At 41.2% G+C, this 144,179-nt stretch overlaps 6 protein-coding genes and 1 long non-coding RNA gene across 10 annotated transcripts; 1 reads left to right on the top strand and 6 right to left on the bottom strand.

The window, feature by feature from the left end:
• Positions 1 to 3,271: 3,271 nt before the first annotated feature.
• LOC120433433 (uncharacterized protein KIAA0754-like) lies at positions 3,272 to 6,051 on the bottom strand. Its single transcript, XM_039599609.1, has 2 exons — positions 3,386 to 6,051; positions 3,272 to 3,307 (listed from the first exon to the last, which is right to left on the bottom strand). Exon 1 carries the CDS (start codon positions 5,379 to 5,381, stop codon positions 3,891 to 3,893), a length of 1,491 nt encoding a protein of 496 aa, XP_039455543.1. The 5' UTR covers positions 5,382 to 6,051; the 3' UTR covers positions 3,272 to 3,307; positions 3,386 to 3,890.
• A 56,275-nt stretch (positions 6,052 to 62,326) lies between these two features.
• inhbb (inhibin subunit beta B) lies at positions 62,327 to 72,459 on the bottom strand. The gene is made up of 2 exons (XM_031732992.2): positions 71,560 to 72,459; positions 62,327 to 64,983 (listed from the first exon to the last, which is right to left on the bottom strand). Exons 1-2 carry the CDS (start codon positions 71,945 to 71,947, stop codon positions 64,157 to 64,159), a joined length of 1,215 nt encoding a protein of 404 aa, XP_031588852.1. The 5' UTR covers positions 71,948 to 72,459; the 3' UTR covers positions 62,327 to 64,156.
• A 4,587-nt stretch (positions 72,460 to 77,046) lies between these two features.
• Positions 77,047 to 93,080, bottom strand: si:dkey-3d4.3 (leucine-zipper-like transcriptional regulator 1 homolog). Of its 2 annotated transcripts, none has more exons than XM_031732993.2 (8): positions 92,942 to 93,080; positions 85,908 to 86,103; positions 85,215 to 85,297; positions 85,037 to 85,115; positions 83,405 to 83,451; positions 82,799 to 82,919; positions 82,079 to 82,262; positions 77,047 to 78,821 (listed from the first exon to the last, which is right to left on the bottom strand). In XM_031732993.2, the coding sequence occupies exons 2-8, from the start codon at positions 86,077 to 86,079 to the stop codon at positions 78,197 to 78,199; spliced, it is 1,311 nt and encodes a 436-aa protein (XP_031588853.1). In that variant the 5' UTR covers positions 86,080 to 86,103; positions 92,942 to 93,080; the 3' UTR covers positions 77,047 to 78,196. The 2 variants fall into 2 exon arrangements, with proteins under 2 accessions (XP_031588853.1, XP_031588854.1); XM_031732994.2 differs by having other exon boundaries at positions 85,908 to 86,100; positions 92,942 to 93,034.
• On the top strand, positions 92,472 to 98,114 carry LOC120433638. Its single transcript, XR_005608682.1, has 3 exons — positions 92,472 to 92,664; positions 97,776 to 97,931; positions 98,037 to 98,114. It is a non-coding gene; the product is annotated as an uncharacterized LOC120433638 (long non-coding RNA).
• LOC116314864 (ileal sodium/bile acid cotransporter-like) lies at positions 94,402 to 106,467 on the bottom strand. The gene is made up of 8 exons (XM_039600214.1): positions 106,270 to 106,467; positions 103,851 to 103,938; positions 100,455 to 100,939; positions 98,637 to 98,755; positions 98,418 to 98,506; positions 98,028 to 98,203; positions 97,783 to 97,940; positions 94,402 to 95,366 (listed from the first exon to the last, which is right to left on the bottom strand). Exons 3-8 carry the CDS (start codon positions 100,835 to 100,837, stop codon positions 95,170 to 95,172), a joined length of 1,122 nt encoding a protein of 373 aa, XP_039456148.1. The 5' UTR covers positions 100,838 to 100,939; positions 103,851 to 103,938; positions 106,270 to 106,467; the 3' UTR covers positions 94,402 to 95,169.
• Positions 106,468 to 112,832: 6,365 nt separating this feature from the next.
• Positions 112,833 to 118,712, bottom strand: LOC116314865 (ileal sodium/bile acid cotransporter-like). The gene is made up of 6 exons (XM_031733001.2): positions 118,197 to 118,712; positions 117,593 to 117,711; positions 117,360 to 117,448; positions 116,974 to 117,149; positions 116,730 to 116,887; positions 112,833 to 113,502 (listed from the first exon to the last, which is right to left on the bottom strand). The coding sequence occupies exons 1-6, from the start codon at positions 118,592 to 118,594 to the stop codon at positions 113,309 to 113,311; spliced, it is 1,134 nt and encodes a 377-aa protein (XP_031588861.2). The 5' UTR covers positions 118,595 to 118,712; the 3' UTR covers positions 112,833 to 113,308.
• A 12,408-nt stretch (positions 118,713 to 131,120) lies between these two features.
• On the bottom strand, positions 131,121 to 139,554 carry gtpbp8 (GTP binding protein 8 (putative)). 3 transcript variants are annotated; one of them, XR_005608539.1, is made up of 9 exons: positions 139,423 to 139,554; positions 138,934 to 139,134; positions 138,000 to 138,153; positions 136,038 to 136,136; positions 134,129 to 134,259; positions 133,322 to 133,421; positions 132,115 to 132,207; positions 131,628 to 131,746; positions 131,328 to 131,342 (listed from the first exon to the last, which is right to left on the bottom strand). XR_005608539.1 is itself a non-coding variant. In XM_031732996.2 (8 exons), exons 2-8 carry the CDS (start codon positions 139,101 to 139,103, stop codon positions 131,252 to 131,254), a joined length of 864 nt encoding a protein of 287 aa, XP_031588856.2. In that variant the 5' UTR covers positions 139,104 to 139,244; positions 139,423 to 139,554; the 3' UTR covers positions 131,121 to 131,251. The 3 variants fall into 3 exon arrangements, 2 of the variants coding, with proteins under 2 accessions (XP_031588856.2, XP_031588855.2); XM_031732996.2 differs by lacking the exon at positions 132,115 to 132,207 and having other exon boundaries at positions 131,121 to 131,342; positions 138,934 to 139,244; XM_031732995.2 differs by lacking the exon at positions 132,115 to 132,207 and having other exon boundaries at positions 131,121 to 131,342.
• Positions 139,555 to 144,179: the final 4,625 nt, after the last annotated feature.

The following is a 144,179-nucleotide window of genomic DNA, read 5'->3' as shown; positions in this document are numbered from 1 at the left end:
ATTTTTCACGTTGAGGAGGATCAATACACATACAGGTATATATTTTTTAATTTAAAAACATACAATTTGGCTTTTAAGCAGACTAAAATTCAAAATCTAATTCTCTCAAACTTACACATAAATTCCTACAGAAATTCATCACTGGTTTGGCAACCTGTCCAGGGTGTACCCTGCCTATTGCTTTATTGTAACCGGGAGAGGCTCCAGCTGTGATCCTGAACAGGAGAGGTCTAGTATATGGATGGATGGACAAACAGACTTGGACCGTCTTCAGAATGCCTTTGAAGGTTGTTTGAAATGTGATTGCACTCAAAATTCCCCAAATCCTTCTTAATCAAGACATCCAAAGCTATCTGGTCCTCTGTGAAAAAGCAAGTGCCCCCTAAACCTTAATAACTGGTTGTGCCACACTTGGCAACAAGAACTGCAATCGCATGTCTGTTATAACTGGCAGTGATCGTTCTCCTGCTGCATAACCCAATTCTTCTTCAGGATTTTCTGGTGGAGAGAAGAATTCATGGTTGGATCAATTATAACAAGTCATCCAGGTCCTGAAGTGACTGTTGATATATGATGATCTTTTTATGAAGTGCTGTTAGTTTTCGCACCAGATATAATAGAACTCAAATCCTCCAAAAATATGAACTTTTATCTCATTGGTCCACAGAATATTTTCTCAAAAATCTTAGGGATGATCAAACTATTTTTTGGAAAATGTGAGACGAGTCTTTTGTGTTACATTTGTCAGCATTGCTTTTCATTCAGAAGTTTTTCTGGGTTAGGTTTAGGTGGCAACTACTTTTTCACATATAGGGCTAGGTAGATTTGAAGATTTTTCATCTTAATAAATAAAATACTCATTTGAAAATACATTTTGTGTCTTCTTGGATTATTTTTGACCAGTATTATTAGTTTTATTTGAAACTTTTAAGTGTGAAAAATATGCACTAATAAACTAATAAATCAGGAAGGGGAAAATCTTTTTGAAACTGTCCAAAGTCTGTTTTAGGAGGCTGAGGAGTGGCATAAATTGCAGGTCTGTCAACCAGGAGACTCTGGTTCATTTCACATTGGGACCACTGTGTTTTGCACTTTTTCACTTCCATTTTCACTGGGTGAAATGGGTTTTTTTGTTCGGGTTTACAGACAAAAAACTGCAGCAACCCCAGAATATTACAATGAGTGAATGACAGACCCATTTCACAAAACCATAACCAAGTGAAGACAACATTGTGTGTTTTGACAAAATGCCACTAATTGATGTCCTATGTATGAGAACAGGCTGCGCATGAAAGGATGACATCATATTGCACTGAACATAACACTTGCTGCCACTAGAATATGGCTATGGAGGACAACATGGAGGATGACAGTATGTTGACAGATGACAAACCAAAATATATTTCTGCTTCACAACAGCGCACATGTCTGGTGGATTTTCACTTCTCATTTTTCTGCAGTAGAAACCAGCATAGCTACATAGTTACTGATGCCTCCATTGTTAATACATGCAAATTAGCAAGACACAAATCAAACCAGGACACTTGCAAATGTCAGTGAGGGCAGCCTGTCCTAAGAATCTGATTTGGGTGCAGATGGAACAAAGCCTTCAACCGGAGATACACTTTTTAACCACTGTTTGCATAAACAGTCAGCTGTGTCATAAATATAGCTAACCTCCATACCACTTGTGTTTTTGTATTCCGGTAGAGAAGTTTCCGAGTTAGGCACCACGTTTGGGCCTAATCTGAGATATCAGACCCATATGTGCTCAATTTTAATTCATAGCTGTGATTCACCAGCTACCACAGCAGTCTGATGACTTAACACTGCACATAATTCAGACACTATTCCCACTCCTTTTTCCATCCTGTAGTGTTGTGCATGGACCTAATGTTTTAGGATTTGCTTCCATGTATTTTTGGAGGTTTTTGTGTCAATTCCTAAAATGGTACTGAGCTCTTGCCAGATATTTTTTTTAGAACTATATTTATAACTTGGCAAACTTTTTGCTATCCTGTCTGGTAATGTGCCTATGGACTCCATCACATTGCGTTCATCTATAAAGTCACAGATTGACTCTGGGAACATGGTGGTGTGGAGGTTAGCATTGCCTGGATTTGCGTGTGTTGAGCGTAAAAGGTGGTCTGTCTCTATGTGCTAATCCTCAGATAGAGTGGTGATCTGCCCATGATTTATCTCACCCTTTAGCAGGTGGAATAGGCACCAGGCCGTGGGCAACCCTGAATTGGACAAGTGTAAGAAAATGGATCAATGGGCAACTAACACTTTAAAAGGATACAGGATAAGAGAGGCAGCTATCTCAAACACAGAATTAAAAGCAAGCATACCTCTGATGTGAATGTTGTTACTGAAAGGCTATTTTAAATGAAGGTTAGTAGGTAGAGATTAAAATGTCTTTAAACAAGGGGATCAAAAACTAACACTGACATTAAAATATAAAAAACTGTAACAACTGCACATATACACAATGCATATATACTCATCTGAAGTATTGATGGGTATTTTTGATCTAAGTAGGAAAAATTTAATGTGTGTATTCCTTAGTTCAACGGGATGCCAATTGTTTTTCTGCTGTAATGACTGGTTTTAGATTGTAAGACCTTCTTGGGCTTCCTCCAAACATGCTTTTATATTAATCCCTGAGAGAAAAATCTTGCCAGATTCCACTTAGCTCACTCGCATGTCTGCAAACAATTAAACAATCAAACAGAACCATTCCAAGAGGAAGTCAGCCTATTATTCTGAATTACAGTTTGAGAGATTGTATTTCCTTGTCTTGTTTCCTTGACACAGTGTCTCATGTGTCCCTGATCAGCACACCTCTCGTGGTTAATCAAGCTCACATTCTACTTTGACGTGCTCTTCCTTTTCTAATGGGTAACATGGAGCTTTCAAAATATTCTGTCTGGCCACTTTCCAGAGAGCCAAATGAGCCTACTGTGCAGTTTAAAATGTTGTCAATCAAATCATTTTTAGAGAGTTTTATGTCCTATGTTGAGCTGCAAAATCTTTTGAAATCTGGGTTATAAGATCATATACAGTTTTTGTCACGGTCTGGCAGGCAGACCGTGGGGAATGATGGAGATAGGACCCAAACGCTGGACTTAGTGGAATGAGCAGTGCATTTATTTACAGTGGGGGTAAATGTACACCACACAATAATTCTCCAGAGTGCTCCCTTGACTCCCGTGACGTGTCTTCCCCTAAGTGCTGATATCCTGTGCTCTCTGCCCTGTGCCTACGCACACCCGTGCGTCCTGCAGTCCTGTGTTCCGCTCTCCTCCTGAGGAAAAACAACAGATGCAGCCGTTATGGCACCAACTCCCGCAGGCATACACTAAACAGCTCTTTAAACACTGACATGAAGTCTAACTCAACGATCCTGCGCCGGAGGAAGCCCCATCGCTCTGTTATGTAGCTCCCCCGACGAGCCTGATCAGAAGCAGGTGTGTGAGAACCTGGGCGTGACCGGCAGCTGGCAGGGCCACACCCATCAGGCCTGCAGGTAGCTGTCCTTCGTCCTCCAGCCACACCCGCAGACACACCCGCACACATACACCCACCAGCATGGAACACAAGAGCACAGTGCAGAAAACATACATCCAATACAATAACAACAATAATAATAATAATAATAATAATAATAATAATAATAATAATAATAAAGGTCCACACTGCTCACGGACCCCAAATCCCTGGAGCTGGGTCCGTGACAGTACCCCCCCTCTAAGGGTCGACTCCCGACGACCCCAAAACAAAACCAACAAAAAAAAAAAAAAAAAAAAAAAAACAGGAAAACCAACCCAGGGCGGGCGGCGGGGGGTAACAGGACGGAGGGCCGGAACCAACCCCAAACGACCAAACTGTCAATCACAAAAGTCCCAGAGGCTCAACCGCGACTCCAGCGGAGGCACAAAATAGTTCAATAACCCCCCCCAGTTACCGTGGCGGGAGCTGAACAGTTCAGGCGGCCAGTAACTATAACACCAGAGTTCAGGTGGCCTACCTCGGGTCCCGTAATAGCAGCTGAACACGTCAGGCGGCCTGCCACGGGTGCTATGGTGGTGGCGTTGCAGCTCCGGCGACCTGCCACGGGTCCGGTGGCGGCAGTGTGACAGCTCCGGTGGCCTGCCACGGGTCCGGTGGCGGCGGCGTTGCAGCTCCGGCGGCCTGCCACGGGTCCGGTAGCAGCGGCGAAACGGTTCCGGTGGCCTGCCCCGGGTCCAGTGACGGCGGCGGGGGCGCTGCTGCTTCCCCGGCGGCTTGCCCCGGGTCCAGTGGCGGCGGCGCTGCTCCAGTGAGCAACAGCGAGGTGTGGTACCTGGCCGATGACGCGCTGGTCGCTGACGTGGACGCGCTGGACGTGGATGGTGTGGAGGGCGCGCCGGACGTGGAGGGCGCGCTGGACGTGGAGGGCGTGGAGGGCGCGCTGGACGTGGACCCTGCACACTGACCCCCCGCGTAGGCTGATCGGATTCCTCCCGCCCGCCGACCTCCGAAGGCTGTGCGCGCTCCTCCGGCCTGCCGAGCCCCTCTCTCGATGGCGGGCACTCCTCTCGCTCGCCGGGCTCCTCCGGCTCGCTGATCTCCAGAGTCGGCGAGGCAGGCTCCTCCGGCTCGCCGAGCTCCTCCTCCGGCTCGCCGAGCTCCTGCTGTGGTTCGCTAAACTGCTCCTCCGGCTTGCTGAGCTCCACAGCTGGCGACGCGGGCTCCTCCCGCTCGCTGAGCTGCTCCTCCGGCTGCGACGCGGGCTCCTCCCGCTCGCTGAGCTGCTCCTCCGGCTGCGACGCGGGCTCCTCCCGCTCGCTGAGCTGCTCCTCCGGCTGCGACGCGGGCTCCTCCCGCTCGCTGAGCTGCTCCTCCGGCTGCGACGCGGGCTCCCCCCGCTCGCTGAGCTGCTCCTCCGGCTGCGACGCGGGCTCCCCCCGCTCGCTGAGCTCCGCCGGCTCGCTGAGCTCCATAGTCGGCGAGGCGGGCTCCTCCGGCTCGCTGAGCTCCTCCGGCTCGCCGAGCTCCTCCTCCGGCTGCGACGCGGGCTCCTCCCGCTCGCTGAGCTCCTGCTCGGGCAGCGCGAGCTTCTCCGGCTGCGGAGCGGCTATAGATGGATGAACCAGAGGTGAAGATGGCGATGCGGTAGCTGCAGGTGGTGAAGACGATGGTCGAGCGGGTGATGTGGAGGGTGATGTGGAAGGTGAAGCCGAGAGTGCCGCGGTCGCTGCAATCTGATGGGACGCTGGTGGAGAAGTAGCTGCAGAGGGCGGAGGCGATGATGGTGTGGCAGCTACTCGTGGTAGACTGGACAGCGATGCAGGAACAACAGACTGGTGAAATAGTGGCAGAGTAGGTCCAGCAGACATATCGACCTCCAACTGAGGACGAGGATGAAAGGCTGACTGGACTAAAGACAGAGTTTCGTGCTGGGCAGCAGACTGAGTTTCGTGCTGGGCAGCAGACTGAGTTTCGTGCTGGGCAGCAGACTGAGTTTCGTGCTGGGCAGCAGACTGAGTTTCGTGCTGGGCAGCAGACTGAGTTTCGTGCTGGGCAGCAGACTGAGTTTCGTGCTGGGCAGCAGACTGAGTTTCGTGCTGGGCAGCAGACTGAGTTTCGTGCTGGGCAGCAGACTGAGTTTCGTGCTGGGCAGCAGACTGAGTTTCGTGCTGGGCAGCAGACTGAGTTTCGTGCTGGGCAGCAGCTATGGGCTGTGCTAACAGCTGGGTTACAACATTAGCATTCACACAGTCCGAGGCAGAGTTGACAGATGGGGTGTGTAAAGAAAAATTGTCCAAATGACTCACCACAGCCGACTGTTGAGAAGTCCGGAACTCCGGCTGCGGAGAAGAGCGCCGGCGGCGCGAGCGTCGCTTCTTTGACGATGCCGGGGCCGGCGCGAAAGGCTGAGATTCCACCAGTCGGCCGGGCAGGAGAGCAGCTGTGTGGTTTGGAGCAGCTGGTCCTTTGTCTGCCGACTCAGCAGATGCCGCGGAGGTGAGTGGAGATGTGGTGAGGTGCAGAGGGCGTGTGAGCTGTTTCCCCGCAATGGAGGGTCCAATAGGTGAGTCGCAAACGACGGTGGGGAAGCTATCTGCCTATGAGAAAAGAAACAGGCAGCAAGGGCTCCCAGGGAGGTCGCCACATCCTCCTCGCCCGGACAGCCCAAACCGAAAAGCTCAAAGCTGGAACTTGCCCTCAGCATGGTTATAATAGAAATTAATTTCTTAATGTCCAAAAAGCCCACAGAAAAGGTGGTTGAAGACAGGAAAGTATCAAAAAATACGACCTGTATGTGTCTCTGATGTGGATCTGCCGCCTGGATAATGCTCCGACAGTAATTCCAGAGCTGGGCGAGCAACCCCTCCTGTGAAACGGTCCTTGAGTCCGCTGGGCCCATGATGGCAGGATCGTTCTGTCACGGTCTGGCAGGCAGACCGTGGGGAATGATGGAGATAGGACCCAAACGCTGGACTTAGTGGAATGAGCAGTGCATTTATTTACAGTGGGGGTAAATGTACACCACACAATAATTCTCCAGAGTGCTCCCTTGACTCCCGTGACGTGTCTTCCCCTAAGTGCTGATATCCTGTGCTCTCTGCCCCTGTGCCTACGCACACCCCGTGCGTCCTGCAGTCCTGTGTTCCGCTCTCCTCCTGAGGAAAAACAACAGATGCAGCCGTTATGGCACCAACTCCCGCAGGCATACACTAAACAGCTCTTTAAACACTGACATGAAGTCTAACTCAACGATCCTGCGCCGGAGGAAGCCCCATCGCTCTGTTATGTAGCTCCCCCGACGAGCCTGATCAGAAGCAGGTGTGTGAGAACCTGGGCGTGACCGGCAGCTGGCAGGGCCACACCCATCAGGCCTGCAGGTAGCTGTCCTTCGTCCTCCAGCCACACCCGCAGACACACCCGCACACATACACCCACCAGCATGGAACACAAGAGCACAGTGCAGAAAACATACATCCAATACAATAACAACAATAATAATAATAATAATAATAATAATAATAATAATAAAGGTCCACACTGCTCACGGACCCCAAATCCCTGGAGCTGGGTCCGTGACAGTTTTGATCAAACTGCTGCTGGGAAACAATTTTTTTCTTGCACTGTATAACCAGAAATGTTTACCAGAAAGCAGCAGGATATCCCCAAAGCATCAGGAAGGACATCCGCAAAACTAATCAACCCTAAACCGCAGAGACCCCTAAGTGGCTGGATTCACATATCCTTATGGGTTCACCCCAGTCAGATCCTGTATCTAGCAGGGGTAAAGTCCACTAATCAGGCTTTAAGTCATCTTTATTGACCATGAATTAATTCCAAGGCCCCCCACAAATAACTTGACGAGATGGGTGTTTAATGGCTTAATGATGGAGCAATTAATCCATCTAAGAGCTTTCTTTCTCCATTTTTGACAGACCCCTCTAATGTTCGCTGTTTTGATGTTAGAATTTTAGTATTTTTACCTACATGAATGATGTCACTTCAAGGATGTGTTTTTATGACATGTCCACCACTGTGATCTAAACTAAAATAATTAAAATAATTACAGCAGTTAAATGGATTGACATCACACCTTTTAATACTTTGGTAATCTTGTATTATTGTTTGTATTTATCCAGTAAAATACGCCAAAATCTACTGGACTTACTGGCATTTGATTTACATATTATTCTGGTACCAGTGTGAGGTGATTGACAGATTTGAGTAAAATATTAGCTTTTGGACTGTGTATTTGGAAATTGGAACACAGATCATGATGAATGTACTTTTTAAGGTCAAAATTTCAGTTTGTCCAATGCTGACACACTCAAATAACCACTGGATGTTAATCCACAGACCTCCATATTTAAAATGTCTAATTTGAGCATTAAATTATGAATCAGTTTTGGTCTCTGCACTTAATTTCCTATACAGAGTAGTTTTTTTCTAAATGTTTTTTGGGGAAATATTTTATTAAGGTCTAAGATTAATATTTTTGGGGGTGTGGCCTCTTTGAGTGTCAGGTAGATGATTACATTTGTAGCTGCTATCTATTAGCTTCACTTCAGCTAGAGTTCCTGAACTGGACCTCTGGACTAGCTATGGAGTTAATTGTACTCATAAACCAGTCAAAAAGTCTGAGCTCCAGTTTTGGTGAGTGAAATACTAGGATTTTATTTGGATGTTACTAAGCACAAATTAGCAGATATTTGTGTCTTTGAGAAACACCCATACAGTCTATTGATATAGCTTGAAAACTAAGCTAGCTAGCATTACCTGGCTAGCTTTGCTTATGGGGCCAGAAGTGATGATATTTAGCAGAGTGTGGTGTGCTAAGACAAGACGGTAGTAATGGTCAAGTTAAGGCTACAAAATGCAAAATAGTGAATGAATCTGCTTTAAATTTCACAGGAATCCATCTATTACTTGATAAATGTCTGTACTGTATCTCTACTCCAACCAAGCTTTCCTGAGTTTTTCTGATGGCCAATGTTTTAAAGATCTGCTTTAAAATGCCTTAAATATGATAAGGTCAGAAGAGGAAAGCCAACATGACAGATGTGTTTCTGTCTCATTAATCATTAAAGTACCCCGGTGTGTTAGCTATGTCTACTTCTACATTAACACACTGTGTCAACAACAATGCCACAATCTGTTCCTGAAATAGACATTTTCCCGGAATCAATTCACTCAGTATCTCAGATTGGGGAATGGAGTGGTGGGAGGGAGGATGCCAGGGAGGGAGAGATGGGATCAGAGCCGGATTAGAGTGAAGCTGTAATTTACTGACTGAGAGCTGGGAAAGAGCTTCCCATTATCACCACCTTTTTTTTTCTTTGGCGATTTGAATTCTTAGAAGTGTTTTGCTTTAATGTTGAGCTATAGCATGATGGTACATGCTATAGCTTGGCAATCTTGTTCAGTTCTGTGTTCAATATTAGTGTCAGGAGAAAACTGGACCATATGGCACAATCTTGAAGATGTTTCACATTTTCATCTTGAATTCAGCCTTGCTCTATAAGTCATGTTTTGTCACTGGGCGTTACGTGACTCGAAAATCCTTTTTTTTCTCAAGGCTTAGAGTTTGTTGAGTCTTCAGCTAAGCATTTGTAGCAAATACCATTAATGATTTGTTTTGACATAGGCTAGAAGCTGCAGGTTGCAGACAGAAGTAATATTTAGAGTCACATGGAAGCCAGTTTACTGGGAGTCTGGGAGTTTAAGGAGATTATGATTATATTTGAACTTGTAACAGCCATCCGGCCTATTTGTGGCCACAGGAAGTACAGTCCTGTTGCTGCTATCTCGATGCAGATGCGAGCAGCTGTGCATCTTTCCTGCCGGAGATAGAGTGAAAGCACCTGGCAGCTTAATGCTCTGGAGTTCAATCCCGATAAACAAACAAGTAAGCAAAAGGGGGCAAATCACAGTTAAGCCCAGTAAAGACGGATGCGTTTGGAATAACTCCAGGCGGCAAGTGAACCAAAGAGATCCTCACCCAACACTAGGGTCAGTCTCTGGGTTTACCAAAGTCCAAGGTCTTGGCTTATATAGGTATCCACCCAGATGCTCCAAATGTTGCTGCTGCTATTCTGGCCAGGATTTGAAAGTAGGAAAGAAACTGCACCTCAAAAATAAGCAAATATTTGCAGTGAAGTATTTTATTGTTCTTCCATTTTTTTGTTCCATCCCATTTTATCTTGCTCTTACTTGACTCGCTACCAGCATGTTGTAGGGTTTAAGGAAAAACTCAGTAATGCAGTGCCTTTGTCTGGTCGTATGCTGCCTTGTCCTTCTTTTGAAATCTTTTTTTTTTTTTTTATTCTTAAGGCTCCCCCCTCCTCACAGAGAAATCCACAGGGGTTTTTAACCATCCCACCTGCAGAGAGAATAATATCCTAAATCCATATTAGTGCTCTTTCCCAAAAGCTTTGGTCAACAGATGGTTTACCCAAATCCCCTGGACCTCCCATCCAAAGCCCCCCAGGCCCATTTGACTCTGAGCTTGGACATGTGTTGACAGGGTCCCTATTATATTAAATAAATGACTCTGGGAGTCCCTGTCATATGTTATTTATGGCTTTATTTGTTTCTAAAGCCCTCTACAGGACATATCTAAAATAAATCCTCCATTTTACTTCATGTAAATAATAATTATACATAAACACACAATCGTAATGCAGCAGTCTGAAAAAACAAAACTGAGGAAGTGTGACTATTCATGATGCCATAAAAAGAACCCTTTTCATCAGGTATGCTGCTGAATTTCCTGCAATCAACATGTTTTGATTCACATTTCACTGCTGATTTTTCTCAGCTGGCTATGAGATAAGCAGTGAGGATTGCTGTGCCAGAACCAATTAGGGCTAACCCGGCGCTGTTCAGGAAGTGTCCCTGCTGCTGGCTTTTGCCGTGCTCGGTCATTAAGCCCAACAGGAGTGGCTGGTTAATTGTAATCCTTCTGTGCTGGAACAACAGCCACACTGCGGTGAACCCAGTTGAGTCCCCCCTCCCATCAGAAAACAAGTTAGTTCAAGCTGCTTGTCATGTGTCAAATGGCTTTGCCGCTCACTTGTTGTCCCAGAAAACAGCGGCGACCAATCAGGAGTCATCTCAGAGAAAGAATGACTGATAATATTAATCCTACATAAAAGAGAGATTTCAGAAATGTCAGCTGATTTTTTTTGTCCTTTTTACCAACATTTGCAGGGGTTTCCCTCTAACACCTATTCGTAGTTAAATATCATACAGGAAATAAGACAAATTCTCTAAAAAAAAAATTATCAAAATGTAAAGTTACTACAGGGAAAAGGAGAGAAATCAGAGAAGTCAGTGAACCAATTAAATTTTATTTAGTTTTTAATTACATCATACAATCCCAACAACAGTCACCTCAAGGTGTGTTACTGTATCTTAAAAGGTAAAGACCCTACAATAATACATCGTTAAGGAACTTTTCAAAGACCCATACGAGACGCATGGCAAAGAGGAGCGGCATCCATGGTCTAAACACTACACAACAAATAAAGAAAAGATGGGAGAGATGGCAGATACCAGTTATCCAGTTCAGTGGAGAAGCACAAAATCTCAAGCATGGACAACATGTTTGTGGGAAAACATTGCTCAGTTCTCTATCACCCCTCACATGAAAGCATGCCATGATAATGGTAAACCTTTATGCTGGAGGAGCGTAGCTCTCAATCTGCCATCTTACTCTCTGGGTATGTGAACACTTTCAGAATAAATAATATATAATGGATCCTTTATTTCTCCAACTAAAAGTCTCACTGAAATAAAAAAAAAAACCTCCTTTTCAAGAGTGATCTGGGCATGAGGGCAACAGAGAGCTTCAACAGGCTCTGCAGATGGTCCTCAACACAAGCATACCAATACAAGGCCTTTGCCCCCCAGAAGCAAGAGGTTTGAATGAATAGAAAAGTAGAAAAAGGTTCTCACTGAAAGATGGCTAACTAACTAAACAGATGTGCCAAAGGACACCTGGGGGGAGAGGTTGATTTCTCTTTAAATATGACCTTAAACTTAACCAATAACTTTCTCAAGGTTAGAGGTAGGATTAGTGTTGAGTTTTGTGCTAAATAGGCACATATAAGAAAATGTTACATTTTAAATTAAGTCATGCATTTATTTTAACAGCACAGATTTATTGTCAGAAGTTTTTCTTCCTTCTTCCACGTAGACAAAATTCTTTAAAAAGGCATCAAGCAAATCCAGACTTTAGTTCCAACCCTAGATGTCTCACTAATGATCAGGTGGATCCTCAGAAGTTTTGAGAAAAAATGAGTATGATTCAAGATCCGAATTAGTTAAAATAAGTGATTGAAGGATATACTAATTAATTATTTAGTTTTTTTTTCATTACGTGTGTCATCATCTCCTTATTGTGAACTCCTTGTTTCTAATATATCCAAATATGTACAGCCAAATTAGTACAGATTCACTTTACATAGTATATTTTCAAAATAAGAAAAGCTGCTAGTACCTTCTCTTCTTCTTTTTTTCTCTCGTGCTTTGCACACCTGTGAATTGTAATACTGACAATTTTTTTTCTTTAAAAGATTATGCAACACTGCCTTTAAGATGGCCGTCTTTTCTCCTGCAGTGCTTACCTACAGTGGGTTTACAGTCTTTCTGCCTTTCTGTGAGGTCCCATTTGTGCATCGTAAGGAGGAATGTGAAGAATGTCAAGTCTGCAATACAGAAACCTTGCAGGGAACACATGACTGAGAATGACTGATGCTGTGACTGAAATCAGTATAAAATATTGGTGGTGATTCTGAACCTAGATGGAGGCCGTACATTCGACAGAAATGACTACATTTGGAAAACAACATCATCTCTTGTGTTACTTTCCCAAAGCAGTCCCAGCCAGCTGCTGTTCCACGGACGGTGACCTTGAGTCACTTTTATTTTACTGCCTGCGTTGACTCTCATACTGTCAGATAGTTTAGAAATGTTAGGTATGTAGGATATTTTCACACTGGTTATACTCATTCACTGCTCCCTATTTAATGTGTTAACTGGCAAAAATCCTCCTCTGAGCAGGCTATGGTTACAGTAAATCACCGAATTTACTTTCAATAAAATCACCCAATCAAATGTAACTCCAGGAACTCTGTCATTAGGAGTGTTCACGGCTTCCTCCAACTTTAGTGTCATGGTTGTGAATGTTGTCCTTGTATGTCTCTCTTCTATTCATTTTTTAAAAACAAAAGCTTTTTTAGCACCTTTTCAAGCACATTTTTCTGAGTGGCTTTGAAGCGTGCTGCATTATGTGCTGTAATTTGTTCCTGGATAACTTGTATACATGTGCACTGCAATAATTGTATAAGAGCAATTGTATATCTATTGTACCACAAAGAGTGTCTGGTTACACTGCTGGTGTATTTTATACTATATCTCTATGAGCATGCACAATGCAATGTGTACCCTATGTTATGGTGTGTGTGAACTTGATCCGTTTGATCTCTGACCAGAGATGTTAACACAGCATGGGAGTGTGACACTCCTAGTGTACCCGTCAGCATGGAGTGTCAGGTCACGTGGCCTGTGCGTCCAGAGCTAGCACGCAATCCTGTGTCAGCTGCTGTCAAGGTGCTGCAGGTGCTTTCTGCACTGGCTTTCCCACACTGAAGGTCACTGGGGGGCATGGACACCTTAGCTGCCTATTCAACCAACACACTGCCTCGGACAGGCAAGTGGGGCTGGGCTCCTCCCCTCTCAATAGCACGGGGCCGCTCCTCTCTCCTTAGTCCAACAATGGCCACTGCTATCACTGCCCGGCAATACAAACCAGGGCGGGGACCCGCCAAGTGCTCATAAAAGACTCTGTCACTTTGACACAGGCAATCAGAGAGCTTGCCTTTATGAAAACCATAGAAAGAAAAATAGGGCTTTCTCTCAATCTCCCTCTCTTTCCTGCTCACTTTCCGATTCAGAATTCCTCCCTGTCCTTTTGTCTCTGGGCTCACCTGTGCCTGATGTGACATGTTGAGTGAATCAGTCAGGTTGTGCATGCTCTCTGACCTGTGTGTGACCTCTACCACAGAGCAGAAGTTCAGTCAGGAAGATTCTGCCCTTATCCAGCTGTTTTCAGTGCACCATCACTTTCCCTTTCACACGCTGTCAAAATCACTTCATTCACACAATTTCAGCATTGCTGTGATTGTCCACTGATCTTTGACCCTGTTCTTGGACCTGGTTCTTTAAATATCAACATTAATTTTTCTCTCTGTCTTTCAGACCCTCACATTATCCCTCTGGATGTCCACAGAGTGTTAATGGATATGTGATAGAAACTTGCTCCAACATGGGGACTGGACTCCGGGAGTCCTGTCCTCCCTCTTATTTTCATTTGGGTGATTGCTGAGCATGTAGAGTAATCACATAAAGCACTGAACACTTCTCCTTCACCCCTTCTTCTTATTCCCTGTGTGTTAATCTACCACTTTTACATGCCATTAAATTTTGTCTTCTCTCTGTTATAGTTCTTTTATTTTAGTCTCCCTATACTCTAATTTTTTCTCTTCTCTTTTACCTCACCCCACATTCAGGCACAGCAGACTGCTGCCCCTGCCTGTGCCTGCTTCTTTTGGAGATTTCTTCCTGTTAAAAGGGAGTTCTTTTTCCCCGCCACTGCAAATGCTTCTCATAGGTTTGATAAAGTGTCTGAAGATGTTGTGAATTGTCTCTATATATATAAAAAATTGTATTTAATCTGTGATCAACACTTTCTTCGTTCTTCTTGCTTCAGTAAAGTTTTGCTAGAAAAATAATGTTTAAAATGTTTTAGTATTATTTCCCTGCAAGTTATATTTTTGCTCTGCATGCTCACCTCTTTACAGCTTCATTAATGGCTCACTCTCTAGTGTTGACCATAAACAACATGGGTGAGGTCACCCATTGGTTATGAAGTCTTGAGCTGAGTATTTTCACTGTCACCTTCTTGGTGTTTTTTAAGCTGGATGTGACGTGACAGTGGTTACTGTCAAACTGTGAAACTGAGCAAACCACAAGCCCTAGATGATTCTCCTTCTGAGCCTAACGATTAGCATAATGTCAAGTTTTACTATGAACTGAAAGTGGTGAATGAGCCAATGAAGTCAACAGTGCTTACTGAGATCACAAAGCAAGGGAGCTGAGAGCCGTTTCCCCATAGATGTCTATACAACAGGAAGTGTTTTTTGCAGTCAGAGGAGTCGCCCCCTGCTGACCTTTAGAGAGAATGGCGGTATTCTGGTTTAGCTTCTCTTTTTAGATCAGGAAGCTGCTCCCATCTTTTATACAGTTTGTGGTGCTGGTATGATCAACATCTCTGGCTCCTCCCACCATTCATAACAGTTTCACATTACACAAGTTGTCAGTTAGTAAGTACAAGTACTGACATTTACTACAACAACGTGTTTTTCTTTACTTAAGTTCTTTAAATTCAAGTTCAAAGTGATAGAAATCGGAAGATCTAGTATGTGAAAGTAAAAATGCCACACCATAAAATGCTCCATTAAAATGCTATCTATATATAATTGCTCATTACATTTGTTTAAAACTCATTATGATGTTGACTTTTTTTTTTTTAAATTAAACAAATATGAAAAAGTCACTTTAAGGTGGCACTGGTTGTTTCAGCTGTACTTGTCTCATGTCTTCTAACAGATATTCATTTTCTTTAAGTAGTAAATTGACTCTAGCTGTGTTGAAATAGGCTGGAGTTGATGTTCTTTCCGCATACCAAAAAAAAAAAGCCCCCTTTCTACTATTTCAAATTTTAAGTCCCTGTAACTTGCTTCAGGCTCATTAAAATGATCATATTCTTTACCGTGTGGCTGTAGGAGCTCGATCTAGCCCTGGAATTATAATTAAATACTCACAAACATGCCTTCATTGAGTGCCGCCTTTTCTACTTTGAGTGATTTATCTTGTTGCACTTCAGTGCACACTTTTACTGTCAGGAATGTACACGATGTTTTTGGCATTCACACTCAAAACATTTTTTTTTTTTCGCATGTAAATCATCATTATTCAGCCTGACATATTTGGCATCTTTGGAAGCTTTGGGATCAGCACAGAACTGCATGTTATTTACTGACATTTAAAGTGAGCTGTGAAAAATAGTTATATAATGTACATGCAGCAACACGCAAGAAGCCCCTAAGCGCCTGAAACAAGGTGGAAGCAGAAACTCAGTAAATAGATTTCAGATATTCTTTTTAAAACAGTTTAGAAAGGTATAGTATTAGGAATGCAGCTGGGATAAATAAGGCTCTGGCAAATTGTTGCACCACTTGAGGGTCTAAGTCACTGTGTGGAGACAACAGAGATGTCTTGAGTGCACTTTGATGGATGTTTTTGATCTTTATTGCAGCTGCGTATCGAGTGGAGATTGAGTATGTCTATTTATCTATTGATAGGATTTATTTACTGATTGAAGTTGCAGTGAAGTAAATAAGAGAATGACTGCACAAAGTTGTTCGAATTCAGTTTGGCTGCTGATATAGTGTGATACAGGCTGCTTGTTGCTTCAGTGCATTCAACCGGTGCTGGCAATACCCCATTTCCCATTTTACAATTAGGGACATAAAAAACTGCTTAGTTACTAACAAATGAGTGAGAATCTGGAATGATACTTCCGCTCAGTGTTTGGATCAGAATGTAGAAAGTACAGCATTAGACTGATCTATGGGTAGTTATGAGCTCTCACTGGTTCTGTATAATCAATAGCCTCCATAAAATCCTGCATATAGAGGTTCATTTGTGCACTTGATTCATGGAGGTCATGTGGTTTTTGGGAATAAATCCAGTGCTGAGCGGTCTTTCTTCTGAATTGTAGTTGTCCTTTTATCAGCCAACATTCCACTGGAACCACTGATAGATTTGTGGAGCTAACTCACAATTAGCAAAGCCACTCTGTATGGAAAATACTACCTGCCAAATACCTTGCTAACTGGACTACATACTGTCTATAGGACATCATACTAAGCATATATATATGTATATGCTCAGTATAGTATAGTGTATCTTCTAATTTGTAAAGACACGTGCGTGCTTGCGTGCACACACATGAAAGAAATAAAGAGCAGATGAAAGTATGTCAGGTATTGTGTACTGGTTCTGTAGAGTACAATAGCAGGATAATATGTGATAGGATCTTGCAGGGTTGCATTATGTTCAGGCTTTTGTTAAGTACAAAGTACTGCCTGTATAGTATCCGCAGCATCTGTGGATTACCTTTTAAATGTTTGATTTAGAGCAAGTGTGGAATTTCACCGTAAGAGAGATTTTTCCTCCCAAACAAATACTTTTTTGCAGCGACTGCCAAGCTGGCAGAGAGCATGTTAATTCTTCTTAATGCTATTTTTTATTATTTTATTGGTGCATGAAAACCTGATGACAAAACATGATATTGTCCATGCCTTTCTGGCTCTCCCAAAGCTCATCAGGAATTCATTAATACACAGATTAATATTTGTAATGTGGCATGTTTCACCGCTGTGAACCTGTGAGGAATGTGCCATTGGAAACATTACCATGCTTATTTCCACTCTTGCAATAAAACCATGCAGACCTGAGTCCATAAAATCCTCAATTTATGCCGCTCTCAAATTGCTACTTGCGAGCATCATCAACTACTGTAACCCACAGCAAAAAACAAACAAAACGCCTGTGCCCGTTTTAGGATCACTTAATAGATCCAGTGATAGATTTATGAGGACAGGAGTCAAAGCTCTACTCTTGTCTTGGCAAAGTTTCAGTTTAAATGCAGTCCCAGTATCTGTTCATTATTTCATTGTGCAGCCTAGCCACCATGTCTCATGTAAAACTCAAGGGAGGCCATAAAGCAGCTTCTAAAACAGCACCTCACTGTACACGTTTAACACTTTTGTCATTTTCATTAGGGGAAAATGTTTTTCTACAGACGCTCTTGAGGCTCCAATGAATGCCTTGTATGTTAACAGCATCCCCCGTGGCACCACCATAAAGGTTACAAGTGTTTTCCGGTTGGTGATTGCGCCATTAATACAACCCTTTATTCATTTTGATTCCCTGACAAATGTCTGAGGTTGACCCCAGCATCGTGCCACTGTTCCCGTTTTAAGGACACAGACAGCCGTCTGTCATACTTGTTTGCAGTGTGTTCCAGCGTTCATTTAGAGATATTAATCTTAGACTGGGCACTGCTCAGGCAGGAGCCAGACTGGATATACTGTACATTGTGTAGCTCACAGTCACATTCGGCAGTATCGACCAGTGAGCTTGTTGGAAAAACAGATAAATTTGCGCTGTTACTGCAATGCAGACGTAATTATCGTAAGTTATGCTGTGATAATTTTTTTCAAAACCTGCCTTAAATCTTAAAAAGGACATTATAAAGCAAGGATGACGGGCAGCTTATTTGTGTATGAACTGAAGGCTCCAGCGAGCGGTTTGAGTCCGGTAACAACTTTACGACAACGAGTCAATGAAATGCAATAATTTACAAATTAATGTGTTTTTCTCGACTAAACCATAACCAGTATTGCACCCTTTAACTTCTTAACATTCACCAAGTCAATGGCCAGCTAGGGTTAAGGTGTCAGATGGGTATAACGGTAGGGATTGTTTTGGTCAAGTTCCATCCCTTTTTCAGGAATTTTCACCTCTTAGCAAGTTTATAGTCAAGGTTATGTAAAGAACATGATATTACAACAAATAAACTTTCTAATTCCAACATCAGGCTTGGGTTTGTTCAATCTCACATGAAATATATTGTTAAAAATCTCTCTTTTTTTGATGAACGTGGCTCATTTGTTCCAGTGGATAAGCAAAGCTGCAAGACACACAAACCATGGCAAGCTAACATGTTGCGTTAGCTTGTTCCCAACGATTCAGTGAAGGCTGCGGCATTGTGTGAAAGATTTTGACCTTGTTGTCACAACACATAAAGCGCTCCAGAATGTCTACACTAAAATGAAAAGGTGAGTAAGTAAATGGAGTGAACAAAATCCATCATGCGGCCTTGTTAATTATTATGGAAGCTTAAAAGCAGCTGTAAAGTGATGGATCTTAATGGCTCTCTTGTCATATGTCATGGGTTTTTTCCATGTTTATGCAAAAACTCTATGTCACTAAGTTTCTTCATGCCCTCTGTCAGTCATGGATCATGGCACAAAGGCAATTCGAACCATCTAAGATGCAATTACAAACTAATTACAGATTACCCCCTCCCTGCCTCCCCCTCCTTCCCAGCCCTCCCTACCTTTCCATAATCCTTCCTCAATCCCCCTTACAGCTACAGTAACTCCTCCAATTATGTGCTCCCCCTCATGTCAGCTCAGAGGAGATTGTTTTTATTTTACATTCACAGACACATGTTGTCATACACTTTTAGTTTGACAGATGAGAGCATGAAGTTGACAGAAAGACATAATTTTGTGGTAGTGGGGATTTTGTGTTGTGTGCATGTGTTGATGGTGGATATTGTGCTTGCCCAGTGAAGCATGATGCTGGACAAAAGACTGTTTACTCTGGGTAAATTATTGAACTTGTGCAAATGCTGTGGGGCCCCATATAATCAGTGAAGACACATCAGCCTGGGAGGCAAACAGCAAGACGTCTCAAAGAGGAGGTTTTATATCCTCTTTCTATTTAAGGTTTGGTTTTGGTGAAAACTGGAGTGCAAATATCGTAGCAGAGTATGATTTCAAGGTCAAATACTCTTGCTACAATTCAGCTACCCACAGACGTTTATATTTCTTCAAAAAACAAGCTAAAAATGCCCGTGATACACAGCACAGCATTGTGTGTTTACATGGAAATGTTCTCGGTTCTGTAGACATCCTTGACAGAATGTATACAGTCTGTAGCCACCCAGAGATTGGATGCTTTTGACTGCATACCATGCATCCTCGTTATATATTATCTGCTTCACATTCTGGTTGTGTCTACTGACTTGTGCATGCTGCGTAGTCAGCACACAAAGCGATAGAAGCTCCCAGGCTGGTCTTCAGTGTCCTTGTTCATGGATTACACCCAGACATAGTTATATTTTACAGACTTAGAAAATCTGCAAGGACATATGAAAGAATTAACATCATACATTCTGGGAGAATCTTCAGCAGTTGTCTACAAGAGTAGCAGAAAAGCAACAGGGCATATTTATTCCTAGTAGAGACTTGACTTCATGTTTAGGTTCTTTCAGTAACAGAAAGCAGTGGAGCTGGGAGTTTGAGCTAAATCTGGATACATTCTTTCTCACATTACACCAGGAGCAAACACACTGGACACTATAGGTACATTAAACAGAAGCACATGGTGTGCTACTCCTATTGCAAACAGAAAAAAAAAAACACAGGATGCTGAAGCAATTAAAACAAACATGCAATATCCTAAAGTACAGATGTACTCTGATAGTCTGAGGATTAGAGCCAGTGACCTCTAACCCTTTGGCTGCAGTTGCCCATGTGTCCGCACGTCATGGCTCAGCCCTGCAGTACATGGTCCATCCCAGCTGAAGACAACAGCCAACACTGGTGCCCAATTCCCATCCTTTAACTCCTAAAGTAAGCGGATTCCTTCCTGGGATCATCACCTGTCACTGTTGCAGAGGGGCCCTTCTATGTAAGGTGGAAGAAGCTTGTTGGGGGGTTGGGATGGGCTGTGGTGTTGACCTGAGTAACCTTGTTGACCCCTAGGCCCATGTCTCCTTAATAAGTGTTGCCCTCCCCAGTGGTAACAGAATGGTCAAACATTATGTCAAGGGTAATTAAGGTCCAAACGCTCCTGACCCTGATCTAATCCCCTTTGAAAGGATCTCCAACTGTTTGCTGTGATTAACAAGGACTGCTGGACTGGGAGGATCTGCCGCTGGTGAGAAGGCTTTATTGGGCCCTTTTTTTTATCACCACATAAAGTTGCTTCCAAGAGCTTCAGAAGATGTCCACAGGTCCAAGAGACAACAAGTCGGTGCTTTGAGCTGCTATTGAATATTACCAGCCAAATGGTCAGGTGGTTTCAGACTTCGGAAGCTATAAAGGGTTCTCTCAAGTCTGATCATGTAGGCAAGCAGAAATGAAAGAACAACACAACAGATACTAAGGGTTTTTCCAAATTACATGACTGGGCTGTTGTTCAGACTGTTGGGGGAATTTCAACAACAAAGCTAGTTTTGATAAACTGTTGCAACATTTTAATGCAATTGACACTAAATATTTCCCAGTGTTTTATCACAAATGTGGAAGCTGGCCAAATGACAACAGAGATAGGACAAGAGGGATATTTTCCTAACTGTGCAAACTAAATCCAACACACAGTTTAAGAAACCCACTGAAACCCAAGGTTTGGACAGGTTTAAACTGCCATGGATTAGCAGACCATTTTCAATTCAATTCAATTTTATTTATATAGCGCCAAATCACAACAGAAGTCGCCTCAAGGCGCTTTATATTGTACAGTAGATCGCACAATAATACATACAGAGAAAAACCCTATGAGCAATCACTTTGGTGACAGTGGGTAGGAAAAAACTCCCTTTTAACAGGAAGAAACCTCTGGCAGAACCAGGCTCAGGGAGGGGCGGCCATCTGCTGCGACCGGTTGGGGTGAGAGACCGGTCGCAGCAGATTGGGGTTTGATTCATGGATTCATGGATCCATGAATCAAACAAAGACAATGCTTAACATACCAGGAAGTTGCTGCAGTTAAAACTGGTTTTTGTTTGTTTTTTTGGATTCAACATCCACCACATTACTGGAAAACTGCTTAAAATTACAGTTAATCTGGATGATATCACCTTTAAGTCAAATCATTTACATGCATTTTGGCCTTACAGCTCCTTCTATCCATTTCGGTGTCCAAAAATAGGTGATAATTATTCATAAAGCAGGAGACACCAACCTAACCCTAATGCTATGCACTCACCGGTGACCTGGTGGATGTTCAGGGGTTACTAAGGATGATAAGAAGAAGCATACATGCTGACTCAGTGAGGCGTGCGTAACAACCACATCACATTAGTCTGGTTTTGGGCCCCTGTAATAGCCCAATTCCCCACCAGACCCCACACCCCACCTTGTACTTGTGGCCTTACAAGTAGTGACCACTCGCACACACACTGCCATCCTTCCAACAGGATTCCAAAATGACAGACTGTTCTTGCCATGTCCACTAACGGTCACTCTAATGCGCTGGAGGTCACAGGATTAGTCTCAGGGGGTCATCTTCACAGGGCAGGAGTTTTTAATATGAATCTTACAAAGAGGTCAGTGTCCGAGGGCAGGAGAGGTGCTGGGTGATGATGAGACAGCCCCTCCGTGTTACCCCTTTCCCCACAATCTAAACCTAACTCTTCACCCACTCCCTCCCTCCCACCTTCTTGTAACACCACCCCCCAACATACACACACATACACGCACACACACACATACTGGCCTCCCCATGAGGACAGCAGCACCCCATCTAGCCTTTATCTCTGGGGGCAGCGTAAGTCATGCAGAACTCACGAGAGGAACATGCTGAGTGTGAGCTCATCGGATTAGGCCTCAAGATAGGGGCAGGGTGCCTCTGAAAGCACCAGAGTGGCTTCCTCTGCCTCATGTGCCTTCTCTCCACAGCCAACTTTTGCACAAACACAGGCCTGAACGGGAAGATAAATAAGCTCAAATCCATCCGGCAGCCACAGCTCGGCTTGAAAGAAAGCCTGGAGGAGAGGGAACACTGCTAAACTCTCCACCCTGCCATGAGCTCTTCTGGATGTTTTCCATTCTTTGTCCTTTCTTCAAAACAGAAAAAAAAAAAGCATAAACAAGGATGCATTTATATCAAAGTTATTCCAAAGAGGGACTGAAAAACAAAGGCATCATCAAGGAGTATTTCACATCTCAGTGCTAATTTGTGGTGATATGCTCAAATGGGTTAGGCCAGATGAAATATCAAAAGAGTAACAAAGCATGATAATACAAGCCACGGGTGAGTGTGGGTGCAGATATGGCACAGATCAAAGATCAAAGATGACTCTGGGAGTGTTGAATTATCCCTCCTTGAATTACATCAGATTCTGAGATGCTCACCATGCTTTGTTAGATGCCCAAATGCCTGAACAATTTGACTCTGTTACAGCTTCGACAGGAGCAGTGTTGTGTGATGAATGGGGTGAGGCGCTAACCTTTTGAAGTAATAAAACAAAGAAAAGTAGGCTGATGCATGGCCGTGTGCCAGAGTTTTAGCAGAGGGGGGCTGAGTTGTGGGGGGAAGAAAAGCACATGATTGCTAACGGGAGGCTTTGATCACGCTCCCAAACAAACGGCCAGATAAAAAGGGTAATCAACACCTTTGGCCACAAGTCCAAATTTGCTCCTGCCAGTGTCTATAAATTACCCGCCATTAAAGACAAACATTTGGCATACATTTGGCATTGTTACACCACTGCTCATGGCCCAGGCAGTGACATGTGGAGGGCGTAGCCTATGCTGAGAGTTTTCAGTTACGCAGGCAGGCAGGGACAGCGAGTGGGGGGACGGGGGGCAGTTTCTAGCTTCTCAACCTTGTAGCTGAGAGTTGGTTAGGATCAGTGGGCGCCAAAGAGCGAGCAAGATGAAGACCATGGCTGAATAGAGTGGGGGGTTTACACCTTAGTCTCTGAGTCATGACCTTTGTTCTCGTCAATGTGGTTTATGTTTCCCTGTGCACAGTCTCTCAGGCATGCTGCTCCTGCCAAACGAGGGAATCCCTCAGGCTGAATATCGCACATGGATCTTTCTTTTTGCGGCTACGCAGTTTACAATTGTCCCACTGTCTTCATAACAAATTATTATACAGATTATATGTTAGCATGAGAGGTATAACTGTTTAACCTAAAGTTTTTGCAGAGCAGCCAATACTATTGTGCCTTGAGACACAACGGATGCACATGTTTGGGTGTTATTCTGTTTATGTCATGCCAATTATTACAATAACTAGTCCTAAAACACACATGAGGAGCCAGAGACACAACACAATGACAGCTCATGCTTCAGACTGCTCTGAACATTCAGTTTCACAGAGTCTTTTCTACTCTTTGATCTGTATGCTGTCATAGAGAGAGGATAGTGCTAATATGTTCATCAAAGACCCCACCCACCCCTCTCATGAACAATTTCTTGTTCATGAGGGGCAGCCAATCAGAAAAAATGCCATCAAGAGGAAGGAGTTACATGGGGTGAACAGAGAGCTGGAGCCTAGTCTGTAACCCTTTGCAGGTGACCAGTCCATCACAGTCAGTGTATTATTTGTTATTTAATTGGATTGAAAGAGAAACTCACACGTTTGCTAGTAGACTATGGTGTTTGTCCTGTTTGACACTTTGTGAGTTGTAAAACAAATCCTATTAGTTACAAAGCTATAACACTGTAAAAAATACAGCTTGGGGTTGTATAGTGATACACTGGCTGGCATTGATCATCTGAGAGCACGAAGGTCCCTGGTTTGAACCTGCCAGCTATCTGGAGCCTTTCTTTGTGGAGGTTATATGCTCTCCCCGGGCCTCTCACCCTATGACAGCTGCCATATGCTCCAGACCCCCGTAACTCTGAATCGGATAAGTGGTTAGGAAAAGTATATATTAATATACTTCTTTTTTCCCCTTCATGTTTTACATTGAAATTAAAAAACAGAAACTAGACATGCATTGTGACATTAAAGTTCTACATGCTCTCCACCGAGGAACACCAAATAGCTGAAAATTTTATGAGTGTGAGGGTTAAAAATGTACCTCATCATCACCCTCAACAAGTTACCGGTTACCTGGTGGATGTTACGCTCTTCAGTGCTTGCATATCTTTAAATTCTTTGAAGAGTAAAGATAGAGTAAAGAGGCAAGAAAGTAGTACATACAATAAATACCTTTTAAAGCGTTGGTGGTTTACTGTTTGATGCTTGCATGAACCTGTCGTGACTTCAGTGCTTTCGAGATTATATAACTGACCTTTGTCAGGTGTGTATCAGCATACAGTAAATCACAGCACTCTACTTGAACCTTTGCAAATATTAAGCAGAGCCATGTGTGAATGTAGCTGTGTAACAGTGGTTGCAGTAGGGTTGAGCTAATGGGTAGAGCTGTAGGAAACAAACAGGAAACATCCACCAAACTCTTAATTGAAAGTTTGTTTAGCTCCTCATCTCCGCTGCTTCAACTTGTCATCTTCAGCAGTTCCTGTGCAAATTTAATGTCGAAACCTAAAGCAGAGGAAATGCTCTCAGCGTGCAATCTTCTGATGATTAAGCTCAATTATCAATGCCCACAATAGAAGCCCAAACAAACAAATTTAAAGATATTTATGTGTGTTCACAGTAAACAAATGAACCCTGGCCACAGGCCATAATTGGCTTTAGGAATGTGACAAGCGTTAATGGTGCTCAGCTTCCTTGTTGTATCATCCTTTGATTATTTTGGTGAATGAAGAAGAACAATCTGCTTTTTCTTTGTGCCGACCTTTATTGTCTTTTGTGATGATGGGAAACAGAATTGGAACAGAATTGAATGGAATCTGATACATGCTATATGTGATGCCTAAATGATTTATGCAGTATACATTTCGGAAAATATTACTGATGTGGATGGACACTGGTGTTTTCCTGCTCCCATGACCAATTTTAAACATAATGCCTCTATTGTTGCCTTGTGTAAATTTGAGTGCCTGCCTTTAAGCCTGTTGTTTTCTCATGGGCCTTGAATGACACAAAAGTCATTGTTTTTGTGTTGCGACATTACTGTGAACAGGCTCATCTGGTACAGAGTTTATAGTTTACAGGGGGGAAAAAAATTCCCACTCTCAGGCACTCATCGATATGTCACGACAAGAGAAAGCAAAGTGTTGCTCGAGTATGTTCCAGCTGATTTCTGTGTTTAAATCCAAGCCCTAATGTTTGGGTTAGAGATTGTAATTTTGTAATGACTGTTTACATAGCTTTAGGCCTGGCACGGAGACAGTGAGAACAAGCTGGGAACACCTCACGCACTGCCCTTTAGCTGGAAGGGTCAGCATACACATCCATATATACATTTAAATGCTTTGAGTGTTTGGGCTGATGTTGTAAATTTGTTACCACTGCTATATTACATTACATATATTTGGATGAAGTAGTGTGGTCTGTTTGGGGATTTTCCTCCATGCCACAGTAATAAACATGCTGTGGAAAAAAGTCCCAGTCTCAGGACACTTACACTGATAGCATCTCACACCGAGAACTGCAGTCTCAGCAAAGGTTCATATTTTGTTTGTTGTGGATAAATTGGGGTTTTGTAGATAGAAGAAAGTGCATAGGTGAATGAGGCTTGCAGTAAGAATGTCGTACAAGTGATCAAGTAATGTAGAAAAGCTTTATCTAAGTATAAACTTGACCTGCCTAACCATTTATACACTTATACGCTTATACTATACTACTTATACACTGATAGATTCAGAATATAAGTGTACCTGATTCAACATGCAGACTAGAGGAGCTGGGAACAGAACCACCAACCTTCCAATTGGTAAATAACCTGCCTACCTTCTGAGCCACCGTTGCTCCATCTTTGAAATAATCTGTATGAATCCAGTTGGGTCTAGTATGCAGTGCAGGGTTCAAAAAATGTTCTGACAGGGTTACTGAGAATGTCTGACAGAACATCTGATCTGCAAGGTTTATCTGCTCTTTTGTGCTAGGACGAACGGGATGAGCACTACCACAGACCTACAAAATGACCTCCAGCAGGCCACCAAACAATCAGAAACAGACTTCATAACGGTGGCCTGAGGGGCTGACATACTGTGCTCACTGTCCAGCACTGTGTTATTCTATGGTAAATGCAGATAGAGCTCCAGAGTTGGCAGGTCCACTACTGGGGCACTGTGCTTTTAACAAGTGAGATTGTGATCACCCTGAGAAAGGCTCCAATGAACGTTATGTATACTGTCTTTGACATTGTTTGGCATGACCGGTTTGGTGGTGGGTCTTGGGAAGCACAACCATGGAGGGACGTGCAGGCCTCTACAGGCTAGGCCAGGGTACCCTGACTGCCATTCAGTATCAGTATCAGTCCAATCCTTGGACCTATTGTCAGACCCTACGCTGGTGCAGTGTGTCCCAGGTAGTATTGGAGTAGTCACTCAAGGAAAGTAGTGTGTTACATTTTAACTTGTTATTTTCCTTAAACGTAATGCAGTACATTACTTATTTATTCTGGGGGAAGTAATTTGTTACAATACTTTCTCATTACTCTGTAAAATGACCTCAGACGCACTGTCACACAAATACTAATTAACAATAAAACCTATAAGGCTCCAGTCCCACATACTAACACAAATCTCTATCCTAATGAGGACACACATACGATCTTTCTTTTAGTTTTTACGTATGAACGTGTATGAAAGCTGACGAACCAAAAATGAAAACAAGCCCAAAGAGACTTTAAGGTGACCTGCACAGTGGCTCCACTTAAAAAAAAAAAATGAACAAGCAGAAACTGAAGCTTCAACCGTGACTGCTTGTCACTGCTTTTTTTACATGTTGAAAATCAGGCTTTGGCTGTTGGGCTGGGGTTGACATGCATTAAGCTTTAAAATCACGCTGGGTTCTTGGCTAGCTTTGTGCTAAGAGTCTGTTAGCAATATAATGTGCCTGTTTCTGTCTTGGATGCAATTTCCGCTTTGCCATTGCAGTCTTGTCCTTTTGTGGAATAAAAATAAAAGCGATGTCCATATCTATACTTGTCAACAGTTGTATTTCTGTCCACCATTTTCAACACCATCTTGCTCCTCCTGCACACAAACTGAAATCAGCTGATGGTAGCACAAGTGCGCAAAAAGAAAAAAGCACTTTCATTTGATTTTTTTTTTTTTGCCTTTCTGGCACACAGATACCTGAAGACTCTTTGTAGCACATGCAACAACATCCCTAGGAAATTATACCACTGACTGGCTCCCATGGTCACCAGACCTAATTCCAATCAGATCATGTTTGGAACATCATGTTTTGGTCCATCTGATGTCACTATTTTGCACATCAGACTTTCCAGGAGCTCAGTGAGCCCCTAGTCCAGATCTGGGTGGAGATCCCCCAGGACACCATCTACTCTCTTATTAGGAGAATGCCCTGATGTTGTCAGCCATCCATACAGGCACACGGGAGTCAAATGAAGTAATGCATATAATTGCTGCAATGTAATTTCTTCAAAATGGACTAGTTGCATCATTTTTTCATTTGGATTTTCGGGGTTTCTTTGAATTCCTCTGTAGGTCAATAATTTTCATTTCCACTGAACAATGTAGCCTTATCCAGTCAATATCAATAATGACGTCCAGCATGATTTTTTTTCGTGCCTATTGAGATCTAATGTGTTTTCAAAATGTTCCTTCAGTTTTCTTGAGCAGTGTATTTATCTTCTAAGAGATGACATTTCAGACACTACAAAGTCTTCATTAGGATACTAGAAGGGTGTCACATGTTTGTCAACCAGGAGACGCGGATTACGTCCCGTTTTGATTCTGTTTCATACCATTTTTTGCTTTTTTCTCACTTTTTGCTTTTGTTTTCACTCAGTGAAGGCAGTGAAATGTGACTGTGGTTTGGGTTAAAATATTACAGCTGCAACCATGCATGTCTAACTAATACCATAACTCTGTGTGTCAAGGTCCCCTTGCCAAAGTACACCTTAGCATATCTGTGAGATGACAGTGGCTTTAACGAAATGGCACTATGACAGTCTGAGAATGGGAACAGGCTGAGATTTGCTGTAGTTTAAGTCCAAGTACACAGGGATGAGCAGACTCATAGCTCTGACAAGGATGCTTTGTGGATGTTGAAAAAATAGATGAAAGCCAAATAGGTTAATAGATGCTTAATTTCTGACAGTGTTATGTGGAAAACAATGCAAGAATGTTTTCTTGCATTGTGGAATTTCTCCATTGTTGGAAAAGCGCCTTAAACCAAACGAACTATATGTTATCTTGAATTTCAAACAATAAGATGTTGTATTTAAGTTTGGCTCAATTCCAAAATTAGAAACTCAACCCAAGTTGTGGCAATCAGGGAGAAAAAATATAGTTTTAAGTTATGTACATAAAAACTTTTTTTACATGTTTCCCCCCTGTAAAGTTTTTTTTGCTTGTCTCCAAAACATATGGTCAGGATTCGAGCTCAGGTTGGGGTCACAGATGATGACTTAAACCTCAGAGGGTTCGTGAGAAAGAAAGTCTTTAAAATGAACACCTCTTTAAACTAAAAGCCTGCTACCAGTTTCGTAAGAATCTAAAATAGCCAAAGCATTTTGGTACACAAGAGCAGACATTGTGTTCACTTGAAGTGAATATATAGAAAAATTTGTACAAATGTTTCAGAAAAGAATTCTGAATTTTTTTTAAGGAATCAGATTTTTCTAGAATCTTAAATCACACATGTATCATCATCTAATAGCAGTGTGGATCATCCAAAGCTACCTTCAAGCCAACACTAGTCAAGCCTCTGATGACAGACGCTGCTGTGTGCTGGGCATAACCTCACATTAAAGCTAATCCTTAAATGTTATTTTATGAGATTACACTTTTCAAGGAACCTGCCATACAGTCCTCACTGTGCTACATCACCTTTCAAGAAATGAATAAACAATCTATGCGTTTTATCTCTTGCTGCCTCTATTAGCTGTTTATTTTAAGTGCAGGAGGTAGCTTACAATAGTTGTTTTGTTAGACATCGCCAGTGTGACTGCATTTAGAAAAGAGATGATTGTGTCTCACGTTTCCTTCAGTGGAAAAAAGGCGATCCTTAACATGACCTCATTTACAACGTGTCGTAACAAGACTGGAAAAAATAATTTAGGCCTTACTTCTGATGTCAACAAATGAGTCAGTTCATCATTTTTTATTCTAAACCAGTTTTGAGCAGGGAGATTTTGAAGAGAGCTGATTTATCATTTGTTCATTTCAGGTGTGAGTTACTCTTGTATTAGATTGAAAAAAAAAGTCATATGACAGAAAATGAGTTCGTTCACAAACGCACGATCGCTGGTATGATGCCTCCTCAGGTCCTCACATACATCTATATGCCTGACGCGTCACATTCACTCTGTGTTTATCAGTTATATTTGTCGTTCATTCATTGATCAGCGTCACCGATCTTATTTTTTTTCCATGTACATATTAGTGCTGTCAGCATTAATTTCATTAAAATGACATTAACGCCATAACCGCATTAACACGGCAAATCTCCGTTAGCGAGTTAACGCGGCGCTAACGCGTTAACAAGGTAACTGTGCTAACAGGTTAGCACCATGCAGCCCCACGCATGGGGCAATCCATGTTAACTCGCTAATGGAGATTTACCACGTTAATGTGGTTATGGCGTTAACGTCATTTTAACAAGATTAACGCTGACAGCACTAGTAAATATCCATCTATTCATCCATGTTTTTTTAGTTTTTATTTTATTAGTACATAAACCCAACCAGTGAGTGAAACTGAAAGTAAAAAAGCAAGAAAGGAGCCAAACATAAATTTCTCAGTGGGATGCAAACCACAGTCTTCCTGAAAAACCTCTGAGTTATCCAGCTAAAACCCTCCAACCTCAAAATTGCACTGGGGTATCTCTCGGTTGAGATAATTGAAAGAGGAGATACTTTCCGCAAGAGCTGTGATTCTTAGGGGTACATCAGTTGCCTTGGGACACAGGTGTCGAACTCCAGGCCTCAAGGGCCGGTGTCCTGCAGATTTTAGATGTATCCTTGATCCAACACAGCTGATTTAAATGGCTAAATGACCTCCTAAACATGTCTTGGTGTTCTCCAGAGGCCTGGTAATGAACTAATAATTTGATTCAGGTGTGTTGGCCCAGGGTGAGCTCTAAAACCTGCAGGACACCGGCCCTTGAGGCCTGGAGTTCGACACCCCTGCCTTGGGAGAAGGCAGGCTGAAGTCAGTGAACAAAAGTCTGCAGAGTATAGTAAAAACCACAAAGCAAAATGACTGATTACAGACTTATGCTGAAAAACCTGTACTGATCTGTGGCTGTTTTTAGGTAAGTAATGCCACCTAAATCCCTTGCAAAGACATGGATATCTTCTCTAAATGCGCCACTGCATTTCTGAGGAACACTTTCATGATGTAGGCTGAATCAGCAAAAGCAAAACAGACATTTCATTGTTCAAAGGTCTGATATGTTTTTACTTTCTGGGCAGTGATGCAACAAAGCTGCAAGGATGAATTAGCAAAAGAAGAGGAAAAGAACTCGCAAGGGAAAAGTAGTTTGCCTGACCTTTCTCACGCTGCGCCGCCGTCACCTCATAATTTCCCATATCATTGAAAAGTACCATGAAACAGTTTATCATACCTCTCACTGGGAGTCCTCGGTTTTCATCGTCCCCTCAGGAGGGATCACAAACCACAACCCAGTCTTGGTGCAGGTGTGCGACCAAATGATTCCCCCATACTTTCCCCAATATATGTCTGTCTCTAGCCCTTCCTCACTGGTTCCCCATGGAAAAGATTTGTAACTGTCCATTATTCAGCGAGGCCACAGGGTCCTGCCTGCTGATCTCTCCAAGGCCAAGGATATTTATTTAACATTCACCAGTATTGTTCCTGCCATATGTTAGCTTGAACTCCAAACCTGACCTGATAGTTCATTAAATTTTTTGTTTCCTTCTGAAAATATTTCTGCAAAGTGTGATGGGAAAAACCCTCAAGCTCTAACGTAACGTTAACGTTATGAGCTCAGTTGTTCACAGACAAAAACAGCCACACCAGTCATTTGTTCAAACACCTAATGAGCGACAGCGTGTTGACGCTTCCCTGAAAACAACCTCTGACTGTCATAATGGTAATTACTGTCCTCCTGAAGGCAGAAATTACATGACATCACACGCAGCAGTCAGTGCGGTCTGTCAGCAAAGTGTTTGACTTTTATACAGACCAAGGCATGTGTTCAACAGTCAATGCTTTTTTTTTTTTTACATTAAAGTAATTTTTTCTAACATTTACTAACCGTGTTTTCTGACCTGCCAGAAACTTTACCTTAACCTGCAGAAAACATGCTTAGTAGAGGTAACAAATAACCCAAGCAAACACTCATCTGTGGCCATGTTCAGTATGCTGGGGCTCTTTTATAGTTAGTTGTGTTCGAGAGAACTGTGTCTCTTTATTTTAGTAAAAATAAACATAACATTACATTACCATTCAAAATTATGTAAGTATATTAGTTACAATGAGGAGGACTGTATTTTCTGGTAAAAGTTGTTTTCTGTTGCTACATGTGCTAAATTTAGTAGATGTGACAGGTGGCTTGTGAGACGATCCCTTTTTTCCTCACACTTGTTTTAGAAGAAAAGACGTGTGTGGCATTCTGCTTCACGCGAAGAACACCCATCAAACTGTCAGTGAATGATTTGCTTTGCTTTGGGTTTCAGATATTTTTCATAGTCGCTTTGAGTTCTGTGAAACTGCAGTTTCATGGCTGTTTCTGCAAAGACTAGCCTCAGGAGTCTTAGGTCTCTGCAATGATAAACTTTAAACACTGTAAACATGCAAGCCTAGCAGTACTAAGACTCCAACTCTTCAAACCTTTAACTTGCTATAGGTCAATAGCTTATTGTGAAAGTCCTTGCTAAGCCAGCCCTTGGTGTCATGGTTCCTTACCTGATAGGCTCCCAGGTCGCTCTCTGTGAAATTTGCTCGATCCAGCTGGATCCTGCAGCAGGGGGAGAGCTTTTCATGTTTCACCAAGCTCATTTAGGTTGAAGAGCAAAGAAAAAAAAAGACTAATCTTCCTTTTGTGGGCCACTTGTAGTGCATATAGTATTGACTGATATTGTTTGAGGAGGCTTTGGTTAAAGTAAAAGGTTCATGTGAAAAACTAAAGGTCTGTTGCAAAAGTGTAATCTCAAATTAATTGATTATTGTGGTTTATCTTTGATTTCTGTGTTTGTGTCCACTCGCCTGTACTGAATGGTGGGTGTTTTTGTTTCTTATGTTATAATTTTTGTACTTCTTGCCCTCTAGGCTAGATCTCTCCAATTAGACATTTTAGCTGGATAAATAAAGGACAGACATATATAATACAAAAAGAGTCTTGAGTCATTTTTTTCCAAGGAAAAACAATGAGACCTTAAGCCATTGCTAAATAATTGGTGTACTGGTAATTTGATGTCAAAGATGTGTTCTCTGACCTTAATTTTATATCCCTCTGGACAGATGCCAGGAGCACAAATTCCCCCATTCTTGGGTATTTCCATACACACTGGTAAAATGGCCTTTAGTCAGTCCTGAAATGTTGGGAGGAACTTTGCAGACTAAAATTTCTGCTTCACTGGAAAGTTTTTGGTTTTCGTTAGCTCAAGAAAAGGATAAGAGAGCCCAAAGCCACGGCTTCCAAAATACCTCGTGATGGATTTGTTCAACTTCAGATGGGCATCGTGGTCCACTGACACACAGACAGCCTTTCCTTGTGAAGCACTCAAAGATCACTTAACAGCCCTCACATGTCATTCATGTGCACAGAGAACTAACGGCCATCGATTAGTGGATTCAGGTGCACTAATTCAAGCATAGAACAATGTGGGTACTTGAGGAATAATAGCTGCTGATCTTCAAAGTAGCTCAGCAGTTTGATTCCTCAGTGTGTACTTTGTTTGTGTCACAACACAGGGAGGCGTTCTGGGCAAAGTGAAGACTCCCAGCTGGATCTGGCGACCCATAGAACCAACATAAAACCCGTAAGAAGGGGATGAAAGAGGGGTTTAATCCCTCCTATTCAATGTGCGTTGACAGCACACATCGAGGGTCTAAAGTGTGTGTTCGATGAGGGTAATGGGGGTAGGTTATTATCTAGCCGTCAACCTGGGTAGTTCTTCATACACAAATATTATCCAGACACTTCAGAGCTCAGTGTTTGGATCAGGATGTAGAGGATATGGCTATAAAAGGCTGGTGTAACTCAGGGGCTGGAGGTTCAATTCACTGATCTATATAGATTCTTGAAATTGTAACATTAAAATTTGAAAGATTCAAGCTGAGATTCTAACTCCGCTGAAAATTCCTTCCACACTGTGCATGAATTAAGTCTCGGTTCCATGAGGAGCCCTGCAGCTGGATCCATTTGTGATGTTTCCAAAAGAACTTCAAGATGATAACTCCCTATTTTTCTTACTTATGTTTCATTGTGTTTGTCAAGTTTGGGCCAGTCTTGCTATGGTAAATAATCCTTCCAAAAATCCCTGGATCCAAATACAGATATGGATCTGGATAGACTCCGAAAGAAAGTCCTCCCCGTCCTGCACACATAGAAACAAGATATTAAAACTTAAAAAATAAATCAATAATTAAAAATTAAGACAGGAAAACAAGATTTTTTGTTCTTTCTTAGTATGGGTTTGCCATCTTTTTTAAATCAAGTTTTTTGTTTTTCCCAATGTGGCAATTTTCTGTGTCTTTCTTGACAGTTTGTGTTTCTTTGTGGTCATTTTGCATCTCTCTTTGATTGTCTTGCCTCTGAATGCGGTCATTTTTCATTTGTTTGGTGATTCTGAATTTCTATACAGCCCTTCAGTACCTTCATGTAGTTTTTTTGTCTTATTGTGGTTGTTTTGTGTCCATTTAGTCTTCCTTCCCATCCACTACCTATCACTGGGAATCCTGTGGGAGGAAACTGTGGGGAGAATGATATTTTTATCATGTCTTTGCTCTCCATTGGAGTTCTCTACTCTTTAGTATATCACTGGTATGAATTTACATATATCTTGTCAAATCTGACAACACAGATTTCAACAAATATGAAAAGAGATCGCTGAATGAAATACAAACCCACCTATTTTCAGTGTGCCACATCGCTTTGTGATCCTCAGGGGAGATGAGTTGCTCTAAATATTAGCCGTATTGTTTGGCATATCGTGTCACAGTTGACTGCTCATCCACCCCTTTCAGGCTTAAAAAAAAAAAAAAAGCTCTGATGTTTTTCAAGCTATCACTGCCTCGTCAGCCAATGATCCCACCTTTCATTTGAAAGCATGGAAACCTCAGCAAACACGATGCTGAGCGTTCAGGCTTGATTGATGACTTGCTCTTATTGATACAATCCCTTACATGTGGTTTGGCCATTGTAGCACATGTGGTTAACCAATAAAGAACAGATCTAGGTTAGATGCAAAGAGAACATGTAGATTATAGGCTTTGGTTGCTGTTCTAATTCAGCTCACTACATTGTCATTGGCTGGTGAAATGACTCCAAATGACAGTTATATTTTTCAACCTGTCATTATTGTATACCAGAGGTTTTCTGTCATCCTTCATGTTTCCAATAGCAGAAGCGGAGTGAGTTTTCTCATGGAATACAGCAGCTGAAAATAAACAGTTGGTTTTGTGAGAGGACAGTTTTTGTTTCAGTAGCCATAATCGACACTCTTGCTGCTAATTATAAATCCTGCAGACATTTCAACTTGTCTTAACAGAAGAAGTACAGGTGTACTTTATAGCATTACATGCATTCCACCTTAAGGGTTGTCAGGATGCTATTCGTTGGAACATCAAATAGAACTGAGTCATTGCTAATGTTATTATTATCACCTTTGCTATGGCAAGTCAAACTCTTGCAGCACACATGGAAAATGTGCAAAAAGGTGCACCGGCGTGGTGAGCTCTGGGAATACAGCATCATTGCTACAAGAAGTCATTCAGGACAAGAAAAAAGCCAAAAACTTACAAAAGGTTTAGGCCCATGTTTAGATTCCTATCCATCATGCAATGCCATCAGGGAGGTGATCCGTCCCCACTTCATTTTGCAACATGACAGTGAGCCCAAACATGCAACCAGAGTCATTAAGAGCTGTCTTCAGGCACAGGAAAAACACAAGTATCTCGCAAAACATGGTCACACAGACACGCAAATAGTGATTTGACTTGTGTGATGTAACTCATAAATAAGAAACTTTCATCACATGATTTGTGACAACATCCCCGTGTTTCCCACAGAATACGACTGGATTTGTTGTGGTGGCGGGGAAGGGAGCTCGCATGAATGTGTGTGAGAAAAAAGCCCCTTTCACACTTTCTTGAATGAATTGATAAATCTTTTCCTTCTGCTCCCTTTAGGGGTCACCACAGCAAATCGTCTGCCTCCATCTCACCTTATGCTTTATATACTTGTACTTGTATACTGTACTCTGTCACGCCAACCGTGTACATGTCCTCTTTCACTACATCCATGAATCTTAATATTGTGTGACAACAAACACAGTTTTCATGTCAGACTATAAACAATATGATTGTGTTTGATTTGACACAGGCCAGTCATCATCCTCACCAGTCTTTGAGTCAGGTCTCTGAGGGAGAGGAACATTTGACTGAACTGAAAAGACTGTATTGTATTCACGCAGTTTACTTAAATGTTGAGAGTTTTCGTCTTTTTGGCGTTAACAAGAAAAAGCTTAATGCAACAAAAAGAGTGAAAAAGCTCTCTAAACTGAGGCAGTTCAGACTGAATAACCTTTTAGTTTCTGACGTCACTGTCCAGCCTGGGATTGTGTTCCTATTAGTCATTTTTTGTTTGGACAGGCAGTTATTTACCTCATGAAAAACACCCAGACTAGACTGAAACATCTAAAAACATAATTTTGAGTCAGTGAGGAAGTTGTAGCAATTGACAGGAGCAGCTAAACATGCTGCAGTTTTTTTGTTTCTGTAAGTCTGGCACAACAAGATGATGTCTCCATCCAGCCACTCAGTTCTAACTGAATGATTTTGCAGAAAGAGAGTTCACAATGAAAACGTCTGGAACACAACACACTTTCATGAAGCAAATGCACTAGTGCCAAAGCTGTTGTTCTCTTAATGTCCACTTGAAGCTGTCCAACTTTACATCAGAAATAAACATGTTTACAGCTTATCACAAAAAACTATTTCGTTCTCTTTATCTAATTTTACCTTCATAACAACTGTGCAAAACTTGATTTTTTTGAAACTGTTTAAATTGTATTAAGGCATTATTGCATTATTCAGTTGAATTCAATTTTATTTATATAGCACCAATCATGACTACAGCTGCCTTAGTGCTCTTTATATTATTAGATAAAAGACTACAATATTAGAACGAAGCACCAACAATCAGGCAAACCATATGAACAAGTACTTGGTGACAGTGGGAAGGAACAACTCATTTTTAACAGGAAGAAACCTGCAGAACAAAGATCAGAGAGGGTCAGCCATCCATCTTGACCAGTTGGGGGTGAGGGGAGGGAGAAGAGACCAGAGAGGGACAGGGCAAAAGACAAAAGAGCTTATGAATGCAGTCCAGTGAAGATACCATAAATGGAAGCAGGTACAAACTGCCATTAAACAGTGAGTCAGATTAGAAAACCTTACAGTCCCGACTCTGCAGAGTGCTGCTTCAGACTGTTCTTGACTCATTGTTGATATTAGTGCTCTTGTCTAAGCCATCTGCAATAGCTGTCTGGATGCTTGAGGATTTTCAACATGCAAACACCCACACTTTAAGCTCTGAGGTTATCACGAAAAATTAATGATTTAAGAAGTTGAACTTTCAGGTATTTAGAACAGATATTTAGAAAACCTCTGATTCTCAGCACCTATTAATGCTGACCTGATTTTGAATATTTGTGCTGTAAATCAGGTCCTCAGCACGGTTTGATTTATTTATTGATGACATATTAACTGCATGCTCATGTGTCAACAATACTGTTTGCTAGGTAACAATTGCAGCGGCATGTTTAACAGAAGAAACATGTTGTGTTGAGGTAGTCAGGGAAAATATCTGGTCATATTTGCTCATTTTTTATTGACATTCAGGTTGGGATCCAGTTATTTGCTGCTTTTGGTTGTAGGGATGGGCGGCAACCATGTTCCCTCTGTGTATGTGAGTGTGTGCGTGCATCTGAGCATGTGTTTGAACCTGATGCATTACTGACAGGAGCGGGCCTTGCTGCAGCAGCGCGCTATTGTTTTCGTTGGCAGAGATTAGCGGCCCCCGGGGGCCCGTGCCACAAAGGGAGCTCTGTTACCCACTAGAGTGCTTTATTGTGCCCCAAATTACCCCTGTGGAGAGGGTAAAAAACAGCATGGCAAATATCAAGCATGCATAATGTCACTGAGCAAAATGACAGCTGCCTGGTCCAAAAATTCCTCGCTGTAGGCTTTACCCGTGCTGCTTGAAGAGATGTGTCAGCTTGATCGTAGAAACACTCACAAACTCGTAAATTTAACTAATTCAAATCCATGGATAAGATTTTTTTTCTCATCAGAGCTTCCTGCAGTGTTTCCACTTTGTGTTTAATGCCACCCTTTTTTATCACATCAAACTGAAGAAACCACATGGTTTTGTGCAGCTTTTCTCCCTTTTAAAAGCTTGTTGTTGTTTCTTTTTCTTCATCTAAAGCATGGATACAACTTCACATCCTCAAAGTCCTCTAAGACAGCTCAAACCTCTCAAAAAGACAAATGGGGTCATGTCGACAAAGAGCAATAATCTTCTTTGCTCTGCGGCCTACAAACAGGCCTGTCAATTGGATTCATTCTCAGCATCCAAGGGGACTGGTTTTTTAAAGTGTCAAGATCAAAAGGCTTGACTGACAAAGCACGCTTTTTATTATTGCAGTGGAAGCCCATAAGCTTTTAATGTTGAAAATTACAGTAATTAAGTACATGCTGAACAAGCCTTGGATCTTGAGGGAGGCTTTGAGGAGCAAACCACAAATAAAAAAAAAAAACAAGCCCATAGCTGAGATAAAGAGGGTTGTATGTAAATATGAGCCCTTTGTACTGGTACGCAGTGCAGAGTCTCGCCTGCGGTGGCTCTTATCATCCCGAGCAGCATGGGATTCATCAAATTTAACGTGCCTTCATGGTGTCTTTGGTTTCAGAGGAAGGAAGATCCAAAAAAGAAAAAGAAATTGTAATAAATTAGTCAGTGGGTGAAAAAAGTTAACAAAGAAGGTGAGACATAAAAGCAGCATGATTTAAAAAAAAACTTTCCTGTTTGATTAGTCATCACGGAATAATCTGACTGACTTTGCTGGCAATAAATAAACAAGTCAGAGAAAAGATTTTCCCAGCGGTGATCTGGAATCATGTCAAGGCCACATAGAGTCTACAGCATGTAACGGTTTGTTCCTCCCTGTCACTCATTGGGATGAGCTAGCTGAAGCTCATTTATAAGGCATCCAGAAAGGGATCAGAGGAGACACAAACACAGAGTTAAATAATGCTTCATCTGAGAGGAAACCACTTAATTACTTTTTAAATACTTTGGATTTATTCTCTACTTTTTAGAGACAGTAACAAAAGCACTTCCATAATAGAAAAGATGCTTTGTGGTAGATTTAGCTGCTATTCTGTCTGCAAACTCTGGGTAGAGGCTATATAAAAGATGGGTCCAGCATATATTCTACATTTTAATGCTTCACTGTCAACATATTCATAGCTACCAAGTTGGATTTACTCATTGTTTAATCATCAGCTAATGCAATCTAGCAAGTTGCTTCCATGGATTCTATTGGTGCATCACACATAACCATACACATAGTAAACATCCAAATAAAATAAAATTCTGGAATTTCCCTCACCAAAACTGCAACTCCGACTTCTTGAATGGTCTGTTAGTACAATTAACTGCAAGGGGAATGACTCCAGTGGCTATACTCACTCCATTGAGTGAGTTTTGTCTTCATATTTCAGAGAGTTGTTTCCTTGGCTTGTTGACACACACCAAATAGGCTATAAAATACAAACCCACATGACAGGATACAAAAAGAAAACTATATTTGAAGCTAGATGATAAACCAGTACTGATCATAACCCTGACATTTAAATATTCTAAATTTATATTTGGTAAAAATGCTCTCATGATAATTTTATAAATAATACTCAGTTATGGACCCATTTTGCAGTTTCCCGTCTTTCAATAGCTCCTTTACTGCAGCAGCAGCAACTTACCTCTACACTTCACCAAAGCGGGGTGAAGTGACTCCTTTTTCTTTTCTTTTTTTAAAATGTTTTGAATCATGGAAGCACATACCAAAATCTATGCATGTTGTCCAACACCTGGGGAGTCTTTTGGAGTCCTCAAAAGGCCGGGCTTCCTTTTGGAATTAGACATTCATAGTGGGCAGGTGACCTTGAACATAATCTGTTTGAGCAAAATAGCTAGTTTTTAATTTTTTACAGATAAAACAAAAGTTTGAGTGTAAAGTTCTCAAACTGAAACATTTTGTATTTATTAAATGGTAAATGGTAAATGGCCTGCATTTGTATAGCGCTTTACTCAGTCCCTAAGGACCCCAAAGCGCGTTACACTACATTCAGTCAGTTAAGAATATTCTAGCTGTGACACTGTTATAGTTCTTGAGTCACTCTGTTGAGAGAAAGAAATTTAAATTCAGAAAACACTGAAGTTACAGTAATGTTGAACCTAAAAATCTCTAAAAAATCTCTAACAAGATATTTACAGTGAATAAATTTAACACCATACATCTATGATATACAGTTTGCGATATACATTTTTTCACCTAAAAAACTTCAGGCTGCATTCTAACAACAAAGGAATTTATTTAGTTTTCATTTTTAAGAACTTGTGCTTCATAATCTATGCTCAGCATTGCATTTAAAATCTTAATTTTCCCTCTGAGTTGCTGTGAAACAGATGTAATTACCTGGAAATTACATTAAGTGCAGCACTTGTGTAAACTTACTTAATTACCTTGAAATTACATTTCAAAATGAGCACTTGTAGTTTGTAGCCACCCACCATGGCATAAAACAGCATTACTGTAAATACAATCAAATAGAGATAAAAGTTTTCTTTTTCTAGATGTGTTAAAGTTGATTATTGCAGCTTTTCAAGGGGAAAAGAATCACATGTGACGCTAAAAGAGAAACATGCTCTGTGTCGCGTAGCTTGCAGTGCAGTGTTGGTAGTTGCCCTTTGAGTGGCCAGCGCGGTGAAAGGCTGGTGGGCAGGGGTGACTCGGCCCTCTCCCTATTGTTCCCGTAGCTTGGTATTCCTCTCATAGCATGCCCCGGGCTCTAGAGGATGTGCTTTTTAAAGATCCCAGGCCCTCCTAATGGCCTCACTCAACTCTACAATACTTACTTTTTAACAAAGACACCCCTCGGACTGAATTTCTGCCTCTTTCACCTCTGAGCAGATGCAGTATTTATTTACAGAAATTACACAGCAATATAAATGACAAAGCTCCTCCCAGATTATATATTGTATTAGTTTTAATCAAATTCTTCAATTTCTCGCTATATTCCACTCTTCCCCTCTCCTTTCACCCTTCCTCTCTCAGGCCTCTCTCTTTCCTTTTTGCTGAGTGTCCCGCTCAGCTGGCCAGCACCTTTTCACTCTTTGCTGCAGGAATTGTCCCCTGCATGTCAAGTGTAGCCATTAGAAGGAAGGGTTTGGATGAGAGGTGCTTTTCAGGTCCCCGTCCCCCTCACCTTTGAATGGAGACAATAGAGCTGTTCTTTATGTCCAGATGACCACACACAAACACACATACACACACTGCCAGGAAAGTTTCTAGTGTCCTGCAGCAGCAAGGCCCCATACACTAAACTCACGTTTTAAGGAACGGGTAGATTACATAATAAAGGCACGATTGCTCTCGCTGTTGTGACGCACGCATCATCACTGTAATGGAAGTCAATTTCCTGATAGGGCTTACTGTAGTTTGAGCTTGGTTCAAATACAAAGGAAAACATAGTCAAGTTGAGAAACAAACAGAGAAATGGTGCTTTTCATGGAGACGATCCTCAAATTTGGCCAAGATCTCTCTTCTTTTCAAAAACCTAAATAAACTACAAGCTGCCGAATTGCCTTTTACTTTAAAACATCAGAAAGAAGAATTTTTTGAGCTGGTCAGTATTTTCTGTAACTTACCAAACTAACAGTTGAAAAATGTCTGGATGATAAACACGACATTGTTAGGTTTTGGGAATGTGATTTAGGGTAAATAAGTACTTTATATGAGAAGATTAAAAAAGGAAGAACAATGAATCAATAATGGAATCAAGATCTTGTCCTTTGGAGACTGTAAAATGTTGACCCATCTATCTACCCACCCCACCTCCATGCACAAACCTTCTGTGTGATGTCCGTCTCCTCCAAGTAACTTGAACTTGGTTACGTGGAAGAATATACATGTTTCTTTCACCTTGCAAAATTTCAGAAAAAAAAGTAAGATGACATTTTGACAGCAATGCAAAAGCCTTTTGGGGAGGAAGCTGAGGAAACTTGTTGGAAAGCTGGTTGGTGACTTTGACATGAACTATCTCTACTTATCTCTACTCAGAGATCAGAGATTTCTTTTACTGTCACCACAGCCTAAACCACCACAAATGGTTCTTCCATTTATGACAGTGAATGGTTAATTAATGGATTTTTTTTTTTTTTTAATAGAAAAAGACTTTAAGTGGATCAAGGAGGAGATGGTGCCAGATTCTCCGGATAACATCTCCGCTTTTTTCAGATGATCGGGTTCTGTTGGCTTCATCCATTAATGACCTCCAACTCATACAAAGGGGGGTTTCAGCAGAGTGTGACACAGCTAGGATGAGAATTAGCACACAGAGGTGTGAGGCATGGTTTTCAGTTAGAAAAAGGGTGTTCCCTACTGCGGATTCTGGAGAATTTTCTGCCCTAAGTAGACAAGTATCTTTGGGTCTTGTTCATGAGTAGGAGAGCGTAGAGCAGGAGATTCACAGATATACTGGTGTAGCATCTACAGTGATGTACATAATGTACAAGTATTCTGAGGTGAAGAGAGAGCCAAGTGTGAAGGTGGACCTGCCAGCTTACCAGTTAATCTGCATTCCTACCCTTAATTACATCTACAAGCATCAGCCGTGACTGAAAGAATAGGACTGAGATAGGGTGAGGAGTTCCAGGATGGAATCAGAATAGATCTACTGCTAGTTCAGTTGGTTCAGTGTCTGGCCAGAATGTCTGTTGTCTCGCAGGTAAGGTATTTTGGCCATGTCAAAATAAAAAGAGTCTCAGTGTCAAACCCAGGATATCCTGGAGAAATTACACACAGTTACACAGGCCCAGTGAACAATCATTCAGATCTGGTGCATTTAAATATGGTGCATTGAGCTCCTGTATAACTGTCCATAAACAGTGATTTGTGAATCAGACCCTCACCTTGCCATAAAACCAGAATCCAGGTGCTTTGATGGAACGTAAGGGTTTGATGCCCTGTGAATGAGAATGAGCTATTAACCATTACTTTCGACACGAGTAACCTTGCAACATTCCTTTACATTCCTTTCACTCTTTCAAACTCTCACTTTTGTTTACACGCGCTTCTTCCTGCAAGAGAAATGATTATGACACTTCTGTTACACTTTCAGTGTCTATGCCTGTAACGATCTATCCCTTAATGCTGTCAGAAACTTCATGTTGTGTTGTGTTTATTTAACCTCTTAACACCAATCAGGTTGCAGATGACCTGTCTGGGGCTAGGGATAATGTTTGGGTGAGGGGCTCATTGTTAATGAAGTTTTGGAAGAAAAAAAATGGAAATGCTTTTAACAACAACAAAAAAGTTCCCATTAATGTATGTAGTTTATTTGAAAGGGAACATCTCAAGAAGATTAAGAGTTCTATAAAGTCAAACATATTTTAAGTTTCAAGTTTATCCAAAGCTTTCATTCAATGCGTTTTTTCAAGGTATAGCACTATATATCACTTGCATGTGACACGCCACTGTAAAAGGCCACCGGGATCAAGGCCAAGACATCGTGCTTGGCAATCTTAAGCCAAGCCCAGAAACTATGAGGAAGCTTCTGGCCAAGAAACCTAAAGCACACTCTCTGTAGGGACACAACACAAACTTGGCATTGACTGCATTCTCCAACAGCTCCTCCTTCACGGATGTCAGGACATGTTACTTTCTCACCTAACTTTTTACAAGAAGTGAAGACCTTGACAACCTTATCTAAATACTTAAGTGTCTGGCTTTAGAGAGAGTGACTTACAGGAAGTTTTAAAAAACATGAAAACAACCTGTTGGGTGGGGTGGGCGGGTGGGAGTAGGGGTCACAGCACCATTCGGCAGCACCATCCTCCCCACCACAGGTTTGCATAAGCCCTGTAATGGTAATGCCCTGTACAGTCCTTCAGCCCCCATGCTTCCCTCCTTGAGTGACAAAGTCACTCATACCAGCGGATTAGTAAGCAGGGGCCCTCCACCTCTAAATGGTTGCCGGTAATGTGCCCATGATGGATGTGGTGTGGCATGTAGCAGCTAACTCTAGCTCTCTGTCCCACCATCTTCCCCTCCATCCATTCTTCACCTCTGCCCTCCTCCCCTACCTCGTCTCTCTTTCTTGAGTAGTACGGATCGGGTGGGAGGGTTCTCCTCCCCCCGTAACATGAAGAATGTCAAGATAATCTTCAGGTGGTTGGTACACACACCGCCTAATTTCCCAGGGCTGATTGCTGACCTCTTGGGCTAATACATCTGAGGCTAGAAAAACACAGCTCCCAAGGAAACATAATGCCACCCTTTAAAAATGTGCAGGCATTTTAATGCACCCTGCTGTGAAGGCACAAACAAGCCCTGCTGCTGACGTGGATTCCAGCTGCATATAAACACAGAGCTTAGGCTTTGCACTGTTAACCCTTCTCTTTGTCTTGGAGACCGTTTCACTTTGGAGTGTATAAACAGAAGCAAATAGAGGGACTGGTACAATTATCCCTATCAGATTGAGTACGCCTCCTAAACTACTGGCATGTACTGTAACACTAGGGCCATGTGAAGCTTTTTTCATTATATGCTGTTTCATGTCAGATAACTTTTGCTTCCCTGTTGCATTAATTTTTGACTTTTTTCATTCATGAGTTTTTCAGCTGGTGTAGCCCAGTTTGCTGAACTTAAGCGAAGTGAAATTAAAATTCAAAATTTGTTCTACTGAAACTTAGTTTAACTTTAACTTACTGGAAGAGTTGATATTTTAACCCTCAGCAACAAAACTATTTTAGCAACTACAAGGGCCAAAAAGGTCATTTATGAACATATTATTTATTTTATTTTATTTTTTACACAGAACTCATATCTGTAGTGTTTTTTTTTCATACATAAATATATATATATATATATATATATATATATATATATATATATATATATATATATAACATATCATTTCAACCAATTTATGCAATAAGGAATTAAAATTGGAACTGATAAAATGTCTTATTACAAACAAATTACAATCAAATCAAAGCCTATAAAGCTAAAAACACACCTATATTTCTTTTCATTAATCTTAACCACACCAGTGGTAAAAAAAAGATGTAGGACATAATTAGTTTGACAAACCTATGGCAGGAAAAACTTTCTGTGACTAAAAATTGAAATATTCACTGGAAAGTTAAATTATTTCAGATTTGGTGAAGGGGTAGTGACTCTGACAGAGTCCAAACGGGTTTTGTACCATGAAACAACTTCAGCATACTGAGGATATCCTCTCCTTATCTTGCTTCCCAGCCTTAACTGCATCAACAAGGATAAGACATCACAAAAAGCCGGTTAAAAATCTCATCAGTCTCTGGTGTTTCCATGAGCTATGAGAAAAAAATCATAGCATGAGCTGTAAACCTAACTCTCTATACTCTAATCTAAATATCCTCACTTTGGGATCCAAAATAACTCACAGCAATGTTAAAAAATGACATTAAGGCTTCATAATGGGGCATAAAATCCAATGAGTCACATAACAGTGCCTGTTTTATCAAATTAATTTTTAATCAGCCAAGACATGACATGTTGAACCACAGAGGTTTCATTCCTATCGATGAGTCGCAACTGCAGATTGACCCCATGACCACAAAATGACTTGTTAAGAGTAAGACACCAAAAAAAATCTTTCCTAAATTTAAAGGGGTGGGTGATGGTTTAATTGATCTACTCCATCCTGTTTTCCTCCCCCGAGTTGAAGTATTTTGCATGAGTCAATGCTGCTTTATTGGACATTTTAGGAAGGATCATTTCTGACTGCCTGGGTGGTTAAAGTCTGGGTTTTCCCAACTTTACGATGGCTCATTCTACCTCAGGGTCCTCCCTGCTTATTCATTCATTGTTATTTATTTGTACAGTAAGCAACATTCCTATTTAATCACAATAGGAATTTGAGTATGGCAAAATCAACCAAAGTTTCCACCACTGATGGAAAATTCTATGGAAGTGTCTGTGGTTACTGTTGTGAGAATCAGTACACATGCAGTCATTACAATGATAGTCTATTGATGAGGCTGGTATGTGCTACAGGTGTGATTAAGGTGTCTGGGTTAAGAACATCCAGCTGATTCCAAATAAGGCACACCTGCACCTTTTGTTAGTCGTGTGTTAGTCCTGTGAGTTTTACAGGATAACCATATAAGGATTGCTTCCTTTACAGCCTTCTGACTTGAGACGTGAGGTCCAGCCGACCTCCTGTGTGTATGACTTATGAAATGACTGTCTGTGAGCTGTCAGCTTACTAGGGAAAAAGAGGGGGAGAAACAATTAAGCCCAAGCTGTTTCATTTTTGCTCAAGTAAGTCAGTAGTTTCCAAACTGCAGCCTCATCCGCTGTGTGTGTATGGGTGTGTGTGTAGCCAGACAAATTGCCTCAGCCGCCTGAGATGAGGTGGAGCACCTGTATACTGACTCAGTCATTCACCAACAAGGCTTATACACATCTCTGATTGTCTGGATGTGGGATTACAGCCAGCTGTCTTCTATAAATCAGTCGAACCATGACAATAATAAAAATCACTGTTACATTCAGTAAGAGGTGATTTCAGAAACTTTTTTTTTTTTTTTGAAAAGCCCACTTTCAGTTTGCTTTCTTGATTGATACATCATGGTAAGCAGTGACATGTGCATCCTGAGTAAATCTAATTATTGCACAAATACAGTGCAGCACATGGTTTTAAGCCACAGACTGTGAAAAATTGGAATCGTCTGGGTCTAAATACATTGTAGAAGAGCCTTAAACATGAACTTTTACAAATGGCAGGAAGAGGGAAACTCCAGTGTTTGCAAGAAGAAGTCAGACTAAACAGAAATCTCTGAGAAAGTGAGCTCACTGCTCATTTGCTCTGTCCTCTCAATAAACACTTTCCTGATGCGTTCCATCCATCCATCCATCCAGTCAGCTAGCTTTATCCAGGTTTGGGTTGCAAGGGCAGTCCAAGCAAAGATTCTCCCTCTCCCTGACACCTCCTCCAGCTCATCTACCCGAACCACCTCTACTAAGTTTATGGTCTCAATCTTTAGTTTCAAGTCTTATCAATTACAAAATGATTTTCATTTTGTAAATGATGGTCCTATTGAAGTAAAGGTTTGTATATATAAAAATGTATAAAAATGATTTAGGACAGAGTGACCTTATGAATGTGAAGTTTTTAAATCGATGGTGGGTACTAAAATGCTCAGCATAACAAACATAACAGACTGATGGGTGACCTCATGGTGGCTTTGACTATGACTTCTTATTCCTAGTAATGTGAGCTGTAGGTAAACTTGGATGACCTGGTTCAGGATTTGCCTTGCAAATGTCCTTGCTCACTTCAATCTCAAGATCTGACAATCATGAAACTTAAACTGAATTATTTTTATTATTACTTAAGGCTTGCTTTGACTTTAACAACTTGACATAGTTTTGATACTTAACTGGACTTTGGCTCAGTTACTCTGGACTTATCATTGGCATCACATCTGTAATCTTGGCCTTTATTTTTAAATCAGCTAAAGTTTTACGTTTTTTGGGTTTATTTTTTCCCTCATTGACAGTATCAGTTTAGATAACTAAACACTGGCCAAAGTTAAAGCTTCCTTTGTTATAGTTCGTGCTACCTTAGGTTTTTACAATGTCTATATTTTGCTGGTTGATGACACACACATCAATTTTGTCCTGTTCCCAGAGTGTCTAAAAAGCCATTTTGTCAGTGCTGCTGGTTTCTCAGAATGAGCACAAGGTGTCCTTATAGATGCATTAATGCATTACACACAGTGATAAAAGCCAGACACCATGCTGTGATCCAAGGAAATTCAGGAACAAATGAAAAACAAAGTAATTAGGATCTCTCAGTCTGGAAGAAGGCTATAAAACCATTTGTGAAGCTGTGAGACTCCATTGAGCCACAGTGAGAGCCATTATCCACAAATGACGAAAACATGGAACAGTGGTGAACCTTCCTAGGAGTGGCTGGCCGACCAAAATTACCTAAAGAGCGCAGCAACAACTCATCCAAGATGTCACAAAAAACGCCAGAACAACATCCAGGGAACTGCAGGGCTCACTTGCCTCACTTAAGGTCAATGTTCGTGACTCCACCATAACAAAGACTTGGCAAAAATGGCCTGCATGGCAGAGTTCCAAGGTGAAACCAATCCTGAGCAAAATGACCATAAAGGGTTGCCCCAGTTTTACCAGAAAACATTGTGATGATCCCCAAGACTTTTGGTAAAAAGTGGCAAAAGTTGAACTTTTTGGAAGGTGTGTTCTATTACATCTGGTGTAAAAGTAACACAGCATTTCAGAAAAGCAACATCGTACCAGGAGTAAAATATGGTGGTGGTAGTGTGATGGTCTGGAGCTGTTTTGCTGCCGCAGGGCCTGGAAGACTTGCTGTGGTAAATGGGACCATGAATTCTGCTGTCTACCAACATATCCTGAAGGAGAATGTCCGGCCATCTGTTCATGACCTCAAGCTGAAGTCAACAAAACACACAAGCAAGTCCACCTCTAAATAGCTTAAGAAAAACAAAATGAAGACTTTGTAGTGGCCTAGTCAAAGTCCTGACCTGAATCTGATTGAGATGCTGTGGCATGACCTTGAAAAGGCGATTCATGCTCGAAAATCCTCTCTTGTGGCTGAATTACAACAAGTCTACAAAGATAAGTGGGCCAAAATTCTTACACAGCACTGTACAAGACTCATTGCCAGTTATTACAAATACTTGATTGCAGTTGTTGCTGGTAAGGGTGGCCCAAGGTTTAGGGGCCAATCACTTTTTTACACAGGGCCATGTAGGTCTGGATTTTTTTCCCCTTAGTAATAAACACCTTGATTTAGAAACTGCATTTTATATTTACTTGTATTATCTTTGTCTAATCTAAGGAGCTTGGAAAGAAGAGCAACTGGACTTCTTTAAGTTTCTTGAAGACATTTCACCTCTCATCCAAGAAGCTTCTTAAGTTGTAAGTCCAAATGGTGGAGAGTCCCAGGTATTTAAGCTCTAGGGGGAGTTGTCCCTTAACAGAGTGGTTGACCCACTATTGGTCACGTCCCTCATCACATGACAAAGGGGATGCTTCTCTGGACACCAGTCTAAGCACAGATGCTCAGACCTTTCATCAACCACACAGCTGAAAGATTTTTTCACCTCATGTAGTACACATCCAGCAGGATCCTGGTCAGATGTACCAGCCACCCTCACTGGTTCTTTTTGTTGTTGGGCAAATCTCGCTAACGGAGATTTGCCGCGTTAATGCGGTTATGGCGTTAACATCATTTTAACGAGATTAACGCTGACAGCACTAGTTAAAACACATCTTTTCATTAAATTAACCTCTTAACATCCACTGGGTCACCAGTGAAATTAGTGTGAATTCTATCAACATGTTGAACAAGCATAGTTTTAGAAACTAGATTTTCCAAATCAAGACTCCTACATGCACAATAAACAGGTTATAGGGAGCCTAATGGATGTTAACAGTATGCATGACATGGTGCTTCAGGATAGCTGCAATGTTCAAATGGGGTCCTAACCAAATGTCCATATGTGACAATTTGAGAGTGGGACCTGTCTCATTATTAGTATAAGTGATACTATAACAATATCATCAAAGGACACCTTGTGTATACATGTATACGGCCATTTTCACATCCTGGGAATGATCTATGCAGACAGAAAGACTGCCAAAGTGAATTCAGTCCTATCTACGCTATTTTTAATTGGCCACAAGTGTGACCGATGGCAAATTCTTATTAAAGTGTGAGCTGGTGACTGAAAATGGTGAGGTGGTGAGAGTCTGGTGTGTTTCTGCTTATCTAAAAGTGTTTTGTTTTTTGGGGGCTGAGAGAGGTGGAAAAATAAAAGAAACCCTTTAGTACAAAAATGGCACATTCCACACAGGTCTGCAGTGTGATCAACAAAAGAGAGGGAGGGTGTTAGCTTACTGCTGCTGCTTAATATGTTGACGATACCCCTTGTGTAAATCCCCGTAGCTTTACTACTGCTTGGTTAGACTTAAACACAATCCGTCCCTGTTATTGCAAGGGTTTCTCAATGAAGCCAGCTCAGATAGAGCTACAGTTACCACTGATCCCAGCGGTGTTGAGAAAGCATGCAAAGCATCTGGGTCTGTCCTGACGAGAGCCCTATTACTCATGGTTAATAATCCTGCTAGTCTTATAAGGAATACTTGGATGAAAAAAAAACACCCAGAAATCAGAAGGGAAGATATGAGAGGAAGAGAGGAGACAGAAGAGCCGCATGAAATAACGAGTGGGAAAGAAAGCTCAAAAGAAGAGAGAAAAGAAGTGGAAGTCAAAAAAGAAGGGTAACAAGAAAGTAAAAATGAAAGAGAAGATGTGACTCTTTAACTTGGTGATAAACAAAGAGGTGACAGGAGATGTTAAACTGAAAGATTAGAGACAGAAAATGACAGTGCAGTGATGGAGTATAATTTGTGGGTGAAAACGTGACAAGTGCCCTACCTGTTGATAACCTTTCCCATCTTATATAAAGTTAGAAGACAGGGAGCGAATGAGGATATTATTTTTAAAATAGAATGCTGACTCTGCCCGTGTGATCCACTTCACCCGCTGTGCCATCTGACTCTACCGGCCCAATCTAATCAGGTCACTACAAGCAGCCTGCTGGTGCAGGACCAGGCCACTCCATCCTTACCTCAGCTGATATGCATGTGGTCAGAAGGAGGAAGTGGCTGAGATAACTGAGGTGTTTTTTAGTCGGACAGGCATGAGGTAAGGCATCTGGAATCTCTTATAGGGCATTACCTCAGTCTGCAGGCCTACAAAACGGGGTTGTTGTGGTGGCTATGTATTGAAAAATACACACAGACACACCCCTGGAGGTGGTACCTATTTTAGGCAGCAGGGCTTGGATCATTGTCATTTGGATTGTCTGCTGTGGTGGGTGAAAGCACCATGACTAATAATTTCGCATTACGAAGTTGGCCAGGTTTGGGTGTAATTAAAAGTCATGTCTGCTCATGTTCAAGCGTAAAATGTGTCAATTATATGAGGTGATTTCACACCCCGATTTGTCTTGGTAGATATATCGAGGATGCAAAGTAGGCAAACTGGAAACAAATTAAAAGAAAAAATAATGCAAACTTTAAACCTTGAATCTTGGTTTTAAAAGAATAGTTTTTGCCTGTTTCTATGTATTTTACATGCTTTTATTTTGAAATGCTTTTTCTTCCCACTCACAACTTAATAAAATAAACTATTCACACCTGTTCACGCTGCATGAAAGATGGAAGGGAATCACAGAGCAGGTACAGAAGTGGCACGAGCATGAAGACAGTCGAGCGTCAGCAGAGCAACAGGATGGACAGACCATGTGTTTCAAGACTGTTACATAGCTGGGTTTTAGTTTTATAGTTTTCTGAATGCCTTGGGCAAAGAATCACCCATATCACCCCAGTACAGTTGCTACGAAGAAGGAAAATTACAGCTACAGAGATCAAACTTCTTTAAAGCAGACTATCAGTATGTTTTGGGTTTTCTTGTTTGTTTGTTTTTTGGGGGGGTTTTGCCCTTTGTTTGTTCCTCCTACTCACAGACAAATGCTGTTTGAAGACATGACTCAGGATATGTGTTGAATGGATGAGCATACTTTCAAAAGATATTTCCCTCATTTTGTGTTTCAGCCACACATACCATATAATAGAAAAGATTGAGTGAAGGATAAATCAGTGAGTTCTTACTCTATCGGACGGCATCAAATACTTACGCCCACTCCCGTCATAGAGATGCTCCCGTGATGGTGCGTTTGGGTCTTATTTAAATGCTATGTTCACACACCATTTAAAGCTTCACATTGTGCTTTGCTTTGTTCTTACTCGCTGGATAGCTTCAGACACTAAAAACTAGATCTTAGAGAAGATCTGATCAAGGTCTTGTGAGTTAAAACACACAAATAACCTTACACGGTGAGAAAATACTCTCACCCAGAGTGTTTAAAACTGATATGAAGGTCATTTGACAATTTGGATATGAGATTTGCATTGCTGCATCATGCTCTGATGTCAAAGGACTCTTTCTGTGTAACTGAAATAAAAGAAGCTTTCACAGTACAGACACCTTTTTATTGATATTCAAGGAGGAAGCAGACCCAAATAGTTCAGACCCCTGCAGCATAACAGAGCCACTCTAGCCACTAACTGTAGGAGGCCCGGACTTGGCTTTTTCTTTTAAATTGTTCACAGGAGTAATAGTCTCTTTCTGTGTGGCTTTCTGGCAAAAGCCCAAAGGAATGTTCAGTATGCACCTGAAAGATTCACCAATAAAAGTATTTAGGAGACATTAAATTGCACACGATGACTGGCTGGTACAACAGATACCTTTGTTGTGTGTACCACAGAGGAGCGCGGGCAGGGATCCGATTCCACCGCTGAAATCTGAGATAAAGAAAAAAAAAAGAAAATATGTGTAGGGGGAAGAAAGACTTTAGAGGGTGGGTAACTTCAGATAGTATCTCCTGCAACATGTGAGCCATCAAAGACTGTGTGTGGCACACTCGCTCACCCAGATCCTGAGTTAAGGCGCCGGAAAATTAATTTTGATCTGAGTGATATCCACGCCAGAGAGAAGACCCCACACCCCAAACCATCTCGTCTTCTCTTCTCATGCTCGATGTGCAGTGGCTCGCTCACAAGGCAGCTAAGTCAGCAGGAATGCCAATATATCAAGCTCGCTGTCCAACATGTGGAAAGCTACGTGAACTTGTTCCATTCGACAGCAAGCAAAACGTTTGTCTGCGACTGTTCATCGCCCAGAGATATGACCGTTTTGTTGTTTGCGTTTGTGTTTCTTCTTCACCTTTCTTTTTTTTTTTTTTTTTTTTATCTCTGCTGGCAGCTGGCGCCAAGAATGTGTTTGGAAGAGTGCTGCATTGTTTTCCTTCACACCGTTGGGGAGGCCGTCTCAACCTGAAAGCTGTCAGCATTACGTGGCGCTCACATTCTCACTGTCTGTCTGCAGCTCGCTCGCTCATGCGCACTTATGTTGTTGTGTGTGTTTTGCGCACTTTAAAGAGAACTTTAAAGAGGTGAAGATAAAGGGTGCAGGTTGGGTTCAGGGAGTCAAACGTGTTTAAAGCAGGAGGCATTTATTATCACAAATATACAGCATTTATCCACACGATGGTTTATACACCACTCTGCATTTAATATTAGTTATTATCATCTCTTCTTATTTCTTCTAGTTAAAAGGGAGGTTTTCTCTCTATTAGTGTAGGGTCTTTACCTTACACGTAAAGTGTGTTGAGGAGACTGTTGTTGTGATTTGGCACTATATGAATAAAATTTTAAAAATGTAAATACAAATTATATTGTTCCCCTAGGATGACATGGTGATGTCGCCTCACAGCAAGAAGGTTCTGCGTTCAAATCCAGCCTGGGGCCATTCTGTGTGCAGCTTCTTCCCGTGTTTGGGTGGCTTTTCTCAGGTACTCTGGTTTCTTCCCACAGACATGCATAGCGTTGGGTTAACTGGTGTAACTGGCGTGAATGTTTGTCTGTCTCTGTGTCTTAGCCCTGTGACAAGCTTATGATACTAAACCTGTGTTCACTGTTACCAGCACTCTGGGCGTGTGTTTTGTTACTAAGACACGTGCACACTCACACACATATCTGATATGCTAAATGCTGTGGGTGATTTATATATGTGAGTTTAATCTTATGGGCAATATTTCATCCTATTAACTGTCAAGCAGCCAAGCTACTCTTTAATGTCTGTGTTTGTGTTATCTTAGATAGAAAAAAGTGATAGAGCTTCATTTATTTATAGGGGCGATCGTGGCTCAAGAGTTGGGAGTTCGCCTTGTAATCGGAAGGTTGCCGGTTCGAGCCCCAGCTTGGACAGTCTCGGTCGTTGTGTCCTTGGGCAAGACACTTCACCCGTTGCCTACTGGTGGTGGTCAGAGGGCCCGGTGGCGCCAGTGTTCGGCAGCCTCGCCTCTGTCAGTGCGCCCCAGGGTGGCTGTGGCTACAACGTAGCTTGCCATCACCAGTGTGTGAATGTGTGTGTGAATGGGTGGATGTCTGGATATGTAAAGCGCTTTGGGGTCCTTAGGGACTAGTAAAGCGCTATATAAATACAGGCCATTTACCATTTATTCACAGAGTTTTGTGGAGAAACACAAGAGAATCACAGGAGCTCTGCTACCACATCTGCTTCACTGTAAAACATCCCTGTGTGCAAAGAATACATGTAAAGAGGAGCTTCTTGCTGTGCGGCAACAGTGCTACCACCGTGCCACCGTGCTGCTAAAAAAATATATTATATTGCATGTGAAAAAAACAGCTATGGGCAAAAATAACACAATTGGCTGTCTCTATGTTGGCCTTGCTACACTCTGTAACAACTGAGTTGGGCTTTATTCTTAATCATACCTTTTAAAAATCTGTATTACAAGTACAAAAGCTGTAATATTTGAAAATAAGCAGTGCAAACTTTCAGTCAAAGTAGTTTGAGATTCAATTTACAACAAAAATCACTAAAAATTCATTTCTTTATTGCATAAATAATATAACTAATAGATAAAATGAATTAAATAGTCCCTTTTAGTATAGGTTTAAAATACAATACAATACAATAAATACAAATATAAAAAAATATATTGATGGTCGTGTTTCTTGATAAATTCTATCATAATTCTTTCTTAATGTGTCCTAATGTATTAATTCATATTGTGGCTTTTTGTTTATTGAAACTTAATGTTAATATTAAAATTCCGATTTTATATGAATAACACAACAAGTTCTTAATCTTTTTCTTTACATTTTTTTTTATTTTTATTTCAAAATGAATCCTTAATTTGGTGTTCTTCTTAAAACATTAATCCTCCTTTGACATCTCAGATTTTTTTGTGTGTGACTGTAATACAGTTTGGATGACTCTTATTTAGTTCTAAATTAGATGAAATATCAATAATCTGCAAGTCTGGTTTCCAGAATGTTTTCACATATGTGTGATACAATGTCTCTTTGGTGTACAAACACACAAACACAGTTAAGGAAATAAAACACAAGCATCAGTTGTTTTTCTATTATTGAAACATCTGTCAACACATCCTTTGTTGTATTTCTTCCACGCTAAAAGGACTTTCCCATGAGGTCATACAAAGACACACAATCTCTGACACACAGCAGGAGATGTTAGTGCCTTGACATCTATCCAACCATAAACCAGTGACAATGCAGCGTCAGAAAGAAAACAAAACACAGTTAATTTGAGGCCAGCTGAACACTGACCCTAAAGCCCCGGGTACATTGCTTGTCACATACAAGGTGACGTTAGGCATAGTTGGGGGGTTGTGTGGGTGAACTGGACCTTTAAATATGCCACAGGTTCCTCTGTGAATAAGAGTAATTTTATTTATTGATTAATAATCTTGTTCAATGTGGATCAATATATGGGCAATATTTCCCTGTGGCTAATATTTATAATATTTCATGTTTCCTTTATCTCTGACAGATCATCTCAAATGAGATTGCTGAGAAATACTTTGCAGCAGGAACTCTCCTGCCAGCTCTTTTAGCCATGGTTCACTGCAAAATATCAGAATGGAGTGAATCGAGGCAAAGCCTCCAATGGTAAAAAAAAAAAAAAAAAAAAAAGCCAAACAAACAGATACATATTTCACACAACTTTGTGTTCTCCTCACCACATGACAGGACCAATTCCTGTAAAGACTATAAAAGGTGGAGAAGAGAAGAAGGTTCATGACAAATTCAAGGTAGAAATGTTTAATCTAAAAAAAAAAAAAGTAGGTTTTTTTTTCAGTATGAAACTTCCTCTGTTCAACATATCCAAAAAATAGTTCATTTCACAACTTCAGCTCCTGTTAAGGTTTCAAGTGAGTCTCATTACTGGGAAATGTTGTCTTCTTGATGACTCAATAAGTTAAACCTGTTTGCTTGCGCCCAATTGCCACAAGTTTTAAAAGTCCAGAAAAAGTCTATGCTATTATTTCTTTCAAAGGTCTTTTTCAAGTGTACAGTAACCCAAAACCTTCTCTCTTTATATTAGCCTGAGCAAATCTCTCTGTAGCTGGTCACCATCGTGAAACACTGACTGCCCTGGCTTCACTAACGCTCTGTTGCTGCGACTGATCAGTACTTACTGACTCTTGCCAGGTGAAATTGTTTGCAAAGACTGTGCTGCAGCAAAAACCTTGTGATTGTTCTGCAACGAGCAGGTTCCCACAGGTGTCAGTAGTTCGTATAAAAGATGCCGACTTATTTGTTAACACTCACAATGTGCTAGAAGTAAGCAGCAAACTGGAAATGAAGTTTTGCCTTACTGCTGCAACCAACACATTTCAGAAAGTTCAGCTTTTACTTTGAAGGAAAGCATACTGCGTTTACATTGCGGTATTCACTGTTTCACTAGTATTTAGTGAACTACCGTATGCCTATTGGTGACCAATTTCATGTTAACAACTTCCAGCAACTAGTCGCTGACCCATATGTAGGTCCGTTTTAATGGGACCTAACTTTGTGCTTACTTCTATCCCAGCTAAACCTTGTAAATCCTCTATTTTTAAACTTCATTGTAACACCTTGGAGAACAGGCAAGCTAAAAGAACTGAAAGAATTTGGACCTTGGTGTTTAAGTGGAGCGTCTGTGATTCTTTTCTTTTAACTTTTGAAGGAGGATTTGGGAGATGGTTGATGAATCAAACTTAATAAAAAGATACAGGATGCCTTAAACTAGTTGACCCCTGCTACATCAACTCCAGCAGCTCATTTGATAATCCTTACATCACTGACTCTACCTTTTTTCCTTTCTAATGGCCACCATCACCACATCCCACCAAACATCCAAACAGCTCAGGTAGGCGTTCTCTCTCTCAACAAAGGGTCCTCTCTTCTCTGCTTTTGATGTCATACTTTTTTGAGTCTTCTTGACTTTGACTCAGGCCACCACCCCCTCCACTCTCACCCTCACGTCCTCCTCCCCCCTGCATATTTTGGTGTTGTGTTTTTGGTATGCTCATGAAAAGGCCCGCAAAGTTGGGACAATAGGGCACCTGCCAGAATAATGAGCCCTCAGAGAGAAATGCAGCTGGGGCTGAGAGTCATACAGGAACGCTGATGATGGCCTCGCTTTTAAGTGGTCAGAGATGATCCGTAGCCACACCTTACATCCCCTTGGCTGGAATTTCCCCTCTGACACACACTCACATCTACTAAAAGGTGCACAAGGAAGTAGTGTTACAGATAAATTATCATAGATTTCCCTTGTATATATTTTTCCTTATTCAGTGTTAGTTAAAAATGAGTACAATTGTTTCCTTCTGTGAGTGAGTTCAGCATCACTGCCTGCCTATCAGCCTATCACAACACTACGTCACTGAAATGTGGACTGAAACTATGCTTCTTGGAAACAAAAGCCAGACTGTTTATATACTGATTCTACATTTAACTCCCAGGAGTGCATGTGACATTAGTCACACGGATTCCTTTCCCTTTTAAAGGTTTTAAAAAGCATCCTTCATCGGTCTAAAATACCATCAGAGAGCTAAATTTAACTGGCCAACAAATCCAGGGGACAAAGGACAGGAAGATGTCCAAAGGCATGAATAATGAGGAGCAGAAGAGGAGGACATGGATAGATGGAGACTAAGGGTGGGGGAGCTGGTTATTGAGCCACATGATGTGTTCACACCAAACACATTTCAGGCAGTTTATTCTAGCGTGAACTTCAGGAACTTGGAAACGTACAGCAGTGAACAATGAGATAATTATCATGTAATTACATAATTATTATGATTTGTTACAGCAATTATCTATTACCATGACTTAACAGTAACCCATCAGCTGATCAAAGGAGGGTGAAAAAAACAAAACTGTATTAAAAACATACAAATATATACAAAATATCTAAGACAACCAAAAGGTTATTTAACTTAAAGAAAATTGGTATGGATCTATTATTAACGTAAATGGTTTTATTTGATTTATAATGAATACACTTAGAAGGTTTAAATAATCCTACTAATATAAACATGCATACAAAATCTAAGCCACTTGGATATGTCCAGTTTCAGCTCATCCGCCTACTGAATTTTCAGAAACTAGATGTTACATGTCAAATAGAAATATTTTGCACTTCCTAGTTTTCCCGTTAAACACTATCTTGTTGGTTCATTTAGGCAAAAATTCTTTCAAAAGGGGTGCACGTTAACCCTGTGAGGTCTCAGTCATGACCCGAACATTACCCCTAACCACCACTGTTTACACCCCTTATCTTAACCGACATTTGTTTGAAGCCACACTGGTTTATTTTTTATGTTATTCTAGGTTTGTCTTTCTGTTTTGGTTTAACCTAGACTACAATCAAGGTGGCTTGTTCTTTCTTGATTGCTTGTTTGTTTTTTGTTTTTATGCTGAACACAAGCTCTATTGGTCCCTGGTTGACATGGACTGACTGGCTGCATTGCTATTGACTCTCCACTCCCAAACTTTTTAAGTTGGTGGACTGAAATGGGGAGAGGCAGCAGCCCTAAGCGGATCACTAAAGGTCACAGATATGCTATCAAGTCGAAACAAACACAAGTGTCCAAAGTTTTTTCCATCCATCCCAGTCTCTTCCTCTTTGTCATCCCCTTTATCTCTGTCATTCTTACTAAAACTGATCCGTTTAATGTTAGATGTCAGTAGATTGCAGGTTGTCAACTGAATTCTGTTTTCTTACTCCTGCTAATTGAAGTGCATAATCCTAGCTGAGAGGCTGCTGTAGGACAATCAGCTCTGGGCACCATTGCTCTGAAGTGAGTGCAGGCTGTTAGTCTAACTGGTGTCTAAATCTATTTCCTCTGGAAGAGACTAAAACTTTGTGAAAGGAGTCCAATATGAGTTGATGAGTCAGTTATGCTTACTTCTGCCCAGTGACAATGATTTTGGCTGCTGTTAGCTGCTGTTAGCCGGTGTAGGGAAATCTTCCTTTGATATGGCTCTAACATTGTTGAACTTGGACACTTGAATAAACTGTCATACAACGTGAGAGAATAATTGAACTGGTTATCAGAGGGAAAGTGTGATTTTTAGGACTACTAGGCCTAACATTAGCTGCCATAATATTAGCTTATAACCAGCTGTTGTGGCTGTTTGGCTGGCTTGTTGTCAGCTGTCTTAAAATATGAGTGTCACCTGTTTAATCTGCTGACAGTAAGTACTTGTGACAACCTTGGGAATGAATACGCATGTTTATGCATGTTTTTGCGTATTAGAGACCTAACTTAGGAGAACAACTTAGGAGATGAGGTTTGTGATGAAGAGGAGGAGGGAGATTTTTATCCAGATGCCAGTCATATTATCATTTTCCTCTTGTTTTTGCTTCTTTGCTGAAGGGGACACCTCCTCTGATCATATCCTGTGTATTTTTAATGGATTCATGGATCAGTTTGGTGGAAGACATAATTGCATACTAATAAATGTATATTTGAGAGCATGCTTTTCTTTTTCTTTTTTTTGTTAAAAAATGACTTGTTGTACCTTCAAGGCTTAACATTTGGAAAATTAGAGGTGTGGCCTCTTTGACTGACAGGTAGATGGCAAGCAGGCACCTGTAGCTGTTAGCTGTCTGCTAGGCTTCACCTCAGCTAGTCGGAGTGCCTAAACTGGACCTCTGGACTGTGTTTGTGTTGCTGGAGCCCTTTGGAGCATTTTTTGTAAATTATCTCACCAAGAATATGGTTGCTGTGTGGTCAGTTATACTAGCTGAACTGCAGAGAAGTCTGAGGTCCAGTTTTGGTGGGTGAAATTTTAGGATTTTATTTGGATGTTACTGTGTCTGTGTGCAGTACTTCATGCTCTCATCGAAATACATTTCTGGCTCCAAAACACAAAGACCACGCTCTCTGCTTCTAGCTTTTCCTACAATCTATGGTCATATTAATCTGCTTTTGCAAATTACTCGTGGGGTTGTCTTTCAGGTTGTGTTGCAGATTATTACAAATTTATGCTGAAAGGAAACGTAGCAGAATCTAAGACTGTACCCTTTAGTCTCACATAGCCATCCATTCTATCATAAAGGTGGGCAACACAGACAACAACAAATGAGGGCTTTGTTGCCCCTGAGTTTGCCTTCAGTACTCTGGGAGTCAGGAGGTCGGGATGGTGGAAGGTGGGGTGAGAAGGTGAGAAGGTTTAGGGGCTGACAGCGAGACAGTTTGGGGGGCAGGCGGAGAGTTGGTGACAAGGCTTCAGTTGTTCTAGTGATCTGCTAAGAAACAACCCTGACATTATGACATTGTGGACTCACAAAAATACACGCCCTGTGCCGCGTTGACCTCTTCACCTCCTGCTCAGCAGCAGCCAGAAGAGAGAAAGTCAGAGAGAAAATATAATCACTGATCTGGTAACAACACTTAGAAGCAGTGTTAATGCTGTTTTCCATTTGTAAAACCAAAAGTCAGAGTTGGTGCTCCTGTCAGTCAACTTAAATCCTAACCAGCACTTCCATACTGGTCGTTCCCAGTATCACCTTTGGCACAGTAAACTGATTACATAATTTTGATTAACCCAACAGAGTGACAAAAAGTAGAAAAGAAAAAGAAACTGAGGCTGGAATATCTGGATTAATGAAGTTTTTGGGCTCATTAGTGATCACAAATATGCTTTCAAGTTGCAAAGCCTTTCCACGGCTGCCGTAATCCTCCTGTGAGAAGGAGCTCCCAAGGAGCACAGTCCATGTTGCTCCAGAGGTCAAAATGTCACTTTGGGTTGTAGGGTGAGGTAAACAGAGGCAGAATGAGCCTCCTGTCTTAGATTCAATGGCATACATCCTTAGAATAAAAGTCCCTCTAGACAATATCTTGAGGGTGGAAAAAAAGGTCAGGATTCTATCACCTCTAATGGAGATTAAAGCCATCCTAACCCTCCACCTATTTGGTGGAGGGTTGAGATGGTGGGTATAAAACCTTACTTACCATCCAACAATCCCTTTGTAGAGGGTACGTGGGCGATCAGTACATCCCCATCAACACATGTAGTGCATTCTTCCAGACCACGGAGACAAACACAAGCAGAGGAATGCCTGGCCCCGGGCGATGAATAGTCATAAATTCATTAGTGAATGCGGCCAGGGCTGATTTGGAAGAATGAGCGCTGCTATTGCGGCGATAAACCAGCTGACCCTGTCAACTTGGCAGCTGTCATGACCTCAACCTGTGACGGTTTTAGATGTGGGAGGGCAAGGAGGACAATATTTGTTTAAGCTGATAGCTCGGGGTTGGAGAGGCTGCACTTGTGTATGTGCATGTTTGTTTAAAGGTGCCTTTGGGAAAGTGCGTACAGCTCCAATGATAATCGATGCCAAAAGCCTACAAAATACGCACCTGTAATGTGATTTTAAGCGAGCGAGTGTGTGGCCCAGAATGCAGCTCTGCTTTAATGGCCTGCAGCTTCAGCTCGGCGTCGTTAACATTCCAGCTGTGGAGATTTTGGCATGCACTGGAAAGCATGACAAGACAGCTACGCACCTCCCTGCTCTCTGCACACGCTGTCAGGTTCCTCCAAGAAGTATTAAACAAAAAAAACCTCTGTGACAGATCATTTCTCTTCTTCACCTGTCAGTCATAGACCATAACACCGATTTGTTTTCATAATTTGTCTTTATAGAGAAACGTTCTCTTGCTCATCGAGGTTATTCTCACTCCTACGCGGTGTTCCAGGTAAAAAAGTTATTTACACTGATCCCTCCCTAACGTGCTATTTGCCCTGCAGGTAAACAAATCTCATTGCGCTTCCTGGCAGGTCCTAATAGACACATTTAGAGCAATTATCTGGCTGATGTTTTAACAGGGACATGTGATGTGTTGTGATGGAGGCTCTGCAGAAACATTACTTGAAATCTTGCCGTTGGTAGGTGTTGGCACAGACAGACAGACATTCAGGCGGGCAAGCCTTGTGCTGATGCATAAAGTGTTGACACATTGTAGCAACTGCAGACCTACACTGAGAAACAGAAACATTGTGATGCAGAGGGAAAGAGGTCTGATGTAACAGCCTGTATGAGCATGTGCACAAGTATCCTAAACTAAAACAACACGCCGTGCAGACAGATGACAAACAAGCACGGCAACAGACTCTGCAGCCAATGAGGAATCGGGCAGGTATTTGAAGGTTTGTGCACTGGCACTCGCTGTGGATGCCACTGAAGCTGTTAATCATGCTTGTAATTACTGTTCTACAGCTCCAGCTTATGAGAGACACTTGATCCTGGCAGGCGACAGCAGAGAAATGTTTTATGTTTTAACCAGTGGAGACAAAGATTGAAATGTGCTCATGTTTTTCTTGCAACTTCAGCCTCACCCTTTTGTTTAGGTGGATATCAGCCTAAAGCACAGAAAAGATTCAAGTACAAACCCAACACTTTCACCCAGGGGTGGAGCCAGAGGGGGGCTACGGCCACCCGTTACCACCAACAGTGAAGCCTGTTAGGGGGCCACACACACACGAAACTTTTAGGTGAAGAATTTTTTCTACAGGAGTTTTTCTTTTATTACTTTGAATTTTCAGAATAAAGTTGGAATGTGGAGGGAAAAAAAACCCATCTGGTCCATCAAATCAAAATTACTATTTTGACTCTATTCTCATCATTTCAACTTTGTTTCGTGACATTTTGACTTTATTTTTGAATTTTATCTTATGACTGGTCCCAATGCTCCTTAGCAGATTTAACAGCAATAACAGCAACAGCAACAACAACAGCAACAATAGTAACAATAATAATAATAATAATAATAATAATAATAATAATAATAATAATAATAATAATAATAATAATAAAATATATTATGAGTGTTGTCATTAGGCAAAAACAGTCACACTAAAAACATGATGCAGAAAGGAAGTTAAAGTTACAAAATATTTAAGAAAACATTTTATTTTACATAAACTGTACAGATGACATTTACTGGACTAAATGTTTCTTAGACAGGAACTAAAAATAGCTTTTCTTATTAAATAGAAAACTGGAACAAAAAATAGAATTAAAGATGAAAAATGAAATGTTGCTTATTGTACAAAACAGAGAATGAAAATAGAGCTAAGACAGGAGAATTAAATGTCGTACCCTGATACGGTGGTAGGCCTTTTACAAATGATCACAAACGGTATTGTACACAGTGACTCGGTGGCCTTGCCATCCGAGCACTACAACTAAAATCGTGGCCTCTTTGGTTCCATTAATTAGTTAAAATACATCTGAAACAAAATTCAAATTTACTTCTATAAAAATAACTTTTCAATGGCAGTTTTTGTTTCGCTAAATCCGCAACTTTTCAGTGCAAACGTCACAACAATCATTCGCTTTGGAAAGGAAGCGAAAGATTACATTTCAAGTATTGATAAAGAGTTGAGGACTGAAGAGAGAGAAAGAAGAAGAAGAAGAAGAGAAAGAGCGGGAGAGAGGATTCAGTCTAATAGAGCATGTTGAGTATGGGTATAGGTTACTATACATTGCATAGCTCATGTGGCACTTATTCAGCGATAGGACAGGACACTCAGTACCCCTTGGAAGGCATTTATTTATACAAGTGCTATTCAGGGTGTGCATTTCAGTTTCTGCAAGTGCTGCATTGCACTGTGGTGACCCACTGGGCCAAAACTAGAGTCTCCAAGTCTGCAGACTGGCTTCTGCTGAGTCTCAGGGGGAAGGAGAAAGCAGTTCTCTCTCTGTCAACACAAGAGTGACGGCCACAATAACGCCAGCAGTGGCGGCTGCAGAGGTGGCGGTGGGGACTCAGTGGAGGACTTTGTTCTGCCGCTGCGCTGCTGTGAAGGCTGTAATCCTGCAAGGCATTAAGCGCTGCCAGTTTAACTCCACCAGAGAGGACAGCCAGACTGAGTCTGTCTGCATGGCAGGGAAGTGCTGGTGTTCTGAATTGTATAAGCTGATGAACTGTCAGTGCTTTGTAAAAACACAAGTCTGTTATGTGCTCAGAGTATTTCAGAGGGTTGGAAGAGCAGGGCAGGGGGCGTGTGGGCAGTGAAGCCAATCATGTCACTTTCCTTAAGCGCTTGTTTGTTTGTTTTTTAAATCTTCATTTACAAGGAGATGACAGGCCATTATTTTTTAACTAGAAATGGCAAACTAGAGAAAAGTATCATTTGGTGATAAGCGTTCCCTTCTCGTGCCGCCGCTGACCAACGAATGGGCAGAATGCGGGCGGCAAGCGTGTCGCTCAGTCTGATAAATACACACGCCTGCGCTGACATGTGCAAACACACATGGACACAACAGTGATACTTGCTTTTGCTAGATGGTACCAGTGTGTGTTGCTTGCACATACAGTAGGTATAGATATATATGTGTACCGTACAATAACATCCTGTTTGTACAAAAGGCCTTCCTGACAGTCCAGATAATGACGGGCCAGTGTGGACTCAGGCGCATCCACACTCGTCCACGATCATATTGGGCACGTCCCTCTTGATGATGTTGTATTCATCGTCAAAGTAGAGCAAGGACATAGTACTGAGCTTGGTGGGGATACAGCAGGAGTTTACTGAGCCCGGGCTCATCCCCCGCATGCGGTACTGATTAACTACCGCAGTGTGGAAGGATGAAGCTGAGCCCGGCACGCCTGCCATGTAGGCCGGACAGCTGCCCTCACAGTAGTTACCGTAATAACCAGCTGGTGCAATGATCCAGTCGTTCCAGCCAATAAGCCGGAAGTCTATGTAGAACTGTTGCCGACAACACAAGCCCCCGCTGGTGCCATCACAGTCAAGCCCCCGCTTTCTAATGCGGTGCTTTCCATCCAGCTGTCGTGCACGCACCACCAGGAAGGGCCGGTGGGATGGGTCGCCGGGATCCACCAGAACAGGAGCCACGCCAGCTGTCTCACAGTCCTCACAATGGATCTCCAGGTCCTGTCTCCGGCTGCCCTTCCCAAACACTGCCCGCACCGCCTCAGATAGCGGGAACGTATGCCAGCCGCTGCGCTTCAGATCCACCCGCTTCTCCACCAGAGCCCAGCGACCTGTTCCCCCTCCGCCGCCTCCACCTCCTGGGCTTCCTTCCGTGCCGCTGACAGCTGTGGCCTCCTGGTAGTGGATCTTGACCGTCACTTTCCTCCTGATGCCCTTCTGAGGACCTCCTGGAAGCATACGGAAATACAGCCACATGTTGGCCTGGGACACGTACAGGTTCTGGTTTCCCTCGTTGGAGATGAGGAAGTACAGGTTGGATTTGGAGGGTGTTTGTTCATCTGTTAGCAAGAGAATAAACAGAAGAATTTATTACACAGAGGTAGAATTTTTAATAAGGTAGATGACAGTCTCTTTTAGTCAGTTTAGTGTGGAAAAACAAAAATAAATGTCTGACTCAAATCATAGGATCCAAAGCTGAGGACCTTTCAGCAGCATTATATTGTTTTCAGTTTGCTCAGTGCTTATGAAAATGCTTCAGCAGTTATCACATGACTGTATTTCAGTAACGTGATATCACATCTGATCCAAGAGAGATAGGCGGACATGTGACAGCTTAATCATCTTCTCGACAACTGAGCATGGGTTGTTGAAAACCATGACATGAGGCTGGGAGGTCTTTGTTGTGCTTAAACCGAGCGCAGTTCTGTGGCTCAAGGAGAAAGGTTACCGACCTATACACTGTTTTCTACGCTCACACAAACACACAAACAGAGAAAGCCCCTGAGAAGGGCACAGCTTTGTTTCCACAGATCTGTTTTCCCCTTGTTTTCTCTGTTAACTCTCAATGACTGCATCAGGTGACCTCTGTGGTAGCTCCTGATAGGCCAGCGGTAACAGGCCAGTTCTGGGATCAGGCCCAGTTGGCTTTAGGTCCATTTTTGTAAGTGACAGGGCCAAAAAGAAAAGAGTGAGAGAAGGAAAAGGGAGGAGGAAGATGAAGGGAAGGAGGAAGGATAGAAGTGGAAAAGTTGGGAGGGTGGCGGACATGGCCAAGGCCTGCGGGGGGTTCACTGAGTTCGCTGTTCATGCCCAACCCGAGCCCCGCCTCCCACCCTATGCTACCCCTTTGCACCTCCTTCCAGCGGGAGCACCCTGAGAGTGACAGCACAAAGCCCCGTGTGAGGCAGTGGGAGAGCGCCGCGCTGCAGCCCGCCATTGAAACGCGTGGCGTTCCAGCAAAAAGCATGATGAGGCAAAAATAAAAGCCATTTACATGACACTGGCCACTTTCTACAGCAGCACAATGAAGAGATCCTGGGTGTCTAAAGGTGGCGCTGGGCTCTCTCTGGCACAACTTTTTTTTTTTTTAAAGCCCAATGTTGTCTTCCAAATTACCCTGAGGTAACTAGAAAGGTTTCTGTTTCAGGAGATTTGCCACAATGTGCTCATGCAGCGCTTTGAAAGCAGCTAAATTACTTTGTTTGCCGACTGATTAGTGTGTGTCAGTGTCAACAGGTGGCCACCAAAGACGGGCCTCCTCTTTAAAGCACCCGGTGCCTTTTCCTCCATTAAAGTGCAGCTTTACCTTCACACGGGCCTGTTCAGACCAGCTCTCCACTCTCTAGTACGTCAGCTGGTAGCTCACACAAACCCACCCACCCCCACGGTAAGCAACTCTCCACACATCAGCCTGTGGCTAAAATATGACGGTGCACAACGAGTACATGCTCAAATCGACGCAAAGCCAGCACCGTGAAGGAATCAGCTGAAGAGCAGCTCCTGCAAAGACCCCTCAGGGCTACAAGTAACTAACCTCGCCTCAGTCATCACCGTACGTGCCTTGACAGCTCTGAGCTCAGAGAGAGACGGGCATTGCACAGTGACAGGCTGCAAAATAAAGCTGACAGAGCTCAGACGTCTGTATGATCATGTCCCATTTTGATTCCAGGCCAACCTATTCCCCAAAGAGATGAAATTCAGGTGTAGTTAACCCTTCGAGATCAAGTCATTGCTAATATTGGGAAGCAAACCTAAACCATAACCCACCAACATAATACCTATGGTAAACCCTAACCCACTAACATAACCCTAACACTGTATTCTTATTTTCCTGTCAGACAGCATTCTTTTGGTTCATTTGACTTGTGTCTAATGTATTCACCTTCCGAAGTGCAAGTGCAATATAGGTGGTAACCCAAACCCCACATGTTGGAGAAAGGTAAAAATGTGCTTTTATAAAAAAAAAAAAATTGGAAAAAACAAAGCATGACTATTCTTCAGTGTGTGTAATTTGGAATTATATTTGAACCAGTTGCAAAGAAAATAAATAAATAATTTGATTGCCGGGGTCAGAATTAGGGTTAGGGTTGGGGTCATCACTGATGATGGTTAACCAAGTCATCATTGGTGATAACCCTAACCCTATGTTTTACAGAGGAATAATGAGACCTTAGAGAGACTCTTCTGGGGAAAACGTAAATAGCTTTTTGGTGTGTTTGAGTTACAATCGTTATTTTTTTTTTTACCCCTTAACTGACAAAACTTCAGAGAACATTTGAAAATAATATGTTATAAAATAAAAAATAAAATAAAAATGTTATGCAAGTATTGTTACAGTTTTTTTTTATTGAATAAATAACTTAATTACATGTACAAACCATATGGTAGTATGATTAAAGAACAACTAAACAATGGGACAGGGAAAGAGATGGGATTAAAGGTTAGGATGTAAACGGGGCTAGGGACAAATTGGGAAAAGTATGCACAGAGGGGTTTAGGTTTAGGAGTATTCAGAGGTCACATTTGAAATCTTTTGCCAAAACAGTTTGAGGAATTTTTACACGCTGGATATCACTGAGCTGCTTTTATACTGTAGCTGCTCAGGATCTGCAGTAAGGCTGTGACTAAGCTTTAATTTCATTACTCATGAATCCGCCTTTAATTGGTTTATCAAATCTCCCAGAGTGATATGATCAAATCACAATCTAAGACATTTTCCCAAGATTCGCCAATAAGGAAAGTGAATCTTCACAACTGAGATAACCATGGTTAAGTACTAAATTATCAATGGTTTTCTGTCAGTTAGGTCGCGTTTAATTCATTAAATGGTGACGTTCTGCTTCAAATGGAGAAACACTATGTAATAAAACTGATGCATAAAATCATAAATAAACCGATTTTCTGAGCACAACAGTCCTATTTTTTTTTTAACTTCTTAACTAGGGCTGGGTAAGAAAATGATAAAAATAATGATTAATAATGATAATAACGTTTCCTTAATCAAAATCTGAGATATGGTTAAAATAAAATTGATAAAAAGCAGCTAATCTTTGAGCTACTCTAGCCGTACACAGCAGTATGACAGGAGTGTGAGTGACATGAAAGAGAAAATGACAAACGTTAACAAAAACAGCATCACCGACACAGACACTAGAACGTCCGAGGATTATCGGTGGTGTGTGAAGATATGTTGGCCATTTCAAATCTGACCAAGAAGCAGAGCAGCATGCGCCACAAACTGTTCCCACAAAAGCAGGCAACACCATGAATCGTTTATACAATCTGAAGCAGGGGCATCAGTGCACAGCTGACATTTTACCTTCACAATGCACACACAATCCAAGACTTTATACAAATCAGGACTCTTTCTCTATATAACATGCTTTTACAGCAAAAGCCAAAGAGCATGACACAGTGACATCACGAATGCATTACATTGCAAGACATTACGGCAGCAAGCAGAGTGGAAAATGTTGGATTTAAGCAGCGGATCCTTGTTATCCGGTTCCCTGATCATAAACATTTAATATCTATTAATTAATATGTATTAATATCTATTATATTTTATATAATAGCCTCATAGCTACACTTTGGAGTGAACAGAAACCTTTAGGATTCACATAAATAGTGATTTGTTTTATATCAAGATATAGATCGATTTCAACTGATATGAAAAAAATTATCTTGATATGACTTTTTTTCCATACCCAGCCCTGCTTTTAACAGCTACCTGGGTTATGGTTACATGCACTCATTTAGATGGAAGTTTCACTTATTTGCATAGTGAGATGGAAAAAAAAGTCACAGAAAATCTGAAAAAAAAAAAAAAGTATTTTGAGAGAGCTGATCTGAAAGGTCAGGTCTTCTAGTTTCTGAAGTAGCTGAAATGCCAACAAGCCCTAACCCTAAGTGGTTGCCCTGTGACCTTGTGGATGGTAAAAGGTTAAAATCCACAGGAAAATCTGCAATGTCACGACAACTGGCAGGTTTAATCTGCCGCTACAAAGGCATGAATGGACTTCTGCTTGATATGAAAGGTTTTTCAAGTGCTGAAATAAGCCTGAAACCACAGCATCTAATGTAGCTTCCACCTGTAGACAGGTGGCATATATATGATTCTCTGAGTGGAGCACTAACAATCACTCCTTCAGCGTCATGGACCATATAGATCCTCGTGCTGTAAGAGCATACATCTGAACACCGCATGACTTATTTCAGCTGAGGTTCTTTAGGAGGAATGAACTGTTCTTTTCATGCTGTGTTACAAGCAGCTTGGAGCTGGCCTGGACACGCCTCGCCTGACCCCACAGTGGAAAAACGTTGTTAGTGATTATCAGCAGGCAGGACACCTGGGTGGGCTGTTTCAGCGTGTCTCCACCTGCGCTGCCGAGCCAGGGAAGAGGCTGTGGATGGAGGCAGGCAAGGAGGCAGGTAGATAGAAAGCTTCAGAGCTCATTACTCAAAGATGCTGTCGACAAGACCACACGGCGTGGCTCTAACGTGACATATGGCCGCCACCCCTCAGGCCTCAGCTCTCAAGGAATTCCACACAGACCGAGGAGGCGTGGATGTGAGACTCTGGACTCTTGACCAGAGGTTAAAGCCACAAATGTGCTGGACCTGCTGCTGTTAAAGCTTTACCACAGAGGAATTTTTAATCACTGTGCATAAATCATTTATAGGAGCTATACAGTAGCAGCCGATCCCACTGACTGAAACACACCCCGCTGAGTGAATGTGGAAAATGGCTGGAGCAGGTCCAGGAGTGCCATGACTGACAGCTCCTCATGAAAGAGCAGTGTCCTGCAGTAAACCTGCCAACCTGATCCTGTGGAGGAACTACTTAATGACCTCCCATAATGAAGTCTTAATTCTGAGTTTTGGACCACTTGTCACAAGTTCACTGGGTCCAAGCAGCGGCAGCGAGCAATCGAGAAGCGCCCATGTGAACTTCTCCATCCAGCGCTTTCTCTCTTGCCCTCCCTTCTTCTCTGCCCGTGTTCCCCGCTTCGCTCCTGTGGATACGGGACACCGAATCCCTCAGTGAGGGCCCACGGGAGCATGTCAGGGGAGAAGAGAGATTGGCATCCCCTCCCTCACCTGCCCGGGGCCACTTGGCAGACTCTGTTCCTCTGTGCTACCGGAGATAAGGCACCGCGGTTAACCCTGCGCTAACACAAGCTGACCCCACGGAAAAACAAAGTACACAAACACCTATCAGCATCCATTTACTGGCTCTCTGTTGGCTAAACAGATGCCAACTTCACCCCCCATCTCGCCTTGTTCTAAAACAACAATTCAGGCTTCCTCATCTTTGGGGGGGGACAAACTCCCCTGGCTTCAGAGCATTCTGGAGACCTCGCCTCTGAGCCGTGCCCCGGCTGGCAGCATCCAATCTGGGGGGGCTCGAGCCAGCTGGCCGGGAGGCAGACGGGGTCTAGGGAGCAGGGACCCGAGCCAGCTCCATGGTACAATGCAACACAAAGGCTCAAAGGTGTGAGGAAGAATAGAGCGAGGAAAAACACAGAAGTAGAAGAAGAAGCAGCAGCAAAGGAGCCCAGCGAACCTTTAAAGCTTTGCAACGCTGCAATATGGGCACACACACAGACAGACTACCAGCACCAACAGTCCCATCACCTCATCCAACCCAGCACGGACTCAGATGTCTCATACATTATTCTGAGCAATTTCTTTTGTTTTCGCTGCTGTTTTTCTTCTCCATGTTGACATGATGTGAACACACAGAGCTCTTATAATAATTGCCTGGCCTTTGTTGCCTTGTCATGAGGGCGCTCAGATCATTCCCATTGGAAGGCAAGAGCTCACAGTCCATTCAGGCTAATTGTAGCTGCAGAGCCAATGGGAAACCTGTGTGTGTGTGTGTGTGTGTGTGTGTGTGTGTGTGTGTGTGTGTGTGTACAAAGCATCTTATTTTTGTGAGTTTAATTTTATGTTTCCTTTCTCTTAAACTAACAGTTTGTGCTGGAGACGTGGTACTCACAGCACCAAGTGACAATTATTAGATTCTGTCGATGATTTTGTTGTGTGTGTGTGTGTGTGTGTGTTTGTGTGTGTTTGAGGCTGTGTGTCAGGGTGTGTGCGCGCACAGGAGGGTGTGTGTGTGTTTCTCTTTAGACTTCTGAGAATTAGTTAGATACACATTCTTAGAGGAAGGGATAAATGGCCAATTGAGGGACTTTGTCCGTATTTAAAAGAGGGCTTTATACATTGGAGTATTGAGTGTGAGCTCAGCTTTGAGATGAAACTGGATTCAGAGGTGCTTTTTTTATCCCCTAGACAACACAGGGGGGTAATTTAAGGACTCTGTCTTTGGTTTCATTTCTTTTGGATTTCCAGAACAGGAGGATTTAAATCAGCAGCCAGTGTGACGTAATAAGATGATGAAAAAATGACGGCTGCACCAGATTCCGTGTTTATGGCTGGTTTATGGCTGTTTGTTGTGGCTGCCTCTGCCGCTTAAAAATAAAAATATATATATATATATAAATTCACCTGCTAAGAATTGTCAGTTATTAACTCACCTGGTGCCATGCTGCCTGTTACACAGACTCAAAGGGTGAAAGAGTTCAGGCAAGGGTCGATTTAGACATGTGCAGTGAATTATTGATTAGTACCTGATTCTGCGAAGCTGATGATCTCAGATGTCTCCGCCTGAACCTCGTTGTTGAAGGCAGCCTGCCCGTCGAAGCTGGGGATCTCCACCCGGCCGTCCTCTCGTACTTTGCCGGCGTGCAGTCTCCTCAGTGCCGTCACCATCGCAGCCTTCGGGATGGGATGGGTGATGTTGGGTCTCTCTCTCATCTGTAGCCGGTTCAGTATGTGCCTCTTTACCGCCTCCAGGAAATCGATGTTCATGAGCTCCGACTGATCCGGCGCCCTGAAGCCGCAGGACGCGCACGACTCCTGGGGTGAGCTTTGAGTCTCTGTCCCGGTCACCGAGCTGCAGCGCACGCACAGCACGCACGCAACTAAACAAGACAGTGCCACACTATAAAAGCTCATTTTAAAGTTTATTCTACAGTCCAAACGCTACGAAAGAAATGGTGAATCTTTTAAAAATGCACACCGAGATTTAAGCGACTTTTCATTGACTAAAGTTCCGGGAGAAATCATCCAGTGAATAAATCCACTGAGCATGTGTTTGTATTCCAGGAGACTAAACGATTCCAGTCATTGTGCCTTCAGCTCGTTATCCAGCAACAAAATAAAAGTTCATCTCTGTAATCGAGAGGCGCGCACGACAGTTCTGATTGTTGATGCGCTTCTGTCAAACCACGCTGCGTTCAGACGCGTAATCTGCCAAAACAAAAGAGCACAAGTGTGAATAAAACCCCGTACAGGCGGCTCCTCTCCATTCAAGCAGCCTGCAGAGACTCCTGTCCCGCAGCTTCCAGCAGAACGCGAGCGCTCCGTGAGTCCCGAGTCTTTTTGTGTGTGCGCCGTGCGCGGGTTAGGGTGGCAAGCTCCCGTGCGTCCTGCAAGATAATGCTCAGTGAGACCCTTTCCTCTCTTTGCAATCACGACAACAGGGGCTCCGCACACCCAAAGTTTTTATACAGGAATTCGTACACCACGTGGGGATTTCCACCAACAGCGCGCAAGGGATTATTACTACGTCTAAAGATACACGACTGTGGGACATGGTTTTTATTATGGTAACACGGAGGCCCCGGAGCGGTTGCATAATTTTTTTTCTCCCTCAGGTCTTGGCAATATTTGACGCATAGCCTTCAGTGTGGGTGATCACCTGATATCCGAATGTAGGAAGTTTTATAACGGCCCCTTTAGCGGAGGTAGCGCACACTGTCAGACCCCCGAAATTAGTCATTTTAATTATTACTTTTTGAAGATTTTTAAACCTTTTAGATTTAAAGCATCAAACTTGTGTTTTCACACAGGATCCGAACTTCACACAGATTATAGCCCATACAGAACCATTTTCAGTATCTTTAATTAATTCAGTTGTGTTTGTGAGCTATAGAAAAAAATAATAATTTTAATCAGATTCATTAAAGATTGAATATATATTTCACTGCAACCTTTAAAAAGAGGTGGATGGAACCATAAATAAAATCAGGAACTTAAATGAGGAGATCGCAGGGCTGGTAACCACACAAATTAGCAGACAAACAGCGCCCTCTACCGACAGAAAGACCTCATTACACACTGCTGCTATACACAAACAGAAAGAGACACTCCTAAATTTAGGACTATCCCACAATTCCCAGTAAATACAGGACAAGGAGCTCTCTGGGGAGTTCTGTGATAAAATCCATAGTTGAGTTATCTTCTCCTCTGGCCTTCCTTTGAGTATTTCCAGGAGAAAAGTGGACTTAGTAAGTATGACTTCCTGCTGCCGGTGTACCAGTGACCAATGAAAGTCAAGTGAGTTTAAGTATTACCGAAATGCCTGTTTGGGCCTACAGCTGTCAATGCATGTATGTAGAATAGTTCTAGTCATCTAGTCATCTGCAGCCTCAATAGCAAACTAGGGTGTCCTCTGGGCCATCATCCAGAATACCTACCATCCTAAAAGTTTATACTTCAGTTTAAATGAGTGATTCTCTAGAATTTCAATTGCATGTTACTGAGCATCACACTAATCTGTGTGATGTTTCCATACAGTCTGTGATCTTTCTGGAGCCTCGGCCTCAAAATATGTGGAATTCTACTCCAACAAAACATGGCGGATACTTCGGAGCATAGAGACTGAAACCAATGAGTGACATCACAGCGGCTGTACAGTCCATGAGCAACACACAAGGAAACATATTGCCATGTCTGATGCAAGAAAAACTATACCCACTGGCAGAACTCCAGGAAAAACACCAGGCCCTGCTCTTTACTTGATACGCCCACCGTTGCAGTGATGCATGGTGGAGGCAGCATCATGCTGTGGAGGCATTCCTCAACTAGTAGATATGGTTGCTAGGGTGATTTCAGCCAAGCATATCCACAGTTTGAAGGTTAGATGTTCAATAGCGATTTCTCCAGCACCAGGGACAGGAGACTCCCCATCCAGCCCAACCAAGCTTGAGATGATCTTCTAGGAAGAGTGGGAGAAACTTCCCAAATCCAAGAGTCTGTACACACTCAACCAAGATGTCCAAAATGTAACTGCTGGCAAACAGGCTTTGAAAAAACTAAGAGTCTGAATATCACATCTGAAATTTTAGCTTTTAATTCTGAATGCATAAAAAAAATATGTAAACTGGATTTTAAAAAATGTAATCTGTAACACAATAAAGCATCAATAGTTTTTTTTAAATGCAATGATTAAATGTAATAATCCAGTTGTAAAGGGATGTCATAATACTTACAACACTTGATATTTTATACTTCACTCTTTTGGTAATCTATAATAACCTCTCAAATTTAACTACATAAGAAGAAAACATCAGTGTAGGATTCCTTTCATCGGGTCTTTAGATCTACAATCCCCAAAGGAAAAGGCACCTGCTGCTCTAAATGAGGGCCAGTATGTTGCACAGCAGTCAGATTAGACTGTGCAGCCTCTAAGTCCCAGTAAGAGTGCCTGTTGTAGTTTTCAGAAGCGTCTGTGTGTCATGTGTGGAGCAGCAATGTAGGTCAATAGGTCAAAAGAAATGAAGAGCAGCAGCGGCGGCGATGGATTAGAGGAGCCTGGCCTGCAGCATAATAGCTGATTAAGTTACTCTCCTACAGGTGTACCCACACAAAGCCAGAGTAATCCCAGAACAGATGTACTTACCTAATCAGAGAGAAAATAAAAGTTGGATCAATAAAGGTCAACATGAACTCTATTTAGCATTTTATTAATGCTGAGATTCTAGGCAGACCCAGTGTTCAAATTCACTGAACTTTTCGGTAAAATCAAGTGGAAATCCAAAGTTTCTGAGGTTTACATTCTGACTTCCCCTTTTTTTGGTAAACTCAGCCTGAAGTCCACAGATATTTTTCAAAAATATGTAACTTTTCATTTTTAAAGAGTGGGTTTTAGCAAACCCCAAACATGAGGATTTGTTGCACTTTACAGGGACAATTTACAGAAGTGGATTAAGAAAAATATTTGAAGCCTTGGCATTTCTAACAGGATTTCTGGGGAAAAAGAGGGTCAGCCATGAAACATGTTTAAATTTAGAAAGTCATAAAAGTTCAGTGCAATAAAGCGCCAATGGTCATATAGAGATCTTTTTAGACATCCAGTAACTCTGAGGCAGTTACATTAAAGTGTTACACATTACTCAAAAAATAAAGCACAGACAGCGTACAGGACACAACAGCAGCATCGTACAAACTCCATCAGCTACAATGAAGGTACAGGAGCCCCTCAGTGACAATATTTGCATCTAATGTAATAAAAACTTCATGAATTCATAGCTGTTTAAAGGGGATTGAGCCGGTCATGAAAATCTGATGTAAACGACAAAGTTCTTTTTAAAAACAGACCTAATTTGATGAAATCAAACCCATCTGTGAGTTTAAAGGGATTTTTAGTCAGAAGTGAAAACAGACATAGGTAAACAGTTCATCTCCTGGAGCTCGTTGATGGAGTCTGTGGAGCTGTGACGCCCTCTTGTGTAGTGTAGCTGACATTACTGTTAGGTGAAAGCATTCATTGATTGCGCTTCAGATTTGGAAGATTGTCAGGCTGGACTGTGTTCAAATTTTTGAGCACGTGAAAACATTTCCAAACGGTCACAGCTGTGTGGTCAGTAAGAGGAGCCGATCAGCGGGCAGGTTCAGTGTTTCGAAGTTTTATCAGAATTTCCTTTTTGTTTTTGTTAAGGTTATGTCCTGGCATAAGGACGCACTCAGCGCACTATTATTTTACAACTCACTAATATTCCTCACTGACCTTTAGGTGACCTTTAGGTGATATTTCTATGTACTTTTGCAATACTTTTTAATTGAAAAAAAATTAATCCTTTTAGAGAATTTGTTATGACTTTGACACTCTTCAGATATTTGAGGGATCTAAATATTTTCTGTGTCTGCGAAAAATCTTGCCGATCTTCCACATCTGCAGCCCAGATGTTCAGATTTAGTTTGAAAGTAAAGCATGGAGGTAACAAACAGCCTGACTATGAGGTCTCCAGTGCAATATGTTGTTGATCAAAGTATTGCACAGTCGTCATGTTAAAATAATATAAGCATACTGTAAATCAGTCAAACATACAGTTTACTTTTTGTACTTTTATTAAAACAAAGAAGTTGTTTTGTAAGAAGTAACAGATGGGAATTGTTTAAATAAATGTCCTTATCGTAGAACAGGTTAGAATTTCTGTCATGAAGCTATATTCCTGTAAAAATATGAGAACATAAATGAAACCATTTTGGTCATTTTAAAAGGAGCTGTGGGAGAAGCTCAGCTGACGAGCAAATGCAACACGATTTCAAACATATCTTTTACTCAAGTAGAAATATTCTTAACTCACTCAGACACACGTTCACCTTTGTTGGCACCACCTGAAGGGAGTTTGTGTATTTTAAATGAGTATTTCTTGCTCATACGGTTTCAATTCAGCTCAGCAGGTTTGCTCATTACAGTTGATTTTTTATTGTTTGATAATGTTCAGTTTTAGATTAGCTGTTCTGTCTCATGTGATGTGTGGTATTGATCGTAGACAGATTTAAGGAGGTCAGAAGAATAAAATAATCCATCACAACACAAAGAGCTGACTCACTCTTTAGATGTCCCTGCCTCAGTAAGTACCAATGGTAAGTACAGACACTCCAAAGCCTTCTGACACTGCAAATACTTATTTTAATGTTAATTAAATAATACTTATTTTTCATTTATTTCTGTTTTGCTCTTTTTCAGTTCATTAGATACCTGAGTATAGCTGTTGCCTATCTGTATGACCGCAGTGTACCCATCTTCTGATGGCTGCTTCCAGCAGGATAACATGCTGCGTCACATATCTGGTATCATGAAGATGACAATGAGTTCAATGTACAGCCACTGTGTGATGCTGTCATGTCAATGTGGAACAAAATCTCTGAGGAATGTTTGCAGAAACTTGGGTGAATCTGTGCCATGAACAATTAACTAAAGTAGGTCCACCCTGGTGGTAGCATGGTGTACTTAATGAAGTGTACAATGGGAGTACAACCAAGAATAAAAATGCACTGAATCTGTCTTTATTAATACAGGAATAAACAACTACAGGACCAAAATAAATAAAATGATGACCTGCTTTGTTTGTCCTCCTCACAGCTCAGTGTGGGAGTATTTCCTCCAGTTATTTACTGCCACGTTAGTTTCTCCTTTCTCTGCTCTCAGTCTCTGTGATGCACCTCCTCAAACACAGGGTGGAGCAGACAGACACCGGAGAAGGCAAATCATATTAACCTCCTAAGACCCGAACTCTTCCACGGCATGCATTTCTAATTTCTCTTTGATATTTGGGCTGATTGGGACCCGGTGAATGTAAAAACAAAGAATTACCAGATTTTTTTTTTTTTTACCTGATTTTTGTTTCTAAGAAAAATAAGAGCCACATATGAAGATATTCATTTGAAATTTCAATAGAACAGTAGCAGTATAACGTCCTCGTAAGTGGATATCAGGCCCCTGTAGAGCACAATTGAGTATTTTGGTCTAAATAACCCAAAATGTGATGTCTACATATGTGGACGCCAGGTCCTAGGAGGTTAATGATGTGCTCTACAGCATGTTACTGCAAGTGTAAAACCAAGTGTAAAAAAAGTGTTAAACCAAGCCTTTTAGTGGAGTTGGCTCAGTTGCTGGGGAGTAAAAAACGTTTGCAAACATCAAAGAAAACCTGTCAGTGAAGCAGCATCTAACCTCTCCACACTGCTGACGCCTAGTTTATAAAACACAGAACACAGAGCTCAGCCCGATTCAGCTTTCTGAGTCAAATATCAGATCGCTGAATCCCTGTTTTTCTCAGATTTTGTTCCTTTGTGTACATGAACACAGACATACACATATGGAGGCACCGACTGTGAAATTCTGAGCTGATGCTCACTAAAGATCTGATTCCAATACCTTCCCTGTTCTTACAGACACTATGAACAGATACACAGAACAGATACTGTGTTTTTTCACATTCACTGTAAACAGAACACCACAGCTTTCTGTAATGCCATTTTCCCACAATTTACTTGAATGTTGCAAAAAATGTTAAATTCAAAACACTGAAACTGTACAAAAGTATAAAAATATTTCAAGTTATTTTCTTTTTCACAGAAAGCTAGTACCACCTATTAAAACATGCTTCTCACGCAGAGAACAGAATCGTTTATTCAGTCAATCAGCGTCACCTGCCACATGGAGATGGGGCTGGTCCTGGTACAAGGTTTTCCGCCGAGCACCAGCAGCAGGTCGGGCAGATGCTGAGTGATGTCTCCATCCTTGCCCTCCAGCACCTCCTCCTCTGAGCAGCTCCATTGTTTCATGAACGCTTTGTTCTCAAATGTCAGGCAGCTTCCAATACGCTGACCATCTATCTCTATTAAGGCCTCTCTGCTGGTCTCCAGTTCTGAAGAACTTCTGTTGGCTTCTCTGTCTGGAGTGAAAGTCTCCAGCTCTATATCTGACTCCGGGTAGGTGAGTGGTACTGGGAAGCATTTGTTCTTAAACGGCTTGAATTTCCCTCCCAGTAACCTGGGCTCGAGTCCTGAGTCCGAGCAGAAGCTCTTGCTGGTGCTACTGGTTTTGTAGCTGGGACCCAGACCAGTGCAGCAGTGGTGGATCTTGTCTGGGGGGTTGGAGCCTGGGAGTGTGGCGAGCTGCACCCAGGTCTGAGTGATGAAGCTGTATCTCCACAGGCAGTTCTTTGGAGAGTCCTGGGTCTCGCCTCCACCGAAAAGGAGCATTGAATCTTTATAGGTGACAGCTGAGTGTCCCATGAGTTTAGGAGGGCCATACCTGAGAAAAAACAACCACAGATGGTGTTAGCAGGAAGGAGCACACCAAATGATGCCTGTCAATGCTAAAGACATCAGATCTAAACAGACCGGTCAGATAGGAAGTGCTGTTTGGACCACGGTTGTGCCTGAATGGGAGACTGGCTGGGAGCACCAGGAGCTGTAATTGATCATCTGCTGATCAATGTGTGATCGTACTCTCTGCCTTGCACAGCATCTGTGATGATATTTCTATATGGCGTGTTGTGCCATGTTACTTTATTAAAATTGCCCCTGGATATAAACCACGTCATTTCCACTGTTAAACCTGGGATCATAAATCTATTTCTGACACAGATGTGTCATACACCGTATTTAAAAGAGGCCCTGAAGGACAGACATCTCTTTTTTTTAACACCAAGTGCCTTGATTCCTCTCCGTGTGTCTCTTCATTGCCTCCTCTGCTCTCTCTGGTAGGGAGGGGCTAAGACTCAGATGCTAAGACAGGAACTGAGGACACACCAAGAGGGCAGAGGCAAATGGGACCTGACCTGACCTTTGGAAAAACATCTTTAAAAAACAGATGAGTGAGGTGTTGAGTTTAATACTGACTCTTGTGTGTTTGGAGGACACCAAAAAACTGACTGCGGATACATCTGTGTGTCACAGCAGACACTACAAGCTTCCTGTCCCCTTTTCCTTTCCTTTTGCCAAAGCTCTTTTCACACTTTGAGTCTGTGAGTCTATTTGTGGGATGTTTGTCACCAAGAATATGCAGACAGTAAAATTTCCCTTTGATCTGGATGCAAACTTGATTTGCGGGGCAGTTCCAATCCTGAGCACAACCTTGAAATTTTACAAGTTTGAAGTTTCAGAGCTCTAATGCGCAGTGATTTCTGTGACGTGCACCTCTGATAATGTCTTTGAATTAAGTTGGCAGCACTCAGTCAGTTCATTTTGTGAAGGCTGAAGAGGCTGAAGCAAAAACAGCTAACAGAGAGAGCTGACTTATCTCTGATCATCTGATGTTTAGGTTTTGTTGAACTAGCTAACAGCTAACAGCATAATACTGAACTTGCTTCGTGGTACATCCCTCTGATGTGTTTGGAAAAAAGCTAAGAGGAAAAGCTAAGAATGAAGCTAGCTACCAAGGAAAGTCTTCAAATTAAAAATGAAAACCAAAAAAAAGTAAACTCAGGAAAGGACTCTCCATCGTTCAGCCAGTGACTGCTCACAAACACCGTCTGACACACCGACTCTCAGGACGAGGCACTCTCAGACTCCTGCTTATAGAGAGCAGCTCCTCTCAAACGTAATAAGTTAAGAGTGGAAAACTATTAATGTTAAGAGAATGAACCTGATGTCAGATCAACACATTGTTAAACAGCTCCCAAATGTCCCCCCTCTTTTAAACCACACTTGGCACATTCCCCCAGGAACCCTGCTATAAAACGCCTCCAAACCAACCAGAGAAAGTTTGGAGGGGAGGGGAGAAACAAACAATTACATCTGCATCTTAAACTCTCATATTTTTCTCAAACTTTACTATAACTGTAACAGTCTACAAACCACAAAGTCAGGTTATCACCATTAGGAATCACAAGACCTTCCAGTAACATCGTGTTATTAGGGTCATACTGTCTGTCTGTTTTTTTTCCATTTGCTGTAAGATACCGGTGCCTCAGGGGGCAAAAACAAGTGACATTAGTCCTGACTGTGCTGCTGACCGGCTGATCATTAGTCCTGATAAATTGCTGTTCATGTTCGTAACGCCAGATGAATCAGTCCACTCTGATGATCTGTTATCCACAAGTCTTTACATGTAACATATTCAGTCACCCAGAACGAAAAAAAAAACAGAAACTCTCCAGTAGTGAATCTCAGTGATCTGAAGCTCTTTATATACATAAATACATAAATTTATGTATTACTCAACTATTAAAGAGACAGTTCCTCAGTACTCTTTCTTTCCTTGTTTTTTTGCAACAGACACACTACAATCAGTGTTTCCACCTCACATGTCAGCCTGTCAGCATGAGACAGCAGCGGCTGAAAAGTGATCCCAGTGTTTTCAGCAGGTGCTGAAGGATTCTCCGTCTCATCAACGGGATCAGGTTCTCCTGCCTTCAATGTTACGTGGGAATATTCAGATGGGGAGCTGCGACAGACTGCTGGTCAAGTTTTCTCGCGAGTCTTGACCTTCCCTTTATGTTCCTCCAGCTCTTTGCTTTATTCTTTATGTTAAAAGCTGCATTTGTTTTACAAGGTTTGACTCATTTCTCACCTTTTCTAATGTGCCATGAACACCACGGCTCATTACTCTGCATTACACTACTCTATCTGGAATAAATAATTTCCATTATCTGAAGCAAATTAGTTTCTTGATATTGAAACACAAAGTTCTTTAAAAGCAAAACTAAGAAAAAAAAACAAATTACAACTAAAATATAGTTTCACAAATTAAAACACAGGTAAAAAAATGTGAATAAAGAAAAGTAAAAAGCAAAAAGTACTTAAACTTAAACAAAAAATGAAAAGCAATGTGCTAAACTGCTGGAGCGATTAAGAAACTACAGCTATAAACTGGACCTAAAGTGAAAAAGCTAATAAGCAGAGTTGCGTTTTTTAGAGGCTGACCATCTGTAAGAGCTGTGAGGTAATTTAGAATGACTCTGGGTCTGGGTCCATTGCTAACTGGTGCATTTCACTATAGTTTCAACAGGTGGCTTACCTGCTGCTTCTAGGTTTTATTGTCAGAGTGTAGAGCAAATCTAATGACACTAAAAACTCCCAGAAAGCTTAAGAGTCAGCAGCAGCAACAACAACAACCACAGCACAGAATTTAAAAAAATAGACTGTGGGAACTTTTTGACAGCCAAGTTAGTGAAACCCACAGAGATGAATTCACTCATGGGGCACATGATCCAGTAGCATATTCACAGGTGTGATGTGTTACATAGTCACACCTTTATATCATGGCAAAAAAAGATTGATCACAATTATTGATAGTCTGGTATAACATGTAGATTTGTCTAGAAATATGCAATACTCGTCTGTGTTGTTTCACAGAATAGCCTTTTCAAGTAGTGACACAAAAGCAGCCAGCAGGTGTCGCTGTGGAGATGGCTGTGAGATTGTTTTGAAACCTTGATCGAGTGCTGGCACAACGACTTCCTATATCTCAATTTGCCCATCACTACCTGTCAGTGGTTTTAATGTTGCAACTGATCTTTTTCACTGCACCCAGTTTCCAAAAAGACAGACAAACTCTGCACTTACTTGAGTGAACTCCACGACTGGTTGCTGGAATTCCACTTCCAGAAGTCTCTCTGCTCCCGTAAACCTTTTAAGCCTCCGAACAGGTACACGCAGCCCTGATAGGCTACAGCTGAGTGACTGTGTCTGGGGCCTGGGCCTAATGAGTCCTGCTGAGAGCCACTCAGCAGGGACCAAGACATGGTATCTGCCATTAACACACACACACAAACAAGTATCTATAATTAATGCTCATTCTGCAGCTCACATTGTGTTTGCATTTGCCACAATACTGATGATGTTCACATGCTGCCCTCTAACTGAACATGGGTGAGATTTCACTCCTAGAAATGCTTCAGCTCAGTTTAATTGTCAGTTTGTTTCTCCATCTCACAGCTATAAACTACATTTACACTGGTAAATATGAATAGTTTAAAAAAATATATTGACCGAGATGGAAACACAGCTAGAAGATGAGCTTGGCATCACGTGGGACTAAACTGATGCAGTTTACTGAAATTATGATCTATCCCATTATATTAATGCTCAAAGTTGCTTATAGAAAAATCATGCTGAGAAAAAGCTACAATTAATATTTAGATAGTAACTCTGGCAAATACCATAAAGCCATTGTACATAAAAGGTCAGCTGATTTTGAGGGTGTGAGGTGGGAATTTTAAGATTTGGTTAGTTTCATATGGAAGGAGCTGACTGAATTCTTCTCTTTGTCAGTTTTAAACTCACTAAAGTCCAAACTCCAGAAATCCTGCGAGGTGCCTTTCATGTCAATGAATCCTCCGTACATGAGCATGGCAGAGCCGAGCACCACGGCACTGTGGCCCTTCCTGTTGGTCGGCATTTGGGTCTGCACACAGAAAGAAAGAGAGAAAAATACATTTAGAACAGATGGTAAGCTACTAACAAGCAGGCCGGTATTTCTACATAGATCTTCTTCTATGACCTTCATTGAACAGTCACAAAAAATGCATTAAATTTGGGCTTCTTCAACCTAACCTATCCTTTCTCTTCCTACTTTGCTATATCCATTCTGTGGGGAAACACTGCAAAGCCATTTATTTGACCTTTAAAGTTCTCACAAATATGTGGGTAGTGTGTGACTTCTGTTCTGCTGATAAAAGCTAAAACAAGCAAAGGAGGGCTGGAACTGTGCGCAGTGTTCACTGATGTGCTTCCAAGTGTTGTGACTGCGTGACACAAAACAAACGGCAGCACACGAGGACTGTGCGGTTAATTGTTTCTGTTATAAGCTGATAATGAGATCTAATTATCTGATTGTTTTTTTATAGAGAGAGAAAATGTTATCATTTAGATATGAAAAGCACTCGGTACCTGAAGCAAGCTCCTCTTTCCCTGCCACTGCACCCACTTCTGCTTTGCTGAAACACAAATGACACAGGAAAATTAAACTAAAAGAGTTACGTACAATAAAATATATGGATCTTTACAACATCTGTCAGCCTTACTCCAAGACAAAAAAAGTAAGTAAAGGCTAACATACAAAAAGGAGAGGCACTTCTGCGATGATTCTGAAGTACACTGACACACACTGTTGTGCAGCCCAGTCTTATGAAATCTATTGTTACAGGGACACAAACTGTCCAGTTGGCCAAAGTAGAGAGGCTTTAAAAGATGTGGTAAATGTTATATTTGAACCTAAACCAAGACCTTTTTTAAACCTAACCCTGTCGTTTTTAATGCTTAAAGTCAGAAGATTTTCAGAAAACTTTGCTTCTGACCTTGATCTTTAGGTCCAGGTCACTGAAATTCAAACTAGTCTTGAGATTTTTCATATATTGTAAGAATTTGACAATGTCACATCGCTTCATTTTTGGGTTATCACATTCACAAGCTTGTGTCAATACCCCATCAGCCTTTCACAGCTGAGTGATAAAAATTATACAAAACCTGTGAGGTGTATAGTCTCTGGCGTGAACTGCAAAACACTTCCTGCTGCCACTAACCCCGCCTACCTCCAAATGTGGAATTTTTTTGCCTTTCAAAAAACTGCAAAATATTGAGAACAGACTGATGCAAAGTGGTGTTCACGGACATATAAGGTTGTGACTGTTTGATGAAACTGGGTTGACTCTGTTGTGTGAGTGTTTGTGTGGGTGTGATGAGCTCTGGCAGCTGAACGTTCTCCTCTAGTGTTTATAAAATGACAAGAGTGGATATCCTGTCTTATGCCAAATAATTATTTTTAGAAACTGAAGAGATGACCTGCTGATCCTGAGACCCTTCTAATACTTAAAAAAACATCTTCAAGACCTTAACTTGCTTTGAGCAGTGTGATCTGTCCAAACTATCATAAAGATGGTAACACCAGTGTTGTTTCTCCACTCCACAGCTATCGCTACATTGATCTAGCCACCTATTCCACATGGGGATATTAACCTTGAAAGTTCACCTAGAATGCACTTTTTCAATGCTTGTCTCTGTTGCTCTATGTCAAAGAAATGAAACTGCTGCATTTTATGCAAGTCATGACAGACCCCATCATGCTGAACAAAAAAAACAGATTTTTCTTTAGATTGTGACACTTGGAGTGGAACGAAAAATTCAAGAGCTTATACTTCTAAAAATATCCAAGTTTGGTAAAATGTTACAAGTGTTAGAGCAGGAAATGAACACAGCTGCAGTTTTCCTCCATTTGATAAATATGTGTTGGGGTAAATCACATTTACTTATGTTGTTTCTAATTGTCGTTAGAGTCACCTGGACTTTGTTCACATATGTAAAACATGTTACTTCAGTAACCTGTATTGCACATGACACCGCTGTTATGAGCATGGAGACCCTCTCGGGTTTCTCTCTCAGCTTTAGTGACACAGAGGAATGAAAAGTTTTACAGGGATTAGGAGGATCAACATGCAGCAACATGTCTTACCTGCTGAGATTGAGAATTGACTACAACAGCAGTGTGACTGGCTGCCAGCCCACGCGGCACTGAGTGAAACTCACCAATGTCGAACACCCAGAGAGCACATCTGCATGTGGTGTATGCAGAGTCCAACAGGCCTCCAAACACGTACAGGAAACCCTGAAGAGTTCAAAGCTGTTAAACAAACTCAGCATGCCCACCGCTGTCATAAGATGGTGTCTCTGCTTTATGTCCAATGATTAAAGAAAGTGAAGGTACCTTGTGAGCTACCATAGAATGTCCCTCTAGCTCCTCTGGTGCCGCTTCACCACTGCATGTCAACTCAGTCCATTCATCAGAGACTGCAATATTGAACACAGCAGTGTTGTTAATTGATGATTACAAAAATGATATTGTATGAGGCTGTTTTATAAGAATGCAGCAAAAAAACATCCTTCACAAAGTTTAAGTGGAATAAATGTTACATCTTTTTTCGTGAAAGAGTGTGTGTACATAAACTTGAACGACTTGCAACACTTTCTACATATGCACAAAGGCACTGCCCAAATACCATAGAAATAGTTGGTCCTATCTTCTAATAAAAGACTGCATATAAAAGATGGAGATTTGAAGCACTGTAGCCTTCACCAGGGCAGAGCTTGAGGTGACCATAACCAGATCTGAGAGGATAGATCTTAGACAGACATCTGCTCAACAAGTGAAGATCAAAGTGTTAAGTCATAACATTCGTCTGTTTCTTTTGTGCTGTTTCAAGTAGTAGACTAATTGGTCATTTGAAGAGAGGGCTTTATGTAAATGAGTACCTGAACATGGTTTTTGGCTACTCTGCCTAATATGTAATTCTTAGAAAGAGGTCTTTCTAGTGGCTACTCTGCAACCAGCCACAAGGACATCTTTATATAGATCTGCATCTTTATATATACATGGCTATTAATGTGTGGGGGCCCTTACCGACATTGTATTTCCAGAAGTCCCTCAGGCAGCTGTTCTCTCTGCCTCCCAGGACATAGACGTTTGCATTGTAGCTGCAGCAGGCATGCTTGTAGCGGTCGCACGGGGACAGGCTGCTTCTCAGGGGGAGCTGTTTCCACAAACAGGGGTTATTCTGACTCATACCTGGCATCCCTCACTCTCACTGGAACATCTTCTAAAAGAAAGTACATGTATACAGTCGAGTGTTATATGGACCCACTCTCATGGCTAAAAAGTGCCAGGAACAAATGTCACAGACTGGTAACACCTTTTTAATTTCACTGTGCGATGATATGCAGGACTAAATATCCTTTTTTCTGTTAAAAGTTTACATTTTTTAAAATAAATTCTGCTCTAACTGCCGCTACAGATGCTAAAGCTGACTGACTCCACCTGGATGCTGTAAGTTATTAAACAGTGCAAAAAGATGAGTTTCATCGCCATCCGTGTGAACAGGCCCTGACCAAAGTGGATGAAACACAGGCTGCACTACAGGAGACAGGGCAAAGGAAAAACCCAAGCAACAGCTGCTTCCGTATTCACGAGGGGTCACCACAGTAGGTAAGCTCCACGTGTTTGATTTGGCTGAGTTTTACGCCAGATGCCCTTCCTAACCTGTGGCTGGAACTGACCCTGCAACCTTTTACTTTCTAAGCTAATGTGCAAACCACTACAGAATAAAAGCTTTAAAAACTGTCTGTACAACCAGAACATGAGTGGATATTCATGAGTTCATATCTAAAAAGAGCAGAGGGACTACACCAAGCATTTTGGAGCACTGCCCCTCAAACTGAGCCAGAATTGTAGTGTAATAATAATAATATAACACGATAATATAATCATAATTTATAATTTATAATTTACTTTCCAAAATCTCTAGTACTTATAATCCTGCACACAACTACACTAATTTAACTCTCGTTTTAGAACCCATCAGAGCTTTTCCCTCATTTGCATCTTTTTTTCCGACTACCTGCAGAGTCCTGAGAAAGATAAAATTTACTTTTATTTACATGCACATTGTGGCGTTGAAGGAATTTTATGCCGTTCTTCTTCCTTATAAAATGTCTCTGTTGAATGATAAACTTCTTATCAAATGAACACATTTTTTCTTCCTGAATTGATTTACTGAAGACATTTGGTTTAAGTGCGCATTAACTTTACTCATCAAATGAATCCTGTTTGTTCTGCATTTACCCAATGGCCAGTGACTACAGCAGCATTTGGAAAACTGTTCTGACACACAAAACAAGCTGGATACCTTTTAGTACCGACTGAGCGCACCTAGCATCTGAACAAGGAACCAAAGCAGAAACCTTCAGACTGACTCTCTGAGTCAGTCTGCTTTCTGCAAAGAAAGCAGGCTAAATGCAGACTACCCCACGGTGGGAAGGATTTATCAAGGAATTTCCTGCAGTTTTGAAATATGAAATTTCAGGCCTATAAGAACTTTAATGTTACTTAGTTACAGTACTGGATTTAAATCAACCAGCCATTTGGGGCCTTTCTGGGTGGAGTTTGCATGTTCTCCCAGTGGCTCTTTGTTTGGGTACTACAGCTTCTTGCCACAGTCCAAAGCGATGCATGTGAGGTTAACTAGTGATTCTGAAGTGCATGTAGGTGTGGATGTGAGTATGAGTGGCCATCTGTCTCTGTGTTCCCGCTGTAATAGACTGGTGTCCTGTCACCTCACACCCTATGTCAACTGAGAAAGGCTTTGCCTCCCGACCACATTTACTAGCTAATTACTAGTGAATAATCCTCCTCGCTCTTATTTTGAAAGTCCAGTTGTTGCTAACTAGATAGCCTCATATTCTCCCTGACGGAGGGCTTCTTCATATATTCTCTTGGAGGTGGAGTTACTCCCAGCATCATGAAAAATGCCAGCACCCATAGCACTCTAGGGGAAAAAAAAGTTTCTTGTCAAGAGTTTCACTTCCTGGTTAAATAAAAACTAATACAGCTATGGGAAATGCTGCATTCAGCGTGTTCTCTTTGGCTTTAATAGATGGTGTCCTGGGTGGCTGATGACACACATGATCGTTTGGCGCTTCAAAAATGTATATTTAAACACTTGTTGTGGCAGAGACAGCGAAGCTAGAGTACTAATGACAACCAAAACAGGCACATTCAGAACATGGAAACTCAATACAGAAAAACTGAATTCAAACCCTTACATTGCATCACATGTAAGCTGAGGTTTATTAGCTTTGCTCTTTGTCACTGGATGTGAGCAGTAATTTTCCATCTCTAAGTGAGGAGGTATACTCAGTTTTTCCACAGCCATTAGTTTTTCTCTGTTTGGACTTCGAGTCTGCCTTGACCACTGTCTTATCAGGCTGTCACAAGAGCAAACAGCTCTGAGGTCACAATACTTAAGCGACACATCTAGCCAAGTGTTGTCCAAATACTTGAGGGTCACATGAATAAATAGGACTATAACTTTGTTGTTCATGGAGAAAAAAAACAATATTCAGGAATGCAGTCCTTAAAATCTAGAATCAAATGGAACAACCACTGTTTTTCACCATAGTTTTCTATATTTCCAAAAGCATCGGCTCATCTGCCTTGTGAACTTCAGGGTCACATCCAATTCTTAATACGCAGGATTTAATATGATGTCAGCTCACCCTCTGGAGCTATAACAGCTTCAACTTTCCTGGAAAGGCTTTCCATAATGTTTAAGAGCGTGTTTAAGGGAATTTCTGACAATTTTTCCAGTAGCACGTTTGTGAGGTCAGATGCTGATGTCGGATGAGAAAGCCTAGTTCGCAGTCTCTGCTCTAATTCATCCCAAAGGTTTTTTGCTGGGTTGAGTTCAGGACTCTGTGCACTGTTCTTCCACCCCAAACTCACTCATACATGTCTTTATTGACCTTGCTTTCTGCAATGGTGAGCAGTCATGTTGGAACAGAAAAGGGCCATACCTAAACTGTTCCCACAAAGCCGACACCTTGAAATTGTCCCAAATGTCTTGGTATGTTGAAGCATTAAGAGTTCCTGAAGAACAACCCAACACCATAATCCCCCCTCCACCAAACTTTACACTTGGCACAATGCAGTCAGACATGCACTATTCTCCTGGCAATCTCCAAACCCAGACTCGTCCATCAGACTGTCACCAGACAAGAAGCGTTCATCACTCCAGAGAACTCGTCTCCACTGCTCTAGGGTCCAGCGGTGGTGTGCTTTACACCATTGCATCTCATGCTTTGCATTATGCTTGGTGATGCTTGGATGCAGCTGATCGGCCAGGGAAATCCATTCCATGAACCCCTCTACTCATTGTTCCTGAGCTAAGGCCACATGAATTTTGGGGGTCTGTAGCAACTGACTCTGGAGGAAGTTAGGGACCTCTGTGCACTACTGCGCCTCAGCACCCCGCTCTGTGATTCTATGTGGGCTGCCACTACATGGCTGAGTGATGTCTGTCCTAATCCCTTCCACTTTGTTATAATGATATTAATAGTTGATTGTGAGATATTTAGTAGTATGACTGGACTTGCTGCATAGGTTGCATCCTATCACCATACCATGCTGGATTCATTGAGCCCCTAAAAGCAACAAATGTTTATATTTTTTTCTGTTTTCATTTCATTTTTTGATAGCTAAAGCACTCAATCTCATCCTTAACTTAACATTTGTATCATTCATTGATATAATGGGTAAAATATAATTGGATTGTTAATGAGATTTTAATTTCAATTCAGACAAATAAACTATTCAGGCTAAAACAACGGCTTTTATGTTTTTAAGCTCTCATTTTGTCCCGTTTTACAAATCAAAGCACCTGCTCTGTTTTTAATTTAGATTTAGATTTATGGCGCTCTTTTAAAAAAATCTTATTTAACCTCTTCTGTGTAACTGAACTCCTTCTTGACTCTAAATTTTACCTTATTGGATTTTATTTTACTGAACTTTTCTATTTTATTTGAGATAATCTGTGACGGGCATTCTTTAATATTTTGGCTGCTATAACACAGGAAGTCTGAGGTTTTGGCATAAATAAAGTTATTTGAATTTCAGGCATGCAATTAAACTAGGAATGAAAGGTTAATCAGAATTTCTTTTTTAATTTTCTATAATCTTCCAGTGAATATAAATAAAACAGGATAATTAGGATAAAGTGATTATTTGCTTTTTTTTCTGTTACAAATCAAATGCACCTCTTTCCTAAAAAGGGCTTTATGTAAATGAGTACCTGAACATGGGTTTTGGCTACTCTGCCTAATATGTAATTCTTAAAAAGAGGTTTCCTAAAAGCCAAAACTCACTCGCAGCTCAAGCTGAGATGACAGAAATAGAATGTGTGGTTATCAAGGTCCATTTATACCAAGCAAAAGTCGACTAAAGTTAATATGTACATTCATCAAAGGGTCTGTCATCCTATGTGTTTGTGGCAGGACTTGACTGACACACGCTATCCGTGTGGCTGCCACCACAGGAGGCTACTGGCCTGGCAGGGACCGGCTGTCCTCAGATACAAACTTTACAGCCTAAAACACCCACAAGCCTGCATCCTCCACCAGCAGCATCATTTATTTCTTTTTGTTTTTTTCACAAATTCCTGTCTGTAGTAAAATGGACTGGAATGTAATCTGGAGTAAAATAATCCAGATTACAACTATTATAAAAAAAACAAATCTGGTTCTAAGTTTTGCCATAATGAAGCAGCTCTCATTAAGGTTGTGCAAATAACTGTGTATTCTGATTTCAATTAAAGTTCCAACAAATATTACAACAAGTTACTGTAATTATTCAACCACTAGCGTACCAACTCTGAGACTTCAGATTTGTCTGAGGATTTCTTCAGTGAAGAGTTTTTCTCCTGCAGAGACTCTGTGAGCCTCACTCACTCAGTCAACAAATACTGTTATTGCAGCAGGATGTGTAATCATGTTATTACAGAAATCTGAGTCGCTGAGTCGCAGAAAACTCAGGTTGCTGCAGTGCTGCCCACTGGAATTTAAATAACATTTCAGCACCATGATCAACTCCTCTGGTGAAAATAGCACAGCAAATCTGTTCCTAAATTCAGTAAGTTGAGACAGCAATGCTGGTTTCTGTCTTACATAGGTTATTTAAGACTTATAGATTTCTTTGTGTTAATGAATTTATTCTCAACATGTGAAGATATCAGCCAAACAAATGAAACGGGATAGAGCTGTTAAAGAAACTGCAATGTTTCAAAACTGTGAGCATACTCTAACTAGTGCTAGCCCATCTGCTCCATCGACCCAATAAATCATCCAATCGCAGTCAAGTTTAACATGCACCTATTAAAGCACCACCTTACACTTCGTAAAGAACCATGTGGGGCCCAAACACAAAACACAACAGCACTGATGAGAAAGAAACTTCAAGCATGAAGAAATGTTTATGTGCAACTATGAAAGATTCAGATGACCAGAATTTGTGACCGTATGTGGACAGTTATCAGCTGAACAGGTAAAAAACTGTGTCCTCTTTACATTTTTACCTTAAACCTGTAGCTCCAGTAATTCAGTCTGCTTCTCACCTGTCTCACCTCCGCTCTTTATAAAACAAGCCCCATACACAGTCAGTATTTCACCAACAAACACGCACACATGCTAAAACAAAAAGTTGGGACAAGATAAAAGGAGATCTTTTTAAACTGTTGTTTGGTGACACTTGGTCTGTGAGACTGCTCTAACCACACATTTAATGATCAGGGAAAAATGATCTTTCTGTCCAGCAGGACAGAAGTAAAGGCCGTTTGACTGCTTTGGATGTCATATGATGAGAACAAGTGAGAACTGAATCCTCTTCAATGCTGTAGCCCATGCAGCAGTCCAAACTCAGCACCAAAAATCAAAATCCAAAGAGTGCTTACAAAAGTCAGGGCTAGTTTCCCATAGACTTCTGGGGGAAGGGGAGTCTGTGGAAGTAACTGCAATCAAACTGGCAACTCAGTAATCTCAAGCCAGGGGAGTTAAACCTTTCCCAGTCCTGAACAGACCACCATATCCCGTGTCAATCAACAATATCCAGTGCAAAGGATATCGTTGCTTGACACATGAGGGGAGTAAATACACAAGTGTTACCTAAGCAACAAGAGCCAGATAGCCTATCTACTACCAACCAACAGCCAGTGACAAAGCCATGGGAAGGAAACAAGCAAATCACTTCCTGTGTGGATGCCGCTTCAGGACTACTACACAGAGTAACAACATAGTGTCAGTAGTGTCAGAAAAAAAAACAGAGGAGCTTCTGGTAATGCCCTGGGCAGGAAGTAAATGAGTAATAGAATACTTTTCCCAAAGTGGAGCGATCAGATAAAGCACACACAATGGAGCTTCTGTATTCCCATGAAGCCACATTATGTTAGGGTGACGTTTTCATTCGCAAATCGGAAATTCTCCGACAGTTACAGATAATAAGGCATGAAGCTGTCTCGGTGACACCGTTTAACAGGTTATCTATACTAAGGCTGGGGTAACTGCCTCCTTTCATTAACTTAGGTGTATATTCAGGACACAAAGTAATTTCTAACCGTTTAAAATACGATAAGTAGCAACAGGCGCCTTTTTTGTACGTAGCGTCCGTTAACGTGAAGTTTTCTGATGTGTACAACCGTTCCTAACGTGACTTCGGACACTTTCGTTTAATCAGGAGGAATGTGACCCGTTAACCCACAACTCGCTCCCATCTCCAGTAGCGACTCCCCACATGCTTTCAGGAGTTTATGTAATCGAAGGAAAGCCACTAAGCTAAAGTAAGATTTTTTTAAGCTAAAGTAAGATACCTTCCCTGTTTTCATATCTGTGTCTCTCCGACATATTAAACCCCGAGGAAAATCTATCAGAGGAATGATAACGGTAACGCTCGAGAAGAGGAAATGAGATAAACTTTTTTTTCGTCTGTTTGATCAAAACGGGACAAATGGAGGTCAGAGTTTCTTTGCCAAAAGATTCTGAGCTATAAAATAGTTATAAAAAGGGCACTTCATCTGAACAAACAGAGTTTTACCGTTAAAATGATGTTTTACTTACAGGCAGTCCTCCGCTGCCGTACCGTGCCGCCGCTTCTTTTGATCGTTGCTTTACTGCAAACGGGCTGCTGCTGCGTTCAGTTCGCCTCGTAAATTCACACCGCGGGTCTGGGAAGTGAAAGAATTGGTTTGGATTGGCCACGCGTCCGTGGCGACCAAAAAAAAAAAAAAAAAATACAAATGTACTGCGTATGATATTTCCAGTTCAGTAGTCATCTGAAGGCTATTTATTTTGTAAAATGTAAGAAGAAGACAATACTACTTAATGGAGAGAAACGCAACCATACCAGTCAGATGTGATTGCAGGATTATTTTTTTTCACTTAGCTGGCTAAATCAGAAAATTGGATCAAAAGTAAAAAAAAAAAAAATATGTGTTTGTTTTAACATCTGATAGTTCTACCCTTCTTAAAAGCTTTTTTTTTTCTATTGACTTACCTGGCAGAGCTGATTACATGATTAGACCTGTAGATATTATGCACACAATGCCTTGCAATTAATAAAGTAGCAATACACTAGTAGTTTCTAAATTTCTTTAGTATCATGAAATGTATGCCACAAACACATAAATGAATATGTTTGCAAAGGTATTCAGCCCTTTTCAGCTCTGCAAACAGTTTATTGTAGGTACACAGTCAACACTCTTCGACAAGAACTGAATTTATAAGAGATCTGCTTTTGGGTTAAACTTTTAGGTTCATATAAACCCTCACTTTATTTTGCTGACCCAACACAGGTCATTAGGTACCTCAATTCCAAGAGAGAAAAACAGTGAAGTGAAAAAAAGTGAAAAACATACCATGCCGCAAAAACACAAAAAGTGACCCCTAGCGACACACATAAGGTAACAACACAAAAACTGGCCCCTACAATGTTCCTTTAATATTCTAATGATTTTTATGAAATATTTCCTTGAATTTGTTGGTCTACTTCTTCTACTGTTAAACTACTATTCGTCTGTTGTGAGATAAGGAGACTGAAATTTGTCTTTTAACACCATTGGTGTTGAGTTGATTGCCATTTTTTGGCAATTATCCCATAATCGAGCAGAAAAATATTTTGAAATTTTTTGCAATCTTCCACATTTACATCCAGTAGTTTAATTTTTGTCTCCTTTTTTACACCTCATATAACAAAAAAATCTAATAAATGCCATCAGAGCATTTTAGTATGTCGATCATATGTAAAGGAAACTGTATATTTAGTGCTTATGAGTGTGTGTATTATGTAAGCAACAGCTGAGCATTTTTATGATCACGTAGCAGCAATTTTAGCATACTGTTTGCATCGTTTAGCCTGTGGACATGATTTAATTTTATTATTTTATGACTACAGAACATTATGATTGTGACCTTGCATCAAGACTACGTGCAGCTGTTAACTTTTTACCACATTAGGGTCAAAGACAAAGCATACTCTTTTTTTAAAAATGAGACAAAGGTCATTGGAACAACTGCACAAAAACAGTAACATGCAAATAATGTTTATTCATAACTATACAACTGAGAACAGAAATGTATTCTTTAAAATTGTTGGAGCTCATCATCTAAAAAAAATTCAAGTAAATTAAAATAAGTTTTAATTGCTTAATTGAATAAAGTCCCTTTGCAGTACAGCAGACTAATATATTAAAGTGCAAATATGTTGATTTCAAAGTCTGATGTTTGAGTATGGACAGAAAAACTGATTGCTAAGACCCCAGACTTTTAGAGATTGATTACATGGTCATTACCCATTTATCCATAACTATTACATTATTATTTCAATCATTCGCCCTCGACTTTTAGCTACTTCCCCACTCAACAGCTAACCACAGCATTTAGTGACCAATTTGCTTTTGAAATAACAGTAATATGAAATAAATTAGGGCTGTCACATTACAAAAAAATCCCAAAACACCCTGTTTACAATCACTGAAGCACTGATTAAGAGACACATGTCTAACAGACAAAGTGGTTCTAAATATTTACATATGAATAAAAGTAAATAACACATAATTCAGCAGTTGGTCCCCACCACCCTCCCACTTGAAGTTAGATGCTGACTGTCCCAGGGAAGAAAATTGTGCAACCCGATTTAGCTAAACCTTTCCAAATGGTTTAGTGTGGTTCACATACAGCCTGCAGAGTGCAGTGTGTCTTCATAGTAGAGTCGGAATGCTGTGTTCAGTGCTGCAGTTGTTATTGCTCATACCAACAGTCCAAAGTCTCTGGTATTCAGAGCTGCAATATCACAGCTCAGTGCTTTTGCCAGTGCTTTTATCCTTCACATCCCTGTTGCCGCTCTCATCGCCCTCAAAGCCACCATTTTCCCGTGGGCAGTACTTTTGCTCTTCTACATCAGCGTTCTGACCTTCCAAGTATGGAGCGTCACTGTTTGCAGACGAGCCACCACCACCAGCACAACATCTTTTGTAAAGCTGGAAGCCTGGACAGGAAACAAACCATAGATTCAGAACTAGTGAGCAGACACCTTTGGACAAAGCCTTTAAAACTGGAATAAACTGGACTTCAGTGACAAAGCATTTACACAAGATGCCATAACAAGAAAATTTGAAGCATCCCATGTTTTCTTTCTGTTCAGTTTCAAGTATAAGTGAGCATCTATGATACTCTGTGAAGCAGTGGTTCTCAAATGTTTGGTTCCCAGGACAGACAGAACTCAAAATTTCAAGGTATTCTGCAGAAGATGGCCTCAATGTCATTTTCAACAATGTGAACTCTAACTTCCATCCATCCCCTCACTGCACATTTTCACACATTAAAACCTATGTTTATGCAAGGCTATTCTCACCTCTATGACATTAAGTAGTACCATATTCTCAAACACACAGGCATTGCTAATTTAACCCTTTCAGGCATGAATTATGACAACCTCAATCAGGATTTTTCTCCTAAGTTTTTTTTATTTATTCATCTTTAGGCATGAAAAAAAGATTTTTGAACTTCATTTTTTTAAATGTACTTTTCAAAGAGTGTTACATGTCCACTTAGCTAGATAACAGACATTTTCACTTATGAATTTGACACATGAATAAATAATATACACTGTGTAAAAACAATTTAAAAAAAAATTTATATTTTTTTTTAAAAAAGATGACAATATAACAACATATATATATATAAAGTATAGCAAATATAACCCTGCCAATGTAGTGTAGTGTTCACTGTAGTGTTTTATGTACAAATATACCATGAACACTGACACAAATACAAGAAAGCCTTTGAATAGCTGTCCACTGTAGTGACCACTATGGGTGAAAGGGTTAAGCAAAGTCTGTCCTTTGGATCTGTTCCGAGATGCACTGGGTTATGGCATTAGTGAGATTGTGGTAGGTCCATCTTATCACTGATAAATGTGCAAGATTACTATTTTTAGGGGGTTTGTTTTAACCCAAACCAAATTCTCTCTAGAAATTTAAGTACTTGTCATTACCTAAACCCAACACATAACCTTTTAGTATGCAAACTAAAGAGAGTAGAAGTGAAAGGAAAAAGCGAGGGATGAAAACTAACAGCAAGCAAAACATCCCACAAAACAAAAGACCTCCTGGGTGACATAAAAACTCATGAAGATGTTGCACTTCTTAAAATTGTTCATAGCTGTTAGAGCATCAGTGCACTAATGCTAAAGACATCTGCATATATGGGGAACCACAGGAAGCAGACCCGAGAAAGTGGTGTTGTACAATACCTCTTGATGAGAGTGCATTGTTCCTGCTTTTTCTGGTTCAAATCCACCACTTTCTTACAGAAGCCAGTATTTCTCTCAGGGGAAACTCTTTAGCTTGTGTCGGTTAACTCCTGCCAACAAATGCCACATTTGGGCTAATGACTACTGACATCTCTGATCCAACTGAAGCCATAAGGCTTTGTACCTGACAGTTGGTTGCCAGTGGATATTCCAGATGTCAGTTGCCTAGGTAACCCTATAATGTATATATCATCCCTTCATGTCACTTATAATCCTCTCAAAGTCGATTTGAGCTGTTATTTTACACACTATTGCAGGAAGTCATGGAAAATCATTGCTATTCAGGAATCTCAGGTTGTAAAGCTGCTGCTAGTTACTTCATGCGAGGAAGTTTCTAAAGACAGATAGCTTTTGCAGGTGATTTTGGGGGAGCTTTTCTACCTTTTCTACCTTTTCTCTCCTACATTCTTCAATGCTCTCCTCAGCACCATCAATCACAGCTTTCAATGCATCAGTCAAAAATATAGTCAATTTTAATTTTTAGCATTACTTTTTTTGCAGTTACAAAATAATGTTTGGTTCACACAAAATCCCTGGCACACCTGGACTCAAGGTGCACCTTTTGGGAAAGACTGCTATAAAGTCAACAGCCTCTTACTACATGCTTGCATTAATCTTGACTAGTGCTGTTGAATTCTAAGCAGCATCCCTCTTTATTTAATTATATAACTGCAAAAGCAAATGACATAGTCAAAGAAATGTAATCAAGACTGTGAGATAAAGTCATCCATTCTCCCAATTTTCCCAAACCAAACTTGGGGAAAAATATTCAAACTATGTGCTGTCATGGGTGTTATGATGCTTGATCTCTGACACAGACAAACCACCAGAGAAGCAAGAAGCATGCTGCAGTTCTGTTACTGGTTAAATTTGAGTGATACATTTTCTCATTATATGGCACAACACCTGGCTTAATATGTTGACTCGACACAGAAAAAAACAAACAAAACAAACAAACAAACAAACAAAAATCACAAGGGAGGACACAATGGAAAATAAGGTAGCTGCATTCACTGACCAATAACTGAAAAAAGTCCAGTGATGCAGGAGAAAATGGCCAATGTATGTGTTGTGTGTGTTAAGGTCTTACATCCCACAAAGATGAGTGCTGCCGCGAGTTGGAAGATGCTGTAGATGAGAGGGAAGGCAAACATCTTTTCCAGCTCCTCTGGGCTGAAGGACAGCTGGACGATAGTGCTGCACAACTGGGCATTCTGGATACCTGTCTCCAGTGCAATGGTTCGACATCTAGACAAATAAAGGAACAATGACGAACCTCATCAGCAAGTCAAACTTGAATGTAGCTGTGCCAGAAACATTTTGCTGTCACCTCACCTGTTCCAGGGTTGACCCACAAAGCGAGCCAGGAGGAACCCGAGGCTCAATCCAATAAAGGGGTAGACGGTGCCAATTATCCACAGGACGGGAGCAATGGTCCAGGACGATTGGTAGAGGACTCCTCCAATCACAGCTATAATGATAATGAGACCCAAGCCAACGATGGATCCGACCTGTGCACAACACAAACGCTCCATTAAAACCCAGTCCAGGTGATTTAACTGGTTAGGCACTGTAAAATGGAAAAATCACATCCCCCCAGTATGTATGATGGAAAATTTGGTTTCCATTAGTCTACAAAGAAACACGTCACAGAGGCACAACATGTTATAAGTGACAACTTTGAACCTGTAGTATTATATTCAATAAACTGTAGAGTATTCCTACCTTCAGGATCTTTTTTGCCTTCTCGGGCCACCTGCGCTTTACGTACATTCCAACAGCGATAGGGATGATTAGGGCTGCCAGAGTGATACCTGAGGATGTAAATTAGTAGATTATAAAAAGGTTACCTTAGAGGTAGGAACAGCCTTCAAAGTTTGAAATCCTGACAGCACCTATTTGAAATTCCTATAGGTATTTCAGTTCTGTGAGAACTTTCCTTACCGATACTGTCATATGGGATCTTGATGCTGTCACTGGATGTCCATACGCTGGTGTAGATTAAAAGACAGAGAGGCATCATCCCCAAGGCCAGGAGAGAGGAGCATGTTGTCATACTGATACTGAGGAGTAAAGAATATAGACACTGATGAGTTTCCTGCATTTGTCCCTAGCTGGGCTTATACACACACACACATACAATCTGTTTTATTTAAATAGTGCATTTACATTGAATAAATGTAAATAAAACTCTAGACCAATAAAAACTTGTAAGACATTGATTGATTGTTTGATTGATTGATTGATTGATTGTATGACTGATAATACTTTAACCCCTTCTGACCATACATAGACTACACAAACATAACATTGGGAAGACAGGTCAGAGAGGTACAAAAAAAAACAATGGAAATACACAACACATGAGGAAAGAGGAGGAGAAAAAACTCCTCCCAGACTGAGCTCCTAGGGGAGAGCAGTTTGAGAACAGAAAAAAAAAACACCTCAGCACAGAAAGCACATCTTACAACATAAATTCACATTACTTGGAATTTATGGGGGAGGGGTCAGGAGTAAACCCGTGTCGACAGCAGCCCCGTCTTGCTGCCAGTCTTCCGGCGCTGGACAGATCTGCCTGCCTACTTCGGGGGGGGAGTAAGCGTTCGGAGGCATGTGGAGGAGGAAGGGGGGTGAGTGCGTGTGTGTGTCAGTGTACATAAGAGATTTGCGTGTGTGTGTATCCAGTGTTCAACTTGAGAGAGAGTGTCCTTTCACCCGGTTAAGAAAAAATCAACTGTCCCCCAGCTAAAGCAGCTGACCTTGAAGGATAAGAGCAGATAGTCAAAACACAGTCCTCTAATCAGGGAGAATTGTCTGGCCAGTCTTGGCCTTGGGTAGCTGCATGAAGGAGATGGTTTTTGGGTTTGACTGAACAACTGCATTCCAATTTTGCAGTTGTTTTAAATGTCCATCACTGGTCATCGGGTCTCTCAATTCCCATTGCAGAGCCGTGAGCTTCTCCAGGATCTTATCAATATTGCATTCAATAAACACAGTCTGAGCACTCACGGCTTGCCCATCGTCAATCATGTCAGGCAGCCTTGTGGGGTTTTGAACAGCTGTAACCGCTTTCTTTGTTCTTCGATAAGCCAGGTCAGAGCCAGCTCCAATCAGTCAGAACTCTATTAGCATTGTTCTGATTAGGTAGATCTCGTTCAGTGCCCTCCATCGAGAGTGTTGCCAGGCACACGATGCAACTGACCATTGCAAACGTCTCAGCAGGACAATCTGGCTGTCCCGAGAGAAGGCTTCTCATCGAGAATAGGGTGTGATATTTTATTAAGGGACCAATTGATCAAATCCATAATCTTCAGCTTTTAGAGAACAAGACTGAGAGACTATCTGAGGATTAGAGTTAACCAAGACTAGAGAAGGACATAGAAGCTAAGCACGGAAAGATAAGGGAGGGAGAGGGAAAAAAGATGCGTCTGCCTCCGCCAAGAGCCAAGAGAATTCTGTTGTGTTCTCCTGCCAGGTAGCTACACAACAAGAAACCCTTCCTTATAATAGCTTAAGAGTGTTCAGTGATCCAAACAAAATGAAAATGATCTCTTTAGTTTATATTCACAATAGAAAAAAAAGTTATCACAAAGTGAACACAGAAAGAAACACAGTGGTCCTCTAAGAGCAGCACTTGGTGATAGTGGGGGTAAAAGAAAATTCCTTTTTAAACAGGAAGAAACCTCCAACTGAACCAGGCTCGGGGACGTCTGCTCTAAAGGGAAAATGAAAAAATAGCAATGAGCCTGCCCGCCATCTCACCTGAGGTCCATGTCTCCATCCAACCAGTAGCAGATGATATTGGAGTTTGAGCCACCTGGACAGCAGCCCATGATGATGATGACCACTGCCTGGACAGCTTCCACCCTAAAAGCCAGCGACAAGGCAAAAGCTGTGAAAGGCATAATGCCAAACTGGCAGAGGAAGCCAATGATAATGCCCCATGGCCTCTTGATGTGGCTCCACAGCTTTGCAGCCTCCACTGTGCAGCCCATGGCGAACATGACCATGGCGAGCATGATGGTGAGCACCGTGCTCATCACCACACCCAGGATGGCATTGAAGTTACTGGGAGGAACAAGGCAGTCTGTGCCCGAGCAGGCTGTGGCATCAGCATCACAGAAGGTTTCCTTCACCATGGACATTGTTGTTGCAGAAGAAGAATATCAGCAGATTCGTAAACTTGCACACGCTTTGGGGCTTCTTAGAGTCCTTCAGATGAGACAAATCCAGTTTCTCCCCTTGTCCTGGAAGAGGGATGTGACAAAGAGAAGGAGTGAGCTTGATCACTGACCTTTTATGCCCACAGTTTCAAAGCCAAATAAAATTGGGCGGACAGATAAAAAATTAACCAATAGTCTATGTTTTATGGGGTCAGCATTCAAAAGCACATGCATATAAAAAAGAAAATCGCAATGAAATATGAAATGCCATTACAAAGTGACTCCTGTTTTTACAGCCATGTAGGTTTTAAAGCTTTGTTGGACTCTCATGTCATCAAGCATCATCATGCAGGAAATGTTTCAAAGAGGCAGCGACCACAGAGTACATGTTCTTTGAACATTCCTATTATAATAACCATCTTTGGTCTCTTTTAAACAGGAGTAACCCAGAGCCCGTAAAACAAAGTAAAGGTGTATACAATCATTAGGGAGTGCTCTGACCATCTTAGCCCTTCTGTGGCTATGTTTAGAGGCAAAAGAGAGAGGAAAGCTCATCATGGTGACATAATCTTTAGTTAACAGCCCAAAGTCTGCGTGATCAACCATTTTTAACATGAGTTAATTTATAATCTGAAATGCTGACAATATAAAACAGCTTACCTGATTAAAAAAAAACAATCCACCACATGAGTGTGTTTAAACCCACCAGGAGATCCCAGGCCTGTTCTCTGATTAGTGGCTTTATTTTCCATATATTTTATTTCCTTCCTGACTGACTTTATGCAACTTTGCCGTTACCAGTCTATCATTTATTTTTCACACTAGTTTATGTAATTTATGATTCTTTCACAGGGGCTTCCTTCAAATTAATCAGAATGTGTTGTTTCAGTTTATTTAGGTCTTCATTTTAAGCACTCGCTATGTAATGCACTGTTCACGCGTCATCATGAGCTTAGAAACCTAAAAAAGCACACCAACATGCAGAGGTGGAAAGAGTACTCAAAATTTGTGCTCAAGTACAAGTACTGTTACATTGGTTAAATTGTACTCAATTACAAGTAAAAGTACTGGTGTTAAAAAATACTTGAGTAAAAGTACAAAGTACTCTTCTCAAAAACTACTCAGAGTATTCCTCCAAAAGTTGAATCTGTTCATCTGGACGTCACTCATCCAAGTGACTTCTTCAGTCTCAGCTGACTGCAGGTTTCCCCAAACCTTATAAACAGTACATTTGCATAATGACTGAAACCAGCCCACTGAAGGAACAATGGGCTGTGAGGTCAGTTCCTTAATCATAATTATGCAAATTCCCATGACCATTGATCAACAATCACTGACCAAAACCCACTGATCAAAGAACACTGATCAATGGCCATGAGTACCATTCACAGAGAGTTGGGGAATGGCTGCAATCACAGCATTGTAAGATGAGTATTAGAGTATTAATTACTTTTTAACCGATGGATATTTTATTGTGTCATCAGTAGCAGGCATTCGATTCGATTCACCAGTATAAAATATCTATGTTCAAAGCACATTTCGCAGATGAACAAGGTATAGAAAGGTAATTTGTTTTGTAAATAAATGTAGATTTAAAACAGGAATTTTGTTTGTTAAAACAATGACAAAAATGTTTCTGAACATGCATAGAACAGTTTAAACAAACTGTGAACAACAGGCAAGTAAGTGTCTTTAACTCATAGACATAGCTTTTCTGTCACACTTCACTTCAGGAAGAGCCAGTTTTCTAAATTAACAGATGCTATCGGGGTTTGTTTGGCTGTGAAGAGTAGACCAGCACAACTAAAAAGTTGTTCACATGCAGCAGAAGCAGGCAGAGCTGTGTTCAGCTTAAGAGAGAGGTTCTTGATGGCTGCGAAGGAGTGCAGCAGCTCCATGGTGACTGTGGCACAAGCAAGAAAACCCTCTTTGATTGGACTGGAGATGAATTCATCTTCATCAGATGACTCTCTTTGCTGATCCTCACTCTCATGCTCTCTTGTTTCAAGTTTGATCTAAGTTTGTGTTTGATGTATGTCAAGGCTGTAATTGCAAGTATATAACACAATTTTTCTATTTAAATTTCAGTGATTATTCCTGAACACACAAATTTGGTCTTTCATTTTTATCAGTATCAGCCTAAAATTTTCAGTATCAGTCAGGTCCTAAAAATACTAAGAGAGCAAAATATGTGTATATGCCAAAGCTACATTAAGAAAAAGGATAAAATCCACAAAAATGCTGCCCATAGAGCTAAAAAATAATAACAATCCACATTATGTTCTGTTAAAAAAATCATATTGGAAAACATATAACCCTACTGATTAAGATCCATGTCACTATGATAGACCTATATAGGGCCAATGATACTGATCAACTGATCCATTGTTTGGGCTCTGCTATATGTCAACTGAGAGCTGGAAGATTAATTTGAGATGCAGCTCAGCACTGTGTGCAAGTTTTTTTTTTGTTTTTTTTTTTAATATAGGCCAGCTCATTGTAAGCCTGTGAGTTTTAAAAGATTAAAGATTTAATTGTAATGATGGTGGTTGTCCAAATAATAAGCTAAAACAGTCCTAAGAAATGTAGCTAAATTATGCATGCACGCACGGACACATATTAATATCAGGCTAACCAATGGCAGTGACAATATCTTGGCCCCAGGCAGTGTTGGGGAGTAACGGAATACATGTACCGCCATTATGTATTTAAAATAAAAAATATGAGTAACTGTATTCCATTACAGTTACCGTTTAAAAGGGTGGCATTCAGAATACAGGTACTTTGTTGAAATAAATGGTGGTCTTTTCCTGTTTCATATGTTAGGCTATGCCCTCTCTATTTTTGGTAATTCCACGCCGGTGGGTCTCATTCACACGGCCCATGTCACCCCTAGTTGCATAATGACGTGAAGAAATGTTTTTAAAAATAGCCCTAAAGAATGTAGCCTCATGGGCAGTGTAGTCCGTACTGCAGGGAGAATGGACTGCCATACCTGCTGTGTGTCTGTGAGCTCCAGGGAGGGAGAAAAAGGAGAGTCGAAAAGGGCGAGTTGTCACCAACCAGAAACGGGAGATGGAAGCCTGCAAATATACAGGGAGTGCAGAATTATTAGGCAAGTTGTATTTTTGAGGAATAATTTTATTATTGAACAACAACCATGTTCTCAATGAACCCAAAAAACTCATTAATATCAAAGCTGAATGTTTTTGGAAGTAGTTTTTAGTTTGTTTTTAGTTTTAGCTATTTTAGGGGGATATCTGTGTGTGCAGGTGACTATTACTGTGCATAATTATTAGGCACCTTAACAAAAAACAAATATATACCCATTTCAATTATTTATTTTTACCAGTGAAACCAATATAACATCTCCACATTCACAAATATACATTTCTGACATTCAAAAACAAAACAAATCAGAGACCAATATAGCCACCTTTCTTTGCAAGGACACTCAAAAGCCTGCCATCCATGGATTCTGTCAGTGTTTTGATCTGTTCACCATCAACATTAGTGCAGCAGCAACCACAGCCTCCCAGACACTGTTCAGAGAGGTGTACTGTTTTCCCTCCTTGTAAATCTCACATTTGATGATGGACCACAGGTTCTCAATGGGGTTCAGATCAGGTGAACAAGGAGGCCATGTCATTAGTTTTTCTTCTTTTATACCCTTTCTTGCCAGCCACGCTGTGGAGTACTTGGACGCATGTGATGGAGCATTGTCCTGCATGAAAATCATGTTTTTTTCTTGAAGGATGCAGACTTCTTCCTGTACCACTGCTTGAAGAAGGTGTCTTCCAGAAACTGGCAGTAGGACTGGGAGTTGAGTTTGACTCCATCCTCAACCCGAAAAGGCCCCACAAGCTCATCTTTGATGATACCAGCCCAAACCAGTACTCCACCTCCACCTTGCTGGCGTCTGAGTCGGACTGGAGCTCTCTGCCCTTTACCAATCCAGCTACGGGCCCATCCATCTGGCCCATCAAGACTCACTCTCATTTCATCAGTCCATAAAACCTTAGAAAAATCAGTCTTGAGATATTTCTTGGCCCAGTCTTGACGTTTCAGCTTGTGTGTCTTGTTCAGTGGTGGTCGTCTTTCAGCCTTTCTTACCTTGGCCATGTCTCTGAGTATTGCACACCTTGTGCTTTTGGGCACTCCAGTGATGTTGCAGCTCTGAAATATGGCCAAACTGGTGGCAAGTGGCATCTTGGCAGCTGCACGCTTGACTTTTCTCAGTTCATGGGCAGTTATTTTGCGCCTTGGTTTTTCCACACGCTTCTTGCGACCCTGTTGACTATTTTGAATGAAACGCTTGATTGTTCGATGATCACGCTTCAGAAGCTTTGCAATTTTAAGACTGCTGCATCCCTCTGCAAGATATCTATTTTTGACTTTTCTGAGCCTGTCAAGTCCTTCTTTTGACCCATTTTGCCAAAGGAAAGGAAGTTGCCTAATAATTATGCACACCTGATATAGGGTGTTGATGTCATTAGACCACACCCCTTCTCATTACAGAGATGCACATCACCTAATATGCTTAATTGGTAGTAGGCTTTCGAGCCTATAGGGCTTTGGAGCGTGATGTCACAGGGGTGGGCGTGGAAAGGATTTTGGCCCGATCCGCCATTTTCGGGGTCTAGCAAGTGAAAAGGGGAAAAGGGAGCGAAGGCACACACAACAGCCATGGTTCGTATTTGCTGTGCGGTCAGCTGCAATGCTCGATCGCACGACCGGCAAGAGAATAAGCTTGAAAAGGGTTTATCTTTTCATTCTTTCCCAACCTGGAAGCAACATGAGGCAGCTCGTGTATCGATGTTACCAAACGAAGGCGTCTAGCCTGGGTAGCAGCTGTGAGACGAGCTGATATCCAGCTCTCTTCCATCTCCAAATATCTGTTGGTGCTCCAGACATTTTCATTCCGGTAAGTTCTAAATATGTTCGTATCACTCTTTATAGCCTATTAGTTTTATTTTCGATGCGCTTTGAGGTCATAGCAAATTAGTACAAACATCCTACTGAGTGATTTTGCAGAACTACCTTCTATTTATGAATAATAATAATTATGAATCACTTAATATGATAAGGAGATTCTGCAGGTCATTAATCAATGTATAAAATTAAAATAAAATGTATTTTTAGTGACACAAGATACAAATATTGAAGCAAGATCTATAATTAGAATTATTTATAATAAATATGAATAAATCAGTGCAATTTCTTTAACCATAAAGAATAACTAAGTCCTTCAGGACAATGTCACATCAATGCACTGAACTCACTATGTTATCCCTCTAACAGCCTCCACATGTTCTCACTGTAATTTCCCCTCATGAATGAATTTATGCTGCACTAATCTGAATGTTTGCAGGGAAATCAAACGCATTTCACACGCAGTACTCGAGCTGACTTACCTTTGTTTGAATGACAACTTGTACGCGCTGACTCCACAGATAAGGTACAAAAATATGTCAGGCTATAGCGGTTGCTCTTCAGGGTTTCTACTCCACGGCAGTGTTTCATACGGGTCCACATTTCCAATGCACGCAATTTTCTGCAAGTACCGCTGCTTCGCCTCTGGACGCAATCGGTCTCTATACCGTCCGTTTTCTTTGGAGCTGCTTTTAAGCATGATTCTTGTTGTCGTCGTTCCAACACTGTGTCTCTTTTGATTCGTAGATCCCGAAAATGGCGCCGCGCTCCGCGGCGTGACGTCAACTCCAAAGCCCTATACAGCTTGGAGTAAGACAACATGCATGAAGAGGATGATGTGGACAAAATACTCATTTGCCTAATAATTCTGCACTCCCTGTAACAATAACCACTGCAGCTAAAAAGAGTGCCTGACGAGCCCAGTTGTAAGTAAGCTATTAAGACTCGAGTGTACACTGTGTTCCTGTTTTCCTCCGAAACAATATTGGAGCAGTCTTTCAACGCCTCTCTCTGTCTCTCGCTAGCAAAGTTGAGCCAGACAACAAAGTAAAGCTAGTTTTCGGCTACAAGCCTGACACGGAACCTGACATATTAGACAGAGGTCCCTTTACTACGGTTCGGAGCCACGGACCTGTTTTATATATGCGCGGAATAGTTTACTATACGAGATTGCTGCAAAAAGTGCAGCCTTACCTAATGTGTAGCCTTACTTAATGTCCACCCTTCGCCATACCAATACTAGTTGGTATTGGTATGGCGAGTAACCTTCAGTAATAGTAATAAATCACACAGCAATAGTACATTCATGTAGCTGTAAAAAGCATGATAATATATTAAGTAATCCAAAGTATTCACAATACTTTACTCTAATTGAGTAACGTAACAGAATACATCACAAAATACATTTTGGGGCATGTATTCTGTAATCTGTAGTGGAATACATTTTAAAAGTAACCTTCCCGACACTCTAGAATGCAACCAATTTGGTCGCAAATGCGACCTAATTTTTCAATGGTGCAACAAAAAAATATCCTTGGTCGCACCGGTGCAACCAAGGATTCGAGATAAAAAAAGGTCTCCGCAACTCTGAAAGTCTCTGTGTGGCCAACAGCAGATTACATTATGTCCATATCATGGACATAGAGTAGCTGAATGCGCTGCTGAAGCGCTGCAGCACCGACTCCATGCTGCTGCTGTTCAATCAAATTGTGTGTCACGCGCATCTCTGCATAGATGCGCGGAAAGGGGAAACGTAGGGAATTCCCACAATAATCCAATAGTGCACGGCAACACCTGCACATTCCACCAAAAAAATCCTAGGTAACTCTACAACTCTGAAAGTCTCTGTGTGGTCAACAACAGATACACATATCGTGGTCTAAACCAATCAGAGATAGTCACAGGCAGAACCTCTCAGATAATAATAGCCATTGGGCACCCGGAGAGCAGTGTGTAGGGACGGTACCTTGCTCAGGACTACCTCAGGGGAGCCGTTCGGTGGATTCAAACTCTTCGACCTTCTGATCATGGGGCCACCACGCTACCTACTGAGCTATCTCTGTCCCCCGAGATGCCTGTGCCCATGCCCGTGCCCATGCCCGTGCCCGTGCCCAATGTAAGATGTTCAGATGTTCAGTTCGAAGCCTTTGAGGCACTTTTAATTTTGACTTTCTTTTTATTTTATATATCTTGAGATATTTTAAGTTTAAATTTCAGCTCAGTGAAGCACTTTAAGCACAAGAACTTTTTCATTACCGTATTTTTTGGACTATAAGGTGCATTTAAAATCCTTTAATTTCCTCAAAAGTGTGCGAGACGTATAAATTCTGGTTGTGCTTACTGAATGCGAACTGATTTAATGTGGTACACAGTGCTCAAAAATCTGTCAAAATGTTTTAGTACAACTTTGGTAAGCTACAAAGCCACACTGCTTGATGGATTGTCGGAGCACTATGGCTACCGTAGTCAGGAGCCTTGCGGAGTAATACGTACTGTGCTTCAACATAATATTATCATATTGTGTGTATTGTGTACCCCAAAATGGCACCTGTTAGGAGACATGCTTACGAAGCGGATTTCAAACTCTATCAGTCACACAGTAGAACATGGGAATAGAGCAGCTGCAAGATAATGCTGCATTAATGAATCATTGGTACGGAAGTAGAGGAAGCAAGAAGAAGGACTTGAGTAAAGTTTGACTTATCTGACAGTTTGCTTTTGCTTAATGCGCCTTATACTCCGGTGCGCCTTATGGTCCAAAAAATACGGTAACTTATCTTTCTTGTAGAAATGTGCTCCAAATAAAGAACTTTTTGTTGACAACATCGTTAGTTAATAATTTACAAATCAATACTGTCTGTTTGGACAGCAATTAAAAAAAAAAGGTAAAGCTGCGGTGTTAAGCGATGCGGTTGAAACATTTGGGGGCACCTAACTTTTGTGCTAGTGCACCTAAGAAAAAAAAGTTAGGCCCACCAGTGCAACCGTAGCAAAAAGTTAGTCTAGAGCCCTGTAGCCAAACTAATAAACTTAAACACATGAAAAATAAGAAAGAAATATTATACACGTGTCACGAGTAGGAAAAGGACTCAGGCGCCAACTGGAATTCAAAGTTTAATACGACAGTTTATTTACACAACACCAAGTGCACGATATATACATGTCGGGGGGAAATCCAGGGAGTCCAGGGGTGATTCGGGAAGGGAAAGGTCCTCTCACACACTTGTGGTCCACCACACGAATCCACACACCAACACGCTCGTAAACCAATGCAGGAAAGAGAGCAGCAGGTCCGGGGAGACTGTTCACACAGAGAGAGACAAATCTCAAAAGGCAAACTCACTCACGAAATATCATGAAAGCTAGGAGCTAACACTAACGTGTCTCACGCAATAATCCAGCGATGACAGGATCCGAGCCCTAGCCTTAAATAGCGACGGAGTAATCAGCAGAGCAATTAGAGCCAGGTGCATGGGCCAAAGGCAGCAACCCGTAGTGAGTTCCGCCCAGTGTTGGGAAGGTTACTTTTAAAATGTATTCCATTACAGAATACTGAATACATGCCCCAAAATGTATTCTGTAACGTATTCCGTTACGTTACTCAATGAGAGTAACGTATTCTGAATACTTTGGATTACTTAATATATTATCATGCTGTTTACAACTACGTGAATGTACTATTACTGTGATTTATTACTATTACTGAAGGTCCGTGGCTCCAAACAGTAGTAAAGGGACCTCGGGCTAATACAGTGGGTTCTGTGTCGGGCTGGTAGCCGAAAAATAGCTTTACTTTGTTGTCTGGGTCAACTTTGCTTGCCAGAGACAGAGAGAGGCGTTGAAAGACTGCTCCAACGGAACTTATTTTTTCCGGAGGAAAACACGAACACAGTGTACAGTTGAGTCTTAATAGCTTACTTACAAATGGGCTCGTCAGGCACTCTTCTTGGCTGCAGTGGTTATTATTGTTAGGATGCCTGGGTCGTTGACCCAGGGTTTTGAGTTTATTATATTATTTATCATTTCTAGTCTTTGGTTTCTTTGTTAGAGTTATGTCTTATGGTTTATGTCTCTGTGTTCTCTAGTTGCTGTCTCCCTGTGTCCAGTCAGTCTGTGTCTGTAGTTCAGTCTGTGTTATGATTCCTGTTTTATTTTGAAGGTCCATGTCTGATGTTAATGTGTCTGGTCTTGCTTCCCCTGTTTCGTTAGGCCTGATTTGCCCCAGCTGTGTTTCTCTCCTGTTGCCCATTTCCTGATTGCTCCCTCTATGTATTTAAGCCCTGTGTTTCAGTTTTGTCATTGTCGCGATCTACCGTTTACTATCCTGTGTGTTTCTGTCTGCTTGCCTGAGTTTATTTTTGCACTTTGGAAGTTTGTTACTTTGAGTTCACGTCTGTCTCCGGAGTCTGCACTTTGGGTCCTTTTCCTGCCTGCACACAGCCGTCACATAACAATTATTATATTTACATGCTTCCAGCTCCCGTTTTTGCTCCGTGACAGCTCGGACTTTTCCTTTCTCTCCCTCCCTCGCTCACAGACACATAACGTGTATGGCAGTCCATTCTCCCTGCAGCACGGACTACACTGCCCATGAGGCTACATTCTTTAGGGCCATGCCTGTAGCATTCTGCCTTTTAGCTTAGAACAACAACAACAACAACAACAACAACAACAACAACAACAACAACAACAACAACAACAACAACAACAACAACAACAACAACAACAACAACAACAACAACAACAACAACAAGCGCTCTCACCCAGGAAACACGCAGAGAGCGCGCGTCACCCTGTAACCATGGCAACCGTAACGCTGCCGCCTGGAACAACAGAACATAGCTGTCAAACAAACCCAAATAATCCTGACCCGCGACAATATGAAACAGGAAAGTACCGCCGTGTAATCCATTTATTTCAACAAAGTACCTGTATTCTGAATACCACCTTTTAAAACAGTAACTGTAACGGAATACAGTTACTCATATTTTGTATTCTAAATACGTAACGGCGGTACATGTATTCCGTTACTCCCCAACACTAGCTCCGCCCAGGCAGAGCGACAAGGGGGAGAGAAAACCACCATAACAAATTTAGCCTCGCGGGGCCGGCCGGGCAGACACAGGAACCATGACAACATGTTTCACTGAAAAACCTTTTTTTAGACTAGACGCTGAAGTCTTGTAAGCTGATATCACTGTAGAGGTCCAACAAAGTTGGCACTGCATCTGAACGCTGTCTCCTTTTCTCCCTCTGTACATGAAAAATTCCTCCAGGTACGGCCACGGGCACACCTACTCCGTCTTTTCTACATCATTTTCACAGTTGACAGTGTTGTCTTCTGTCTCCATTTTGGCTTCTTTGTCTCCAAACCTTCAGTCTATAAATTAGTTTATACTCCACTGTGTAGTACCTCTAGACACCTGTGCCTGCTGCTGCAGTGGAGTTTATTCTTTGCTTATGACTTAAATTGGCACGGTACCAATTGCACGGCCTTATTGGTTGCAAAGATGCAGATGAAAGGTTTGAATATTAATTCAAATTGTAGGCGTACTCAGTAGTGAAGTTTGATTTTATAAGTAGCGAAGTAGATTACATGGTGTAAATTGTACTCAAGTATGAGTAAAATTACACACTTGAAAAATTACTCAAAAGTACAACTACCCAAAAAAAACTACTTAATTGCGGTAACATGAGTATTTGTAATTCTTTACTTCCACCCCTGCCAACACGATACCTTTTTATCCTCTCTGGATGCTCATATGAGTCTTTAATGGTGATATCAATATTTAACTTTCATTCGTGAACTGAATTGAATGCTTTACATGTAAATATAATGGAGATGCTTGAGGAAGTAAACGTTCCCATGCTAAATCTGGTGCATCTCACAGAATGTCTGTCTGTGTTTCCTTCTTTATCCACCAACTCCCTCAACAGAATTGTGCAACCAAACTTGGCACACAGGTTCATTTTAGGCCCCTACAGGCTCTTATCTTTATGGTGGATGCCACGTGGTTGCCAGGCCGACTTAATAAAATGACCTGTTTGCAAGATTTATGCACATATAACAACCTGTTAAAGAATTGTGGTATTTTCATTTCATGCCAGTGAAAATAAACTTTATATCCACAATAAATCATTGATGCATGATATATTATGATGTCATTAGGTTGCTGGGCAACCAAAGGACCAAATTATTATGTTTTTTGTATTTTTGCACCTACAACACCATCCCATCAGTTTAATTTCATCAAAATAACGACATGTTTATATTTACAAATCTGATTAATGTTGCCTTCACCCTCCACATCTTCTTGAGTTCTTTTCTCAGCTCTTGGTATTTCTCCAGCTTCTTGTGGTCCTTCTTTCTAATGTTGCTGTCATTTAGTATAGCTACATCTTAATCTTAATCTGTTTACTCACCACTTCTATGTCCAGTTGGTTAGCCATAACCAGTTTGTCTGTCTGTATCTGGAAGTCCAACAGGATCTTGCCTTGGTCCATGTATGCTCGGCAGGGTATAAATAATATTCAACAAATATGCTTTTTTAGATTAAAAACAACAACAACAATAATACTACTACTACTGATAATAATAATCTGTTTATCTTTAACCTACTCTTATGGAGCTGTCACACAGTTAATTCATGCTAACAGCTTCATTGCTAACCATAGTTTTAGCTAAGAAATTTTTTCTTAGCTAAAACTAAGAAAATTTTTTATTGTATTTGTGTAACTGTAACTGATGGGTATACTTTCAACTTTTCTACATTCTACTTTATTTCTACTTCCTGCCCATTGCATTCATTTAACTGCCAACCCTTCTGCCAAAACAAGTACAGTTGCACTCAGTTTTTCAAATTGGTATTTCTTCAGATTGTTTGCATGTACCCCCACATACTTTTGAGTTATCTTCTGCGGTAACTGTGCCTCAGTGCTGCTTCGTCAGGCAGGGTTCTTTCAACCACGCACTATGAACTCCCCCCCCCCCCAAAAAAAACATCCACTGCACTTTTTACATAACTCGATCTCACACAGATTTTTCTTAAGATGTACATACATCAGTATATTGCATTTTGTTCTTTATTGTCGTCACTGTGTTCTTGTTGCTTTTGAAATAACAGTAATGTCAAATAAATTATGGCTGTCACATCACAAAAGAAACCCCAAAACACCCTGTTTACAATCACTGAAGCACTGATTAAGAGACACACATCTAACAAAGTACAGGCAAAGTGGTTCTAAATATTTACATATGAATAAAAGTAAATAACACATAATTCAGCAGTTGGTTACCACTCCCCACCACCCTCCCACTTGAAGTTAGATGTTGACTGTCCCAGGGAAGAAATCTGTGCAACCCGGTTCAGCTAAAACCTTTCCAAATGGTTTAGTGTGGTTCACACACAGCCTGCAGAGCACAATGTGTCTTCATAGTAGAGTCGGGATGCTGTGTTCAGTGCTGCAGTTGTTATTGCTCATATCAACAGTCCAAAGTCTCTGGTTTTCAGGGCTGCAATATCACAGCTCAGTGCTTTTGTCCGTGCTTTTATCCTTCACATCCCTGTTGCCGCTCTCATCGCCCTCAAAGCCACCATTTTCCCGTGGGCAGTACTTTTGCTCTTCTACATCAGCGTTGTGACCATCCAAGTATGGAGCGTCACTGTTTGCAGACGAGCCACCACCACCACAACGTCTTTTGTAAAGCTGGAAGCCTGGACAGGAAACAAACCATGGATTCAGAACCAGTGAGCAAACACCTTTGGACAAAGCCTTTAAAAGTGGAATAAACTGGACTTCAGTGACAAAGCATCTATGCAAGATGCCATAACAAGAAAATCTGAAGCATCCTATGTCTTTTTTTCTGTTCAGTTTCAAGTATAAGTGAACATCTATGATACTCTGTGAAGCAGTGGTTCTCAAATGTTTGGTGCCCAATACAGACAGAAAAGTCAAAATTTCAAGGTAATCTGCAGAAGATGGCCTCAATGTCATTTTCAACAATGTGAACTCTAACTTCCATCCATTCCCTCACTGCACATTTTCACACATTAAAACCTATGTTTATGCAAGGCTATTCTCACCTCTATGATATTAAGTAGTACCCTCTTCTTAAACACACAGGAATTGCTAATTTAAGCAAAGTCCGTCCTTCGGCTGTGTTCCGAATGCACTGGGTTATGGCATTAGTGCAGGATTACTATTTTTAGGGTTTATTTTTTAACCCAAACCAAATTCTCTCTTTAAATTTAAGCACTTGTCATAACATCTTGATGCATGCTCAATCATCCAGGTAAGTAAATCCTCAAAGTTTGATTCTGTTCATCTATACGTAGTGTTTTCAGTGGGAGAAACATTTCGTCACTCATCCAAGTGACTTCTTCAGTCTGAGCTGACTGCAGGTTTCCCCAACCTTATAAACAGTACATTTGCATAGTGACTGAAACTAGCACCACTGAAGGAACAATGGGCTGGGGTTGCACTTCTAAAAATTGTTCATAGCTGTTAGTGCAGCAGTGCAAAAGATGTCTGCATGTATGGGGAAACACAGGAATCAGACTTGGGAAAGTGATGTTGTACAATACCTCTTGATGAAAGTGCATTCTTCCTGCTTCTTCTGGTTCAAATCCACCACTCTCTTACAGAAGCCAGTGTTTCTCTCAGGGGAATGTTTGGTTCCCTTTCAGTCAATTCACTCAGTACAACACATAAGTATAGGGGATATCACGCCCTCACGTGTCATGGCTAAAGAAACCTTTATTCACGCCTTTAAGGCAGATGACCTGTGATGACATGCACACAGCCCCGCCTGCACATATACCCCCTGTCATCACAGTCATCCCTCAGTTCTTACGCTCTTTACCTCACTGACAACACCTCTGCTGAGTTGGGCTAGCTAGCTGTTGCTAGTTAGCTCCGTTGTCTGCCGACTTGAACTTAGCTTAACTGCCCCTGTTGATGTTAGCCTCCATCATGCAGTTGGTGCGTAGGCTGCCCACGGAGAGCTAATTTCGAGTTTTCCTGTGCAGCGCTTCGCTTTACATTTTGGAATGGACTCCAAACAGAAGTGAGCAAAGTGGAAATCTTCTGTTTGCCCCTGTCCTGAGGGGTGCGGCAGCACGATGCCTGCCATGTCTGCCTGGAGATTGTCCACGCTAGGAGAGCATTTATGGAGCCTGAAGCCTGTGCGTTTTGTCGCCAACTCCAGCGCGCGACCCTGGAAAGATGGGTGACGTCTGTGGAAAAAGTGCTGGGTTGGACGGCTGTTGCACGGCATAACCCTCTCCTTTCCCTGGAGCCCCGGGTTCATCCAAGTCCGAAAACGAGGATTATCCAGTTGATGTAATTGCGGGGACTGACCACATGGAATATGTTGATGGGTTAGCTGAAGATGAACCCGAACCATGCAGGAGCGCTGACGGGCTTCAGCCTGGGTTGAAGCCCGCAGCCGTCCCCAGGAAGATAATGACGTGCTGGACATCGGCCTGGACATCCATGGTTTGTCAGAGGATGAGCAGGTGAGCCCATTGTCGGCCCAATGTGCCGCCGCTGCTGCACCAGTTGCCAAAGATGACACCTCTCTTTTTTCCCTGTTTCGCCGTGCAGCTGAGAAGCTGCAGGTGAAGTGGCCCTCTCCTCTGCCAGCTCAGAAGCCATCGTGGTTCATTGGCTTTTTCCTCCCACCAGAGCCCACGATGGCCAAAAACCACCTTACCATATTCCCAGACTTTGTCTGCGACCTAACTGCATCATGGGGCAAACCTCTACCTACCCGCGTCACTGTACCCGGCTATGGACAGTACATGGAGTTGCTAACCCACCCCCTATGGAGCCATCTCTGGCTGGTTATCTGGCCCCGTCCCATAACCATGGTGTCGGCAGCCCCGCAACTCTGCCGTCGAAGTGCTGCGTCACAGCTGCAGAAGATTTATTGGGCACACTTTTGTGCGGTTTTATCGTTTGGTTGTTACAGCCCCTTCGGTGGCTGTACTTTCTGCTGGGTCTACCGCACACTAAGGTAGTAGTGGTCCGATTCCAGTTCGGTGGCTGCTCTGCGAGGCGTGTATATATGTGGGAATGAACAGTTATATTTATAACTTCTGTTCCCTGAAGGAGAGGAACGAGGTACAACACAAGGTGGCCCCACTGCGCAGCTTCGCTCGGTGAAGAGCGGCTATTGAACTGAAGGATGACTGTGATGACAGGGGGTATTGTGCAGGCGGGGCTGTGTGCATGTCATTACAGGTCATCTGCCTTGAAGGCATGAATAAAGGTTTCTACAGCCAGGACACACGAGGGCGTGATATCCCCTATACTTATGTGTTATACCTCATTCCTCTCCTTCACGGAACAGAAGTTATAGATATAACTATTCGCTTCAGCAACTATTTAGTTTGTGTTTGTTAACTCCTGCCAACAAATGCCACAATTGGGCTAATGACCACTGACACCTCTGATCCAACTGAAGCCATAAGGCTTTGTACCTGACAGTTGGTTGCTAGTGGATATTTCAGATGTCAGTTGCCTTGGTAACCCTATAATGTATATATCATCCCCTCATGTCACTTATAATCCTCTCAAAGTTGATGTGAGCTGTTATTTTACACACTGTTGCAGGAAGTTTTGGAAAGTCACTGCCATTCAGGAGTTTTAAGCTGTAAAGCTGCTGCTAGTTATGATACTTGATCTCTGACACAGACAAACCATCGGAGAAGCATGAAGCATGCTGCAATTCTATTACTGGTTAAACCTGAGTGATACATTTTCTCATTATATGGCACAACACCTGGCTTAATCTGTTGACTCGACACAGCAAAAAGACATCACAAGGGAGGACACAAAGGAAAATAAGGAAGCTGCATTCACTGACCAAGGACTGAAAAAAGTCCAGCGATGCAGGAGAAAATGGCCAATGTATGTGTCATGAGTGTTAAGGTCTTACATCCCACAAAGACGAGTGCTGACACGAGCTGGAAGATGCTGTAGATGAGGGGGAACGCAAACATGATTTCCAGCTCCTCTGGGCTGAAGGATAGCTGGACGATAGTGCTGCACAACTGGGCATTCTGGAAGCCTGTTTCCAGTGCAATGGTTCGACATCTAAACAAATAAAAGAACAATAACAAACCTCATAAGTAAGTCAAACTTGAATGTAGCTGTGTTAGAAACATTTTTTGTCACCTCACCTGTACCAGGGTTGACCCACAAAGCGAGCCAGGAAGAAACCAAGGCTGCATCCAATAAAGGGGTAGACGGTGCCAATTATCCACAGGGAGGGAGCAATGGTCCAGGACGACTGGTAGAGGACTCCTCCAACCACAGCTATAATGATAATGAGAGCAAAGCCAGCAATGGACCCCACCTAGCACAACACAAACGCTCCATTAAAACCCAGTCCAGGTGATTTAACTGGTTAGGCACTGTAAAATGGAAATATCACATCCCCCCAGTATGTATGATGGAAAATGTGATTTGGTTTCTAAAAAGAAACACGTCACAGAGGCACAACATGTTATAAGTGACAACTTCAAACCTGCAGTATTATATTCAATAAACTGTAGAGTATTCCTACCTTCAGGATCTTTTTTGCCTTCTCGGGCCACCTGCGCTTTACGTACATTCCCACAGTGATCGGGATGATTAGGGCTGCCAGAGTGATACCTGAGGATGCAAAATACTAGATTATAAAAAGGTTACCTTAGAGGCAGGAACAGCCTTCACAGTTAAATCCTGATAATATACATTCTTGAAAGCACCTGTTTGAAATTCTTAGAGGTGTTTCAGTTCTGTGAGAACTTTCCTTACCGATACTGTCATATGGGATCTTGATGCTGTCACTGGATGTCCATACGCTGGTGTAGATTAAAAGACAGAGAGGCATCATCCCCAAGGCCAGGAGAGAGGAGCATGTTGTCATACTGATACTGAGGAGTAAAGAATATGGACACTGATGAGATTCCTGCATTTGTCCCTAGCTGGGCTTATACACACACACACATACAATCTGTTTTATTTAAATAGTGCATTAACATTGAATAAATGTAAATAAAATGTAAATAAAACTCTCCAATAAAAACCAATAAAAACTTGTAGCACATTAATTCTGTTGTGTTCTCCTGCCAGGTAGCTACACAACAAGAAACCCTTCCTTATAATAGCTTAAGAGTGTTCGGTGATCCAAACAAAATGAAAATGATCTATTTAGTTTATATTCACAATAGAAAAAAAATGTTACCACAAAGTAATCACAGAAAGAAACACAGTGGACCTCTAAGAGCAGCACTTGGTGATAGTGGGGGTAAAAGAAAGTTCCTTTTTAAACCTTCAGCTGAACCAGGCTCAGTGAAGTCTGCTCATTAAGGTAAAGGGAAGATGACAAAAATAGCAATGAGCCTGCCCGCTGTCTCACCTGAGGTCCATGTCTCCATCCAACCAGTAGCAGATGATGTTGGAGTTTGAGCCACCTGGACAGCAGCCCATGATGATGATGACCACTGCCTGGACAGCCTGCACCCCAAAAGCCAGCGACAAGGCAAAAGCTGTGAAAGGCATAATGCCAAACTGGCAGAGGAAGCCAATGATAATGCCCCATGGCCTCTTGATGTGGCTCCACAGCTTTGCAGCCTCCACTGTGCAGCCCATGGCGAACATGACCATGGCGAGCATGACGGTAAGCACCGTGCTCAGCACAACACTCAGGGTGGCATTGAAGTTACTGGGAGGAACAAGGCAGTCTGTGCCTGAACAGGCTGTGGCATCAGCATCACAGCTGGATGCCAGCATGGCATTTGCCTTCAGCATGGACATTGTTGTTGCAGGAGAAGAATATCAGCAGATCCGTAAACTTGCACACGCTTTGGGGCTTCTTAGAGTCCTTCAGATGAGACAAGTCTAGTTTCTCCCCTTGTCCTGGAAGATGGATGTGACAAAGAGAAGGAGTGAGCTTAGATTACTGCCCTTTATGCCCATGGTTCCAAAGCCAAATAAAATTGAGCGGAAAGATAAAAAATTACCCAATAGACTATGTTTTATGGGGTCAGCGTTCAAAAGCACATGCATATAAAAAGAAAATCGCAATGAAATATGAAATGCCATTGCACCTTGGCTCCAGGTTTTACAGCCGCGTGGGTTTTAAAGCTTTATTGGACTCTCATGTCATCAAGCATCATCATGTAGTTTCGAAGAGGCAGCGGCCAGAGGGTACATGTTCTTTGCACAATTCCCATTATAATGACCATCTTTGGTCTCTTAATCATTCTTTTAAACAGGAGTAACCCATGGCCCATAAAACATATACACTAGGTTAAAATGAAAAGCAAAAATGGTTTTAAAGTGTAGAAATATTTTCTGCATGGTGATAGGAAAAGAGCACATACATTCCAGATGTGTCTCATAAGTTGACCAAGATCATGACAATGCCACACAAGCAATGATTTGTTCTTTCTGTTTTTTAAGAGAGAAATTGGAAAAAAGATGATTATTAAGTTAGAAAGCACTGATTTGTCTTTGGTGTCATTCATTTCTGCTTTTTGATTTTATATCTGTTTTTAAGTGCCATAGGTGTAATTATATAGCCACTCAAGATGCTGTAAAACAATAAAACATGAAAACGTTTTATGAGCACTTCATGTCAACATAGAAGGTGTGGAAACAATAAACAGTTAAAGTGTCTTTTCAGATTTTGAAAATCTTGAAGGGCGATTGTGGCTCAAGAGTTGGGAGTTCGCCTTGTAATCGGAAGGTTGCCGGTTCGAGCCCCGGCTTGGACAGTCTCGGTCGTTGTGTCCTTGGGCAAGACACTTCACCTGTTGCCTACTGGTGGTGGTCAATGGGCCCAGTGGCGCCAGTGTCCGGCAGCCTCGCCTCTGTCAGTGCGCCCCAGGGTGGCTGTGGCTACAATGTAGCTTGCCATCACCAGTGTCTGACTGTGTGTGTGAATGGGTGGATGACTGAACATGTAAAGCGCTTTGGGGTCCTTAGGGACTAGTAAAGCGCTATACAAATACAGGCCATTTACCATTTTAGCACAGCTGACTCTTATTCTGTGTGTGAGCTACACACAACAGAAGACGCCGATTAAAACAAATTGTTCTTACCTTTCTGAGTCCTGATGGAAACTTAAAGGTGTGTTATCACGAGGATAGACGAAAACCAGCCAGCCAGCATCATCTGAAGCACAACTTTGATGTTTTATTCCAAACTGATGGCTACAAAAGCCATCTTCTACATGCACATTTAAAATAAATGTGTATACAATCATTAGGGAGTGCTCTGACCATCCCAACTGTTCTGTGGCTATGTTTAGAGGCAAAAGAGAGAGGAAAGCTGGTCATGGTGACATAATCTTTAGTTTATGTCAACAGCCCAAAGTCTGCATGATTAACTTGACAAACTGTTTTGAACATGATTTAATTTATAATCTGAAATGCTCATGATATAAAAAACAGTTTACCTAATAAAAAAGAAATCCACCACATGAGTGTGTTTAAACCCACCAGGAGATCCCGGGCCTGTTCTCTGATTAGTGTCTTTATATTTTATTTGCTTTCTAACTGACTTTATGCAACTTTGACTTTACCAGTATATCATTTATTTTTCAGACTACTTTATGTAATTTATGGTTCTTTCACAGGGTTTTCCTTCAAATTAATCAGAACATGTGTTGTTTTAATTAATTAAAGTCTTCATTTTAAACACTTGCTGTGTAATGTACTGTACATGAGTCATCATTAGCTTGGAAATGCGATATCTTTTTTATCCTCTCTGGATTCCCATATCAGTCTATAATGTTGATAGGAATATTTAACTTCCATTCTTGAACTGTTTTACATAATAAATATAATGCAGGTTCTTGAGGAGCTAAGCAGTCCAATGCTGAATCTGCACATTAGTGCATCTGACTTTAACTCATGAAATGTCTGTCTGTGTGTTTGCTTCTTTATCTAGACTCCCTCAACAGAGTTGAGCAACCAAACTTGGCACACAGGTACATTTAGGCCCCTTCAGGCCCTTATCTTTATGGTGGATGCCACGTGGTTGCCAGGCCAATTTACTAAAATGACCTGTTTGCAAGATTTATGCACATATAACATCCTATTAAAGAACTGTGGTATTTTCATTTCATGGCAGTAAAATCTAATTTATATCCACAATAGCTCATTTATGTACGACAACCAAATAGCCATACTTGGCACAGATGTTCCTGTATACTATGCCGACCACTTGGTTATAGCGCCCGATGTATGACCTGCCTCCTAGCATCTTGCACCCTGCTGTTATGTGCTCATTGTCTCTGGGGTCTCTTTACACAGCTTGCGCCAGGGGTCTTGCCTGGTGTGATAGACCCCAACCTCTATGGTTCTTGTACTTATAGCTTGTTTCTGTGCTGTCTTTCAGTCCAGCTTTGTCCAGCCACTGCTAGGATTTCTGGATGTCGCCGCTTCCTCTGCTGGTGGTACATACCGTGGAGTGGCCTGCCCTTCCATGATGGTTCTCCTTGCTCCTCTTCTTCCTTGGGTTTCTGCTGCCTGAGGTATTCACTACGCACACGGTTGGTTGTGGCCATCTTGCTGATGTACTTGTGGATGTTTGTTTTCTCATCCTGGAAAGTGGTTCTGAAACTCACTAGTCCCCGGCCTCTTTCCTTATGTTTAGCATACAGTCTAAACATATATGGTGAGGAGCTTTGTTGTTTTGATATCGGTGGCTTCTATCTCCTCACTTATATATGTATACATATGTGTGTGTGCATATTTATAGACATACAGCACCTTATAGTATGGTCTAAGGAGCTTGGAAAGAATAACTGGACTTCTGGACTTTAATTTTCTCGAAGAAATTTCTTAGACTAAGGAATTTCTTAGCATACATTGACCTGAATGACTGAGAACCTCACATTCATATTGCCTTGCACCTTTAATTGGTGTGTGAGACTTCTCAACCACGGAGAGTCAGGAAAAATGGGTGAAGATTTTTTCAGACACAAATCTCACTTAACTTGAAAAGAAAGTAGTGCCAAAGGACTCAATTTTACCATTTCTCCACAACAGCTTGGCCACAGTTGACCTCATCACAGCTGTGGAAACCGCCATATGGATTAATAAGTTGACACAAACTGAAGGAGAGCAAATCAGGATGAAGGTTTCAGCCACCCTCTCCAGTGCAAAAATTCCCCCCGTCTAACCTCACAATACAAGTTTCAAGAAACTTAAAGAAGTCCAGATGCTTTTCTCCTTAGACTACAATGACCTGGATGATTGAGAACCTTCACAGACACACCTTATAGTATGTTATAATTTTCATTTCACAGCTAATAGCATGAACAGGCAAACAGTACTGCAGCATCGGTATGTACTGTTAAATGGAGGTAATGATCTACAGATAAATTACGTTTTGTATGCACTTTATGAGCGCACCACTATAAAACATGAATGCAAAATCACCAGCATGCACTGGTGAGTCCAGTGACTAGTGTCATTGTACTGTCGTTCAAAATGTGGAGTTCCAAGTGGCACTTTAGTTTAATGAGTTTAATGACCAAAGCCATTAAAAATATGATGACGCATGAAGCCATTACCTTGGTTACCCATTGTTTTTTAAGGAAGCTCCTGGAAATCGCAGGGAGGAACCGAATATGCTGAGAGAGTTACTGCTAGAGAGAGAATTTTAATTGATGTATTACTTTTTATGAGACTCCTTGGAAAATAACACATCAATTAAAATTGAGTAAACAGTTTTCAAAGTTTTCCTGCATACTCAGTCATCCAGGTAAGGAAATCACAAAAAGTTGATCCTGTTCATCTGGACGTAGCATTTTCAGTGGGAGAAACAAACAAACAAACAAATCTCATTTATAAAACCTAATTTATTATTTTCTTGAAAGAGAGAAACTGACCTCAAAGCCTATTATTTGTCAGAGGTTTCAATCATTATTCAGATGGATCTGCATTCAGCTGAGACTGAAAAAGTCACTTGGATGAGTGACGAAACGTTTCTCCCACTGAAAACACTACGTCCAGATGAACAGAATTAAACTTTGAGGATTTACTTACCTGGATGATTGAGCATGCATCAAGATGTTATGACAAGTGCTTAAATTTAAAGAGAGAATTTGGTTTGGGTTAAAAAATAAACCCTAAAAGTAGTAATCCTGCACTAATGCCATAACCCAGTGCATTCAGAACACAGCCGAAGGACGGACTTTGCTTAAATTAGCAATGCCTGTGTGTTTGAGAATATGGTACTACTTAATATCATAAAGGTGAGAATAGGCTTGCATAAACATAGGTTTTAATGTGTGAAAATGTGCAGTGAGGGGATGGATGGAAGTTAGAGTTCACATTGTTGAAAATGACATTGAGGCCATCTTCTGCAGATTACCTTGAAATTTTGACTTTTCTGTCTGTATTGGGCACCAAACATTTGAGAACCACTGCTTCACAGAGTATCATAGATGCTCACTTATACTTGAAACTGAACAGAAAAGAAGACATAGAATGCTACGTCTAGATGAAAAGAATGAACTTTTGGGGAGTTTTCAAAGCAAACACTGATAATTAAAACAAAGCAGTGCAATGTTCATATAACTAAAGGGGTCTCATTTGTTTGCCATGACAAATTATGGCTGACAATACATTTACATTCAGTTGACTTTAATGACATAGCCTCCAGCTGCCTGGCAACCCTGAATTTGATAAGCGTTTGAGGACCACAATGACAATTTAAAATAATGTAAAAGGCATGAGCTTTCATGCTAAATTCTAGCTAATTTTTCTACTTACGATTTCATGTAAAGCCCTTGAATATCTTTGCATGACCAAACATTGTTAGAAATTACAATTCAACATACAATTGTGGGCAGAAATTTCCATCTACTCATCATGGGCATGAATATCGTGGTAATATTGGTCTTTTAATGATTTCTTTGAGGTGTTGTTTTTTCACAGTGGAATAATTGTACAGCATACACCTTCAATTACTTAAACAAGTTTTTTATTTTTGGATTTCTTGAATCTTGTAGCCATCAACAAGCTTCTGATATTCTAGTTAAAAATTTGACCTCTCTCTTTCCAGGCTTCACTTCTCTTGGCTTTTAAGGCTTTCTCTCGCCTAACCATACAACTTTTCTCTAGAAGGCCTTTGGCTTGTCCATGTGAGCAGCTAAAAATTCAAACTTGAACGTGCTGAGTTTGGAGGAGGTGCTTCTTTCTTGGTCTGCACCCTCTAAGTCCATGGTGATGGATGACACGCTTCACTGTGGACACTGGCACTTGTGTTCCAGCAGTTGCCAGTTTATGGCAGGCTTGAGCCTAGGTGGTTCCTTTGTTGTCCCTGAGCATCTTAACCAAATTTCTTCCAGACCGGGTCAAAGTGCTGACACATCCGATATAACTTGTAGTTACATACATTTTTTTAAATGGTGATCAGTTGTTTAGAAATGGATCCAAGAGTCCTTCCTAACTTGTGTGAGTCTCATCTCAATTCTCATTCTTAGATCGTCATTGAGTTCCTTGGACTTTTCCATTGTTCTGAGTATTGGTCAATCCAGTGAGTGCTGTCAAACAAATGTGTTTTAGCTGGCAAAGAGAAACTCCCAGTTGTAGTTTCTAATATGAGCTTTCTCAGATGATGGACTCTGATATGATGCCCATTCTTAAACAGCTCCTTGTAATCACTACTTCAGCAACTTTTTGTCAGGATCTAGTGAGAGAGTTATGTTCACGAGCTTTTATAAAACTTCTCTCTAAATGTATGCTTCAAGTTTTCCAAATGAAAAGGTCATATCAGCAGCTGAAAGATTCAAATCTTGAATCATTTCTTTAGAAGCTCAAACAGTTTTCCCTTATGGAAAAAAAAAGGTTTGGCTATCACTAACAACAATGCAATAGGCCTCGGACATACCAAGGTAAAAGACACTGTATAACTTTCAACACAACCTCATAAAATACTTGAGCATATCTATATATTTCAACTTGTATGTATAATTCTGAGCCTGTGTGGATTAGGTAAAACCCAAATTAAATTCAAACAAAATTTTCAATTGATTAAAGATGTATGCTGTAAAACCATTCCTCTGTGAAAAAAGAACACTTACAATAAATCACCAAAAAAGCCCCAAAATTACCATGACATTCATGCCCATGATGAGTCGATGGCCAGAAGTGTATGTCGAATTTGTATAGTACACCCTACATCCGAATTATACATGTGATGGAGAATTTTTTGATCGCACCACTATTTTCATAAACTGTAACATATAGTCGAGTAATGACATTGTTGAATATCAGTTTTTGAATAAAGTGGGCGTATGTAAATATATATAATATCTCTTCTGCTTTTTAGCCCTACTACTTTAATAGGGCACCTTTAAAGGTTTCACAGATCATAAAGTGTAAATGTGTGTGTGCAGATCAGCTCTGCGCTATGAGGAAGGGGATCATAGTCATCCACTGTAGTGTAAAACAGTTTGTCTTCAGAGGGCATCTTATCAGTCTTTATCTGTGTCAGCTGTTATCTTTTCTGCTCAATCTGACTTGTCCTCGTTCTGACTGCAGTAAACTTTAAGTATGGCTTCTTTCCTGCTGTGAACAAGCGTGTGAAGGCTTGTTGAGTCATATCTCCACAAATCTGTCTGCAGATAACAATCTAATCTGATAGGATTCACACCATAGTTACTGCTCTACTGTTAAAAAAAAAGAAAAAAGAAAGATAAGATAGTTTTTGGAATTCATTTCACTGGCTGGCTTGGGGAGAAGCCAGCCAACTCAACAGATGTTGAGTTTGCTTTGAGTTTATGGCCTTGATCTTTTGCATAGTAGTTCCTGTGAAGAGTTTATAGATTTACTGATTTGTACCATGTTGTGCCATCTTCAACTTCCCAGTCATGAGTATCGGTTTGTTGTCTTGATGCATGCTCAGTCATCCAGGTAAGGAATTCCCAAAAAGTGGATTCTGTTCATGTGGATGTAGCGTTTTCAGTGGAAGAAACGTTTCGTTACTCATCCAGGTGATTTCTTCAGTCTCAGCTGACTGCAGGTTTCCCCAAACATTTAAACAGCACATTTGGATAATTACTGAACCCACTGACAAACAATGGGCAGTGAGGTCAGTTTCTTAATCATTAATATGCAAATTGACATGACCATTGATCAACAACCACTGATCAAAGACCATTGATTGATGGCCAATGATCAATGGCGTTGGGGAGTTGGGGAATGGCATCAATCACAGCATTGTAAGATGTACCCTAAGGCCCCCTCCTTGAGTCAGAGATGGTCTTTTCCTTTTCACGTAAATTGCCTCCTTGACTCGCAGCTCAAACCAGCATTCCTCCCTGTCCAGGATGAGTACATCCTCATCCTTGAAACAGTGGCCACTGGCCTGTAGCTGTAAATAGACTGCAGAGATCTGGCCTGATGTGTTGTGCCATTCGTTTAGCCAGAGATCATGGCAAGCCTCCTGGCACTTAAAAGTGTACACTATATTTTTTTGTTTGTGCCGGGGGACCGGATCCTTGGGGTGGACCAATTTCTGACGCAACATGTTTTGGGTTTGAAAGCCACAGAGACACCGTGTTTCTCCCACTGAAAACGCTATGTCCAGATGAACACAACCAACTTTCTGGGTATTGGTTGTTGTTTTGCTTTTCGTTAGTTAGTTGTTTGTTTATTCATGAAGCTTAAAGCAGTTTTGTAACACTGAGTCAGAGCTGGATTCTGTAGGTTTGTGGTTCAGAAAAACTTGCTTCTGTGACATGTTGGGACTGAACAAACACATAATGGAAAGAACTTCTGTCTTCATCTCTTCATCATTCCCATTCTTCACAAACTCCTGGAGATCTTTTCTGTTTAATCACTTGTGAGTTCGAACCTTGGCCCACTGTTATTGAAATCATATAACTGGTTTTTTTTTTATTATGTCTGATGGCACCAAAGTTTTTTTGTGCTAAATGGTAGAATCGAAACAAAATGTCCATATGGTAAAAAAAACAACCCAAAAACGTACCCAGTACATATTACTTTATGGGGTAAATTTTGGGTTCATTAAGCATTACTAATACATAATAAGGTGCCTTTTAATTCTTGTAAAGTACTTATGAATATATGTTCATAAGATACTCATTCAAATAAGATGCTGCAGAACAACAAGTTAAAAAGAAAAATAGTTACCTGTTAATAAATGCATAACAAAGTATGTGTTAATCTTAAGAAAGCAACAAAAGGGTTAAAAAGACATTAACTCAATTAAACCCTTTATAACTCTATTATAACCAGTTTTAACAAGTGAAGGCTGTTATTAACACTTAATAACATCAATCTACAAACTGTTAATAAGCATTATATAAGCACATGTTACAAGACAGGCCTATGTCCCTATGTCTTAGGGCAAGAGGCAGGGTACACCCTGGTCGGCTTTCGCCAGTCTGCCGCAGGTCTAACACTTTAGAGTGACCAATTAACCTGTCTTAGCAATGTGGTAGGAAGCTGGAGTACTCGGAGAGAACCCACACATACACTCCGCCCAAACACTCCGCACCTGATGGTGGAATTGAACTCAGGACCTTCTTGTTGGGAGACAAGAATGCTAACCACCGTGCCACTCACGTGATCTATTAACCGTATTAAAATTTAACTTAAAAGAAAAACATGAATCCTTTGAACACTGAAGTATAGGTGTGACTCCATAGCTAAATATTTATTTTAGCTTTGCAGTTTTCCATCTTTTTACTGTCTACAGGGAGTGCAGAATTATTAGGCAAATGAGTATTTTGTCCACATCATCCTCTTCATGCATGTTGTCTTACTCCAAGCTGTATAGGCTCGAAAGCCTACTACCAATTAAGCATATTAGGTGATGTGCATCTCTGTAATGAGAAGGGGTGTGGTCTAATGACATCAACACCCTATATCAGGTGTGCATAATTATTAGGCAACTTCCTTTCCTTTGGCAAAATGGGTCAAAAGAAGGACTTGACAGGCTCAGAAAAGTCAAAAATAGTGAGATATCTTGCAGAGGGATGCAGCAGTCTTAAAATTGCAAAGCTTCTGAAGCGTGATCATCGAACAATCAAGCGTTTCATTCAAAATAGTCAACAGGGTCGCAAGAAGCGTGTGGAAAAACCAAGGCGCAAAATAACTGCCCATGAACTGAGAAAAGTCAAGCGTGCAGCTGCCAAGATGCCACTTGCCACCAGTTTGGCCATATTTCAGAGCTGCAACATCACTGGAGTGCCCAAAAGCACAAGGTATGCAATACTCAGAGACATGGCCAAGGTAAGAAAGGCTGAAAGACGACCACCACTGAACAAGACACACAAGCTGAAACGTCAAGACTGGGCCAAGAAATATCTCAAGACTGATTTTTCTAAGGTTTTATGGACTGATGAAATGAGAGTGAGTCTTGATGGGCCAGATGGATGGGCCCGTAGCTGGATTGGTAAAGGGCAGAGAGCTCCAGTCCGACTCAGACGCCAGCAAGGTGGAGGTGGAGTACTGGTTTGGGCTGGTATCATCAAAGATGAGCTTGTGGGGCCTTTTCGGGTTGAGGATGGAGTCAAGCTCAACTCCCAGTCCTACTGCCAGTTTCTGGAAGACACCTTCTTCAAGCAGTGGTACAGGAAGAAGTCTGCATCCTTCAAGAAAAACATGATTTTCATGCAGGACAATGCTCCATCACACGCGTCCAAGTACTCCACAGCGTGGCTGGCAAGAAAGGGTATAAAAGAAGAAAAACTAATGACATGGCCTCCTTGTTCACCTGATCTGAACCCCATTGAGAACCTGTGGTCCATCATCAAATGTGAGATTTACAAGGAGGGAAAACAGTACACCTCTCTGAACAGTGTCTGGGAGGCTGTGGTTGCTGCTGCACGCAATGTTGATGGTGAACAGATCAAAACACTGACAGAATCCATGGATGGCAGGCTTTTGAGTGTCCTTGCAAAGAAAGGTGGCTATATTGGTCGCTGATTTGTTTTTGTTTTGTTTTTGAATGTCAGAAATGTATATTTGTGAATGTGGAGATGTTATATTGGTTTCACTGGTAAAAATAAATAATTGAAATGGGTATATATTTGTTTTTTGTTAAGTTGCCTAATAATTATGCACAGTAATAGTCACCTGCACACACAGATATCCCCCTAAAATAGCTAAAACTAAAAACTACTTCCAAAAACATTCAGCTTTGATATTAATGAGTTTTTGGGTTCATTGAGAACATGGTTGTTGTTCAGTAATAAAATTATTCCTCAAAAATACAACTTGCCTAATAATTCTGCACTCCCTGTATAGTATAACAGTATTGTTATTGCACCACAAAGTCTTTGAATTGCTTATATTGTAGCTTCTTATTACAAATCCTTAAAAACAGTCTCTACTAACTTGTGATGCTTTAACTAGTTTAACTTTAAAGAACTGATTTCATGTTTCAGTTTCAAAAATCTGCATTTAGTTGTATTTATCTAAATTAGTTTCTAACATGAGCTTTCTGATAAAAACAGATTATGGACTCTGATATGATGCCCATTCTTAAACAGCTCCTTGTAATCACCACTTCAGCAACTTTTCGTGACGATAGGATAACTCTCTTAAAGTTATGTTAATGAGCTTTTGCAAAACTTCTCTCTAAATTAATGCTTCAGTTTTCCAAAGAACAAGATCACATCAGCAGCTGGAAGATTGACCTCCCAAAGAAATGATTGACTGATTCTAACTGTAAATGTATCTGGGGCTAAAAAGGGGGTTTGCCTCTAACTGGGCTATGTTGGAAGAGAAGGTTTGATTCTTTTAGATTTTTTTTTTATCAATATACCAAATTTTAATCACGTTTAACAGTTATTGGTCTGTTCTTGCACCTTTTTTCACTGTGTCAGAGTAAAGATAGATAGGAACAGATAAATACTTTCAGGAATAGAAACACAGCAATAAATTTAGAGATTTTAAACCCCAATGACCTAAATTTGCACAGCTGCCAAGCCTTGTAAAAGAGATTTCAATCTCAGTGGAACGTCCTGGTAAAATAAAGGTAAATATAAGTGGGTATAACAGAGATCAAGGCATCCTGGGTTTTCTTTTTTCAACCATGTAGACTTTTATTTTTAGTTGAGGTTTTTATTTTTTTCTAATCGACTGAAAAAACAGGCCTGAGGTTAGGCCTATGCTTAAACTGGAAAACCTTTAAAATTTTATGTCCAGGTTTATCTCAATGGCTGCCAGTCTCATTGTTTTATGGTGTTGTATAATCACTTACTTGCTATATTAAAGTTTAGCCAAGTTCTGTGAAGGATATAATTCATTATAATACATTAAACTTGGTATATAAGGTGCTTTTTTGTGATGTTTGCATTAACAGTGAATTCCTGACATTAGCATTGTATTGTATGTACAAGTATTTCACAGCTGTTGGTTATAGCTATGAAATTATCTTATTCATAGTTGCAGACTGGAAAGTCAACTGTGACACGGTGAGCGCGCTCAATATTTAACCAAAATAGTCATCTTTCCTTACGCAACCCAAAGCCTTCTCATGCAAAAGCCCATTCAAGGTCCAGCATGGAAGTCCCACCATCAAACATTCACCCTTTGTATCCTTCTACATGCCAACCTCATAAGACAACACTCGCTGGATAAGAAAATAAAAAAGGAGCATACATTTTCAAAGCCATATTCTTAAAAACAAACTGAATAAAAACACTTGCAGTACAGAGAAGTGGGATTGTAATGAGACATCTGGCAGTATTATGTAAGAATAAATGTAAAAAAAATTTATTTCATCAAAAAGTAATCAGTGCCTCCAATCTGACCCTGAGAATTCTGATATTCTGCATACAGCTTCAGTATATTTAATGAAGCCATGCAAAATATTAACCTTATTCTATGATTATTTTCTGAGTCACAGACTCTCAAAGTACATAGTTGTGGGTGCAAACTTCTGTTTTTTAATAATTGTTTTTGCATTTTTCAGCCCTCATTACTACACAAGTACTAGAGATATCCTCAGTAACTAGTGGTCTGTACGTTGCTGTAAACTCTGTTTATTTCTATTCATGAAGGAAACTTTGACAGTGATCCCGCTACCTCCTAAAGAGTGTTCCTGACTTGGTTAGATGTAGTGAAGTCGGTTTTCATAATCATGAAAATAACTCTGTCATCATCTCTATGATACGTTTATTTTTGTTTTTAAGCCTAACGGTGGCTTTCCTCACTTGCACCGAGATTTCTTTCAACCTAATATTGAGAGCTCCAATGTATAGAAACAAAGCACAAATTCAAAGTAATGTCCAGTGTCCGAAACTGGACCTGACAGTCTGTCAAACTAGAAAGTAAGATTGGCAAACCAGAGTGTTTCACATTTTATTAGAAAATAAATGCCTCTGAAGCAGTTCTTTGGATATCAGGTTTTGTTGTTGTTTTGTTTTTTGTTTTTAGAAATGTTTGCCCCTCTCAGTGAGACTGAGTCGGCCTCTTTTCAGCTCTGTGACGTCTCTTTCAACCTGATGCTGCCTGTAACGTGAGCGATGAAGCATCTCAGCAAGTAAATACCCCCAAACTGGAGTGAGCTGTTTCACAAAGAAGACAAAGAGGGAGAAACATAGACCTTTGATTATGCTGTGAAGTATTGTTACAGTGTAAAACTTCAACTTTCAGGTACTGAGTTTGAACAAAAACAATTATTAATGAAAACATATGTGTCAGAGTCAGGTTTAATGTCACAATAGAAAATGCAGGAAGTATCACTCAAGCTTCAAAGGAAGAAGATTCATCGAGGGCTCTGTTTATATTTTTTCATCACTAAGAAACTCACTGTGTGAGTCTTTGTCTGTGAGAGGAAGTGAGACAGTTACCTAATAAGAAACGGTTGTGGGAAGCAGCTCGTCGTCTCTGTCTTTACCACATCCTGAAGGTTCAGCAAATTTGTCAGCAGAATGCCACTTCCACATTTGTCGATCTTTGTCACCACCATCTGAACAATGAAATCCAATTAACAATAAATCCAAAACTGCAAGAAGAATACTAACGGGGCTAAGAGTTGTGAAGAATCTGGCTCCATCATATTCTAAATGCTTAATTGTGCCATATTATTCCACTCATCTAAGTCTGTCGGCCTACTTGACTTACATAGTTTCTAAAACTAGAATGGGAGACAAGGCCCTCTGCTGTGGAAACAACTCTCAGTTTGGATCCAGGACATAGAAACATTCTCTACTTTCTCTTCTTTTAAGATTAGGCTTCAAACTTTTCTTTGTGATCAAGTTTATAAGCAAGTTATGAATCGGACGGTACTGATCCAGTGATAACTGTAAGCTAGTGCAGAAGTGTTAGCACTGTCACCTCTCAAGCAGATGATCCTGGGTTGAAATCCAGGCTGTGGTCTCTGAGTGGAGTCTGACTGATGTCCCTGTGGTTGCTTTCTTTGGATATAGACTTCCTCACACACGCCAAATACAAGCACGTTAGGTTAACTGGCATTTTTAAAGTGGCAAATGTAAGTGCTTGGAATATCACGAAAGCACGGTTAGAATAGTTTTTAATTCTAAACTGTAGTGAGTGCCCAGTAAGACTAGAAAAGCACTATGTAAATACTGGTACCTTACATGGACCCTCCCTTAGCTAGGATCTCTTTCACTTTGTGCTTTCTTCTATCATCTTGAACTAACACAGCAGACTAGCTCTGACACCTGGTGGCCTCTTAAAAACACTGCACTCCCTGATCAGCGTTTTAAAGGATTCACTTTGTTGTTGTTCTCCTGCAGTCCAAAGAAATGAACGATGAACCCGGTGAGTCTAAAATGGGTGCAGCCTTGACTGTAAAAGCTGTAAAGAAAATCCATCAGCAAGAGAACGTAGACCTCCTGCCACCTACCATCATGTGACACGCGATAAACTTCACTGACAAGTCTCAGTCCTTTGCCTTGTCTTGTGTAAAGACCTCTTTTATAAGTAACCTGCTGAGCTGTTTTTACAAGTAAATCATTAAAAGAATCTGATCATTTGCAACCACTACTTCCATGTAATCATATTTAAAGTTATTAAAGTGTGCACACTCCCCATTTCTTTTTCAAATTCCCAGAAATACTGAAACTGTCTTCGACTGTGCTGTCACAGCCTTAATGTGTTGCAGTGTTTAATCAGCTCAGAGTATGAATAATTGACCGCAGAGTGCGCAGCGAGCGGCGCTGCTTCATTATAACGTCCAGTTTTTAAATAGCTGAGTGGGAACGTTCAGCATTAATTCAGTGTGGACATAATGATGAAGGGCTGAGAAGAAGAATGAGCCACATGTGAGGAGGAGGGGGAGGCACTGGTTAGTGCTCAACCCCTCCACCAAAGAGCACAAACCCAAAGAGACCCTAATTTCACAAAATATTCTACATGTAAGCTGACTAAATTCAGTTACTTTCAATCAACTAACCAGGCTTCACTTATTCTACAAACCACATGTTTCTCCACACCCTCCGCTTCAATTGAGATCTTAAAACCTTTTTTCACACCAAATCATCCTGATGATTACAAAACTGAAAATAAGCCAGAGTCCTACCACATACGGACATCCGGTCTCCTCACACATCTCCAAGGCAATCAGGTCAGCCTTCTGCAGACCGACGCTGCCATCGACCAACAGGAACGTCCTCACGAGGCTGAAAGAAGACATGTTAGACGAGTTCTTTATTTAGTGAACACCAGGTTCGCACCAGGAAGACACGGTCGCTCACCATCAGAAAGACAGGAGCACAAACGCTGAGTGACATTTAAGCTCACTGCAAACCTAGATGTGTCACCTGAGACCTGGTGAACATCCATTTAGTTTTTATTAGTTTCAGTGTTAGTTTATACTTATTAGGAACTCCTAAATAAGCGGCAAGGAGCAAATTAATATAAAAGACTGCATTTAAAAGCTTAAGTCTACTAATGTTAATCTTTCCTTTTTAAAATGTTGACCTGGTGGTGAACCACCTTCTAAGTTTTATATATATTGCCTGTGAAAGTTCTCAGTCATCCAGGTCATAGTACTCTAAGGAGCTTAGAAATAAAAGCGTTGATTTTTGTGAACGTGTCTTTGTTGGCAAAAACATCACAACAGCAATGACCAATCACTACAAGGCAAACTAAACAGGCTTATATTAGCAGATAGCATTAGCCAAACTGGGAATAAATTCATTCATAATCAGCAGGCTGATTTTTCACTGCAATAAACAACTTTTCCTTACTTACCTCAACCCCTCGGGATAGTTTCATAGCATGGTTTCATTGGCTAACTGTCAGAGGAAATCCTCAGTATTGCTCCATCATAGACATCATGAATAAACAACACCTCTCAGTCTTTCATTAGCTCTTCATCACTTACTTTTTCCGTGTGTAGAGGTAAGGCTCTACCATATCCACAAAATCTCGGGGTGCTTTGTGTCCGTACCCCGGCATGTCCACGATAGTGAAGGCTTTGCCAACTCTGAAGAAGTTCATCTTCTTTGTGTGACCCTGAAGGTAAGACACAGGCAAAGCTTATGATGTCTGGATATTGATGAACTCAATCATTGCAGCACCAGTGAGTGTGTTTCAACTTTTTAACATTACATTACAATGTTTATGTAAATGTGATTAGAGGATCACCAGGGGGTCCTTTGTCCCTCCTTGGGGGGATACTCCCACTGGGTTTAAATCTGGGACTCTCGGCCATTTGACCTTAGAACTGAAGAAGCTTCTCGGATGAGAGGTGAAACGTCTTCAAGCAACTTAAAGAAGTCCAGACGCTTTTCTTTGCAAACTCCTTTGATTACAATGTTTAGTTTTTATTAGTTTCAGTCTTTTTATTTATTACAAGGAGGAGCAGCATGTAAGAAGTTCCAGATGGGTAAAACATGCAAACATGTAGACATCCTAGTCTCTATATTCAGGCTGATTATGTGTAAAATTAAAACCATTGAGATTTTTTGGTCTGGTTATTTTATCCACTCTTACTTTGATTTTCAGTTAAGTTTTAAATAACCAGAAAAATTCCTGATTCTTGCTGATTGTTTGTAATCCTCAAACAGTCCATCCATCCCATCCGCTTATGGGGGGGGGGCTGGAGCCTATCCCAGCTGTCTTAAGCTGGGCATACACTGTGCGATTTTTGGCCCATTTAGAGACGATTTTTCAGTCATGCAACCGTTTTGGTAATCGGCCCGAGTTTCGCCTTAATCGTGAGTCGTGCATCATGTAGTATACATGGGGTAACAGGAAGCGATTAACGCTCACGACCAGCTCCCGATCATCAATCGTATGCTCGCAAGAAAGTCCAACCTGTTTGAAATCAGGTCGCAACCTCTCACGCTGCGTACGAGCAAACACAGAAATGGAAGTGAAAACACGAAGCAGCATGTCAGTGCAGCGTGTGATGTGAACACAAGCGATGGAGGCCCAACTTGTAGAACTTTGGCAAACTCATCCGAGGATTTTCGAATCTCTTTATAAAACAGTGACTTTTTATTGCCTACATGTAACACATTTACAGAACACACACTGAACGGTCTCCACACCAGCAAAAAATTAAAATGTGCACATCATATTACTAACACTTTTTTATAGTACAAAATTTATGTTTTTAACTTTTCTGCTCAGTTTTGTCAAATTGAGAAGTATTTTTGATGATAACAGGGCACCGAAAGCACATCAGTACCTTTTCAATACATTTTCAGTCAGATAACTAATGTTTGAGATGACTGATTTATAATAGAGGCAGATCAGAGTTTCCTGTCCAGGGTCCGAACTCATCACGATGGGAAATTTGCAGCTTAAATAGGCGTGAAACTGAGTGAGGCATGCTCATGTGTACCACCTGAAGTAGTTCCCAGGATTTGCTCCATTTCTTCAAATGCATGTATAAAAACATGTTCTTTTTAGAACCATTTTTTCTACAAGCTAAGCCTAGTCTGTGTTTAAGTGAGTTGGTTAGAAATTCTTACATCTCCTCCCTCGCCGTAAGAAAGAAACTGAATATGCAAAGTGTAATGTGAAGTTTCCACTTCCAAAAAAGGTCATAATTTTAAGAGTATTAAAAAGAAAACATCTAATAGTATAGAGCAGATCATTTTAAGTCATTTCACAGTCAGAGCGGCCAAAGAACAACAGAAAATCAGCAACAATCAGGTGTAAATGTAAATACAGCATTTTATAAAGAAATACAGCTTTTATAAAATAAATAACTGAGGTTTGTGTTTGTTCACCACTTTAAACACTTTAAACAGTGTGTTGAGCTGGAGTGACGAGTTACTCACTGGAGTTTTAGAGACTCTGACTTCCACCTCAGGGGTGAGAGAAAACAGAGCTTTGATGAGAGACGACTTGCCCACGTTGCTCCTGCCGATAAAACACACCTGGAAAACACCAACAGGAAGTCAGCTGCAGATTTGTGTGCCTGTAATTTACTGTTCTGTGATTTTTATCCTGGAATCTTTTTCCTCCTCCAGCTGCCACCAAATCGCCTCTGTAGCCATGTGGCACACCTGCCAGGTGGACACTGTCATCGAGCTTTGAGCGCTTCACCTTCTGGAGAAGGCCGAGTGGTAACGGAGCCTCTCGGTCCTGTTAACACGTGTTAACAGGACCGAGAGCTTAACGCTCTTCTCCATGAGGTTATAAATCTGATGATTTATTAGCCATGTTCAGTTCTGCTTCATTATTCATGAGGATGAAGAGACATTAGGTTACATTTTTCATCCATTTTGGGTCGAGGAGGGGCGAATGAGCTACTTAAAGTCCACATTCTCTTTCTTTACCAGCTGCTTTCTATACAACCATCCTACCTGACCCAGAGTCAAGGAAATTATTCTGCACAAGTGTTTTGTGTTAAACCTCAAGTGACCACTGAAATAACTGAGTAGCGTGATCATATTTTACACAAGAATCCTTTTTTAAATGGTTGTTTGTGCTCCTCATACCTACAACATTTTCTTTATCATTCAGTTATGGCTTTGAATTACTTTTCTGCAAGGAGCAGCGACTCAGCGCCTCACTTTGAGGCAAAGTTTCCACCTTAAATCTACTCCAGCAAGAAATGTTGCTACCCTCACTCTGTTAGCAAAGAGGCTGTGTCCAGTAAATGTTGTTTACTTTGTGAATGTGCTTTGAGTGCTCAGTAAGAGTAGAAAAATGCCATTTATAAACCAGAAAGGAAAAAATTATATTGTAGTGACAAGAAGTGGAAAATTATAGTCAAAGCATCAACATGTTTGAAGGAAGACATGTTGTCATGACAAATGCATGGGGGAAAAAAAGCCCACTTTTATCATTAAATACATCATTAAGAGCAAACAGAAATATACGTAACCCTTCCCTTTGTCATCCACTTTGATCAAGTATTTACCTATTAAACAAACCTTCAATGTACTGTTGGGTAATTATCACCTTACATTAACTATTAATGACAGGCTAAAGAAATTAATGATGGACGCAGCTAAAATGGCATCACTGACTGATTTGTGAACTCCCGTTGATCTCAGCACTGCAGTCCTCAATATCTTGTTTCTGTGGCGTCATATTTGGACAAGAGGAACAAATGCTATGTTTTCAGCTAATGCTGCATCCACAGATACCTGCTAATTAGTGCTCAGTAACATCTAAACAAAATCCCTCATCAAAACTGGAGCTCAGACTTTTTGGATGGTCTGTTAGTGAAATGAAGTGCACAACACCCATATTATTCGTCAGAATTATGGAATTAAAATGCTACAAAAGGCTCCAAGAGAACAAATGTGGTCCAGAGGTCCAGTTCAGAGACTCTATTTATCTGAGGTGAAGCCTAGCAGAGTGCTAGTAGTCAAACTCTCCTTTGAAAACGGAACTAATGTAGCAGTTAAGAGTCAGCTGAGCGTCTGTGAAAGTTAGTGTATCATGATAGTATCAAGATATGGATTTTGAGCTTGTCTGTCTCACTGTGGCAATGGTAACATATACAGAGTGGCATTATCTAATTTTGCAGATAGATATAGATATAGGCCATAAACTGTATATAAAAGATGGAGGTCACTAGCAACTAAGACCACAGTTTCATCAGAAAAGTGTTTTACGAGGTCACAGATTCAGTGAGGAGTAGGCTTATTCTCTCACGGCCTTCTTTTTTAAAGCTGAAGAGTTGCCTCCTACTGGCCATTAGAAAGAATGCATGCTTACGGCACTCCAACACCAGAAGTTACGTCCATGATTTATGTACAATGTTTTGAGCAATACTGTCCTCTGACCTCTGGCTGTTTGAGATCGGGTGCGTGCTCCATCCTTTCTGCAGAGATATAGTAATCGATCTTATGAGACGGTGAAGAGTGGAAGAGCTTCTCTGCCTCAATCATGTCCTCCAAACTGGGATCAAAAAGCTGGAACTGTGTCCGGTCCACAGACCTGAAAATACAAATATGGTTCCAGTTCATTAGAAAATGTCAGTATCAACAGCTACATTCTACAGAACGAAACAGAAGCCACTGGCAAACTCCCAATCTTTTACAATAAAAACCTTGTTAAAAAATGAAGTCTGTCAAGATGATGACAATGAGCTGCCTCATTAGTTAGAAATATGCTGCAGTGTAATATTATATAATAAGATAAAGTTATTCATGTGCAGTTATTTACAAGTTTGTACCCATTATCTATTACCTACACCTACATTATGTTTGTGTCAAGAGTAAAGAGCTGACATGTTACCCTCCTTCAATTTTTGGAGGTTTGCACTCTCAGAGTGCTTTTTATTGCTTTATTATTTATTATTGTCTTATATTCAGGTATTTTTATTTAATTAAAGTGAGTTCACATGTATTGCTGTCTTGATTGTCTTTGTTTTCATTTTGATTCATGAAAACTTTCACACAGATTTAGGTTTCATCTGTACATTTTCCCATAATTTACACATACATCAATATTTTAAATTAAACATTTTAAATTACATTAAATTAGTTGTGAGAACAGTGGCATCATTTCTGTTTTATTTGTCATAATGTTTAATTTTTTTTGTGTCTTACATGTTTCTGTGAAGCATTTTGTGCGACTGGTTGTAATGCGTGCTGTACAAATAAACTTGATCATGTTATCTATCACAGTTATCAGTGCAACTCAAGCCGATGATGCCAGCTCACGTTCACAAAATCTCCTCTACTGATGACTAAGAACCAGCCCTGTTTTACGCACCTGTCCAGGTAAGCCTCCAGCTCGCTGAAGGGGTACAGCAAGCTTCGCAACTTCTTTGGGGGAAGTGATGTGACCTTCTGCACCGAGGCCAGTTTATGGATCCTCTGCCCAGTGGCACAGCTGACAGCAACCCCCGGCCTGAGCCGCAGGAGTTGCCGGACAGGAAGCATGTTACCCCGCTGATTTCAGACCAGTCAGACCCTGAGAGGAGATGCACACGCGGAGGTCACCTGACAGTTTCGCACAGGTGCAGTCCCCCCTGAGCTACAGCAGCATTGAAAAACCTCCCCGCTTCCAGTTCTGCAGTTTTACTGTGGAACAGAGTAACTCTGCATGTTTCAGTTTTCATAAAACAGTAAATTAGAAAACGTCCGAGCAGATTCTGCGGCTCTTCTTGTCGTCTGCGGGCTTTTCTGATCACATTTAATGGAAAAAATAAATAAATAAAAGCGTCCAAAGTGACTCCATTCATTTTCTTATATTGCTTACCCGAAGACCTCCACCTTCACGGCTTCATGCGATCAGAGAACAGCGGAGTTTCTTTGAAAATGAACCTTTAAGCCGCGTCCATCGCTTCTGTTTACACACCGTCCACCATGTTGCGTGCAACGGTCAAATGCATCCGAATGAAACAGCTCAACAATAGTTCCGGGACACAAGTTTAAAATTCCGATTTTCCCTAACGATTGAAACTTTAATGATATACTTTTTTAAAGTCCCTATCAACGACAAAACAAAACAATCGAACAACCATTTGGCGTTTTTTTAAGATCCTGTTATTCTGTTTTATTTCTCACAGAATGAGATGTTTCACTCCATGCAGCCGCTTTGTTGTAATAACATCATGAAACTAAAACCATTTTTGTTCATACTAAACATATAAAAACCAACAATGCTTGGTTTACAGGAACAAATGATTAAGACTGACTTTCTGTTATTATTATATATTTTACAAAGTTTATAAAAGGTCCCCAGACCTCTGCAAATGCCATTTTTATTTCTCCTTTAATCCTATTCTTTTCTGATGAAGTGGATAGAAACAGATGATAAAAAGCAGTCTGTGGTGTGTATTTCTTATGTGTATTTTTTTTTAAATTTATTTTTATTTTAGCTTAGTTTGGATTGAAGAATCTTAAAGACCAAACAATCTGGATTGGAAAACACATGTTAGACTTTCCCATCATTCAATGATTTTTATTTTTTATTCTTTTAGTCTATTTATTTATTTATTTATTTTTCAACCCAGTTCAGTTTTGAATTTTGTTCTGTTAAACTGAATTTATACAAAATGTTGCTTCATTTACATTTGCCTAGTTTTTATTTTTATTGTGGTTAATTTTCACACTGTTTTTCAGTTTTCACTCCAGGATGTCCTTCATAACCTGTCATAAAAATTAAAATGTAGTTCCTGGTTCATGATTTCAGTTTATTGTGTATTATCTGTTCTTTGTACAGCTTTTTATATCACTGGCTTTGATAAGTGCAACACAGATAAACTTTATAATTATTATCATCATATTACTGACACAGCATCTGTGTTTCCTTTTGAAATGCTGCTGTGATCTGTAACACCCCCAGTTTACACTCCCCTCCCGCTGATGATACCAGCTCCCATTCAGAAAAGCTGCAAGAGGAAGGAGGAGGAGGGAGTAATCCCAGCCCTGTTTTCTGTAACTGAGACATTTGTGAACAGACGCTGGCAGCTTGCCCATCAAGCTGCCCATCATCCTGTTTCCCATGAAGATGTCATGTTATGAAACATTTTTCCATGTGGTTTAAATGAGCAACGCTGAAATGAGTCTGATGAAACTGAAACAGGTGAGACGTGATTCCATCTCCATCCCCGTGCTGCTCTAACGTCACTCTGCTTATTAAAAGGTGATTTATGAGCGTGAATCCTCGCTCAGATTTCCTCACGCTGATGCACAGAAACGTTCCTGGTACAGCTCGAGCTGTCTCATACATCCTCCCTCACCCTCTCACTGAGGATTACTCAGGATTAGAAATCTGACGTTTAGGCGAGCACGCCAGAGAAATGTCTCCATAAATTTGCTTATAGGAGGTGGCAGTGATAAGAGCGACTCCGGCCTCGCTCCCCCCACAGCATTCTTCTCCTCTGAGACTCCCGAAAGGAAATGGACTTTCATATGGAAATGGTGGCAATAGAGCAGTTCTCCTCCTTCCTGTAATACTCTCATATTCATCCAGCTTTGACCGATGGTTTGTAAAGCAGACTTTTATTTCAAGAAGGAAACATTGGGCACATTTTGGGGCTCTCGTCTATACCTTTGCTCGCCACACGGTGGCAGCGCAGACTGCTGAAAGCACTCATCCACATATGTTAAACATCCATCCTGCTGCTCCATCTGCTTTTATGATTCATAGTATGTTCACTGAACACATTAATTCACAGTCACCCGCTTACAGCCCTCACATCCCCCCTGTGCTTCAGTCTTTTATGTGCTAATACCTGCAGCTTTTTCATTACCTCCTATTTAAGAAAATATATGCTGGGAATCCAGCTGCATTAAGTGTCTGATCAAAGTAGAAGATGGAACTGGCTGGTTCTCCTTTTACTGTGTCTGGCACACGGAGAAGGAAGTGGAAGTCAGTTTACAAATTAAAAGCTCCTCTCTGCCTTACATCATCGTTTTATTATTTCACAGAGGGATCTGCAGCAGGGGCGACTCATAGGTAGAAGTCTTCGAACCATTAACCACAAATCGCCCTAAAAAATCTATTAGAGGGAGCATCAAAGGTGAATAACTGCAATGAGCCTGTACTGCTTTAGGTCAACCCCAGTCCGGTGCGTTTAGTGATTTATGAAGTAATACATATCAGACAACTGGCAAATGCAGGCTCATTTAAATGCTTATATAGCATCTGCAAGTTTTTATTTTTTTTATTTTTTTTGATTGAGTGGGTGTCCCTTTGCTTACTTTTGATAAGTCAGCATGGCTCTCTGTCCATCCTTGCGGTTTGTACCTCACAGAGAACCTTCTTGAACTTCTTGTGACAATTTTGTACCTTAATGTGATCCTATAAAAATGATTCGTAAAAGAAAAGATTCAAAGATTAATCGGTGTGCTTGGAAACAAGCTACCCTTTGTATTTTTACATTTTGAGTGCAATTAGTTTCTATCACAAAGTCATGTTTCATTCAGAGTTTAAATATGGAATTAAAAATATATTAAATATCGTCTTAAAAGCAGACTTAACCAGGGCTTTTTATCTGGGAATCAAGACAATTAGGGGGAGCTAAATGATGGGAAGGGGATGAGAGGGAGCACAGAGGTGGGGAACAGTGAGCAGGGCGGCCATGGGTGCTCTCATGGCTCTGTGTCCCCATCCTTCACTGTGAGCCACAGGATCAAATGCCAGACCAATCAATCGTCCACCAAGCAGACATCTATAGCACGAGCCATGATGGCATTTACCTCCCCAGGGTGCATATCAATAAAAAAAAGAGATATCATACAAAATTGATTGTCCCCAAACAACCTGCACACCCACACCATCAAGCCTGAGAAAAGCCATCGTCACTCGTTGTGTTTCTAATTCTCTTCGCTTCTCCATCTGTTCCTTTTGTTCGGGATGATTTATGTCCAAGAGAGCTTTATTTTATTAATACTGATTTTTATTTACTAATAACTTGATACGCTTGATTCTCCCATATTTTTATTATTTTTTTCTTTTGTGTTAATATTTAATGACTTTTTATTCATGTTTTATTTATTTACTTTTTGAATTTTTGCAGTTACTTTTACTGCTTTTTAATACATTTTTCCTAAAAAACATTTTTATCGTATTTTTATTGTTATTTATTTGTACTGTTGTTATGTTCCATTTAAAATTTGTTATTAAATACACTGAATTTAGTAGTAAATGTATGATTTTATCTTGTAATCGATTTAAATTGTTCTTTTTTGGATAAATAAAATCTGCAGTTTCTGAAACAATCTGACAATCTGACTCTCCACGTCTACGCTTTAACGCAGATCTATTCTGCTTCTGTCTATGCAAAATATGTTCCTGTGGTGAGTCGTCTTATTAAACGTCTAAAAGTTTCCAGTAATTCATGAATCATGCAAAGCTAATCTTGTTTAGTTCACAAATACAAAAACAAAATAAAATAAACATAAATAGCTGGAAATGCACAGAATAGCTTCTCTTTAACATTGGAGAGCAAAGAAGGAAGTCCAGCTGTACCGCTGCGCAGCCACCCACAAACACCCACACATTTGCTCCGATGGCGCTTTAATCTCTTTCTCGATTATCACAGAGCTCGACCTCCATGACCTTTTCAGGCCCATTAAACGCTTCATTTGCATGTTAACCAGGCAAAGGCCAACCCCCCCCAGGCACCCCCACCTTTGGCCTCCTCCCAAAGCGATGTGACAGGGCCACAATGGAGACGTGCGCCACCAGAATACCAAAGCTCGCCCCTCCCCATCATTCCTTGCTTTTGTCTGCTCCAGAGGATGAAGTACAGAGGAGTTTATCGAGTCAGGAGGTCAAACCGTCAATACGCCTCATGCAAACACCCTCGACTGTCACGTCCACCCGCCACAAGGGCACAAAGACAACTGGAGATTAACACGGCCTGTGTTTGCTCTGCTGCCCATCTGGCAGAGCTGGGAGCTGTCAGGTCTCACACCTGTGGCAGACCATTCACCAGCGGTCAGCACGTGGAGGAGAGGAAGCTCATGTCTCCCTTTGTCTGTGTTAAATAAACACTCAGAAGAACGAGGTCATCCACCCTCCTGTAACCTGCAGATCAGTAACATTCATCCTCCTCACTAAACTTGAGCTAAGACTGAGTGGAGCTGCACCTCTTTAATGAGAACAGCGTAAATCTTGAGCTACTGTGATACGGTCTCGTCACTCCTTATTCTTCTCTGTGTCTCTCTGAAAATCCCCCATGAACACAGCATAAACATTTTGGCAGGCGCCGCTCGGAGGATATTAGAGCACAAGCTCCGAGCGCTCAGGGATATCGATTTTCCATTAGCGGCCAAGAACCTTGGCTCTTCTGGCATCGATACGTTGAGGAGAGAAGGCTAAGCAAGAAGAAATGACCTTGAGCCAGGAAGCAATCACGACAAATAAAAAGCCCGGGAAGGAAACCCAGGGAAACAAAACACTGAGGATGTTAAAGGGCAAAGAGACTGTGGGCTCTCCAGAATCCCAACACAGATGAAGTACTCAGATTATTTGATGTTTAAAGGAGCTCTTTGCTTCCAACT

The sequence above is a fragment of the Oreochromis aureus genome, linkage group 16, assembly GCF_013358895.1.
Source record: "Oreochromis aureus strain Israel breed Guangdong linkage group 16, ZZ_aureus, whole genome shotgun sequence".
Classification (NCBI taxonomy): Eukaryota; Metazoa; Chordata; class Actinopteri; order Cichliformes; family Cichlidae; genus Oreochromis; species Oreochromis aureus.
The sequence above is the reverse complement of the archived record's forward strand: the minus strand, read 5'-3'. Positions and strand labels throughout refer to the sequence as shown.

Bases quoted from the DNA above. Each gene is read 5' to 3' on its own strand.
- LOC120433433 (XM_039599609.1), bottom strand. From the start codon at position 5,381: ATGTCTGCTGGACCTACTCTGCCACTATTTCACCAGTCTGTTGTTCCT.
- inhbb (XM_031732992.2), bottom strand. From the start codon at position 71,947: ATGAGCTTTTATAGTGTGGCACTGTCTTGTTTAGTTGCGTGCGTGCTG. The intron at 64,984-71,559 runs GTACTAATCAAT...TCTTGCTAACAG, and splicing joins CATCAGCTTCGCAGAATCAG to ATGAACAAACACCCTCCAAA.
- si:dkey-3d4.3 (XM_031732993.2), bottom strand. From the start codon at position 86,079: ATGCCAGGTATGAGTCAGAATAACCCCTGTTTGTGGAAACAGCTCCCC. The intron at 82,920-83,404 runs GTACCGAGTGCT...TTCTGTGTGCAG, and splicing joins GAAAGAGGAGCTTGCTTCAG to ACCCAAATGCCGACCAACAG. The intron at 78,822-82,078 runs GTAAGTGCAGAG...GTTTTTTCTCAG, and splicing joins CAGTCGTGGAGTTCACTCAA to GTATGGCCCTCCTAAACTCA.
- LOC116314864 (XM_039600214.1), bottom strand. From the start codon at position 100,837: ATGTCCATGGTGAAGGAAACCTTCTGTGATGCTGATGCCACAGCCTGC. The intron at 98,756-100,454 runs GTGAGATGGCGG...TTTACTCCTCAG, and splicing joins GATGGAGACATGGACCTCAG to TATCAGTATGACAACATGCT. The intron at 98,204-98,417 runs GTAGGAATACTC...TGTTGTGCACAG, and splicing joins AGGCAAAAAAGATCCTGAAG to GTCGGATCCATCGTTGGCTT.
- LOC116314865 (XM_031733001.2), bottom strand. From the start codon at position 118,594: ATGTCCATGCTGAAGGCAAATGCCATGCTGGCATCCAGCTGTGATGCT. The intron at 117,449-117,592 runs GTAAGGAAAGTT...TTGCATCCTCAG, and splicing joins GATCCCATATGACAGTATCG to GTATCACTCTGGCAGCCCTA. The intron at 116,888-116,973 runs GTGAGGTGACAA...TTATTTGTTTAG, and splicing joins GTGGGTCAACCCTGGTACAG to ATGTCGAACCATTGCACTGG.
- gtpbp8 (XM_031732996.2), bottom strand. From the start codon at position 139,103: ATGCTTCCTGTCCGGCAACTCCTGCGGCTCAGGCCGGGGGTTGCTGTC. The intron at 134,260-136,037 runs GTGAGTAACTCG...TCTTACCTTCAG, and splicing joins TCAGAGTCTCTAAAACTCCA to GGTCACACAAAGAAGATGAA. The intron at 131,747-133,321 runs GTAGGACTCTGG...TTCATTGTTCAG, and splicing joins AGACCGGATGTCCGTATGTG to ATGGTGGTGACAAAGATCGA.